This window comes from Delphinapterus leucas, chromosome 3 (assembly GCF_059928025.1).
Source record: "Delphinapterus leucas isolate spDelLeu-1000000601 "Yukka" chromosome 3, BTC_Dleu_Yukka2, whole genome shotgun sequence".
In the NCBI taxonomy this organism is placed as follows: domain Eukaryota; kingdom Metazoa; phylum Chordata; class Mammalia; order Artiodactyla; family Monodontidae; genus Delphinapterus; species Delphinapterus leucas.
Window position 1 is genome coordinate 1,664,018 of NC_143131.1, and position 121,896 is coordinate 1,785,913.

Consider the following 121,896-nt stretch of genomic DNA (forward strand, 5'->3'; position numbering starts at 1 on the left):
ACCCCACCCATTAGCAGAGAGACTGCCTAAAATCATAATAAGTTCACAGACACCCCAAAACACACCACCAGACGTGGACCTGCCCACCAGAAAGAAAAGATCCAGCCTCATCCACCAGAACACAGGCACTAGTCCCCTCCACCAGGAAGCCTACACAACCCACTGAACCAACCTTAGCCACTGGGGACAGACACCAAAAACAACGGGAACTACGAATCTGCAGCCTGCAAAAAGGAGACTCCAAACACAGTAAGATAAGCAAAATGAGAAGACAGAAAAACACACAGCAGATGAAGGAGCAAGATAAAAACCCACCAGACCTAACAAATGAAGAGGAAATAGGCAGTCTACCTGAAAAAGAATTCAGAATAATGATAGTAAAGATGATCCAAAATCTTGGAAATAGAATGGACAAAATGCAAGAAACATTTAACAAGGACCTAGAAGAACTAAAGATGAAACAAACAACGATGAACAACACAATAAATGAAATTAAAAATACTCTAGATGGGATCAATAGCAGAATAACTGAAGCAGAAGAATGGATAACTGACCTGGAAGATAAAATAGTGGAAAAAACTACTGCAGAGCAGAATAAAGAATAAAGAATGAAAAGAACTGAGGACAGTCTGAGACCTCTGAGACAACATTAAACACACCAACATTCGAATTGTAGGGGTTCCAGAAGAAGAAGAGAAAAAGAAAGGGACTGACAAAATATTGGAAGAGATTATAGTTGAAAACTTCCCTAATATGGGAAAGGAAATAGTTAAACAACTCCAGGAAGCACAGAGAGTCCCATACAGGATAAATCAAAGGAGAAATACGCCAAGACACATATTAATCAAACTGTCAAACATTAAATACAAAGAAAACATTAAAAGCAGCAAGGGAGGGCGTCCCTGGTGGTGCAGTGGTTGACAGTCCACCTGCTGATGCAGGGGACACGGGTTCGTGCCCCGGTCCGGGAAGATCCCACATGCCACGGAGTGGCTGGGCCCGTGAGCCATGGCCGCTGAGCCTGTGCGTCCGGAGCCTGTGCTCCAAAACGGGAGATGCCACAACAGTGAGAGGCCCACGTACCACAAAAAAAAAAAAAAAAACAAAAGCAGGAAGGGAAAAACAACAAATAACACACAAGGAAATCCCTATAAAGTTAACAGCTGATCTTTCAGCAGAAACTCTGCAAGCCAGAAGGGACTGGCAGGACATATTTAAAGTGATGAAGGAGAAAAAACTACAACCGAGATTACTCTACCCAGCAAGGATCTCTTTCAGATTTGATGGAGAAATTAAAACCTTTACAGACAAGCAAGAGCTGAGAGAGTTCAGCACCACCAAACCAGCTTTACAACAAATGCTAAAGAATCTTCTCTAGGCAAGAAACACAAGAGAAGGAAAAGACCTATAATAACAAACCCAAAACAATTAAGAAAATGGGGGGCTTCCCTGGTGGCACAGTGGTTGAGGATCTGCCTGCCAATGCAGGGGATACGGGTTCGAGCCCTAGTCTGGGAAGATCCCACATGCCGCAGAGCAACTGGGCCCGTGAGCCACAACTACTGAGCCTGCGCGTCTGGAGCCTGTGCTCTGCAACAAGAGAGGCCAAGACAGTGAGAGGCCCGCGCACCGCGATGAAGAGTGGCCCCCGCTCACCGCAACTAGAGAAAGCCCTCGCACAGAAACGAGGACCCAACACAGCCAAAAATAAATAAAATAAATAAATAAATTTATAAAAAAAAAGAAGAAAATGGGAATAGGAACATACATATCAATAATTACCTTAAATGTAAATGGATTAAATGCTCCCACCAAAAGACACAGACTGCCTGAATGGATACAAAAACAAGACCCATATATATGCTGTCTACAAGACACCCATTTCAGACCTAGAGACACATACAGACCGAAAGTGAGGGGATGGAAAAAGATATTCCATGCAAATGGAAACCAAAAGAAAGCTGGAGTAGCAATTCTCATATCAGACAAAATAGACTTTAAAATAAAGACTATTACTAGAGACAAATAAGGACGCTACATAATGATCAAGGGATCGATCCAAGAAGAAACTATAACAATTGTAAATATTTATGCACCCAACATAGGAGCACCTCAATACATAAGGCAAATACTAACAGCCATAAAAGGGGAAATCAGCAGTAACACACTCATAGTAGGGGACTTTAACACTCCACTTTCACCAATGGACAGATCATCCAAAATGAAAATAAATAAGGAAACACAAGCTTTAAATGATACATTAAACAAGATGGACTTAATTGATATTTATAGGACGTTCCATCCTAAAACAACAGAATACACATTTTTCTCAAGTGCTCATGGAACATTCTCCAGGGTAGATCATATCTTGGGTCACAAATCAAGCCTCAGTAAATTTAAGAAAATTGAAATTGTATCAAGTATCTTTTCTGACCACAACGCTATGAGACTAGATATCAATTACAGGAAAAGATCTGCAAAAAAAATACAAACACATGGAGGCTAAACAATACACTAATTAATAACGAAGTGATCACTGAAGAAATCAAAGAGGAAATCAAAAAATACCTAGAAACAAATGACAATGGAGACACGACGACCCAAAACCTATGGGATGCAGCAAAAGCTGTTCTAAGAGGGAAGTTTATAGCAATACAATCCTACCTTAAGAAACAGGAAACATCTCGAATAAACAACCTAACCTTGCACCTAAAGAAATTAGAGAAAGAAGAACAAAAAACCCACAAAGTTAGCAGAAGGAAAGAAATCATAAAGATCAGATCAGAAATAAATGAAAAAGAAATGAAGGAAACGATAGCAAAGATCAATAAAACTAAAAGCTGGTTCTTTCAGAAGATAAACAAAATTGATAAACCATTAGCCAGACTCATCAAGGAAAAAAGGGAGAAGACTCAAATCAACAGAATTAGAAATGAAAAAGGAGAAGTAACAACTGACACTGCAGAAATACAAAAGATCATGAGAGATTACTACAAACAACTCTATGCCAATAAAATGGACAACCTGGAAGAAATGGACAAATTCTTAGAAATGCACAACCTGCCAAGGCTGAATCAGGAAGAAATAGAAAATATGAACAGACCAATCACAAGCACTGAAATTGAAACTGTGATTAAAAATCTTCCAACAAACAAATGCCCAGGACCAGATGGCTTCACAGGCGAATTTCATCAAACATTTAGAGAAGAGCTAACACCTATCCTTCTCAAACTCTTTCAAAATATAGCAGTGGGACGAACACTTCCAAACTCATTCTACGAGGCCACCATCACCCTGAAACCAAAAACACACAAGGATGTCACAAAGAAAGAAAACTACAGGCCAATATCACTGATGAACATAGATGCAAAAATCCTCAACAAAATACTAGCAAACAGAATCGAACAGCACATTAAAAGGATCATACACCATGATCAAGTGGGGTTTATTCCAGGAATGCAACGATTCCTCAATATACACAAATCAATCATGATACACCATATTAACAAATTGAAGGAGAAAAACCATATGGTCATCTCAATAGATGCAGACAAAGCTTTTGACAAAATTCAACACCCATTTCTGATAAAAACCCTCCAGAAAGTAGCCACAGAGGGAACTTTCCTCAACATAATAAAGGCCATATATGACAAACCCACAGCCAACATCGTCCTCAATGGTGAAAAACTGAAAGCATTTCCACTAAGATCAGGAACAAGACAAGGTTGCCCACTCTCACCACTCCTATTCAACATAGTTTTGGAAGTTTTAGCCACAGCAATCAGAGAAGAAAAGGAATCCAAATCGGAAAAGAAGAAGTAAAGCTGTCACTGTTTGCAGATGACATGATACTATACATAGAGAATCCTAAAGATGCTACCAGAAAACTACAAGAGCTAATCAATGAATTTGGTAAAGTAGCAGGATACAAAATTAATGCACAAAACTCTCTGCCATTCCTATACGCTAATGATGAAAGATCTGAAAGTGAAATCAAGAAAACACTTCCATTTACCATTGCAACAAAAAGAATAAAATACCTAGGAATAAACCTACCTAAGGAGACAAACGACCTGTATGCAGAAAATTATAAGACACTGATGGAAGAAATTAAGGATGATACAAAGAGATGGAGAGGTATACCATGTCCTTGGATTGGAAGAATCAACATTGTGAAAATGATTCTACTTCCCAAATCAAGCTACATATTCAATGCAATCCCTATCAAACTACCACTGGCATTTTTCACAGAACTAGATCCAAAAATTTCACAATTTGTATGGAAACACAAAAGACCCCGAACAGCCAAAGCAATCTTGAGAACGAAAAATGGAGCTGGAGGAATCAGGCTCCCTGACTTCAGACTATACTACAAAGCTACAGTAATCAAGACAGTATGGTACTGGCACAAAAACAGAAATATACATCAATGGAACAGGATAGAAAGCCCAGAGATAAACCCACGCACATATGGTCATGTTATCTTTGATAAAGGAGGCAGGAATGTACAGTGGAGAAAGGACAGCCTCTTCAATAAGTGGTGCTGGGAAAACTGGATGGGTACATGTAAAAGTATGAGATTACATCACTCCCTAACACCATACACAAAAATAAGCTCATAACGGATTAAAGACCTAAATGTAAGGCCAGAAACTATCAAACTCTTAGAGGAAAACATAGGCAGGACACTCTATGACATAAATCACAGCAAGATCCTTTTTGACCCACCTCCTAGAGAAATGGAAATAAAAACAAAAATAAACAAATGGGACCTAATGAAACTTAAAAGCTTTTGCACAGAAAAGGAAACCATAAAAAAGATGAAAAGACAACCCTCGGAATGGGAGAAAATATTTGCAAACAAAGGAACTGACAAAGGATTAATCTCCAAAATATACAAGCAACACATGCAGCTCAATATCAAAAAAACAAACAACCCAATCCAAAAATGGGCAGAAGACCTAAAGAGACATTTCTCCAAAGAAGATATACAGACTGCCAACAAACACATGAAAGAATGCTCAACATCACTGATCATTAGAGAAATGCAAATCAAAACTACAATGAGATATCATCTCACACCAGTCAGAATGGCCATCATCAAAAAATCTAGAAACAATAAAAGCTGGAGAGGGTGTAGAAAAAGGGAACACTCTTGCACTGCTGGTGGGAATGGGAATTGGTACAGCCACTATGGAGAACAGTATGGAGGTTCCTTAAAAAACTACAAATAGAAGTACCATATGACCCAGCAATCCCACTACTGGGCATATACCCTGAGAAAACCATAATTCAAAAAGAGTCATGTACCAAAATGTTCATTGCAGCACTATTTACAATAGCCTGGAGATGGAAACGACCTAAGTGCCCATCATCAGATGAATGGATAAAGAAGATGTGGCACATATATACAATGGAATATTACTCAGCCATAAAAAGAAATGGAATTGAGTGATTTGTAATGAGGTGGATGGACCTAGAGTCTGTAATACAGAGTGAAGTAAGTCAGAAGGAGAAAGACGGATACCGTATGTTGACATATATATTTGAAATTTAAGAAAAAGAAAATGTCATGAAGAACCTAGGGGTAAGAGAGGAATAAAGACACAGACCTACTAGAGAATGGACCTGAGGATATGGGGAGGGGGAAGGGTAAGCTGTGACAAAGTGAGAGAGTGACACGAACATATGTACACTACCAAGCGTAAAACAGAGAGCTAGTGGGAAGCAGCCGCATAGCACAGGGAGATCAGCTCGGTGCTTTGTGACCACCTAGAGGGGTGGGATAGGGAGGGTGGGAGGGAGGGAGACGCAAGAGGGAAGAGATATGGGAACATATGTATATGTATAACTGATTCTCTTTGTTATACAGCAGAAACTAACACACCACTGTAAAGCAATTATACTCCAATAAAGATGTTAAAAGAAAAAAAAGTTTATTCTACCTAAAGCCATCAACAAACAGTCCCAGGAATACTAGACACCAGTCTCCAAAGAACGACACTGGTCACCATCTACACTGCACATAAAACTAACTAAAAGCGCACAGTATTCCACATTAAACCCTTTCTCTCCTGAGTGCCCTGAAGATGCACCCCACCCACCCAGCAGTCAGCTGCACAGGAGTATTCTCCACACTTGCTCAAGTTTTCCTCTTGTGGAATCTCCTCACCAGTGGTGGCTTAGCAAACCCAGCTCCTGTCAGGGTGGACAATGCCTCATGGTCCAGAAACCTAAGCTCTGACAGGAGACAAAGCTCCTATCTGCTTGTCACAGAGCAAAGTCTGTGGGCAGGGTGCACCTGTGCCCCCAGGGTCAGACAGGTGGGTTCGGCGCCCCCTGTGGGTTGTGAGAAAAGTGCCGGGAGTGCCGCACTCACAAACCCAGAGGCCTCATCTGGAAGGCAGTTCTGCTGTATATACTAAGTTTGGAAATCCAAACTGAAATGGAGCCAAGTATCTCACTGTATCTTCTCAAAAGAGGGTTAAGGAGCAATTAATTACAAACCATATGTAATGAAATGAATGTAGACACAAACTTTACAACTTAAACCAAAATTCACTCAAAATGCCCATAGACAAATTTAAATTATCAAACTATAAAAATCCTAGGAAAAAAAAAGATAATCTACATGACTTTGGGTCTGGTGACCTTATTCAGAAAACCAGAAGACACACCACAAACTGCCAGAAACTATTTTCAAAACATATGTCTGATAAAGGATCTGTACTCAAATTATGCCAACAACGCCATTAAAATTTGGTAAAGGTTGAAACACACACCTGGCCCAAGAAGATAAACAGGCAGTAAATAAGCATACAAGAATAAACTCAAGGTGCTGGTGGAATGCATGTACAACCAGCTTTGGAAGACACTTTGGCAGTTTTTTCCAAATCTAAAAAGTCTCACCTTAGGATCCAAGAAGTGTACCTCTTGTATTTAGACAACTGCTTTGAAAAACTGTGTTCAAACCAAAACTAGCATCAAGTAATGCACAGCAGCTCTATTCATAATGGCTAAAAACTTAAAGATATCAGGATGCCCTTCTGTAGATGAATTCATAAGCAAATTAGGGCAGATACATGCCAAGGGGAGCAGAATACACCACCCCAAAATATGCCCATTTGACAGAAGGATTATTTTGGACTGATTAAGAAACAGAAGAACCAGGAGAATCTTTCAACACCAAGTAGAAAATGCGCTTTTAGGAGGTACATTTACATTTATTAAGGATATCTCCATTTGTAAGAGTATGTCCCTCTCTGGAACAGGAATTGAAAGATGACTAAATATCAAGAAAAGCTTGTTGAGACGTCCCTGCTGGTCCAGTGGTTAAGACCCCATGTTCCCAATGCAGGGGACCAGGGTTCAATCCCTGGTCAGGAAACTAGATCCCGCATGCTGCAATTAAGAGCCCGCATGCCACAACTAAAGATTCCACAGGCCGCAACTAAGACCCAGCGCAGCCAAAAAATAAATGTTTAAAAAATTTAAAAAAGCTTTTCAATGAAATAGACCTGGATGTAAATCTGTGTAACAACCATACCCTTGTTTACTGGGCTTTGCCTAATAACATCCCTTAAATGGCCGCCTCCACTTCCTAACATCTTTTTTGTTCTCAGCAGAAGCATTTAAGGTAACGGCTTGGGCCATTTCAGGGAGTGACTCAGTTTTCCTGGGTATCTTTCAAGTATACAGGAGGGATGCATGGTATATATTAAACTTCTAATTTTTCCTCCAGTTTGTCTCTTTTTCATTACAAGGGGGATCTCAATAAAGAACATAGAAGTGTAGAGGGAAAATTATTTTTCCTCTCATATACATGCAGTGCAATAGTATTCAGAGATATAAAGGAATGGACGACCATCAACCCGTGAAAAAAAAAAAATAGATGCATCTAACACTTACATTGCTAAGTGAAAGAATCCAGTCTGAAGTGCTACACACTGTATGACCTCATTTATATGACATTCTAGAAAAGGCAAAACTGACACGGTAAACAGTTTATGGAATATGTGGTTGAAATAGTCCATATGATACTTTAGTGGTGAATACCTGTCACTATGTATTTGGCTACACACACAGATTTTTACAACCCAACAAATAATTTACAATCTATTCAAACTTAGCTACCTAGGATATGGGAGTGTCAAAGACTGGAATACAGAAGGTAACAAAGAATCTAACTCAGAAATGTACGAAAAAACTCACTGTTGGTAGTGGGACAAATGGGCTGACCTAAGTCAACTTTGGAAATGTACAGAATCTGTAGGCCAAAGACAAAATGTGCCATACATACACAGTGGACTCTATGTTCTTTCCCATGAGAGGTAGCAGCTAACAGTACTGAAACTACTATATCAGTCGTCAAATGGAACAAGCACTGAATTTAATAAATGACAAATGGTGGAAGCCAGGTTTCTTACCACTGGAGTTGGATGTTACAGTCAAACAAAGGGAGAAGATTACAATATCCATGTCATAACAGATCCGCTTGGAGATATCAGTATAAACTCTCTTTAGCCTACACATAGTTCCACACGGAAATCTTTATAATTATGTGTATATGCGCAGGCTGGGATACATGCATATATTTCTATGTACTGTCAGCTGAGCATATTTAGCTCCCACATGTAAGTTTTTAATACCATTCTCTAATAAAAGGAACAAGGCCTCTTTGAAGAAAGGGCTGATGCTAGGACTGAGACAGTAAATATATGAAGCAGGATAATCTTAAAATATCAGAAAGTTGGGCTTCCCTGGTGGCGCAGTGGTTGAGAGTCTGCCTGCCGATGCAGGGGACACGGGTTCATTCCCCGGTCCGGGAAAATCCCACATGCCGCGGAACGGCTGGGCCCGTGAGCCATGGCCGCTGAGCCTGCGCATCCGGAGCCTGTGCTCTGCAACGGGAGAGGCCACAATAGTGAGAGGCCCGCATACAGCAAAAAAAAATCAGAAAGTAAAGATGTACCAAAAATTTTTAAAACCCACAAAAGAAAAATTATGTAAAATGAAAACAAGAGCAAATGGAAAAAGCTCTCAACAGCCAAAGCAAGAATTAACTAAGCAGTCTAATAATGTGGTGCTGGATTATAACCAAAACTTTACAATAAATATTCACGTGTCCCAACTGGTAAAAATAAATTACATAGTTTTTGATGAATGGTGTTAAATAGAAATCTCCTATGCAGAAAGCTTCTAAACAATGTATATAGCCACTCAGCTGTCCATCAAGGATGTGTAGCTAACCCCTCTCTCCTCAAGTGTGGCTTCTGCATTATGACTGCCTCCTACATAAGACACACAGGATGGACATGGGAAAAAATTAACATCACTCTGGGAAAACTTGACAAACACTACTTCAGCTAGGTGACCAAATTTAAGAATATAAGTGAGAAGTTCCCTTAAGAGCCCATCCTCTTGATGTATAGTGAAGAGGAAGCACTTCACATCTGTGGTCTGCTTTTTCAAAGCCACATCTAACCACGACAAAACCACCGAGCAAATCCCAGCGCCCGGCAGTCTATACAATACCTGAGCAGCCCTCCTCCACGCTGTCAAGGTCATGGAAACAAGGAGAGTCTGAGCAACTGTCAGAGCCCAGAAGAGACTAAACAGACATGATGACCCCATGTCCTCTGAGACCCTGTAACAAGGAAAGGTATAACAAAGGGAACGTGAATAGGGACTTCAGTTAATAGTAAAGTATCAGTATTTTGTTCATTATTTGTCATGATTCTGTAGAAAATTAGACAGGAAAAATTAAATGTCAAATAAGAGAAACCTACTGTAACAAACTGGAAATCTAGAGGAAAAGGGGGATTTCCTTGTAAAAACACATTACCCAAATGGACCCTAAATGAAGGAAAACACAAAAAGGCCAATTAACCACTGAGGAACCTCTTCCCCTACTGGCTATCCTATCACTGTTCCAGGCTTTCCCTCTCCTGGGACAGGGAAGGAGCAGGGACAGAGCTGTTTGGCAGCTCCCCTAGTATATGACCCCACCCAGTGTCTTCACCTCCCCCAGCCACGCCAACCCAGTGAGGACACCTGAGGAAGGGTCAGGGATTATTGACTCAGATGTATCAACCAGGACTTTTTCTTTTCCCAGCGATTGGACACACTTACGGAAGTAAAATAAATTAGTATTTGTTGTAAGGGTAGAAATACATTAATACTTGCAAGTGGCAAGTTGAAGAATGGGTTTGGACCTGGCAGGTCCAGTGGCTCACACTGTCTCAGTGTGACCTTGCTTCTCTGCAAACTTTTGTCCCGCTCAGTGCCTCTGGGGGACCCCATTCGCAGGCACAGGCTCTCTCACTGCCCTTGGGCCAACAGCAGTTCTAGGCTGACAACCACTCACCATCCATTTTCTGAGAAAGAGTTTCTCCTTTTCTTGGATTCCAAGAAAGTCATGGTTTTAAACGCCTTTGTTCTGGCTTGGGTTGCATTCTCATCCTTGACCCATCACCAGCAGATGGAAAATGGGACTGGCTAGATGTGGGTTGTAAACCCATCTTCGAGCTGGGTGGAACATGGGGTCATCCTTATGCAACTGTTTGGACTGGAAGCAGGTGAGATATAATTCCCAAAGGAAAACTGAGGCCCTTGGGCCTAAGAACAGATGCTGGCTGGGATAAAACAACAGATTCTATGTCAATGACAGCTCACTGCACAGCACAGAATCTGACACAAAAGAAAGAAAGGGGTTCACTTAGGGTCAGGGGCTGCAGCAACTCATCCAGTGCTCTTACTGTCCCTCCCAAGACTGCAAGTTCTTTCACTTGCTGAAAAGTCAGGATCATTGGTGGTGGTAAACTCAAGTCTCTTTCCTTGGGCATCAGGTCCTCACATCTCAGAGGCTGGCCCAGAACAGCCCATGTGCCGTCAGAAGACACACAGACCTCATTCCTGCCCCTGAGAGGTGGGAGTCCTTGAGTTATGCCATCTCCCTGGCCATATTCATTGCCCATCCCTGAAAAACAATACTGCTCCTTTTCCAGTTTCTTCTCTCTCCTTTACTAAGAGGAAGAAACCAAATGCTAGGGTGGTAAGGAAACTCTTGTGCAATGAAGTAACGGGAGGCTCAAGAATTATTCCATGCCATGGAACCCATAATCGGCAGACTTTCCAGAGGCCACATGGATGCATAAGGCTCTCCAAGACAATGGCAGTGGCAGTGTAAACCTCACACTGGGAGGTCCAGTTGCTCTTTGATTCTTAATGAATATGCATGTCCAAAGTTTCTAACGACTGAAAGGACAAAGGATTGCAGGGCCATGGTCTGCTGCATGGGTGTTGTGTCAGGGCCACACTCCAATGTCTAGAGGATTATTATCTCTCTTGGCAGCCTATGAGGCTGTGAGGGGGAGGCCTTTTTCTCAGCCACATGCATGTTGGTAGTTGAAACTTCTCAAAGGAATGTCTACACTGCCCAGGTAGCTCTTGAATTGCCCGGCATCATGGTCAGCTCCGTAACTGTACATGAGGGCCTGACAATGCCCAGGCTGGACTGAGCTAGAGGACCACAGATACCTGCCTGGACAGTCAGAGGTCGAGGGCTGTCCTGCCTGAGACTTGATCTTCTATTCATGCCCACTCAGATGGGACAAAGGATGCCTCCAGTGCCAGGAGGGCCCCACCAGCCCTTAATAAGGCAGCATCTGGGGGCTGGCAGGTCACTGCACCCAGTCCTGTATAAATCCACACATGTCCACTGAGTGCCCTCCTGTCTGGGTTGTGCTGGAACCTGGGGCTGCCCAGGCAGAGTAGGGCCAGCATCACCCTTCCCAGGTAGGAGGGCAGAAGGAAACCATGCGTGACTTCTGACACCCTCCCCAATCCTTGACAGAGGTTGAGGTGGATAAGAAACAGTCCGAGACAAGAAAAGACATTTCATTCTTCTCTCAGAACCCAGGACTGGGGGAAGGGAGGCCAGAAAAACAGCTGTTGACCTCAGCTCCCTGACTCCTGTTTGACCCTGGGCAAGTCCTATCCATTCTGGAGGCTTCACAGAGAAGGAGAGGGGAGGGCAATGAGGGCCAATTGTGCTTAAACCTAACTCTAACCTTTACCCTAAGAACCCTAACCTCTAACCGTAACCCCCTAACAACCCTAGCCCCAGACCCCTAGACCCTCACCACTGACCCCTAAACTCTAATCCCTGACCCTTTAACCACAACCCTCTACCATGACTCTCCAACAATGACCCATAACCCTAAACCGTGACCGCTGAACCCTCACACTGACTCAGCCCCAGGCCTAAAGCCTGGCCTAGTGGATACCAAGAAAGGACCCTATGAACTCTCAAATAAACCAAGGAATTAAATTTTCCCGACCACGAATTTAGCAATGGTTTCTTAGATTTGACAGTAAAGCATAAGAAATGAAAGAAAAAAATAGATACATTGGATTTCCTCAAAATTACAAACCTTTGTGCATCAAAAGAAGCTATCCAGAAAGTAAAACGAGAGCCCACAGAATGGAAGACAATATTGGCACATTATATATCTCATAAGACTCTTTACCTAGAATATACCTGGGACTTTTCCAACTCATCAACAAAACACAAACAATACAATTTTTGAAACAGACAAATAACTTGCATGGACTGCTCTCCAGGCAAGACATACAAATGGTCAACAAGGACATGAAAAGATGTCAAACGTCCGGAGTCATGATGAAAATGCAAATTAAGGCCACAGTGTGATGCCCCTTCACACACACTGAAATAAAAATAAATTTTAAAATAAATTTTAAAATATGTAAATAAAAATAACAAATGTTGGGCTTCCCTGGTGGCGCAGTGGTTGAGAGTCCGCCTGTCGATGCGGGGGACACGGGTTCGTGTCCCGGTCCGGGAGGATCCCGCGTGCCGCGGAGCGGCTGGGCCCGTGAGCCATGGCCGCTGAGCCTGCGTGTCTGGAGCCTGTGCTCCGCAGTGGGGGAGGCCACAACAGTGAGAGGCCCGTATACCGCAAAAAAAAAAAAAAAAAAAAAAAAAATAACAAATGTTGGCAACAATGCAGAGAAATTGGAACCGTTAAAAGTTACTTGTGGATATGTACAACGGTGCAGTCTATGTGTACAAACCTTTAGCATTTACTCAAAAATATAAAATATAATTACCGTGTGGTTCAACAACTCCACTCCTAGATATTTACCAAAAAAATGGAAAACAGGCTTCAAACAAAAACTTGTACACCAGCGATTCATAGCAGCGCTGTTCACAATAGCCCAGGGTAGGAAAGATTTAAATGTCCATCAGCAGGTAAACGGATAAGCAAAGTACGGTAGATCCATAAGCTGCATTATTCTGTCATGTAAAGGAATAAAGTCAAATTATACAGCCGCTGTGGAAAACTGTATGGTGGCTCCTCAGAAACATGGAAAATGTATGATCCCTTGATTCCACTCCAGGGTGTACACCCAGAATAATAGAAAGCAAGGACTGGAACAGATATCTGTACCCCATATTCACAGCAACACTATTCACAATAGCCAAAAGGTGGAAGCAACACAACACATCCTTCAACAGATGAATGGATAAGTACAGTGTAGCAGATACGCAATGGAATATGATTCAACCTTTAAAACTAAGGTAATTCTCACACATGCTACAATGTGGATGAACCTTGAAGTCATTATGCTAAGTGAAACCAGCCAGACACCAAAAGGACAAACATTCTATGATTCCACTAGTATGAGGTATGCAGATAAGTCAAATCCAAAGACAAAGTAGAATAAGGTTGCCAGGGGTTGAGGGGAGTTAGTGTTTAATGCCTACAGTTTCACATGGGGAAAATAAAGTTCTGGAGATGGATGGTGAGGATATTTTTACAACAATGTGAATGTAGTTAATGCCATAGAACTGGATACTTACAAATGGCTTAAATGGGGCTTCCCTCGTGGCCCAGTGGTTAAGAATCTGCCTGCCAATTGCAGGGGACACGGGTTCAAGCACTGGTCCTGGAAGATCCTGCATGCCGCGGAGCAACTAAGCCCGCGAGCCACAGCTACTGAGCCCTCGTGCCACAACTATTGAAACCCGTGCACCTAGAGCCCGTGCTCCGTAACAAGAGAAGCCACCGCAATGAGAAGCCTGCACACGGCAACGAAGAGTAGCCCCCACTCGCCGCAACTAGAGAAAGCCTGCATGCAGCAACTAAGACCCAACACAGCCAAAAAATAGAAAATAAAATAAAATAATTTTTTACAAAGCTTTTAAAAAATGGTTTAAATGGCAAATGTTATGTGTTTTTAATCACAATGGAAAAAATGAATGAAATAATGATCAATGTTACAATGCGGATAAACAGTGAAAACATCCCAAGTGAAAGAAGCCACACAGAAAAACCACCCAGATCATGCTCATCTTGTACACTTTCAATCCAGCAAGGTTTTTAAAGTGAGGAAAAGCCCCAGTGATGGTTCCAAGAAGAGAAAACTGGATTCGAATAGAAAAATACATTTCCACAAAGCTGGGGCAGCTGGTGAAAGTTGAAGCAGGTCTGTGAATAGGATTATAACGTGGAAACCATAATTATTCCTCACTTTGGGGTTATGTGCTGGTTCCCTGGGACACTGGCCCTCCCACTCTCACAGGGTAAAACAAACTGGAGTATTTTGTGAAGATGGAAAACTTTATACTGCTATTTAAAGTCTTTTATACACTTGAAATTTACTAGAAAATAAAGTACTTATCAAAACAACCATGTCATACCATGCCAGAAATACAGACATCAAACTCTGTTATAGAGGCCAAGCGCTACCCAGATCCAGTTCACCCACAGTGGGGATGCTAATCACCCTTGTAGGAGCCCACATACTACAAGAGGCACCATGGGAAGATTATATTGGGAGCCACTATGTCTTGGGTGCTGTGGATGACCTGGATGTAGATGAAACAGTGAGATTTCTGAATTCTAGTTTTCCACATTCAACCACCAAATAACTGTTACATCTAAAAAATGAATTCAGTAAAGCTGCAGGATACAAAAATAAAAAGAAAAATCAATGCACAAAAAGCATTTGTGATTCTATACACTGATAATGAACCATCAGAAAAAGAATTAAAAAAAAAAAAATCCTGGGCTTCCCTGGTGGCGCAGTGGTTGAGAGTCCACCTTCCAATGCAGGGGACACGGGTTCATGTCCTGGTCCGGGAAGATCCCGCATGCCGTGGAGCAGCTGGGCCCGTGAGCCATGGCCACTGAGCCATGGCCACTGAGCCTGTGCATCCGGAGCCTGTGCTCCGCAACGGGAGAGGCCACAAGAGTGAGAGGCCCGCGTACCGCAAAAAAAAAAAAAAAATCCCACTTACAATTGCATCCAAAAAGATAACTAGGAGTAAATTTAACCAAGGACATGAAGGACCTGCACACTGAAAACTGGAAGACACTGATAAAGGAAACTGAACAGACAAAAATAAATGGAAAGATACCCTGTGCTCATGAGTAAAAAGAACACTGAGGGACTTCCCTGGTGGCGCAGTGGTTGAGAGTCCGCCTGCCGATGCAGGAGACACGGGTTCGTGCCCCGGTCCGGGAAGATCCCACATGCCGCGGAGCGGCTGGGCACGTGAGCCATGGCCGCTGAGCCTGCGCATCCGGAGCCTGTGCTCCGCAACGGGAGAGGGCACAACAGTGAGAGGCCTGCGTACCGCAAAAACAAAATAAAATAAAAAAGAAAGAAAGAAAAAAAAAACTACCCCAATATAACATAAATATGAATGTAAAAATCTATCACAAAATAATAGCAACATGAAACCAATAGAACTTTAAATGGATAATGCCATAAGCAAGTATCTCTACACCAGAAGTTTCAGGTTGCTCAACATATTAAAAGTAAGCAATGTATTAAAGCACAATAATGGTGTGAAGTAAAAACACATAATCATATCAATTAATGCAAAAAAACTACAGTGAAAATCCAGTGTTATTTCATGATAAACACTCAAGAAAGCAGGACTAAAAGGAGATTTGTTCAATATGGAAAAGAGTGGTACAAAAAGCCACAGCAAACATCATGCTCAGTGCTGAAGACTGAAAGATTTACTCCTGAAATCAGGAGCAAGGCCAGGAAGCTGGCCTCCATCACCGTTACTCAGTAGTGTACTGGAAGTTCTACCCAGACTCTTGAGGAAAAACTGAAAGGCATCCGTGGGTGAATGGAAAAATTAAAACTGTGTCTCTTCACAGAACATAGGTCACATCATCTTATATATAAAACTACCTATAATCAGCAAAGAACTTATTTAAGCTAATCAACTAATTAAGCAAAGTTATAGAACAAAATATCAATTCATGAAAATCTGTCTTATATGTATACACTAGCAAAAAATAATCTGAAAAAGAATCTATGAAAACAATTCCGTTTTAAATAATGTCAACATCAATATTTAGGAGTATATTTAATCAAGGTACAAGACTTGTTTTATGTATGTAAAGTTGTATGTTTGAAATTACTGGAAAGTAAATTACTTTTCAAAACATCATGTATGTCAATAGCACACCAGAAAAGCAGAGAAAACATCAAACTTCCATATAGAAGCCAAGCTTTACCCAGATCCAGTTCACCCAAAGTCCACATGTCATTTAGAGGCACTGGGGGAAGATTATATTAGGAGCCACTGTCCTCTGTGTTGTGGACGACCTGGATATGGTAGAAACAGTGGGATTTTTGAATTCCAATTTTCCACTTCATTCCACAAAAAAGCTATTAGAACTAATAAATGAATTCAGTAAAGTTGCAAAATCAATACACAGAAATCAGTTGCATTTCTAAACACTAATAAGGAAACATCAGAAAGAGAAAGAAGGCAACCCTATTTACAACTGCATCAAAAAGAACAAAATACCTGGGAATAAAGTTAACCAAGGATGTGAAAGACCTGCACACTGAAAAGTTTAAGACATTGATGGAGAAATTGAAAAACACACCAATAAATGGAAAGACATCCTGCTCTCAGGGGACAGAACAATTAATATTGTTAAAATACCCATTGTACCCAAAGCAATGGGCACAGTGAATGCAATCCCTCCCAAAATTCCATGGTATTTTCCCCCCAAATAGAGCGAATCCTCCTAATATCTGTGTGGAACCACAAAGGACCGCAAATAGCCAAAGCAACCCTGAGAAAGGAGAACGGGCTGGAGGCATCTCCCTCCCTGACTTCACACTACATCACGAAGCTACAGTCACCAAAACAGCGCGGAACTGGCTCAAAACAGGCGCAGGGACCAGAGGAACAGGACGGAGAGCCCAGAATTCAGCCCACACGGGCGGGGTCAGTTAATTCATGACACAGGGACCAAGGACACACCACGGAGCACGACACTCCCCACAATAAATGGTGCTGGGAAAACTGGACACCCCATAACTCATGCTGGCTACCCTGCACACAAACCTGACCAAAAGCCCAGCTTTGCACACTGAGCCCTTCCTCAGTCACATGAAGACGGACCCCCTCAGCCGTCAGTCGCCCCCAGGAAGCTTCTCCCCACTTTTCCTCACTGTCTCCTCACCTTTCCCTCAGGCATCACCTGGGTCCTCAGGAAACCTGTTCCCTAGTCAGCGTGGACGCAGCCCCACTTTGTCCTGAAGCCGAAACTCCAGCGAGTCCTAAGGAGACGGAGACCGAGCTCCTCTCGGCAGAGACGCTGAGCCGGGCGTCCCACCCGAAGCCCCCGCCCCCGCGCCTGAGGAGGCACAACGCCTCTCAGCTGCGCTCAGAATCGAGTTCGCAGGGAACGAGCATGCGCTGTGTGTCAGAGAGGGGAGCTTGGCGCCACCATGTGGTAAGTGCAGGAAGTGCAGGCCGCACCCCCCTCACAGGTCACTGGAGACAGCGCCGCCTACTGACAGAACTGCTGAATCCATTAAACTGGAAATTCAAACTGAAGTGGAGTCTCTATTCCAAAAGCTTTCTAAAATTAGTTGAGGAACAATTAATTGGAAACCATTTGGAATGAAATGAATGTAGATGCAAACTTTACAACTTATACCAAATTCACTCAAAGTTATTCAGAGGCAAATTTTATTTTATTTTATAATTTATTTTTCGCTGCATTGGGTCTGCGTTGCTGCACGTGGGCTTTCTCTAGTTGCATCCAGCGGGGCTACTCTTCGTTGCTGTGCACGGGCTTCTCACTGTGGTGGCTTCTCTTGTTGGGGAGCACAGCTAGGCGTGTGGGCTTCAGTAGTCGTGCCGCGCAGGCTTAGTTGCTCTGCGGCATGCAGGATCTTCCTGGACCAGGGCTCAAGCCCGTGTCCCCTGAATTGGCAGGAGGACTCTTAACAACTGCGCCACCATGGAAGTCCCCACAGACAAATTTTAAATACAAAACTATTCAAATTATAGAAGAAAATTGACATGAGCTTGGGTTTGCCCATGTAAATCATGAGCTTTGGAGTTTTAACACACAACACAAAAAGGCAATCTAAAAATGAAAACAAGCAATAACATGGACTTAATTAAAGATTTGTACTCTGTGAATGACCTTACTCAGAAAATCAGAAGACAAGTCACAAACCAGGAGAAAAATATTTGCAAACACATATCTAATAAAGGTTTTGTCTCAAAACACAAATAACTCTAACACAAACAACCCAATTAAAATAGGGAAAGATCTGAATGGACACCTGGCCAAAGAAGATACACAGACAGTACACAAAACTATGCCCAGGACTAGGGGGCAGAAAAACAATGGTCCAGCTCAACTCCCTGAGCCATTTGTGACTGTGGACTAGTCCTGTCCTTCATGGAGGTGTCAGAGACATGGAGAGAGAGGAAGGGGAAGAGGGCCAGTTATGCTTAAACCTAACTCTAACCCTGACCATTCCAGCCACTTTCATTTGACATGGTCTAAGAAGTCCTAGTCATAGTAATGAGATTTAAAATATAAAAATAAAAGGAATCTCATGGCAGAAGAAAAAGTAAAACTGTCACTGTTTGTAGATGACATGGTACTCTATACAGAAAATCTTGAAGATGACACCCAAAACCAAATAGAACTCATCAGGAAACACAGTTAAGTTGCAGCATACAAAATTAATCTACAGAAATCGGTTGCATTTCTATACACTCACAACAAAATGTCAGAATGAGAAATTAAGAAAACGACCCCATAGACAATGACATTAACAAAGATAAAATACCTAGGAATACATCTAACCGAGGATGTAAAAGACCTATACTCAGAAAACTGGAAGACATTGATGAAAGAAACTGAAGACGACACAAATGGAAAGACATGACCATGCTCATGGATTAGAAGAATTCGTATTGTTAAAATGATTCCACACCCCAAGGCTATCTAGAGATTCAATGCCATTTCTAGAAAAATACCAATGGAATTTTTAGGAGAACTAGAACAAAGACATGAAGCCATAAAACTCCTAGAAGAAAACATAGGCAGTACACTCTTTGACATCAGTCTTAGCAATACTTTTTGGACCTGTCTCCTCAAGCAAGGGAAACAAAGGCAAAATAAAGCAATGGGACTCCATCAAACTGAAAAGTTTTTCAATGGCAAAGGAAACCATCCACAAAACAAAAAAGGCAGCCTACTGAATGTGAGAAATATTTACAAACAATATATCTGGTAAGTGGTTCATACACAAAATAGACCAAGAACTCACTTACACAAGTTAGCCTCCAAGCAAACAAAAACCCAAATAAAAAATTGGCAGCAGACCAAACATGTTTCCAAAGAATATATACAGTTGACCAAAAGACACATGAAAAGATGGTCAGCATCACTCATCATCAGGGAAATGCATATCCAAACTGCAGTGAGATTATCAGCTCACACCTCAAAGAATGGCTACCATCTAAAAGACAACAAATAAAAGTATTGCTCAGGATGTGGAGAAAAGGGAATGCTCATGCACTTTTGTTGGGAATGTTCATTGGTACAACCACTATGGAAAACAGTATGGAGGTTCCTCAAGTAATTAAAAAAAGACCTACCATATGATGCAGGAATTACACTTGGGGGTATCTTTCTGAAGGAAACCAAAACACAAATTCAGAAAGATATATGTACCCTTATGTTCATGGCAGCTTTATTGGCAATAGTCGAGATGTGGAAGCCACCAAAGTGTCCATCGACAGACAATTGGATAAAGAAGTTTTCATATATATGTATGAAAACTGAACACACACACACACACACACACACACACACACACTGGAATATTACTCAGCCATAAAAAAGAATGAAATCATATGACAACATGAATGGACCTAGAGGGCATTATGCTAAGTGAGATGTAGCAGACAGAGAAAGACAATTACCTTACGATATCACTTATATGTAGAATCTACAAAACAAAACAAATGAACAAACACCACAAAACAGAAATGGACTCATAGATGTCAAGAACACACTGGTGGTTGCCAGATGGGAGGGAGTGGAGGGATGAGTGCAATAGTTGAGAAAGATTGAGAAGTTCCAAATTCCAGTTATAAAACAAATGTCCTGGGGTGTGATTTACAGCATAGGGAATAGCATCCATAATACTGTAATAACATTGTATGGTGACAAATTGTAACTAGACTTATCTTGGTGATCATTTTGTAGAGTATAAAAATATCAAGTCACTATGTTGTGTTCCAGAAAACTAATATATAATATTGCCTGTCAAGTATACCCCAATTTTAAAAAAGAAGAAAAAATACTATCTTAAAAAGAGGAGGGGGGGCTTCCCTGGTGGCACAGTGGATAAGACTCTGTGCTCCCAATGCAGGGGGCCGGGGTTTGATCCCTGGTCAGGGAACTAGAACCCACATGCATGCCACAACTAAGAGTTTGCATGCCACAACTAAGAAGCCCACATGCTGCAACTAAGTAGCCCACATGCTACAACTAAGGAGCCCACGTGCTGCAACTAAGGAGCCCACCTGCTGCAACTAAAACCCGATGCAACCAAATATATAAGTAAATTTTTTTTTAAAAAAAGAGGGACTTCCCTGGTGGTCCAGTGGTTAAGACTCTGTGCTCCCAATGCAGGGGGCCTGGGTTCGATCCCTGGTCAGGGAACTAGAGCCCACATGCAGTAACTAAAATATCCCGCGTGCTGCAACAAACACCTGGTGCAGCCAAATAAATAAATAAATATATATATATTTTTTAAAGTGTTGGGGAATTCCCTGGTGGTCCAGTGGTTAGGACTCTGTGCTTTCACTGCTGAGGGCGCAGGTTCAATCCCTGGTCAGGGAACTAAGATCTGGCAAGCTGCACGCTGCAGCCAAAAAAAATTTTTTTAATTAAAAATGTGTAAAAAGAGTGTAGTGAGATAAAGAGCGGGCATCAGATGAAACTTTGAAAGGATGCTGATTGAAAGGCCAAGTGCCTCCTGAAGTTTGGCTCCCAAGTGGTCCAGACAAACTGAGGACTTGAAGAGGAGGAGTCATGTGATGCTACTGGAATGTTCATTTGTTTCTTTGTTTAAATGGGGTTTATTATTTTTTTAAAGAAGTTTTGAGTTCACAAAATTGGGCAGAGTACAGAGAGGTGCCACATGCCCCTGCTCTGCTGTTACTGCTCTCTCCATCCACCCCCTCCCCGCCACCCACACAGGTGCTCAGAGTTTCCCTCTCCCCAGCTATCCTATCAACATTCTGTGTGTTGGTCACTATCTCTGAATCTACATGGACACATCATGGTCGTCAGAGTCCAGAGTTTACACTAGGGTTCACTCCTGGTGTTGTACATTCTATGGGTTTTGACAAATGTATCTCGCCATGAATGTATCACAATGAATAGTTTCACTGCCTTAAAAGTCCTCTGTACTTGACCTGTTTATCATACCCCACCCCTTAACCCCGCCACAAACCCCTAGCAACCCACCCTTTCTGTGGTTTGCCTTTTCCCAAATGTCATAGGTAGTTGGTACCCTAAGATATGGCACCTTTCCAGATTGGCTTCTTTCAGTGAGTGACATGCAGTTAAGGTGCCCCACCTGTCACCCCGTGGCTCCCTCTCTCTCTCATTTTTCTTTTCAGTGCGAAGAACATTCTGCTGCGTGGATGGAGCCCCATCTATCTGTCCATTCACCTCCCGAAGGACATCTTGGTTGCTTCCAAGTTCTGGCAGTTATGAATAAAGCTGCCATAAACGTCCAGAAGCAAGTTTCTGTGTAGATGGAAGCATTCGACTCGTTTAGGTCCATCAGTACCAAGGAGTTTGAGGGCTGGATCGTGGAGGAAGAATGCGTTTCATTTTGTAAGACACAGCCCACGTTCACAGAGCTTCTGAAGATGGTCGCTGAGAGCATGTCGGCATGCTGAGGAGTCAAGCCAAGGAAGGAGGTAGAATTCAAAGATGCCGGCAGGGAAGATGTGGCCGAGACAGAACCTGACCTCCACCCTCTTAGAGCTGACGGCTGGTCCTGAGAATTAAATGGGCATGAAACAGACTCACAGGACGGAACCATACACATTTATTTCCCACAAGTTTTACCTGACCCAGGGCGCCCTCCTAAGGAAATGAAGAAAGACCCAGAGAAGTGGCAAAACCTAAATGCTTTTCTGTTGGGTTGAACGCAGAGAGGCGATTGTGGAAAAGGAACTGCACTATGTGGGGAGGCTAAGGAGGTTGAGAATTAGGTTGAACAAGGTCTGTTTGTACAGAATTCTCTCACTCTCCACACTCTGCCCTTGACGATCGCAATGTCACTCTCCTTCCAGCAGAGGGAAGGCGTCTTCCTGGGGGTGGGGCCGGGGGACATTTTATCTGCTGCTTCCAGGAAGAAAGAGGAGAAGGCTCAGAACGCCCTTCTGCACCTGCTGTATTGTGGAGGGAGGGGGAGTTGTTTTTGCTTTGTTTTTTGAAGTGTCCGCAGCTCAAGACAATATTCTGGTTTCCTTTACATCTAAGTCCTTTTACCTGGGGTTAGGCTTCTGACAAGAGGAGGGACACATGTTTCTGACATGACGGGCTGGGCAGGCAAGGAGGGGTAAGATGGGTGCGGGCCTGTGCCTGTTCTCTTCTCATGTGTTGGGAAGATGATTCTGCTCTTGCCAAATGGGATCTAACTTCTCCATGAACGATCTAGCAAGATATCAGCTGAAAAGAGGAAGAGTAAAGGTCAGTAAAATGTGGAGAAGATTGCTGATAGATGCTGGGGTCTCCTGAGCAATGATTTTATCAGAGGCACATGCACATCTCTGGTCTCTGAACCACCATGCTTAAGGCCGATTTGGTGTGTAGGTCATTTTCAATGTACGGTGGTACCATCAGGCCACTTCGGGGTACTGTCTCTGGCTCACCTGAGTGGTGCCATCGTGCCCACATAAGACGGGGCTCACCCGGGGTTGGCATGGTGCCAGAGAAAGGGAGACAACGGTATGTCATTGAGCTTAAGGTATTTCTAACAGAGTGGCTCTCTGGAGAGGCTGAGGTAGAAGGAAGCCAGCTGGATGTCTGTCAGCTTGTTTGTTGGGTATTGGGGGGGAGGGGCATGTGCTGTTTATTTTCTGGATGAGGCGAAAGAACTCTTCAAATGGAGGTGTTTGTACAAGGGGTCTGGCAGAATGGGAGGGTGGGGCTCGGTCCATGTGCCAAGATATCTAGAGAATCTAGAGCGGCTCAGACTCAGGCCTTTTCTCATAAACAGGCAGGGAGAAGAGTTGGCTTTGTCATCACAAAGCTAACTGGCACCACAGTAGTCACAACAGAAGGTTCCCAGAATGAACTGATTTGCAGGAGCCAACACACACAAACTGGAAAAGCATTCCTCATAACCAAGGCCGGAGAATACCTCTTGAAAATCAATGTTCTAAAAAGAGAGCAAACACACGCAATTCCACTGAGAGGCTGTGCATATGGCCAGTGTATGTGAGAGATGCTCAGCCTCTCAGATGAGGACACATGCAAGCATAAACACTGTGGAGACAGCTTTGGTCACCATCACACTGGCAGGTTTCTAGTCTGGTGACCGTCAGCCCAGGGGACAAAGTGAGGAAGAAGAGGCCCCAGCAGATCCCCTAGAGGGACGAGTGACCAGACACTCCTCTCTGGGGGAACAGTGTGCAAGACCCATCAAAGTCCCACAGGTGCGACCCTTTACTAGCAGCGCTGATTCTTAGAGTCGATCCCACTACAATCCCTGCACCATTTTTCAAAGATGTCATTTCAAGGATACTCATCACAGCCCTGGCTGAAACAGAAGGTGATCGGAAACAACAGTAATGTTCATGGAGAGGGGGTGGGATCCGTCAGTCCTGGTCCACACGGATGAATGGATGCTGTGCAGCTGGGAAAGTGGTTGCAGGGTCTCTACCTGATGACAGGGGAGACTTCAGGGTTTATATGTGGGATGCATGTAAACCAACCATCTGCACCCAGGATCCCATCTGTAAGACTGCATATATGTGAAATCAACATAGATGTAAATGAATCTGCTTGTGTGTGAGAGAGAGAGAGAGACAGAGATAGAGACAGAAGGAGAGACAGAGCCTGAGAGAGAGGCACCAAGCCATTCATGACAATCATCTCCAGGGGTGGGATTTGCAAAGCTCTTCACTTCTCCCTTAGGTGATATTTCAATTTTTATAATGTGTGCATTACTTTAATAATTTTACAAAGACTAAAATCATATGTCGTGTGATCCATTTGCATTCATCTATGGAGTAACTAAAGTACATTATTTCTTTTTTATTTTTAAAAGATTTATTACAAGGACAATAAATACTTATGACAATAATGAATTCTAAAGGAATTAAGAATTAAGTAAATAACAAAGGCTTTTAGTGACTCAGTTCCAGGCCAGCCAAGTGGCAGTACACGGCAAGGTTGGGACAAGTTTCTCCAGGAGGTTGTGTATGTACTGAATCAGCATTCAGTAGAAGTGAGGGAAAAGGTGGATAAGACTTGTACAGTGATATGATGACATTGAGAAAATGCAAAAAGACTTGTACACTGAAAACAACAATAGCTTGTTAAAGAAATTAAGAAAAAATTCTAAATTTCTGGAAAATAACCCCATAGTCATGGGTCAGAAGGCTTAATTCTGTTAAGGTGGAAGTACTCCATGAATAGATCTAAAGAGTCAAAAAACTGCTACCAAAATCCCAGGTTGTGTTTTGCAGAAATTGACAACCAATCTAAAATTCACATGAAAAATGCAAGGGGCTCAAAATAGATCAAGGAATCTTGAAACAGAAGAAAAAGTTGGAGGTATGGAGAGTCAGGCGGAACCCCACGATTGGTATAAAGACAATTGACCCTGAATACACTTGAGTTTCAACAGATACAGAAAAAAAGCCTTCTGGGAGTTCCCCTTATCTGAATAAAAGCAGAAACTTTTGAGAAATGACCACGGCCATAAATTCCTTCTTCAGGGTGGCTTCTATTCCCAGGAGAGAGACCAAAATAACCTACCACACATCCCTTCTGTGAGGTGCTTTATGACCCTGAAGAGGTGCAGAGAACGCTCACGCACAGACAGACAAACATGATCACAAACTTTCTTATAACCCGTTGTTTTCCAAAGAACTCGTTAGTCTCTCCTGAAGAAACCTATCTGTTCTTCCCACAGAAGCCAATTCTCCCCTCTCCCTTTCTGCTCTTAAGTTAGGTTTATAAGCTTTTAACTTTCACCATTTACCATGTCAGTTACTTTTTTGGTTGGCTCTTGGCTGTAGAAATAGCCCTTTCCTCTTGTTCATCTACTCTTTATTTCTTTGGGCTGTCTTTGGGAGTGACTCTGGATCATGGGAGCTGCTCTTTTTTCACCCTCTTTAGTGATATCTTGTCCACGGCTGAGCTATGAAAAGGCTTATTGGGGACTTCCCTGGTGGTCCAGTGGGTAAGGCTCTGTGCTCCCAATACAGGGGGCCTGGGTTTGATCCCTGGTTGGGGAACTAGATCCTGCGTGCCGCAACTAAGAGTCCGTGTGCCGAAACTAAGACCTGGAGCAGCCAAAATTAATTAATTAATTAATTTTTTAAAAGGCTTATTGCGGCTTCCCTGGTGGCGCAGTGGTTGAGAGTCCGCCTGCCGATGCAGGGGACACGGGTTCGTGCCCTGGTCCGGGAAGATCCCACATGCCGCGGAGCGGCTGGGCCCGTGAGCCATGGCCGCTGAGCCTGCGCGTCCAGAGCCTGTGCTCCGCAACGGGAGAGACCACAACAGTGAGAGGCCTGCGTACCACAAAAAAACAAAAACAAACAAACAAAACACCAAGATGCACACATGGTATTTCCAAAAATTCCTCTGTCCAGAGTTTAGTCCACAGCCTCCATAAGGTTACATATCAGGGCAAATCTGAATCTTAAAAATCTTCTTCACAAATATTAGTGAAAACCTTTAGCTCTCACTAAGCAAGTAATCTTTCTTGTTCCACCTGCCAGAAACACAATTCAGAGCCTACTATTTTATATAAACAGATAATATTTTATTACTCAGTTTTACTGACTCATGGCTAAATTTTTGTAAAGACAGATATGTCTATTTGCATTTGTCTGTATGATTATGTATGTCTTTTTTTTTACAGGAGTGGGGATCCTCAATCAAGAACCTAGGAGGGTAGAGGGAAAGTTGTTTTTTCTCCCATACGCATACAGTAAAATACTATTCAGAAATAGAAAGGAAGAAACAAAAAACAAGGATGAATCTTACATGTGTACTGCTAAATGAATGGATTCAGTCTGAGGAGGCCACACACTGTGTGACTCCATTTCCGTGACATTCTGGAACAGGTAAATCAGAGACGGCAAACAGGTTATGGGGTGGGGGGTTGAAATATTCCCTGTGATACTTGAGTGATGGACACCTGCCACTATTCATTAGTCTAAACTCATGGATTTTTACAACGCAACAAGTAAATCAAATATTCAAATTTAGTTATTCAGGGTATGGGAGTGTCATAGGGTGGAAGAGAGAATGTGCCAAAGAATCTGATTTAGAAATGTACGAAAGAAAACCCACTGTTGGTGGTGGAACAAAAGGTACTTGAGCTAGTTAGCTTTGGGAGAGAACGGAATCTGCAGTACAAAAGCAAATTGTGCCATGCGTAAATACTGGACTCTGTAAGTTCTTTCCCAAGGTGGTAGAGGCTAATAATACTGAAACCACTACATCTGTAATCCCAAGTGGAGCAAGCAATGGATTCAATGAAGGATAAATGGCGGAAGCCAGGTTTCTTACGCTCGGAGTGGGATGTTACAGATAAGCAAAGGCCAATGGTTACAATACCCATGTGACAATGGATAGTTTACATTTCCTCAATTTTAAAAACTTTTGTGCATCAAAAGGTGCTATCCAGAAAGTGAAAACACAGCCCACAGAACGGAAAAAAGTATTTGCACAGGATATAGCTAACAAGAGACTTTTCTTCAGAATACATCAAGAACTTATACAAATCATCAACAAAAAGACAACCCAAATTTTAAAATGGAAAAGGACTTCAACAAGGACCAGATAAAAAATGCAAATGGTGAACAAGCACATAAAAAGATGTGTACCAAGAAAGAAAGAAACCCCCAAGACGGAATTATGTCAGAGGAAAGCAGGAGCCAATAGAAAGAGCTCTGACTCGCCAGAGCAGGAATGAACTGAGCAGGCATATACTGTACTGCTGGCTTCTAACCAAAAGCTTAAAATAACTATCCGAGTGGGCATCCACACCGGTTAAAATAAATAATTACACAGCGGAGGTTTCTTTTCCTCAGGAGCGCTGAATAGAAATCTCCTACGTGGAAGGGTTCCAAAGAGTTGATGTAGATACTCAGCCATTCATTAAGGAGGCGGGGCTGACTCCCCTCTCCTGGAGTGTGCGGGCCGCATAGTAACTTCATCCCAAGGAAGACACACAGTACAGACTTGGGGAAAATCTGACAAACACTACCTGAGCCAGGAAGGCAAAGTTAACATGAACAGTGGTAAGTTGCCTTGATGTATGTTCCCGTGGTACAAAGTAATGAGATAGCACTTTACCCCTGTGATCTGCTTCCTCAAAACCCACAACCCCATTCTAATCACAAGAAAAACACCAGGTAAATCCCCACTCGGGACAGTCTGCACGGAGCCCGGCTAGTCAGCCTAGGCCACTGAGAGAAGGGCAGTGTGAGAAAAGGTCAGAGCCATGAACATACGAAAGTGACACTATGACGAAATACCATGTGATACCCTGGGTGGGATCCTAGGACAGAAAAAGGGAGAATGAAGGGAACCTGAATAAAATACGGATTTTAGTTCATAATAAGGTATCCATATTTGTTCATTAACTGTGACAAGTCCGTAGAAAACTAGAATGAGAGGTGAAATTAAAAGTCAAATACGAACAAGCTATTGCATCACCCTGTAAATCTAGAATAAAAGGGTGATTTCCTAATAACACACAAATAAAATGAACCCTAAAAGAACCCAATTAACCATGCTATGACCCTTTTTCCCAGCGAGCTCTCCTCTCATTGTTCTGGTGTTTCCCTCTCCTGGGACACAGAAGAAACAGACACAGAGTGGATTGGCAGCTCCCTTTAGATCTGACCCCACCCAGTATCTTCATCTCCCCCCGACACGCCCACCCAGTGAGGACACGGTACCAGAAGGTGTCTCAGGAACCATTCGTCCTGACATCTCAGGACTTTTTTAATTACAAGGGTTTAGACACGCTTACTCAAGTAAAATAAATTAATATTATTTTTAAATGACAGAAATAAATTATTGCTTCCAAGAGACAAGTTGAGAGTGGGGTTGGAGGTATCAGGTCCAGGGGCTCACATTCTCATAGTGTGGCCTTGTCCCTCTCCAACCATCAGTCCTGCTGAGGGCCTTGGGGGCCCCGTTCACAGGCACAGTCTCCCTCACTGCATCTGCAGGATGACACCCACTCGACGTGCCTTCTACTGGGAAGGGTTTCTCCCTCCCTAAGGCTCCATGCAAACACATTACTTTGAATGCCTTTGGCCTGGCTTGGGTCACATTCTCATCCTTGAACCAAACACAGCAGGCAGAGGACTGAAACTGGGATTGTCTTGATGAGGATCATACATTCATCTTCCAGGTGGGTGGAACGTGGGTCAGCCCTCTGAAAGTGTTTGGACTGGAAGCAGGTGAGATGTAGTTCCCAAAGGAAAGCTAGGTGCTGCACGTGAACATGAGGACAGATGCTGGCTCGGTGAAAGCATGAGATTCCACGTCACTGACAGCCTGCTGCACAGCACAGAATCTGAAGCCCAAGGTCAGAGAGGATTCACGTAAGGTCAGGGCTGCGGCCACCCACCCGATGCTCTTGCTGTCCTCCCGCGACAGCAAGAAGTTCTTCCATTTGCTGAAAAACATGGCTGATGATGGTGATAAACGAAAGGATCCTGTCTTGGGCACCAGGTACTTGTATTCTCTTCTATCCCATTCAGAAAATAGAAACAGTTCACATTCACATGGAATGGACAATATACATTTACTCTCTCACCTCTGTCAGAATATGGTCCAAAGAGGTCTGACCATCCTGGCCTCCTGCAGAGCACAACGCTGGTCCATTTCATCGATGAGATTATGTTGATCAGATTAGATGGGTGAGGAGTGGATAGCTTGCTGGAGGTTTTGGTGGACACGTGACTAGAGCAACCTCATTCTTGGGTATTTATCCTAGAGAAATTAGAAACTTAGGTTCACTCAAAACCCTGTACACAAGTGTTCACGGCAGATTTGCTTATAATAGCCAAAAACAGGAAACTCAAATATCCTTCAATGGGTGAATAGATAAACTGTGGTATATCCATACAATAGAACACTGCCTAACAGTAAAAAGAAATAAATTATTGATACACGCAGCTACTTGGGTGGATCTCAGGACATTATGAGTGGTTACATGCTGTACAATCCATTAATATTCTCAAAGTGATAAAATTATGGTATTAGAGAACAGATCAGTAGTGGCCAGGGGTTAGGGCTGGGGGAAGGGTGTGACTATTAAGGAATAACATGGGATAGTTTCTTTGTGAAGGGGGAACATTTCTGTATCCTGATTGTGGTGATGTTTATTCAAATGCCCCTGATAGGGGCTTCCCTGGTTGCACAGTGGTTAAGAATCCACCTGCCAATGCAAGGGACACGGGTTCGAGCCCTGGTCCAGGAAGATCCCACGTGCCACGGAGCAACTAATCCCATGCACCACAACTGCTGAGCCTGCACCCTAGAGCCCACGAGCCACACTACTGAAGCCCACGAGCCACAACTACTGAAGCCCGCGTGCCTAGAGCCCGTGCTCCGCAACAAGACAAGCCACTGCAATGAGAAGCCCACGCACCGCAACGAAGAGCAGCCCCCACTAGCCACAACTAGAGAAAGCCCGCGTGCAGCAACGAAGACCCAGTGCAGCTAAAAATAATAAATAAATAATAAATTTATTTTTTAAAAAAACCTGATAGAACTATACAACAAAGAGTGCATGTAAAAGCTGGCAAAGTCCAAATAAGTTCTGTAACTAAGTTAATAAAATCGTACAAAAATCAGTTTCCTTGATTTACCAGTATGCTATGACTATGTAAGATATTATCATTGGGTAAAGCTGAGTAGAGTACACAGGAAATTTCTGTGCTATTTTTGCAAGGTCTTTTGAGTGCAAACTTTTCAAAGTCAAAAGTTATAATGAAAATTGAAGCTCACTAGATCCACCTCACAGTCATGGATCGGGGATTTCACAGGGCACGAACACCAGGAGGCAAGGGTTACTGGAGGCCATCTAGGGCTACCACACTCCCTAACAAGCATCTTGCACGTTTAATGCCATCTCAGCATCCGCTTCCAGGTAACTCGTCCTGTGATGACCATGGTAGATCTAGGGGTGGCTTTCTTTGTATTTATCATGCTTGGGGTTCCTCAGCTTCTTGGACTTGTGTATCGACATCTTTCATCAATTTTGGAAAGTATTTCTTTCCCTGTTTCCTCTCCTCTCCTTTCAGGACTCTAATTATACCTCAGTTAGACTTTTCGATAATATCCAACAGGTCTTGGATGCCTGGTTAGTTTTATCCATTCCTTTCACTCTTTGTGCTTCAGTTTGGAGCTTCAGTTTGGATAATTTCTATTGACCTGTCTTCAAATTCATGGCTCCTTTTACCACTCTGCCCAGACAGACTGAATTAATTCTTCAATTTCAATACTGTATTTTTCAGATCTCAATTTTCCAGTTGGTTCTTTTTAGTTCCCATTTATTTGCTGAACTACACTATCTTTTCACCCACTTTTATCCATCATTTCCTCTAAGTCCTTTAGCACATTTATGATTCATTATTTTTAAGTCCTTCTCTGCTGATTTCAACACATGGGTCATCTGTGGGTCTCATTCTTGATTATGGGTCACCTTCTCCTGCTGCTTCATGTCTCAAAATTGATTTTGTATCCCAGACACTCTACACTAGAGACAGAAAATGTTTCTCCCAGACTATTTCCTCTGTCAGGCAACAGGGGTGAAGGGTGATCTCTTCCAATTAAACAGCATTAGGTTTGTGTTGATTCTTTACTTTCACTTCACCTCTGGTTCAAAGGTGTTGATGGTGGGGTCAGGCCTCTGCATCCCACGGGAATTTGAGACACTGCAATGCTCAGAATGCCCAGCGCTGCTGTATACTTAACAAGAGCACCATGTGGGAAACTGGTGGGCCGGGAAGATGCACTCTACCCTTCAGGGCTCCTCCAGATTCCCTTTTACCATGCCAGCCCACACAAACACATCAAAAATTTGCCTAGTTTGTCCTCATACCAGCAAAGTTTCCTTGCCTGTGACATACTGGCTCCTATGTCCCCAGACCCCAGAATTATTCCCAGGATAAAAGCAGCAGCCCAGCCTGCTTGCACTATAGTTTGTGGAAGAGAACTTACTTAAGAAAATTAACGTAAAGGGCTTAGCACACAGCCTGGCACACAGTGAGCAATTATTCATTTTCACTACTATTGATGCTGTCCCCATGTGAAATTATGAGTTCCTGGAAGAAAGATGTAGTTATTTATTTCTCTTGAACATTCTGTGGGCCCAACGCATTTCTGACAGTGGGTGAGAAGATGTGAACTGACCGTGTGTGTAAATGTTACGTGGGGAAGAGACAAGGAACACTATGATCCTTGTGAGAACATGCTGATGCCCAGGCCTCAGGATTTCACAGAGAGGAAATTTCTCCACCTGCCACACTGGGCCTTCTGGTGCCCATTGTATAGGAAAGAAGAACTGAGGTTCCACAGGTGGGTTTTAGAAGAGCAGTGAAGCACCAGGCCAAGGAAGATAATATGCTTACCTATAGCAAAGACAAATGACTTTTAGGAAAGGGGAGGAAAGCCTCAGCTTACCTGGGACAAGGATGCCAGGAGCACAGCAGCATCCCTTCTGTGTTCCCTTCCTGGGTCCCGAGGAGGCCACAGGACAGAAGAGTGAGGTGTATCAATACTACCCCAAACTCTCACATATTAACCTAGAAATCCTCACACATCAGTTTGTGCATCCCTGACATTCTCTAAAAAATGATAAATCAAAAATGTACCTAATAAATGTGGAATCTAGAAAAGTGGTACAGATGAACCCATTTGCAGGGCAGGAACAGAGACGCAGACGTAGAGAAGGAACATGTGGACGCAGAGGGGGAAGGGGAGGGTGGGAAGAAGTGGGAGATTAGGATTGACATATATACGCTGCCATGTGTAAAATAGATAGCTAGTGGGAACCTGCTGTATGGCACAGGGAGCTCAGCTTGGTGCTCTGTGATGACCTAGATGGATGGGATTGGGGGGGAGGGAGGGAGGCACAAGAGGGAGGGTGTATATGTATACATACAGCTGATTCACTTCGCTGTACGGCAGAAACTAACACAACATTATAGAGCAATTATATTCCAATTTTTAAAAATGTATCTAAGACAATGAAGTAATAAATACACTTTTGTCTACTGGCTGGTCTCTCTATCAGGAAGCACCCATGTTAAAAGTCACAACATTAAGGTTGAAGCATGATTTTTCAATATTGTAAATTTAAGTTAATCCTAGTAGCAACCAAGAGCGACTGAAAGTTTTTGGAGCTCTTGGTGCAACATGCAAGTGTTCGCTCAACGTGGGAATGGTGGAAAGTCAGGTATAAAGCAGTATATGCTAACAGCTGGGAATATGAAATGAACGGTTTCATCAACCATTACCAAAGAAAGTGATAAAATAACAGATTTTTTATTAAGAGAGATTTAGAAGAAGATAAAATAATCATAGCAGAACTTAAAATAGCCTTCCACGCTGTATTTCTTCATTGGTCTTTCTACTCAAACAGCTGTTTGAATATCTTTTCTGATTCCAAAATTGCAAGCAAAGTTTCAAATGCCAGGATGAAATTTACTGCCATCAGAGAGCTGTAACAGCTCCATTTTCTATCACATAAGTTATGAAAGGTCTAAAAGTCTCACCTTTTCACAGGATAGTCATGGATGCAAGTATTCAGCGCAGAAGAAATTTCCCTTTGCTTGTGTAACATTTTTCTCATGAAAAGTTTTGTTTATAAGGCTATTTTGAGTACTGTTCAAACGGAGTGAATTAAAACAAAAATCACATGTCACTTTACCCCTGTGCATGTACAAAGGTTGTACAAAGGTTGGCAAGGCAAGGGTGGGGCACGTGGAGGCCAGAGGAGTGTAAACTGGTGAAGCATTTTCTGGAGTGCAATCTGTCAGCACTTGGTACTGTTGAACACACGTGTCCCATGACACAGCACTGCAGCTCCAGGCCATTCCTGAAGAGACAAGGGTGCCCGTCACAGCTTTACCTGGGAGCTGGAGGCTCCTTCCGGCCCATCACGGGGGCAGGCGAGCTGGGCGGGGCAGGCGCCTACACAGGACAGCTGCACTGTGCACATGTAACGTCGCACTGAGATTGCACTGAGCGAGAGGTGCAAGGTCTGCAGCCCAGTAACACGCACAGAGACCAAAAGCACACGCACACAAGCAGGGCATGAAGGATATGCACATAACCTAAGACATGTTCTCAATGCTTTCGCTCAGGGGTCTAAGACGCTGCGGAGACATTAGGGTAGGGAATGGAGAAGAAAATAAAATAAAAACCAGGGAGGAGGCTGTCACGCCCAGATGATTGCCAAAGAAAGGGCAGAAAAGGAGATTTCAGTTTTCAAATCCAGAGTCCTAGCTTCTGAAAAACATCAGAAGATTTAGCGGCACTGGGCCCGTCGCCACACGGCAACAGTGCAAGGGTGCTGCATAGCACGTCTGCTCTGCCATCCACTCTGTGCACCCAGGCCACCTCCCTCACTCCACACCACGAGTCCAGCCCTGCAGGCCCCTGCGGCCGCTGATGCTTGAGGACATGAGTTTTGATGCCACAAAGAACAAAAGTGGTCCTATACAGGGTGGGACTGGGAACCAGACAGGTGTGAGGACTGAGAGAAAGGGAGAAATTGTAGATAAGATCTGGATTTCTGCCTTAATCAAGTGGGCGGGTGAGCTGCTGCTGAGACAGTGGCTACTGACACAGGGCAAGTTTCAGATGAAGAGCTAAAGTGCCATTTTGGTTACATTAAGTTTTAGGTGCCCGTTAAGGATCCTCACAGCACTGAGAATTCTTCTCTAAAGAGAGTCAATTAGACAGGGTTTTTTTCTGGGGCCAAGAGAGGAGTTTAACTCTCCTCATGCTGAGGAAACCCCATTGTGCACTGATGCAACCTCTGTCCAGCTACGCCCAGGCTGGGCACATCTATACTTGGGTGAAAAACTCACTGCCCAAGTGTCCCATAGGGTTCTGGATTTCCAGTATCAGAGCCTCCTGGGGGCACACAGTACTCCAGGTGCAGAAGGGGCCTGGAGGTTGAAGTGCACGGTGAGGAGTGTGGCATAGGTGCTGAGGAAAAATGCCCAGGAGGAAGCTCCTACTTATGTGAGCCATGATGGCCCTTCCCAGGGCGCAGAAGCATGACATTTAGTCGAGGGCACTGGATCCCAAGCAAGTCAAAGGAAGCAGATGCCACCAAGCCTCTGAGGTGGGGTCGTCCTGCCCAATGGGATCCTCAACCCCCATTCAAGATCTCCCTGGACCAGGATATCGAGAACTTCTCAGAGCACCACAAAGTTTGTACAAAGAGAAGACATTGCCCCACCCAGAATCCGAGCAGGAACCCGTAGGTGTGATGTAGGGAAGCTCAGAGAACTGGGACCACAAGATCTCTGCCTAAGAGAGGGGTGCCGCCTCCAGGAGCGCGGTCACAGGGAAAGTGTGTGTCTGACTCCAGTCTGGGACCCACACAGCCTGAATGCTTGGCAGACGTATGAGTAGACGGTCTAGTGACGATGGGGCAGACGGGCAGAGAGTCCAAGCTAGTGGTGCGGATTCGGAGATGTGCACAGAGGTTCTCACTGAGGCTGGGTTCCGAGCCAGACCATCCAGAGAGGGTGCCGGGAGAGAAGAGGGTAGAGCACAGGACACAGACATTGGCGGGAAGAGAGAGAAGGGCCTCAGAGGAGCGGCAGCCAGGCAGCCACAGGGAGACAGAGGCCAAGGGCAGAGGACATTTCAGGAAGGAATTGGTGGTCCCGTGAGCAAAGACAAATCCAAATGACTGGTAGAAAACCACACAACTTATCTCATTAAAAAAATAGGGGGCTAGGGCTTCCCTGGTGGCACAGTGGTTAAGAATCCACCTGCCAACTCAGGAAACAAGGGTTCAAGCCCTGGTCCGGGAAGATCCCACATGCCCTGGAGCAACTAAGCCCGTGAGCCACAACTACTGAGCCTGCGCTCTAGAGCCCGCAAACCACAACTACTGAAGCCCGAGCACCTAGAGCCCGTGCTCCGCAATGAAAAGTAGCCCCAGCTCGCGGCAACTAGAGAAGGCCCACGCACAGCAACGAAGACCGAAAAATACAATAAATAAATTCAAAAACAAATTTGCAAGTATTACATCATTTTTTTAAAGGGGCGGCTAATACTCCTAATATATAAAGAACTTTTAAAAATCGAAAAGAAAAAAACTTAAAGCCCTTTAAAAAGAAATAGGCAAAATACACAGTCTGTTCCCAGAAAAGACAAACAGCCCTTGAGCATAGAAAAAGATGCTCGATTCCACTAATAATAGAGAAATGCCCTTGAACATAGAGAAAGACGCTCGATTCCACTAATAATAGAGAAATGCCCGTGAACATAGAGAAAGACGCTCGATTCCACTAATAATAGAGAAATGCCCGTGAACATAGAGAAAGACGCTCGATTCCACTAATAATAGAGAAATGCCCGTGAACATAGAGAAAGACGCTCGATTCCACTAATAATAGAGAAATGCCCGTGAACATAGAGAAAGACGCTCGATTCCACTAATAATAGAGAAATGCCCTTGAACATAGAGAAAGACGCTCGATTTCACTAATAATAGAGAGATGCCCTTGAACATAGAGAAAGACGCTCGATTCCACTAATAATAGAGAGATGCCCGTGAACATAGGAAAAGATGCTCGATTCCACTAATAATAGAGAAATGCAAATCACATTACACTGACTTATCATGAATTATTTCTCGTCTATCGAGGCGACAAAAATCCGGAATTCTGACGAAATGCTCCGCTGGAGAAGCTGTGGAAGAATATGGGCAAAGAGCGTGTTACCAGCTTCAGCGGCAGGGTCTAGGGAACGGGCGGCAGGTGTCACGTCCGGTGGCAAAGCTGAAAGAAGCAGTCCCTGGAGCAGCCCAGGAAGCCGGCCAAGGGGGTGGTGAGGCATTCCTGCAGAAACAGGAGGACGGGCAGAAGGAACGCCAGGGGCTAAAAGGGAAGCCGCGGGGAAGGGCCCCTGCCATGGGGGGAATTCAGAAATCTGGCCAAAAAAATAAGCTGTTCCTTCTGCCCGAGGCAATGATGATCCTTAGCCCCACTCTTGTGTAAACGTCTGGATTCCCTGCCATAACATCTGTTGCCACCTACAGCTAGAATGAAGTGTTGTCTCAAAACCTATTGTACATTTAAGAAACATACAGTGGCTCATCTTTTCTTTAGTTCTTCTCAGCCATTTCTACCTCATCTGTGAGATCAGAGTAAACCCAGCCCAGAATGTGTGTTCTTCGGGTTCTGTTCTATCCTGAATTCTGTTCCACCTGGAATTAAACCAACTCATTTCAAATGGCAAAAATAAAAAAGAGAGTATGTTATCAATGAGAAGAATTTGATTCCATCTAACAAAGTTATGGGTACATTGCCCTTTGACCTGGCAATCCCACTTCTAGGAATCTATCCTGAAGATACACCTCCACAAGTCAAAATGTTATATGCCTGAGGTCTTCACTTAAAGCAATATTTGTAAAAGCAAAATATTAGAAACAACCCAAATGTCGCTCAGCAGGGAACTGGCTGACTAAACTGCAGTGCATCCGCATATGCAGAACTATGCACATAAAGAGCAGGAGGAGGGACTTCCCCGGTGGCGCAGTGGGTAACACTCCGCAGCCCCAATGCAGGGGGCCCAGGTTTGATCCCTGAAGAGGGAACTAGATCCCACATGCATGCCGCAACTAAGAGTTTGCATGCCACAATTAAGGAACCCACGTGCCACAACTAAGGAGCCCTGGAGCCACAACTAAAGAGCCCATGTGCTGCAACTAAGACCCAGCACAACCAAATAAATAAATAAATAATGGGTTTTTTTGTTGTTGTTAAAAAGGCAAGAGGGGGCTTCCCTGGTGGTGCAGTGGTTGAGAGTCCGCCTGCCGATGCAGGGGACACGGGTTCGTGCCTCGGTCCGGGAAGATCCCACGTGCCCCGGAGCGGCTGGGCCCGTGAGCCATGGCCGCTAAGCCTGCACGTCTGGAGCCCGTGCTCCGCAACGGGAGAGGCCACAACAGTGAGAGGCCCGCGTACTGCAAAAAAAAAAAAAAAAAAAAAAAAAGGCAAGAGGAGGGTCCCCATGTGGAAGAGTGGAGGGCTCCCCAAGACACAAGCAGGGTGCTGGACATCCCACACAGTGTCTATCGTCTGTGAAAAAAGAAAGTGAATGAGAAGGTCCATGTGGGCATTTGCATAGTTTGCTTCCAAAATAAGGGTTCACCAGAAACTCACAAAACGTGTTGTGTTTGGGGAGGAGGTAGGTAGGGAACAAAGATTTCCAGGTCTTGCTGTTGGTCTGAGTTGTGAACTATGTAAGCAACCAGAAAACTGAACAAGACAGCAGTAGCTGCTTAGAGACTTTGGAAAATGGGCAAGGCAGGGCTGTAATCCCCGAGAGGAGGGAAATAAAACTGTGAGCCCTAAAGCCACCGCAGCTCCCTTCCTGGCCCGTATCTCTGCTTGGGCCTCCCTTGCCCTGACCACCCAGACCTGCGGGGCATAAACAGGGCTCGTAGAAATAAGACTTTTCTACGTCAGAAAAGAGAAAATAGCCAAGATAATTCAACCTTTTCCTGACGACAGTCATATATAATTATGAGATTCCCTCTGATGAATAGAAGAGTCAACATAACCCTGCCAAGTGCAGCCACCGAGCAATAATCCCTCCTGAGAGGTCTGACAGCTTAAGGGGCGAGGACATTCCCTGCATCTTTACCAAGAAATCTGAGTGTCTAGCAAATTTAACTTAAAAAAAAAAAAAAAAAAGGTGTCTCTCAAATTTAATTGAGAGGCCAGGATACAATACATCAAATCAAGATAACCAGAAATACACACATGCCAAAGCAAAGCCAGTTTAAAGAGCCTAGCAATTTAATCAAAACTATAGAAATCTGTCTGCCTGGGAAAATAATATGTAAGCAAAAGGGAAAAAAACCAAGTTTTATCTAAGAGAAACCTCACAGCAGGCCCTGGACAACGAACCTCTTGTGGAAAGTGTGGCCCTGGGGGGGGTCACTCACAGGTCAGATCTCTGAACTTAGCTCCCACCATAGAACACTTCGGTCCTGTTTTTCTAGTCAGGAGGCACTATGATCTTAAAGTGCCTTATCTTAACAAGGAGATACTAGATCAAAGAGGCTGAGCCCAGAGGCTCCATCCTGCAGCCCCGCCTTCAGGGCACCCCAGGGATTTCACTGTCGTCAGGAATCCATGGGAAAGGTCTCTTTGGAACCAAGGTTCCCAGAGTAGAAACAATCAAGACGTTCAAGAGGGGCCGTTTGGAAAAGAATCAATGAGAGTTATCTCCAGAGCACTGCTTGCAGTTACTGAACAGCGTGGTTTTAATGGAATTCATTAACTCATCTTCCATGAATAAAATGGTCAGATTGCAGGAAATCTCAAAACGTTACGCTTAGTTGGCTTTTACACTGTATTTTAGTTCAAAGCAGCAGACTGACTTGTCAAGGTAGGTTTCATAAATAACTTCATGGAAATTCTTTCCTTTCTGACACGTTGACAAAGCCAGGGGTCAGTACGTTCGTGGGGGATCCTGGAGGCTGGCAGCGGGAGGGACCTGGCGGAGGGCAAGGCCAGGCTAGGAAGGCAGGGCAGGCGGTCCACACGGCCTCAGTGCCCAGCTGGGCATCAGGATCCCAGGTGGGACACCTGGCCCTCAATGCAGCAAGAGGTAAGAACAGATCAGGTTGATGTGGCCTAGGGGCCCCTCTGTGGCTGCAGGCTGATGGTCACGGGCAACCTGAAAGCCCGCAGTGCCCAGGGCAGGAGGCACGGCCACACGTGGCGGTCGAGCACTTGAACTGTGGCTCCTTCAAAGTGAGAGCCTGTGAATGTATAATAGGGAAGAACAAATCTGACTCCATATTGGATCTGTTTCTTTTACTTTAACCTTTGTATTTCTATTGCTTTTGCTGCAAGTTAATCACTAAAGGCATGTTGCCTATAACCTTAAAGCACACATAATGGCCCCTTTCGGGAAACCCTGCTTACCATGCCCGAGCATTAAGCTAAAATACCTTCATTTAGCTCACAGGAATATCTTGACCAGGCCCACATGTGAATGGCTGCAAGAACAAAGAATTTAACACACCCCCTCCGGGGTCTGGCCGGCACCAAGACATGTGCAAGGACCATACCTCCTCCCACCCCTCCCCTCTGCGTAGCATAAAAGAAACTAACATCCAACTCTAGGCAAGGCATTTCTTTAGGATGTCACTCTCTTCTCGGTCTGCTTGCTTTCCAAATAAAGTCGCTGTTCTTTGTGCCAACACCTGTCTCTCGATTGGTTGGCCTGCCGTGTGGTGAGCGGTACGAGCTTGGACTCGGAGGAACTGAGGAGGACATGGATTTATAAGCCCAGTGCAGAAAAAAACACAAAATATCTCAGTAATTTCAACCCTGATCAGTAAGGAGTTATAGTACAATATTTTATCCATGTTGAGTTACATGAAAATATATTATTAAAATATATTTCATCTGTTTATGTTTACCTCTGTTTACCTTTTTATATGCAGCTAGCAGAAGCTTTCAGATGCCAGCCTGCTTCCTATTCCCTTTCTAGACCCTCGCCCAGGGATGGGGGCCTGGCTCCCCTCGCAGGAGTTCAGCACAGTTGCTGGCTTGGAGCTGGGCTGGGATCTTGCGCACCAAAGGCAGTGTATGGACCAGTATCGATCATTCTGGTGGACGAGAGAAATGGTCTACGGGCACCGGCCAGAAACTGCTGGACGCAACAGGAGTGAGGCCCTAACAGCTTGCTTCCCATCACACCCTGCAGTGAGGAAGCCAGGGGGACGTAGGGCACCCCACCCGGTCCTGCAGTGGGGACACTGGGAGGACACAGGACACCCCCCAGCATCCTGTAGTGAGGACAGTCGGGGGGTGCCTCTTGGGCTTCTCAGCCCCGTGGGCCTAGAGTGTCTCTCTGGCCGCTTTTTCCATTCCCGTGGCCATGTTCCTGGAGCACCCGCTTTGCTCGATAAGGAGCCCACAATGCTATTTTCGTGCTAGAGGAACTGCACCGCGCGTTGCCCTAGGTTTAATGCCAGGTGCCCGTGGATGCCAGCATCGAGCTCGGGCCCCTCTGCAGCCCTGCAGGCAGAGTGTGCTGAGCACGCCGCTGGCAGGTCTTCTCCAGTGCGTTCCTGACGTCACTCTGCAGCCAGCCCTGCCTCTCGCCTGCGCCGACTGCCCTTGCTGTAGTCCCTCACTCAGAAGACAGTGCCAGCTGCCTTCCCTGAGCTCAGCCGAGTTACTGGAGGTGCTGCTTGAAGGCCCTCTTTCCACCGTACCTCCCTCCTCTGTAGGCTCTTGGGATACGGGGACGGGGAGGGGGACAGGTGCTGCCCTGCCGGAGCGAAGCCCTAGCGGGGAAGGCGGACAACTGAGGAATAACGTGCGAAGTTACACTGCGAACAGCAGCAGCTGCAGAGAGAGGCTTCCGGAGGGACCCAGCGATTCGCAAAAGGAGGGCTGAAGCTGATACCTGCGGATAAGCAGGACTTGGGTGGGGCATGGTGGGGAGAGAGCCGTCCCGATGGTGGGAACAGCATGGGGAACAGCATGTGCGGAGTCCCTATGGGCACAGCTGGCCTGCCGGCCATTGCTGTCCTCATTGCAGGACAGGGTGGGGTGTCCTGCCGGCTCTGTGAGCCCCTCCCCCTCACTCTCCACCCAAGGCAGCTCAGACCGAGCTCCGTGGCAGTCAGCAAGCTTCTGTAGCAGCAAGAGGCAGGCTGCGACGCCTCCCGCAGCACCTCAGAGCCCTGCCATGTCCTTGAAGCCCAGAGCTGGTTGGCGCTCAGTGGCTGGGCCTGCAGCTTCTGAGCCCACGCCATGCTTTGCGCACACGTGGGTCCTCCTGTCCTCCCGTGTGGCCCTGCTCTGAACAAACTCCCACTCCAGGGAGCGGGGAACATGTCCATTTGTGCTCTGGTGTATCAGCGGGGCTGGTGTGAGCACACCGCTCCCTGAGTCTCCCACTGAGTGCCCTGGAGACGGGTGTGCAGGTTTACAGCAGGTGGATTTCATACTATTTGGTTTTGACTCTTTCTGAAATGAAAATAATTTTAATTTATATGCTCCAAGATGCACTGCTAGTGACCGAGGCGGGTAGCTACTATTTTTTTCTTGGAAGAATCAGCAAATGAATGTGTTAGAAACTTTTAACATGTTAAAAATGCTTTATCTCAGTGGTCTTAGAATTCTAATCGTTATTGAAATTTCAAATGCCAATAGTTTGAGGAAAAAACATGTAAACACGGCAGCAAAACTTTTAAACAAATGCAGCTCTTTTCTTGTTGTACTTTAGTAAAACTTTCAGCTGCTTCACACAGGCACTTGTTGATCATCCTTGCTTTCCTACTTTGTCCACAGCGAGCAACTGTTTAAGTGTTTCTGGAAAAGAAGAATCAGGTACTCAGGACATGGGGATTTCCCCTCAGGGCTGTGTGGACAGGGCTGCCGGGGAGACAAACGCTCTCCCCTCACAGCCAGCGGCCAGCATGCTTGGTGACCCGTGAACAGGGTCGGCAGCCGGCCCCTTGTCGAGGGCACATGGGCTCAAAAGGAAAGTCCTGTTCTGGGTCCAAGAAGAGTTCATCTTTGTGCCGCTGTGTCCCTGAGTGGCCGTCACATCCGTTTGGCAGAGCTGCTCTGTGATGTTTGGTGACTGCGGACATATTTCCCGTTATCATACTCTTTGCTATAATCTATTGGAACAACAAGGGATTGAAACAAAACGAAATGAATTTTCCACTTTTTAAATGTAAGTGAGGTCTGTAAAACAAAAACTATGAAAAGTTTAAATGTTCTACAAACAAGCTATTGAAGAGTTCACAACAAATCTGGGTCACTGAACATGTTCAAAATGTCTCTCTACCTAAGACTTCTAAATGAACAAACAACAGAACCTAAAAGCTCAAACACTAAAAGCTAACACTAAAAGCCACAGCCTGCCAGGGCCGGAGTCCTGTCACCCATCCCACACCCGGACACTTCCTATTTCCTGCTGTGGACAGCCAGCAGATAGCCACGGGCCTCCCCCCAGGGCCGCCCAAGGCCACACTGGCCGGGTCCCCAGCCCCTCTCCGACTCTCTTCTGAGTCACACTGGCTCTTGGCAGGCTCGGAACGCACTGCGCTCATCCTGCCTTGGGGATGCCCTGCCGGCTGCTCTCTCTGCGAGGTGGGCCTGGCCTCTGACCTCTGGGCAGTGAGCCGCTCTCTCCCTTCAGCCTGACGTGGATCCCAGCCCCACTCCCTCCTGTCTCCTCCTGGCGCTCTCACAACTTGTTTAGTCTTTTCTTTGGTTGGGGTCTCTCTCCCACTGGGACTGGAGGCCTCTGAGGGCAGGGCTTGCATCTGCCTGTGACCAGCTCAGAACCCAAAGAACAGCAAGTGCACAGGAGAGGTGACTGGGTCCACAAGTGCCTCCCTCATCTCCTTGCTGCTTCCCTGGAAGGCAGACCTCATGGCCACCCTGGGGGGGGGGCGGTTAACAAGCAAGCAGCACCCACACCCACTCCCCAAGCACACTTCCCCTCTGTTTACCGCTCTCTGTATTTCCTTTATCTTGGGAAATAAGGGGTGAAAAATTCACAGCACAGATGGGGCAAGCCGGTCCGACGCAGAGGAGCCCTGGGGTCAGGAAGGAAGGGAGGCTGGGAAGAAGCCAGGGGGGTGTGAGGGAGCCTGCAGGGGGCGGGAGGTCAATGTGGGAAGGCACAAAGAACTGAACCAGGATGGCGCTGGCATCACCATGGTTTGCTGAGGTCTGCGTTGCCCTGGCCAGTGCACACAGCTGCTCCAAGGAGTGCACCCAAGCTGGCCGCACAGGGTTTCCTCTGGCCTGAGAGTGGAGCTGTCATTGCAGGGAACTTCCACCACACGCCATACGTGTGCAGCCTCCCTCAAGGGGCTCCCTGGGCAGGAGCCCCGCCCCGATGAGGGTGGCACGGGCTGCTCCTTTATGGAGGTCTCATTTGATACACTCTCCACCCATCCTCTGCCTTCCCAAGACACACACTTGTTTCACATAAAATTGGTGTCTGTGGCCAGTATATTTCCCAAGATAATTTCTGATTACAGCTTAAAATGAAAGCCATAGCAAATGCAGACTAGAATAGAATTTTAAAGTTGAAAAGCAATTTGATCCATAGCCCAGCCCTTGGCAACTCCCATAGCAGAAACCCCAGACAGTGCAGCTCTCAACGAGGCTGGGGGTTCCTCATGCAACATCCCACACAGAGGAAAAGCAGATCTGGGCAGACGCTAGCACAGGGTGCTCCTGGAACAAAACCTTGGTGTGTCACTCCACACACAATTTTATGCTTTTAACCGCATGGGCGTGTGTTGGTAGCAGCCCCAGAGCATTGCGGGTATTTCTAGGGTTACCTAAATGACACCATACCGTTCTGACCTTTTTGTAATTTGGTGTCTGTTTTACTCAACATTGCTTTTGAGGCTTCTCTGTGTTCATTCACTGTATGTTCCGCTGCACGCAGGTCACAATTCGCTTTTCCATTCTCACGTTGATGCACTTAGGATGCCTCTGACCCTGAGCCCTTGTGGTGCTGGGTGAGGACTTGTGACTCCACTGCCCTCGCAGGCGTGAGCCTTGAGGCGATTTGCTGACGTGAATTCGCTGCCACATCCGCCAACACTGAGCGAACAAAACACCTGGGGTTTTTAAATCTCAGTATTAAAAAATGTTAAATATTTTAGCTTTATATTACATTTTAGAAAAAATATTTTTAACTTTAAATATTTTTAGCCCTTCAATATTTTGCCAAATGACAGGTATGAAATGAAAGCTTGTTTACACTTGCATTTTCCTAATTACTAGAAAGAGTGAACATTTTTTGTTTATTGAGCATTAGGGTTTAATGCCAATTTCAAGACTGACATTTTGAAATGCCAATTCATAATTTGCCGATTTCCCCATTATAAGTTTTCAGGAGCCCTTTATATATTCTGGACTCTGATCACTAGTTGGCTACGACAGTTTCAAACACCTCCCATTTTATGGCTCAGCTTTTAAATTTATCACCCAGCAGTATGAAATTTTAATGTAGTCAAATATATCAATCATTTTATTCATTGTCTGAGCTTTGTGCCTCATCATTTATTAAATACTTCCCTATCCCAACTTTATAATGTTCTTCTTTTCTTTTTTAAGCTTTTGCTTCTCATATTTAGTTCTTCAATTTATTTGCAATTTATTTTTACTGAGGTAAAATGCACATAACATAAAATTCACCATTTTAACCATTTTTAAGTGTACAATTCAGTGGCATTTAGTACATTCAGAATGTCACGCAACCATCACCACTCTCTAGCTTCAGAATATTTTCATCTCCCAAAAAGGAAAGCCCATAACCATTTAGCAATCGCTCCCCATTAGGCCCTCTCACCAGCCCCTGGCAAACAATCATTTGCTTTGGATTTATCCACTCTACATATTTCACATAAATAGAATCATACAATGTATGGCCTTTTGTGCCTGCTTCTTTGAGTCAGCAAAATGTTTTTAAGGCTCATCCATGTTGTAGGGTGCATTAGAACTTCATTCCTTTCTACAGCTGAATAATAGTCCATTGTATGAATGGACCACATTTTGTTTACCATTCATCTGTGAACGGACTTTGGATTTTTTCCACCTTCTGGCTATCGTGAACAGGGCTGCTATGAACATTTGCGTACAAATTTTTGTGTGACCTTATATTTCCATTTCTCTTGGGCATATACTTAGGAATGGAATTGCTGTGTTACATAGTGACTCTGTGTTTAACTTTTTGAGGAAATACCAGACTGTTTTCCATGCAGGCTGAACCACTTCACATTTCAAGGGCCGTGTATACTGATTCGAATTTCTCCACATCCTCAGCTACACTTATTATCCCCCCTTTTTTATAGTCACCCTAGTGTGCAGTGCTATCTCATTGTGGTTTTGATCTACATTTCCCTAATCAATGATGAGGCTGAACACCTTGCCATGTACTTGTTGACCATCTGTATACCTTCTTTGGAGAAATGTCTATTTAAGTCCTTTGCACATTGTAAATGGGTCATTTGTCGCTGTTGTTTTTAGGAGCTCCTTATATATTCTGGATATTAATAATTTATAGAATACATAATTCACAAATATTTTCTCCCATTCTGTGAGTTGTCTTTTCACTTTCTTGACAATGTCCTTTGATGGACAAAAGTTCTTAATTTTGATGAAGTCCAATTTATATATTTTTTTCTTCTGTTGCTTGTGCTTTTGATGTCAATTTAAGAAACCACCACCAAATCCAAGGCCATTCAGATTTATCCCTGTTTTTTTCTAAGTATTATATATGTATAACTGATTCACTTTGTTATAAAGCAGAAACTAACACACCATTGTAAAGCAATTATACTCCAATAAAGATGTAAAAAGAAAAGAATTTTATACCTTTAGTTCTTACATTTAGGTTTTTTGACCCATTTTTTTTCTTTCTTTTTTTTTTTTTTGGCCTCTTGGCTTATAGGATCTTAGTTCCCCGACCAGGGGTCGAATCTGGGCCCCGGCAGTAAATGTGCCAACTCCTAACCACTGGACCGCCAGGGGATTCCCCCTTGACCCATTTTTAGTTAATTTTTGTATATGGTACAAGATAAGGGCCCAAATTTGTTATTTGGCATGTGTATATCCAATCTTCCCAGCATCACTTGTTGAAAAGACTGTCCTTACCACACTTAATGTTCTTGGCACACTTGTTGAAAATTATTAGACCATATATGTAAGAGTTTATTTCTAGGCTCTCTGCTCTGTTCCATTGGTCTATATGTCTGTCCTTATGCCAGACATAGTAGTAAGTTTCAATAGTAAGTTTGTAGCAAGTTTCAAATTCAGGTTCTGTGAGTCTTCCAACTTTTTCTGTTTTTCAAGATTGTTTTTGCTATTAGTAGCCACTTGCATTTCCGTGTGGATTTGAGGATCAGAGTTTACATTTCTGTGAAAAAGCCTGCTGGAATTTTGATAGGAATTGTCTTGAATCTGTAGATCATTTTTGGGTAGTATTGACGTCTTGACGATGTTAACTCTTCCTATTGACGAACAGCTGATGTCTTTCCATTTATTTAGGTCATCAATAATTTCTTTCAGCAATGTTTTGTAGTTTTCAGCATACAAGTCTTTCATCTCCTTGATTAGATATATTCCTAAGTATTTAATTCTTTTAGATGCTATATTAGTGGAATTATTTTTTAAATTTCTCTTTTGGATTTTTCATTGATGGTGTACAGAAACACAACTGATTTGTGTGTATTGATTTTGTACCCTGCAACTTCGCTGAATTATCTATTAGTTGTGGATTCTTTAGCCTTTTCTATATATATAGGATCATGTCACTGTGAATACAGACAATTTACCTCTTCCTTTCCAGTCTGAATGCCTTTTATTTCTTTTTGCTCTCTGTAACAGCTCTTTTTGTTCTCTGTACTGGCTAGAAGTTCCAGTACAATGTTGAATAGAAGTACTAAAAGCATGCATCCTTGTCTGAGTCCTGATCTTATTAAGGAGAGAGTTTTCAGCCTTTCACCATTGTGTGTGATGTTAACTGTGGGTTTTCCATAAATACTGCTTAATCTGTTGAAGAATTTTCTCTCTAATCCTAGTTTTCTGAGAGCTTTTATCGTGAAAAGGTGTTAGAATTTTTAAAATGCCTTTTCTGCATCAATCGAAATGATCATTTTTTTCCCTTTGTTCTGTGAATGTGATGCGTTTCATTGATTGATTTTCTTATGTTGAACCACCCTTGTATTCCTGGGATAAATTTCATTTGTTCATGGTGAATAATCTTTCTAATATACTATTGGATTCTATTTGCTACAATTTTATTGATCTTTTTGCATTTTTATTCATCATAGATATTGGCCTGCAGGTTTCTTTTCTTGTTATGCTTTGGCTGCAGAGAATGAGATGGGAAATATCCCCTCCTCTTCGGTTTTTTGGAAGAGTTTCAGAAGGAGGACCATCTGCTCTTGTGACGTCATGTTGCTCAGCTCAGCCCTGGTCCCTCTGCCCTTCTGTCTGCACATTTAGTTCCCTCATCTCTAAACATGCCTATGTGTGGATACAACTTCCACCTGCTGATCAGGCCCCAAATCCCTGAATTGCTGTCTTGGTGCTGATTCTTAACTGCAGACAGCAGAATCCACTGTAGCTAATTTAAGCAGTACGGAAGATATCAGGTGGGATAAACAAAGTCCTACTGTACAGCACAGGGAACGTTCAATATCCTCTGATAAACCATCATGGAAAAGCATATGAAAAAGAATCACTTTGCTGTACAGCAGAAATTAACACAACATTGTAAATTAACGATACTTCAATTAAAAAAAAGAACATATCAGGTGGACTATACCATCTCTGAGAGGGTCAGGGAACCAGGAATAGCCAGAAACGTCAGCAACCTGGAGGAACTACGGATAATGCTATAGGATTGTGTTAGGAAAATCCCCACTGCCCTGTTCCCTTCTGCTCGACAACAGTGCTGCCAGGGACAAGACGTGAACTGCCCCAGAGGAACCAATCACCTCCACGGCCAATCTGCTGAGACAGCCACTACTCCTGTGGCTCCTCCCACGTCTTATGTGGTGCACGGAAAAGCAAAAACAGGCACATCTGTAATGTCTGGGGCATGTAGTTTGGCGGTCTCCAGGGGAGCATGTGAAGCGTTTCGCAGAGGCCACGATCAGCTAATTCACTGCCTGCCACCTTCCTCCTCAGCTTCTTTCTCCCTCACTCCCCAGAGCCAGAGATGGGTCACTCCTCTCGGCTCTCTCTGCCTTTACATAGATCCTGCTTTGACCATTTTTCACAACCTCTGGCATTCCTACCTTAAGCCAGCTCCCATCGCTCTCACCAGGATCCTGGCAGTGGCTTCCTGACTGTTCTTCCTGCCTCAGGCAGCTGTGGTGTCCACACTGCAGCCAGGTGAGATGTTTGGAATGTATCCGATAATGTTGCTTCCTCTCCAAACTCTCTCCACGGTGGTTTCCCACAACACTCAGAATAAAGCAAAACTCATCACTAGGACTTACTTATCCCTTCAGCCTTTCCAGCCTTGTCTCCTCCGCACGTGCGTGCCCTCATTCACCGTGCTCCTGGGTACACCGGCCTTCCTGCTGTCCCTCAAGCACACCAGATCTATTCTGGTCTCAGGGCCTTTACACAGGTGGCTCCTTCTGCCTGGAAATCACAAGCAGCTCCCTCCCTCCCTTTCTTCTGGTCCCTGAACAGTCTTCTCTGGCTTGACCATCTGCCTTATTCAGAGGTATTTCTCTGTTCATTGGTTTATTGTCTCTCTCCATTGGAATGTCAGATCCCCAAGGGGCCTGACAGGTGCCATGCAGTGACTGGCCAAAAGTAGGTGACCAATAAATACCTTCTGAATAAACTAAGCCATTTCAATAGTCCAAGTTTTGGGGAAAACTTCTTAGAAGACATCCCTGACTCTATGGATACACAGCAAAGAAAGAATCCGATCCTTAGAAATTGCGGCTGGAGACAGCACATGAGGACTCCTGGGCTTTCCCAGTGCAGGCCCAGCTTTGCCTAGATGCAACAGAGGCACAACCCCTATGGGCCCCAAAATCTCCGGTAAGAGTGAGATTCCAGAGCTGCACCCTAACCAGGCATCCAGGCCACTGCTGTCCTCCCCTGACGTCAGCTCCCGGATCCTGGAGGCGCTGAACAGGGACAATGTCCCCTGTTCTGGAAGCACGCCAACACAGCCCAGTTCTGGCCTGGCAGGTGCTTTGGGACCACAGAGATTTATGCAGCGCCTGTTTATGTGGCTTCTGTTTCTGGAGTGTCATGGGCAGGTAAGGGGTGAGAAGAGGATGGGGCAGGGGGCCTCAGGGAGGTGCAGACAATGAGTAACACCCCAGCACTGAGACGGGGCTGGGTCTGCTTGGGCCCAGTGGGAAGGGCTGGAGGTTCTAGGAAGCAGAACAGAGGAGCCACAGAGGAATTCAAAGAACCGGTACTGGGTGAAGGGGCAGAACTCATCCCGCCGCCCTCAGCTTCTTTCAGTCTGTACCTGAAGCCATGCAGCTCCAGCACAACTGAACTTTATCTCTAAATGAGGGCGTTTGTCCGCAGTGGGGGGACTGAGTCAGTGTCCCTGTTTCTAGTCGGGACACAGTACAGGACAAGGGTGGGGAGACACGCCCCCCCCCGCCCCCGCCGAGGGGACGGGTTCCTCTGAGAACCTGGCTGCATCCCCAGCACACAGCAATTGCTCCTCAAGCCAGAGCCCTACGGTCGCCTAGCTACAGGGAAGGCGTCTGTCTCCCCGGGCTGGGGCTGGAGGTGGGGGTACTTTGTTTCTGTAGGTTCTCCAGAAACCCAGGCATTCCAGTTTCAAAGCCAGTGAGAGCCTGTTCAACTGTCCGCGCGCCCGACTCCCCAAGGCGGGGAAGGTGGCCTCTCGCTGAGGCCCAGAGGCTCACGAATTCTGTTTACCGGGCATAGAGCGTCCCATAAGCCAGGGAGCTCGCTTGGCGGGAAGAGAAGGCCGGTCCTTCCACACCGGCGGAAATCGGTCCGCTCCACCTACACCAGTGGAAATCAGGGTCCAGTTATCTTCACTAGTCTGTCTACACCGTTGCATGTCAGGTGTGAATCTATCTACACTGGGGGAAATCAAAATCCGATAGCGTTCACCAGCAGAAATCAGAGTCCAGTCTGTCTACACCCACGGAAATCGGGTGCAGCGCCACTGCCACTGGTCTGCGAACAAAATGGTAGGTCCCCAGGCTCTGCGAGAATAAAAGTCACAAAGAATTCCGCCCCCGCCCCTGCTCGGAGAGGGAGGAGCTCGCCCCCGGCCTTCCGCCCCTGCGGGGTCTTCTCCCAGGTGAGGGTGCGGCCCGAGGCACCTACAAGGCCGCCCGCACCCCGGGGCTGAGACGCCCCCAACCTGCCTCGCCCAGCAGCCTCCGGGGATGAGACCCCCTCCAACACCCAGTCCCGGAGCCCCCGGGAGTGAGACCACCCCCCTCCAACCTTCTCCCCGGAGTCCCCAGGGGAGAGAAGACCCCTCCTACCTCGAGTCCCCGGGGATGAAACCCGCTCCAGCCTTCGCCCCGGAGCCCCTGGGGGTGAAAGGTCCCTTCCCCCCGCCCCTGCCGCGGTCCCTGGCCCCGCCCCTCCGCCCAACCTGTGAGGCGGGCTGGGGGCGCGACCCGGGAGGGTCCGCCTGTTCCCGCCCCGGAGCCCCCGGGGTGAGACCCCCTCCAACCTTTGCCCCGGAAGTCCCAGTGGTGGGACCCCCCCTCCCACTTTCGCCCCGGAGCCCCCGGGGGAGAGGCGGCCCTCCCCGTCCCCACGCGGTCCCGGGCCCCGCCCCTCCGCCTCACGGGTGAGGCGGGCAGGGGGCGCGGCCGGGAGGGTCCGCCTCCTCCCGCCCCGTAGCCCCCGGGGTGGGACCCCCTCGCACTTTCGCGCCGGAGCCCCTGGGGGAGAGGCGCCCCTCCCCGTCCCCCGAGGCCCCAGGCCCCGCCCCCGCCCCACCTGTGAGGCGGGCAGGGGGCGCGGCCGGGAGGGTCCGCCCCTAGCCCGCCGCCCTTCCCACGCCCCGTGGGCGGGCCTTCCGAGCGCTGTCCTCCCCGCGGACGGGACAAAGGCGGCGCCACCATGGCTCTCAGCAAGGCGCTCGGCCGGGGCGACCGGGGCTCGGGCAACGAGGTAGGGGACGGCCGGCGGCTGTGGGGAGGGTCCTGAGGCCGCGGCTGCGGCAGCGGGAGGGAGCTTTCACTTTTTCCGGTCACTTAAACGAAGGGTTAGCAAACTTTTCCCTTAACCTCATGAATATTTATGAGAGAAGTATGCTTTTCAAGACAGATTTGCATTCCTGGGGTGTGAAGGGAGTGCAGGGGAGGGGGCTAGGACAAAAAGACGCTTGTGAAGTTGTCGCCAACAATGAGAATGTTCCTGAGTTATTCGTTACCTCAAAACTGGTAGGACAAACCAATGAACTTTGTGCACGAAGACAAAGAACTTTTACTTAAAAAATACCAGGATAGACTTATATTGGAAAGGCAGTCGATTTAAATAATGAACATTGCCTAGTAAACAAGACAGTGATTTCAGGTCTAGAATAGTGTGGTGGAAGCTGTCTTGTATTTCTTCCTGTGAACTGCAAAAAGTGCGTCGGGTCTGTCTTTCCCTTTTTCCTGTGAACTAGATTACAGAGTGTTTTGGTACAGTAATTACACTCTACTCCTGTTACCCAACAGCATTTTCACTTTAAAAGTTTAGCTGGTACTTTCAGGTGTCTAATTAAGACTTAAAACACATAATTTAAAAAATAAGTTGAAGGTAGCTGAAACTGTGCATAATTAGCAACTGAGCATCAAGTCGGCTTCAGCGTCCTGAAAAGAGATTTCAAAGTGGACAGAAGTGAGGTTTGGCTTCCTGACCCTAACCCTCCAACTCCCAGGCTCTCTGCATCAGGAGGAACTTCAGAGGCCACCGTTTGCTCTCAGTGGACACCTTCAAACTCTAAGATGTTTGCATTCCTGGTGGAGCCACATCCCTGTACTGGAGGGCTGGGCATACCCCACAGAGATGATGCACCCACTTCTGCTTCTGAGGAGATGCCCTGTTTTGATCTCATAGTTTGGCATCCAGTCTGCAAACAGGAACAGTGGTCTGGGTTGGGATCACAAGTGGACTTGCCCAGGTGGGCCACAGAGAACAGAGCCCTAACCTTTCCAGTGGACTGGGGGCTTGGGTGCAGGTGACCTGTGGTTTTATCCCATTAGAGGGGCCGCTGTGTAGGTCTAGTCTGAAATCGCCTTTGTGAAATGCGGACCTTAGTGTCTGTAGTTCATGAGCTTCGTGGTGGCCTCACCTGAATACTCTATTACTTGTAAAGCATCCCAAAGATGCTGGTCTAAGGGAAGAAAGTCGGCCTGAATTCGCCCCGAGACTCTCTGAGATGTGTGTTCACAGGTTGTATCATCCAGGCAAACACAGGAGACCCCAGACTCCCAGATCACAGCATTTTTTTAATGAGAATCATTCAAGCCCAGTTCCCATGCCTCCCTCCTTCCAAACAGAACTAATGTGTCCTCTCTTTGTGCTTGAACAAAAATCAAGTCACTTAGAGCCATCCAGCCCTAACAGCCATCCTCCAGGACAGGGTACCCATTCTACAAATGGTGGAAAGCCAGGCTTCCGCACTTGACCTGTGGCTCCCAGCCAGGAAGCAGCCTGGAAGCGGTGGCTTTCCTCTCCACACGGCTGTGCCCTGTATTTATCCTCCTGCCCTGTCAGAACAGGGCTTCTGTGCCCTGCTCGCCATGGGAGGTTCCCTCGGGATTGCAGCTTCTTTACCTGCATCCCTCTGCCCCTTACAGGGCCTGGCACTCAAGCAGGTGTGCACAGGCCAGTGCTCACTGGTCCAGCCAAGAAAAATGATCCCAGAGAGACAGTTGGTCTGACCTAAGAGCCCAGCACACTTCCGAAGGGGTCAGGAGGGTGGTGGGACAGAGGGGTGGGCTGCAAGGTGGCAAGTCCTGCCCTGAACCTGTTGGTCCTGAGAAGCCTTGGGAATCTGGGATCCTGTGAGCAGAAGGCATCCCACAATTGCCATTTACCCTACAAGGGGGTCAAGGAGGGCAGGTGCCCTGGGAGTGGAGAAGAGGCTCTGGACCTCCACCGGGTGCCCAGAGAACAGGCCTGGGGTCTTGGATTGGATGTGCACCCACATCCACCCCCTGTTATCTGTCAGCCTTTGGGCCGGTGGTTCAGGCTCTTGGAGTTTCAGTCTGTTCACTTACAGGATAACCTGTGGCCACCCACCTCTCAGAGCACCATAGTGTCTAATTTTAAAGTGGATGAGTTGATGCTTCTTGAAAGAAAACCCAGGCCATCACCGAACTGAATGTTCCTGAGTTGAAGGCTGTCTCTGTCCTGATATCTGGGACAACTTTCCAGGTGTCTCAGTTCACACCTGGGCCCAAATTCTCAAAGACGGAGCTTTCAGATACTTTTAGACAAGTGTCCAACCTTACAGAACTTTCCCCAAAAGTGAGAAAATCAGGTTGTGCAAAACTCACTTTGTGGTGAGTTTATTTTATATGACTTTAAAACTACTTATGTTTCTGAGACCTAGGATAGGGATTAAACCTAATGCCAACAACAGTTTGGGACAGGAATTAATTTGAAGTTCTGCACTAAAACTGTGCAAGTCTGCCACGTAATGAGTATGTGCACCTCCCCTGGCGAAGTCTCACCTGCCTGCAGCCCCCCAACGTGGGACCCCCAACCCTGGTACGCGTTAGCCTCAGAAAGCTCCCCTGGGTCATGCTGCCGCAGCCCCCTCCACAGCCCCCGGCCCCACAATGATTTGAACTGACATCACCTTATTCTGACTACGCTCAGTAGCCTGCTTCCCCAGGCAGCACCGGCTTTATTTCATTCCCCGTATTTCCCTGGTGCCTGGAGTAGTACATGGCACACAGTAGGTGCTCAACAAGTATTTGTCACAAGGTGGCAACTGTATCCCCTCCTCTGAAGCTCACTGTCACTCCCCTGCCCAGTCGCAACCTCACGGGGCTACACAGATGCAGGGCTTGCCCCATGACCTGAGCTAACACGATTCCTGAGATTTTTAAGAATAAACTAATGGCCTCAGAGGGAGCAGCCAGGTTACAGCTGATTCTGGGAAACTCTACTTGCCTAAGTGCAATATAGTAAAGCAGGTTCAAGGCAGTTATAGAGAACAGCTTGGCAATACCTGGTGTGACATAATGAATGAACTTTGCATGTAGTTTTTGAGGTGGAGATGATAGTGCACGGTGCAGAAGAGAAGAAATGCCTGAATGAATTTTCAGTGAATGGAAAAGGCCGACCCTTCCCTTCATTGTCAAGTGGTTTGGAATTAGCTGTGGGCCATCAGGTGGCCTCGCCCGGAGAGTGAAGAGGTTGGAATGAGTTTCTGAGAGCTCTTGGGCTCTGTCTCTGGCTAGAATGAGACACAGGGCAGTGTGGATGGAAGCAGTGGGCTTGGTGGTTAGGGATGCAGGCTATGTGGCCATAGTGGCTTGGGTTCAGTTCTGGTTTCCCCACTGAGTGGGTGGGCAGGTAAGCCCCTCAACCTCACCGTCTTCAGAATGGGGAAGATAATAGTATTACGATGTTTTTAGAATAGTGTCTGGCATACAGTAAGTGCTCAGTAAATGTTGGCTATTCTGTGACTGTGGTAGAGAGGAAGAGAGATTTTCATACAAATAAGAGGGAAAAACGATTGAGTTATAATTTTTCCTTGAATCGCTTAAGGAAAAATATTCATTGAAGTTATCTTCAAGGTATGTTGATGCTCAAAGATATCACCAGGGAAGAGGAGTTACAACTACAATTATGTGCTATTTTAACAATGTATTCGTGAATTTTTTAAAGAAATGCTTTGTGAAAGTGCCCAAATCAATAGGTCATGAGCTCCACTTGAGTTCAAGGGTCCCTGAGCTTTCCCTATGGATTATTCAAGAAGACTAAAGAAAAGGTAACTGGAAGAAGCATTTAGTCAGCCCAGAGTACCACGCTGGGTAAGGAGTGAGCGTTTGGTTCTCAAACTGATTCTTGCCCGTCCAGAGACGGCAACCCAGAGAATCACGGTGATGTGAACCGAGCAGACGAGCCTCAAAGCCCAGTATAAGCTCCCCCGAAAGCACATGTTTAAATAGGAGGAGCATGTGGAAGGGTTGTTGGGGGGACAGAGCAACAAAAGCCACATATGAGAAGGAAACTACCATCACAATTTCTGGAAGGTACCGGAACTAATTCCTTAAAAAACAGCTGAGGTGAAATTCACATGACACAAATTTAGCCATTTTAAATCAAACAATCTGGTGGCATTTAGTAAATTCACAATGGTGTGCAACCACCACCTCTGTCTAGTTCCAGAACATTCCTACAGCCCAAAGCAAAACCCCACACCCCTTAGGCAGCTTCTCCCATTCCACCCTCTGCTCAGCCCCTGGAACCACTAATGTGCTCTCTGTCTCTATGGATTTGTCTACTCTGAATACTCCATATAAGTGGAATCCTAAAATATGTGACTTTTTTGTGTGTTAAAATACATATAGCATGAAATTTACCATTTTAACCATTTTTTAGGTCAGTGGTATTACATACATTCACTTTGTTGTGCGCCATCACCGCCATCCATTCCCACGACTCTCTGGTCTTGTAAATCTGAAACTCTACACCTGTTGAACAGTAACTCCTGACTCCGCCCTGCCCCCAGAGCCTGGCAACCACCATTCTACCTTCTGTCCTTACGATTACGGCTACACTAAGTACCACTGAGTGTAAGTGCAATCATACAGTATCTGTCTTTTTATGATTGGTTTACTGCACTGACCATAATGTCCTCAAGTTTCAGCCATGTTGTAGCATTATCAGAACTTCATTCCTTTCATGGCTGAATAATATTCCATTGTAGGGGACTTCCCTGGTGGCACAGTGGGTAAGACTCCACACTCCCAATGCAGGGGGCCCAGATTTGATCCCTGGTCGGGGAACCAGATCCCACATGGACGCGGCAACTAAGAGTTCACATGCCGCAATTAAGACCTGGCGCGGCCAAAATAAATAAATATTTTTTTAAAAGTTAAAAAAAATTAATATTCCATTGTATGGATGGACCATAAATTTGGTTTATCCATTTATCTGTTGATGGACATTGGACTGTTTCCATCTTTTAGGTTTTGTGAATAATGCTGCTATGATTATGTCTTTACAAGTTTTTGTGTGTACATATATTTTCATTTATTTCATTTATTGGGTATATACCTTCAGGGTCATATGGTAATTCTGTGTTTAACTTTTTTTTTTGGCCTTGCCGCGTGGCATGTGGGACCTTAGTTCCCCGACCACGATCAAACCCATGCCCCCTGCAGTGGAAGCTCAGAGTCCTAACCACTGGACCACCAGGGAAGTCCCCAACTATGTTTAACTTTTTGATGAACCACCAGATTTTTTTTTCACAGCAGCCTAATCATTTTACATTTTCCCAGCAATGTATGAGGGTTCCAGTTTCTCCACCGCTTCACCAAGACTTTTTATTTTCCAGTTTTATAGTCACCCTTGTGGGTATGAAGTGATATTGTAGTTCTGGTTTGCATTTCCCTAATGACTACTGATGTTAAACTTATTTTCATGTGCTTGTTGACCATCTGCATATCTTCTTTGGAGAAATGTCTATTCAAGTTCTTTGCCCATTTTAAATTGAGTTGTTTGTCTTTTTATTGTTGAGTTCTAAGAGTTCTTTATATACTCTGGACACTAGACTCTTAACAGATATATGATTTGCAAATATTTTCTCCCATCTGTTGGCTATCCTTTTACTTTCTTGATAGTATCTTTTGATGCACAAAAGTTGTAAATTTGGATAAAATTTAATTTATATATTTTTTCTTTCATTGTTCATGCTTGTGGTGTCGTATCTAAGAAAACATACAAGGTCATGCCCCATACAAGGTCATGAAGATTTATCCCTATGTTTTCTTCTAAGAATTTTGTAGCTTCAGTGTTTACATTTAGGTCGTTGACTCATTTTTAGTTGATTTTTGTGTGTGGTGTGAGATAGGGGTCCAATTTAATTATTTTGTATATGGATATCCACTTTTCCCATCACCATTTTATTTTTTTTTTCTGGTACGCGGGCCTCTCACTGTTGTGGCCTCTCCCGTTGCGGAGCACAGGCTCCGGATGCGCAGGCTCAGCGGCCATGGCTCACAGGCCCAGCTGCTCCATGGCATGTGGGATTTTCCCGGACCGGGGAATGAACCCGTGTCCCCTGCATCGGCAGGCGGACTCTCAACCATCTGTGCCACCAGGGAAGCCCCATCACCATTTTTTGAAGAACTTATTTTTTCCCAATTGAACAGTCTTGGAACCCTGGTTGAAAGTCAGTTGGCCGTAGTTTGGGGGGTTTATTTCTGAACCCTCAGTTCTATTCCACTGGTCTATGTGTCTGTCTTTATGCCAAAACCACACTATTTTGATTACTGTAGCTTCGTAGCAGGTTTTGAAAGCGGGAAGTGTGAGTCCTCCAAATTTGTCCTTCTTTTTCAAGATTCCTTTAGCTACTCAGGACCCCTTGAAATTCCATATTAATTTGAGGTTTTTTTTCCCATTTCTAGAAAAAAAGCAATTGAAAGTTTGATAGAAATGGCATTGAATTTGTAGATCACTTTGAATGGTATTGACATCTTAACAGTGTTAAGCCTTCCAATCCACGAACCAGGAATGTTTTTCCATTTAATTAGGTTTCTTTAATTTCTCCCAGTAATGTTTTGGAGTTTTCAGTGTACAAGTCTTTCATCTCTTGGGTTAAATGTATTCTTCAGTATTTTATTCTGCTATTATAGAATGGAATTGTTTTCTTAATTTCCTTTTTGGATTCTTCATTGCTGGTGTAGAGAAGCACAACTGATTTTTGCATGTTGATTTTGTATCTCATACCCTGCAACTTTGCTGAACCTACTTATTAGCTCTAGTAGCTTTATTTGTAGATTCTTTGTGATGTTCTATATATAAGATGATGTCATCTGCAAATAGAGATAGTTTTACTTCTTCATTTCTAAATTAATTTGCCATTAATTTTTTTCTTGCCTAATTGCTCTGGCTAGAACTTCCAGGGCAGTGGTGCCTCTGTGACCAGTGTATCATGAGAAAGACCACAGGTAAGGAGTGAGGAAAGAGCAGAAACACAGGGTTGGCCCAACGGGACCGGGCCTGAGCGGAAGTGTCCCCTGACGCTGTGCTTCCTGTGGGATTTCTGCTCAAACCACAAGGGGAGAGGAAGCAGAGCACCTGGTCCAGGCTGGACCGACAGTTGGAGAGAGGCACCTGGACCCTGCAGTGGGTTTCAGCAGCCCCTTCAATGGTGCTTAGGCAAACGAGGGCCCACCTCTCAAATCCTGAAATGCCAACACTCATAGATGCTTTCATTAGCCAATTTCACGCTGCCAAAAAGTACAGATTTTATTTCAATATTCCCGTAAGCTCTGTCTTCCGTGTTTTCACATCAGTTAATATTTTGTCCCTCCTGTCGCCCCATCTAGATCCATCACACTCTTCCCAGCTAGAGGAAACAGACGCCTTCCAACCACACTCCAAATGGTTCACAACCACCATGAGTTTGGGGGTCTCGGGCAGGCTGCATGGGGCGCTGGCAGTGGCCAACCCCTCCCCTGGTCTCCTGCCCCTCGCCTTACAGGGGCGGCGCTCTTAGTCCTCCCCTGGGCCCTAGATCCTCAGGATGCCTGATCTCTGTGCAGCCTGTGCACCCACTGGCCTCTGGCCCACTTACCTCTGTGCACAGGAATTATACTAGGACAGCTGCCTCTTCACTGCTGGCTTAGATCTCCTAGGTGCTCACAGCCTTCGAGCGCTGCCCAGATGGTGTTGTTGCATGTGGCTTTTCCCTTTGCAGTCCTGGAGGGGTGGTTGTTAGGAACAAATCTGGTAAAGGCCTCCTGAGTCTTGCACCTCCCATTCCGAGTGGCGGCACGACTTCCTCTCTGGACCCTGCTCCGGCTGGTCTAGGACAGACCTGGGTGTCACCGCTCTGTGACGGCATCAGGGGTCTTCTGTTAACCCCCAACCTCATACACTTACAGCAAGCTGCTGGGTGGAGACTGACACCTCTCACTCTTCCTGCCAAAGTGCATCGTCCCTGCCAGGCCCAGCACTGCATGAGTAGGGTTCCATTGACCTCCATTCTCCCTTTTCCTTCCCCCTCTTAGTTCACAGAGTGACATATTTCAGGGCCCATTTGTTTTGCCTCTTGAATTCAAACACGGTCAGTAAAATGTAGCAAGTGAGGGGGGAGAACAGCGGTCCCGCTCTGGGAGGAGAGGGGCTTCTGCTCAGCACTGATCAGAGACCCGGGTGCGGGTCCCAACATCACACACTGTTTCTCCGGTTTCCTTGCACGCAGGGGTGTTATTTTCACACCCCTGCGACTTGCTCGAGTACACACACCCCTGCGCTACGTTCCCACCTCACTCTGGATTTACTGCCATTATTTGCAGAATTGCCGCCAGTCCTTGTGAGGATTCAGTAACCCGGGTCAGGCCTTCTGCTGCTGAAACGCTGTCCTCTGAGGGCACAGAGGTCAAGTATTTACTAGTGTCTCATCAAATTCCTGAGCCATTGAATACATGGGCGGACCCAGCACAGAGTCTTCATAAAGTGAGGTTCAACCTATCCTGAATTGGTTTAAAACAGAATTATAACTGGAAACTAAAACAAAAAAAACCACTCCTCACTTATCTCCACCCTCACTCACCTCCACCCCCACCTCCACCCTCCCTCACCTCCACCCTCACCACCACGCTCACCTCCACACTCACCTCCACCCTCACCTCCACGCTCCCTCCACGCTCCCTCCACCCCCCTCACCTCCACCCTCCCTCACCTCCACCCTCCCTCACCTCCACCCTCCCTCACCTCCACACTCACCTCCACACTCACCGCCACCCTCACCTCCACCCTCCCTCACCTCCACGCTCACCTCCACGCTCACCTCCACCCTCCCTCACCTCCACCCTCCCTCACCTCCACCCTCCCCCACCTCCACCCTCACCACCACCCTCACCTCCACGCTCACCTCCACGCTCACCTCCACCCTCCCTCACCTCCACCCTCCCTCACCTCCACCCTCCCCCACCTCCACCCTCACCACCACCCTCACCTCCACGCTCACCTCCACGCTCACCTCCACCCTCCCTCACCTCCACCCTCCCTCACCTCCACCCTCCCTCACCTCCACCCTCCCTCACCTCCACACTCACCTCCACGCTCACCGCCACCCTCACCTCCACCCTCCCTCACCTCCACGCTCACCTCCTCCCTCACCTCCACGCTCACCTCCACACTCACTCCATCCTTTTGTTCAGTGTGGTATACCCATTTATAGTACCAATCAAACTGAAAATTCAGGGTTAAACTTTGGTACTTGAGCTGAGAGCTATCCCCTTATGGACTCAAGGAAACCCACATGTTATAAGCAGACTAGCCATATCGTTTATTGTCCAAATTCGAACACTTTGAGGAGAAAGAGAGAGCTATTGCCTTGACCACAGGTGGAAACCCAAACTGTGTGGGAAACCCTGCCCTGGTTGCCGGTCTGTGGCTTGGGGTATCTCCACCTCCTGGGGTCGTTCTTCTCCGTGGGTGAGGAACGCTCATGCACAGGTGTTTGCCCACCTCCCTCCTGGACCAGGTGTGTGACTCCCAGTGAGCGCCCGAGAGCCAGGCTGTGCAGACATGCTGCCTACACGGCCCCCAGCAGAGCCCCCAGCCGGCACTTGTCCGGCTCTGCCCGTCAGGCTGCTTGCACTCTGCGCCCGGCCGCCACTGGGAGCTTCTTGTTTGCACCAGCACCACCCCCTCTCTACTGTGTTTGCCCCCAGGGCTCCCCCTGTTGTGTAATTCCAGGAGTTGTAAGCGCCTGCTAGGCCCTTTCAGAGCATGGTTTGGGGCTCCAGGGTTAGCTTCATCTTCAGAGTCGACATCCCTCCCAGTTTTGTGTGACAAGTCCTTCTCTGTCCCTCTCAGGTCCCTTTCTCAGGAAACCCAGGGCCCATTCACATGGCAGGAGCCACACATGCCCTGCCTGTCTGTGCCTGGGACCATTATGCTTTGTGGTCACTTTCTTGGGGCAGTTCGGTGGCAGTGAGGGTGCATGAAAAGCACCGTTTAGCATTGCAAGTACACACAGTACAGGTTTCTTATTAGAATATCTGTTTTGATTCTTCTAATCATGCATATAGAGTTTGCATTTCCCTTAAAATACCTTAAATTTTGCTTAAACATGCTGCCACTTACCTCTACGTTCCTGCACTCCAATATGGCCTCGTGAGGTTTCCCTGTAGCGCTTTCCGTGCTAGAATGTCTGCAGACTTGAAGCTTTCACCCCACCTTCTTTCTGGAAAAAACAAATGTGCTCCAGCGCAGGCCCAGGCCCAGCTCCAATTCCCAAACAACCTCAGCCCAGTGTCAGCAGTCTTCATCTGTCCCACCAAAACTAAAGATTAAGGCTATATCATGAGGTCCTTTAAGAAAGCACAGGAGCCATGTGTAAAAGCCCAGATGTTGTGGGCTTCTTACCTCAGTGGTTAATATCAAGTTAGGATCTGGTAGCAGCTACCTTCAGGGCGCCATCAGGCAAGGAGCAGTGCCAGCCTGAGGGGCACTCTTCCAGGGTTTCTGGAAGGGTTCCCAGTCAGACTAGTTCCCAACTTTCCTCGCAGCTGTTGTGTCACAGCTGTGGTCGGGGGTCCCCACTCAGAGGATGCTTTGGAAAGATGTTAGGTAACATTTTAAACCTAGTAGTGCAAACATACAATATCACACTCCCACTTACCGTCTCTGTACCTGCTGCTTCTTTATTTATGTAGGAATGTAATCCAAAAGTGTAAAAAGAAAAGGAAGCAAAGAAAAAAAAACCATGTAATTGGTGATTTAGGTGAAATCGGCTGTCAGATCTACAATTTAGAAAAATTAATTTCAGTCGTCCATTGAGTGTCGTCTAGAATTAGTTTTTTCTCTGTTGGAAACATGCAAAAGGCGTAGCAAGGCCAGGTGTGCTGGCTGAAGACAGGATGCCAGGCAGACAGACGCCCGCAAAGCAGCTGGACTCAGGCAAAAGGGAACTTGCTTTTGAAGGTGCTTTGTTTTGGCTCAGTTTAACAGTGACGTGAACAAAAAAGGACAACAAAACCTTGGAGGGATGAAAATGAGTTTTTATCTTTATACGTGAGGAGCCACACGTCTGATTGAGCTGACGAATTTCAAGAGCACTTTTCTTTCCTGACAAAGGGTTTTCCAGATAAATTAAGCAGGAAAGAATGGCTCCTATCAATTTTTCTCCGAAAGAACCGTAAATATGGCTGCAGAGGCAAACGGTGTCCATTGGCCGAGCAGCCCAAACTTGTCTGCAGGCCCCGAAGCTCACGCACACTCTGCTGGGACTGGGTCTCCACGGAGGACCCGGGGCAGAAAAGTTCGGTTTGCTGTAATGAAGACTACGGGAGATTTTTCTAAGTTGACGTGACCTTTTCTGGTTTAGAATGAACAAAACTCTTACTTCCAGCTGAACTCATATTTCATCACGAGGACACCAATCTGGACTGATGGTGGTTAATGGCAGTTCTGCACACTTTTTATCGAACACCTTCAAAGAACTAAATGAACTAAGAGCTAAATTCAGCCAAAATGCCTTAAAAGCCAACATTTCATTGTCAGTTTGCATTTTGTACTAAAAAATGAAAAGCTCTGAAGTCCTTTCAAGATGAAATACGTTGTTACCTTGTGGAATAATCGGTGGAGTAGATTCATAGTAACCTTTCCATTTTACCAATGGAGAAACCAGAAGTGCAGAAATCTCGGGGACTTTGTGCTGTGCCACAGCTGATATAGACCAGGGTTGACATTTACACGCCCTCGCCCAGCCAGGGGATGCCCTCCACCACCTGGCCAGACCCCTCTTCCTTGGCCCCTCCACACCAGCCCCCTCTGGCCCTTCCTTCCTTTGCTTGCCTGGTAGGTCTGTTTCCCCTCTGTGCTGAGGGCAGGACCATGTCTGTTGGACTGCCCACCGTGGGATCAACAGGTGAACAGCAAGCAGGGGGTCACTCCCTGGTCACTGCTGGTGCGGTGGGTTCCTGAGCCCAGGGCAGGCTTTGGTCTGGGACTTTGTGTTCACGCTGCTTCTGTCCTGGGTAAAGACCAAGTGAACATGTGATCGAGCTTCCCATGTGCATCCATCATTGTCTAACAGACGCTGTGTGAAAGACCCCTCCCAAGACTTTCACAGCTCCTGAGTTTGGGAGCTTCTCGATGCCTTATGAGGCTCTGCTCCTGGCCCCGCCTCTCGGGGCTCGGTCACCCAGGAAGCTCCAGCTCAGGACTGTGGAGACAGCTCTGTCCCTGCAGGTGCACTGCAGAACACCTGTCCAGGGGGCCCCTCGGTGGAGATGTGTGCCCTACCCGCCCTCGTGGGAGGTGTCCCCCGGACGCTGTGGTCACCAGTGACCCTGAGTCCCAGGAATCATCACATCAACTCTATCTGTGATCAGGTAAATCATGGAATGGCCCCCCTCTGGTGCTGCGCGGCTCGTGGAAGGTTCAAGGTGGAGCACGAGCCTGCTTGCAAAGCTTCTGCCAGAACTGGCATCCACGCAGCCACACCTGATGTGGGTGGGCAGGGCGCACCGTCCTCCCTGGGGAAGCAGGGGTCCCTGAACGACAGCCCTGCAGAGGGTTTGCCCTGTTTTCTGCCAGCTCAGCACCTTAGTGGAACGCATTTGCTCTGTCCAGCATCCTGGAGACTGACTGCCCCCCAGAGGGATCTTTCCATGTAAGTTAAGCTCTTTTAGAGTCTAAGCTTCTTTGTCATAAACGTTTGGTGCCAACACTTCCTCTGCCTTTCTCTTCTAAAGATGCTGTGGCTGTAACTCCGCCCCATCAACAGGCAGGGTGGGCCACACGGTGCACTGGCTGGAAGCAGACCCTGGTTTTGGAGACACGGGACGGGAAGACAGTTAAGTGCTAAGTGAGCAATCTGAGCTCGCTGGATTAGGGAGACCGAGATGCATTTGTGGAGGGTGTGAGGTGAGCTACAATGGCCCAAGGGTCAGGGCCCAAAGAGCACTGGCCGGGAAAGGAGCTTCACCCCACAGGTGGCAGGTGCTGCCGCCGCGGCCCAGGAAAGGCCCAAAGGTGGTGGCTGGATGGAGCGGTCCAGCTCCTGCTTCCCCAGCCAAGGACAGGCAGGTCACACCAATGTTGATCTTGTAAACCTCCCTTCCCTCAGGCCCTCCGCTTAGAGGCAGCTGCAGCAAGGCCGTCCTAAACCTCCAGTCCCCCATGGATGGACGCCTCGCCCCCCCACCTCGGGATCGTCACATGAAGGGCCTCACTAGAGCTGGTTCCCATGTGCATCTCTGACTCTGGGACCCATCGGCACCTGAGAGTTGACCAGGTGGCAGGAGCTGCCGAGGCTGCTTCCCGCGGGCCCAGCAGTATTCCTGCTCCTTGTTATGAAACCCTTGCTCTGGCTTCATAGTTCATTGAACCCTTAGAACCCAACTCCTGGACACCTGCTCAGAGGAGCCAGAATTTCGCTGGAAACAACCGCCTTTTGCATCTGTCGTGACACCTGCAAGGGGTTTAACTAGAGACCCCCATCTCTGTTAGGCTCGCTGCTTCCTCTGCAGCCGGTAACCTTAGCAGCGTTGGGGCGCTCACTAACAGATAGCTGTGGAAGGTCCAGTTCAGGAAGGAAATCGCAGGTGTAGGAACCCTGGTTTACGCTCACTCAAGACCCTAAACCGGCAAGTCATTAATATCAGAAAAGACAGGGAGGGCTGGAGAGCCAACCGCAGCTCAGAGAACAGGCTCTCTTAGAGGCTCTGCTGACTGCCATGAAATTTAAGGACCCTTGTTTGAATATGAAAGAGCTAGGAATAGCATAGGGTGGTTCCTTCCTTAATTATTTTCAGTGACCTGAGGAAACACAGGCTGCTCCGTGGAGACACTGGGGCAGGTCCACGTCCAGCCCCCTCATTGCTTCAGGTGAAGGTCCTGGTCCTTAGACTGAAATTTTCCTTTTGGGATTTTAAAAACACTTTAGGCCGAAATACAAAGAGTTGTTTTTTTTTTAATACTAGCATATTTATTTATTTTAATACCTTTGTTGTTAGTTCGATAGAAAAATCTGTAAGCAGTATTTAATGTTTAATGTAATGAATATTTAGCACTGCATTTTTAAAAGCTTCAAATTAGAGAGTGTTTTCTCATGCCTCTTCTCTGCCAGCTACACGCGCTGCTGGAATCCACGCTAATGGTTCCTCCAGCAGGGCGGCCAGAGCAGATCTTGATGGAAAACAAGGCTGCAGAAGTGAGACACAGAGTCCAGGGAGGTGCATGGCAGGAGCGGGGCGAGGGTGGGTGTGCATGTGTGTGCACTGTGCGTGAGAAGGAGATGAAGGTGCAGGGCACAGTTCTCATGGGTGCATGCATGTGTGTGTGTATGCATGTGTGCACGTGGGAGTGTATGCGTGTGTATGCATGTGTATGTGTGTGCATGTGTGTGCATTGTGCGTGAGGAGGAGATGAAGGTGCAGGGCACAGTTCTCATGGGTGCATGCATGTGTGCATGTGTGTGTGTGTACGTGGGAGTGTGTGCGTGTATGCATGTGTGCACGTGGGAGTGTGTGCATGTGGGCGTGTATGCATGTGGGAGTGTATGCATGTGTGCGTGTGTGTGCATGTGTGTGTGTGCATGTGGGAAGACCGAGGTACGGGGCGCAGTCCTGTCCGCTTGGCTTGCTCTGAGATTTGCTCAGTGCGGATTGTAGGCAGCAGGCTGGAATATGCGGCTTTCTGGGGCCTGCCCACTGGGACGTGCTGACGCAGACCTGCCTCTCTCAGGCTGTAGGAATTAAACACAACGGGCTCATTATCAATCTCGGCAGCTGTAAAGTCAGCTCCAGCCTCGGCCTCTCTCACTGCTGGAGGAGGGCGTGTGCCCACGAGGACAGCCCCTGGCGTCCACGGGACACTTCCTCCTGGGAACCTAGCCCACGCAGACACCCTCCTTGGCCCACTGGACGCTGCTGAACCCCCCCTCTCAGCTGCCCATCTCCCGTCCCAGGCACTCGGGCCCTGGCCCCTCTCAGCTGCCCATCTCCCGTCCCAGGCACTTGGGCCCTGGCCGCATCCTGTCCTCCTGTTGTGGGTCCCTGGATAGCACCTGGCTATCGCAGGAAGAGAGAAGGAATCCCTGGAATACTCCTTGCCCACAGCTGCCCCCTGCTTCCGTGGCAAGGCCAGCCTGGACCCCGGGCTTGCCAGTCTGCTTGCCCTGTGCTCCTGCCTGCATGTCCTACCCCCGGATCTGGCCTCGTTCCCTGGGGTCAGGTTTTGGGGATCCCCTCCCCTGCAGACTGTGAGTTAGTGAAGGGCAGAGTTGCCCTGGGCAGGGGCTTGCTGGCTGTGTTGGTGTGGACAGAGGGAAGGAGCTGGGCCAGCCGTGGGCATCATGAGGACATAGCCTGGTATGGGAAGGGGGCCTCTGGCCAGATCACAGTGGTGTCCGTCACCAGCATGAGACGTCACCACGAGGCCCAATGCTCAGCCACGCCACCCCCAGGTCCTGAGAATTCCGGGTGGGACTGTAGCATCAGACCTGGGTCCCAGGTGGGCCAGTGTCCCTGGGCTTCAGGGAGGACAGGCACTGCAGTGAGAGGAGTGAAGCCGTGCCCCTCCTGCACAGTCGCCACTCTGGGCTCAGTTATAACCAGGGTTTAAGAGGTGGCTGTTGGATGGGCTGTGGAATTTGGAGAGAAATGGTGTCAGCAGTCCAGGGCTCCCTGGAGCCCCCCCCCCCAGCTGCCGGCATCCACAGTCTCCCGGAGGCTTCCTGTGCCAACTTCGTTAGAGCGCGGGTCAGGAGAGCTCGACGTGTGCCGGAGGCGGCTCCTCACCAAGGCCCAGGGTCTCTAAAGCTAGGCCAGCGGGATTTGGGGCACACGATGCTTTCGGTGACCTCCGAACTCTTCCAGGAGCCTAGCGCGCGGACCTCAAGAGGCCCAGGCACTTTCCCTTCCCAACGCTTCCCTCCCTGTACAGGTTTGGGCGTAGAAGCATCTTCAGCCTCCAGAGCCGGGAGGCCCAGGAAGCCCTAACACGCAGCAGCTGCCAGTGGAGAGTAGGGCCGGGTGTGGACAGGCTGGATGCAGCCAGATCTGGCATAGACAGGCTAGCACACCGGCCCAGCCAAGGGGACCAGGCTTCCTAGACAGGTTTCCTTTGACTCAAAGGTGGTTTCTGGGTCTCTGCACACAGGAAATCAGAGATGGCCATCGGGGCCCTGGACAGGACACCGGGGGCCATCACTGGGCCCTTGCAGGAAGGAGGCCTCTGTTAAGAGTAGCTGAGTGGCTGTAACCAGGTCGGCTGCCCAGAGCAGCCCTCCGGGGGAGTGTGGGTTGCATGCCAGCCTCCTCATTCATGCCGATGGGGCTGAGAAAGTGGCCATTGATGGAAAGTGGGCCACAGGGAGGCCCACTGTGGGCACCCCTCCCATCCCCAGGGCCCCTGCTCGGACGGACTGCCGGAAGGGTTCCAGTGTCCCATGATGGGTACCTGCTGCTGCCCTTACAGCCTGAGTTTTATTTATAAAATCTGGCCAAGGCAAAGGCCACAGTGGTGAATTTCTGGGGTGGAAGTGCCTGGCTGACAGGCACCCCAGCTCCGATGGTCCCATCCTAGGCTGTGCGCCATCTGGGGTATGGCTGGGGGCTGGTCATGGGGATGCAGGAGGGGCCGACTCCCAGACGAGAAGGGGGCCCTTTGTGACCACTGCCCTCCCCCCCACCCAGCCACCCAGGGATGGTGCCTCTGGGACGGTGCCCCAGGCCACTTTCTGTTTGCTCTCTGCACCCTGACATCAGCACACTGTGGATTTTCAGAGCGAGGTGACATGACTGTGTCCTGGAGAAGCCCCCCAGCCTGGCTGAGGGGGGTGGACAGGACTGGCTGCCCGGTCTTCCCCTTACCCCATCTAAGACCGCGTCCTGTGTCCTAGACGCGCCCTACTGTCCCTGGGCGTGATGACCCAGACGTCAAGGGGTCACCCACAAGATTGGGCATCTGGGCTCCTTGGTCGTCAGTGTGGCCGCAGGGCAGGCGTCCCCAAGGTGGCTGTGCCGATGCCTCTGACTTCCTTGCACTCTCTGTCCCCATGGCGATGTGAGGGGCTGCACTGGGTCAGAGGCCAGCGCATGTCTGTTCAGGATAGTGGGGGAGGGTCTCGGAACCTGGTCTGTGCGCCACCTGCTGGGGACCCTCTCTATCCAGCACTCTGTCGTCTTGGGTGCCTTCCCTGGGGTGGCCCCTGCAGACCCTCTCCTGACGTGTGCACTGCCTTGCCACGGCTGCAGACGGCCTGCGGCTCCATCCTGGGCTCACACCCTTACTCATCCTCAGGGATGCTGCACTTGAATTAAAACGTGAGCACCGCACAGCGGGCCAGCCTCGGCTGCATCTCTGCAGCCAGCCGGCCCCTGGACGGGCACCCTGCTGGTCCCTCGCCCGTGCAGCTGGCATCCTTCAGTCAGCACAAGCCTCCAACTGAGAAGAAACTCTGTTTGCTGTGACATTTGCCTGTTTCTTGCCCCCGGGAGGGAGAAGCAGGTTGTTTCCAGCGGGCATCTTTCCTCAGTCCCTGCGACCGGCCGCCACTAGGCCCCAGCCTCTGTCTCCTCTCCTGCAGCACACGCGAGCTTAGAGGGTCACGGGGTGGGCCTGTGCACCGAGACTGCGTCCTCTCCTGCAGGCGCAGGGCAGGAGGAGCTTACTGCCATGAAGTCACTCTCATGTCACCCGATTTTACTAAACTTAGCGGGGGAAACAAATCCTTCGTCAAGAGTGAAGCTTTACAATGTTTCTCCAGATGTAAATTTTCTGTTGTTAAAAGGCAAAAGCAGTTCTGCTGTCGGCCAGATAACACAGGATTCTCAGTGCAGCAGAATGGTAATCAAATGTCTTCACACCAGTGCTGTCTCAGCCATCGCACTAATGTGTGTTCACACTTGTCACAGTCTAAGCCACAGTTAGACTTATGATCAAGTAAACAGGCACAGTCCTACGTTCTGAAGCCAGCCATGTCCGTATGTGCATTTGCTTCAGACGGGAATCCTGAGTTGTTTCAGAAGTCAGCCCTTTCCTGTCTACTTGGGATGTTTTGCTGGTTTGCCAGGTTTTGGTGAATGGGTGAGTTGTACCATATGGAGAGCGGGGCCAGGTGGAAACAGTTAGAAATTCTCAACGGACATCCTCCCTCCCTGTGTCCACTCTCCCTCCTCTGCCTCTGCACCCAGAGGCCTGGGGACTATTTTAAGGATTTGCCCACTTGGCTCCCTACTTATCTAGGTGTACACACACACAGAGACACCCCACAAAGGCACACACATAGATGCCCACATGCACAGACACACACACAGACACCCCACACGCTCACACACAGACACACACCCACACACACAGCCCAGCGAACATCAGGGAAGACGTTGCTAAACAGACAAATGTACCAGATGATGGAACTTCACCCTTTACGATACTAAAACAATGTTCTCTTTGTAAGAATTTCTTATGGAAATCTTTCTGAAACATACTGTATACTTGGCTGTTTTCTTAAGCAGAATTGAATGTATTCAAGGTAATGTGGTTTTGCTATAATGTAATAGCTCTTGCCTCTCTGCTCTCAGGCTCCTGTATGTCTGCTGCCGCCTGCTATAATTTGTGTGCAAGTAGGAACATTTGCCTATACCAAGCACGCCAGCCTGGGGCACCCTTCAGGCTGCAGGGTGGTTCGTGTCTGTTCTGGGGTGCAGGCCCTGGATGTCCACCTCCGGTCAGGTAACCTGGCTGGTGCATCACAACTCTCTTCCCCAGGACAGGAGTGAGCCCCGTCACCAGGGTGGCAGGGGGCTCCCACGGCAGTTCCCAGAGAGCGGCGACAGTTGGACAGGGCTGCGCAGGCAGCGCCCTTGGGCACGCGAGCGCAGGAGAGTCTGGAGGAGCCGCTCCCTTGGCTTTCCCGAGGCTTCCTCGACTGACCTAACCTGGGAAGTGGCCTCTCGGACGGCAGGCAGCTCCCCTTGGGCAGCTCTTGCCAGGACCAGGCTCCGAGTGGAGGGACCGCACAGGGCATGGGGGCTGGTGGAGGGGCATCCCCCAGGCTGAGTGCAGGGCCAGACCCCGTCACCACGGGAACCGAAGGGCAGGGAAGCGGCCGGGGAGGCCGTTGCTGCCCCGTGGGTGACCAGGGCTGTGGCATCTCAAGGAGCGTTCCCTTCCCCCCGACACTGGTCAGTTTGCAGAAGGTGAGCTGCTGAGGTGGGGGCCGATATCCTGCTGACCACAGGTGACCGAGGAGTCGGGACCTGCCCCGCGGGTCGGGGGGGAGGAATGGGCCTGGGTTTGGGCATCTGAGCGGCGTCTCTCCCAGGGAGGGCCTGAAGTTTGCATTTCAGTTCAAAGTAGGTCCTTAGAGACTGTGCTCCGGGCCGCACCCCACCTCCTTCCAGCCGGTTTGTATCTCTAGTAACTTCCGGGGAGGCTGAGGCCTGCCCCCACTCCAGACCAGCTCTGTTCAGTCCCTGGACTGAAGTTTGTTTGTGGCTCAGGGTGATTTGAGTTCTTGGAAGCCAGAGCACGTGGCACTTTGGGGAAGAATCAGTATTTAGAGAATTCCTACTGACAAGGGAGTGGCCCTGTCTGGCGGGGGACAGGACGTGGCAGGAAGGCCTGTGCGGGCCTGGGGGCCTCACCAGGCTGACGGGGAGGTGGAGGGCTTCCAGCCTCTGAACCGACCCTGCAGCACACGGCTCCCGCCTCCCAGCTCCCGGCTCCTGCCTCCCGGCTCTCGGCTCCCGGCTCCCGGCTGCCGGCTGCCGGCTCCCAGCTCTTGGCTCTTGGGCAGCACAGATGGTTTCTCTTCGAGTCCTCATTTACTGCAGACTTAGAGGATGCACTGCTTTATTTTCAGTTTCCTTGGGAAAGTATCTATGATTAGCCATTCAGAGGAGTCTCAGACAGTAATCATTGTTCCTTTAAAAATCAATTATGCAATTTTAACCTCTTTGGCTTTTAACTGTTATTTGTGGCCTTGCATTTCCTCTCCAAACAAATAAACCTTATGGCATTCCTCAGGAAATGTTACATCTAAAAATAGAATTAAGTATTTTTTAAACTAAAAGCTCTCTGTCTTTATATAAAAGCATGTTGCACCAAAAGTTAAAGGGGAAATCAGATACCAATGATAGCTGTTTTTGGAATGACTGAATGAGCACAATTCTGGGATTATGTTGCAGGATGCCCTAATGGTTTCTATTTAAATTTAAAAAAATCATCAGTACAAGTGAAATGTATTTCCTAGGATGAACTTCTTTTCTGAGTATAAAATGGCATATGGACCAGCTCTGTCCTCCCCACAAGGGCCCCCCATTCCCTATGCAGAGCCAGGAGTGCTGGGGAAGGGGGAAGCCCCTGAGAAATTCCCCACGCTCCACGGAAGATCCTAAAAAGCATCATTTAAGGTGCATGTTTCAGAATTTGATGGGATGGAACTTATGTCAGACCAAACTTGGTGGTGCCTCCTGTGATAACAGTGACAGCCGTCACTCACAGGCATTAGATTGGGTTCCCCTCGTGGGCACAGGTGTCAGGTGTACCTGTTACAGACATGGGCACTTCCTCAGATGCTTCTGCTCTGTGACAACGTGAGGACCAACCAATCCTCCCCGACAGGAACTCTTCTCTGTGCTGGGGATTCGCCCATACCTCCTGTGTTTCACAAAGATAACTCACATCCCCGGACATACAACAGGTGCCTTCACAGTGGACACCTCAGTGCTAGCCTGTGAAGGTGTCCAGTGCACCTGTCTTATTAGATGTATTAAATTTCGCAAACCTCTCTTCCAACTCAGGATCTGGAATCCCTCGACACCTACATACAGAACACACTCTCTGCCCTCTACCCACCTTTTGAGGCCACGGCAGCCACGGTGCTCTGGCAGCTGTTCAGCGTGGCCGAGAAGCTCTACGGTGGGGACGGGCTGCGCTGCCTCCTGGACTTCCTCATCCCAGCCAAGAGGGCCCTGCAGCACCTGCAGCGGGAGGCCCGTGTGAGTACCTCCTCGGGGATGGAGCCCGTGTGAGGCCCGCCCGCTCACTTTTGACTAGGGAGGAGAGACAGGCAGGGTTTTAATCTGGTAGCTGGAAAATACCTAATCTGAGCCATAGGGATTTTAGATCCAGGGGAATATACTGGTGAAGGAAGCAAAGAAGGAGGATATGCTTCTGTGCATTTCAGACTAATCCAGGGGTTAAGCGGACATCCTTCAAGTGAGCATTTGTTGTTTTCTTTCTGAAAGAAAGCAGGGTATTATTAAAAAATAAAAATAAATTGTAGTCTCAGCCATTTTTTTGGGAGCATTTAAACACATGACTGGGGAAACCGTCCCATTTTCCTCTGTTCCATTGGTCCTTTGGGCACTGGCTCAGCTTACTCCCTTTGGCTTCTGGCTCCACCTTTTCCTGGTTCCAAATAATTGGTGAAATAAGGCATATGTCCCAGAAACAGGGCTTCTCAACCTGCCAGTGAGCATGGAGCCCACTGTCCGCAGGCTTCTCTCTGGTGTCCCAGGGGACTCTCGCTGCAGTCTATGTACGAAGGGACTGAATCCCCCTCCTGAGTAGTCATCTCAGGACGTACGGGAGCAGTTCCAGTAACACAGACAGACCCTGCTGAGTGAATCTCTTATGTGTTTGTTATTTGGAGGATATTTTTATTGTAGGTTGTTTCTGAGGCAGTGTTAAAACTAATGACAGCCACGTTGCAGGTATGTTGCAGTGAACTGCTGCAGAGATTCATGGCTAGATCTTAAAAAGTAAGACCTTTATTAATCATCACCTTTTACTGCTCCATTCATATTGAATTAGGGCTTTTTGAAAAACTACCACTGGGCTACTTTGATTTATTAAACTCTTTGAATGTCTTTTAACTGAGTGTGGTAGAGAAATGACCATGGATATCCTCGATTTAATTCTTGGTTCGCAGTAGTCTGCCTAGAGGGTATTTCCTTCATGATTATGTACCTTTTGCACATGTAAAGGGTGTTTATTGATAGGGAGGAAGCAGAGAAATTTGCCTGTCAGGAGATAAAATCAGCACACACAACCAAGCTGCTTTAAGTTGGATCTGAAAACACTTGCTCCCTTTCAAAGGCGTGTCTTGAAAAGCTTTTCTGAGCTAATGTTTTGTCTTCTTTCTTCTAATATTCTTTTTCCTTCCATTTTAACAAGTCATCACCCTTCCCACTTCCAAACCGCTTATCTTCTGAAAAAGCCATATGAATAATGTTACTCTTTAATATGATGCATATTTATAAGTATTTAAAAAGCATAAAATGAAATTTAGGGACAGCCTTACTATTTTCATATTTATATTGCTTTTTACTTTTTAATTAAGAAATTAAAATTTGATCATCTGTATGACATCGGAGAAAACGAACTTATCTTGACAACTGTGAGTATAAAAATACTTTAGTTAATGTAAATTCAATGCACTTTTTATTCATTTACCAAGTGTCATCGAAGCATGTGGCTTGGAGATCATTATTTATCATATTAATTTTAAGATAAGTTTCTATGTTAACCTGAGAGTTCGATGACCACTATTTTCCCATCCCTCTGTAGAAACCAGACAGGCTTAAAATCGCTGGCTGACTTATTTGTAACTTTGTTTCATCACGGTTTGTGTCAAAAAAATGCTTGGAGAAGTTTAAAGAAAAGTAATCAGAAAGATATAAAACAGAATGTTTCTGCAAGGGGTTTCGGAAAGCAGGGGCAAGGGATTAGAACTTAAAAAATGAAATCAAATGGAAATCAGAAAAGGAGAAGGGAATAAACAAGATAAAAACATGGAAATAAAAGTACAACATATATAATAACAGGTTGAAAATGGTAGGCCAGCAGAATTCTAACCAAGGATAATGGATGTAGCAATGTTCATAACAAACTAAATATAGTAAAAGGCAAATGGATTGATAGGGCTAAAGAGGACCATTCAATAATAATACTGCTAACACCAGGAGGGTGTAACAATCCGTAAACTCCTAACAACATAGCCTGAAAATGCTTGAAGCGTAAATTGAGGGAATTACAAGTGGGAGATTTCGCCTCCCTCCAAAGCAAAGAGGAAAAGCAGGCCACATGTTACTTAAGACAAACATCTGAACACGATATCGCTCTCTGCTAACGGGCATGCGCGGAGTGCTGACCCCAGCAATTTTAGAATACATATAGTTCCCAAGCACAGATGGAGCCTTCTCCAAACTTAGCCAGATTTGATAAAATTCTAGCCAAGTTTTACCATTAGAAGATATACATTATCTCAAGGATGTATACAATTAGAGAATATTAAAGAACATACATTCTTAAGCGTTCATATACATTTACCAAATTTGACCAGAATTGACCATTAGCAATAACATGTTAAATACCAAAGAACTGATTTCTTAAGACCACAAAGCAATAAAGCTAGAAATCAAGTTTTTAAAAGACACCCTTCTATTGGGAAATTTGTAAAGGTACTCCTAACAGAGAACCACAAAAAAACTGGCAAAACAGAGCTGATGAACGGGTGAGTCCTATTTCCATCTAGGATGTAGAAGTGTATGAAAGACCTTTACTCTTGCCAAAACAACAAGAAATTCTGATATGAACCAAACAATTACACCTTCCTTTAAAGCCGTCCAAGACCTGTGGATACGCAAAGAGCTAAAAGAACTTAATGGTGGAGTGACAGTGCCTTCCTAAGTGAGCAAAGAGCAGAAGACGCGTTCATCCCTGGGGCGAGTCACTGAGGCTTCAGGGAGGACGGGTGACGAGCTGCCAGAGTAGGACCGTCTCTGCTCAGACCAGGAGGAACCGGGCTTCAGAGACCTCAGGGCTGGAACACCAGGTTGAAATCTGGAGGAGCCTCGAATGTAACGATAATCCTCTCTACTAACCCTAGAAATTCTCTGACAGAATAAGTGGAGACTGAGGGGTGGGACCAGAAAGCAAAATATATCAAAATCTTAAAATCACACAGTTTCAAAGTGTCATGATTTCCAACTCTCATGGTCTCATGGTCTCATGGTCTCACGGTCTTAAAATTTTCGTCTCATAGTTTTAACATGTCCCAGTTCAGAAGTCCAGCAGCAGTTGGTACCAGGCCTCCCTGGATGGAGAGTTGTGAACCCAACCACTGGAGCACTTGAAACAGTTGGTAAACCGAAATTTATGAAAGTTGAACCAAGCCTCAAGCAATGTAAATTTTATAAGCTATTCTTGGTGGCCAAGAGAGTCGGGGGCTGAGCCGAAAAGTGAAGAGATACCTCACTGGACTCCTGGAGAGTTTAAAGCCACAACCCACCCCCAACTTGCTCTGTTTCTAAGTGCTTTAAACTGATAAACCCTTCATCCTAGCTGTCTAACAGAGTAAAGCTTTCCTCTTTTTAAAAATTATCAGCTTTAGGCAAAAGCTCAGGCATAAAATTTAAAAATTACAAAATGTGTAAAGGCACCAGATTATCAACCCATAAAAAGGAGAAAAAATTGTCAATAGAAAGAGACTCACAGACTACCCAGGTTTGGAATTATACGGCCGACTTTTTAAAAACTATGATAAACATATTAAATAATCTACAAGTAAATATGGATGAAGTGGATGAAGAATTTCAGGAACGATTTGGAAACTGTAAAATGAGAACAAAATGGAAATCTTAGAACTAAAAATACTCTATCTGCAATTAAAAAAAAAAAAACTTACTGGATGGGACTAATGCAGACTGGATGCAGCAAAAGATAGGATACATGATTTGAAGACATGCCTGAAGAAACGAAGCAGATGGAAGCACAGAGAGGAGAGAGAGGAGGGGAAAAGGTGAGCAAGCGTCAGTAACTTACGGGAGTATCAGGTCAGACACATGGGCAAGCGGATTCCCAGACGGGGAGGAGTGAGAAAATAGGGCCGAAAAAATATTTAAAGAAATATTGTTGGATAATTTAACAATTTGTTAAAAAACACAGATCTAACACATATATCCAGGAAGCTCATCAGACCCGGAGCAGGATAAATACCAACAGAACAACACTTAGACACATTGTAATTAAATGCTGAAAACCCATCATCAAGGGGAAATCTTAACATACAGGGGCAGCAATAAGAATGATGGTGGCTTTTTATCAGAAGCATTGGACTTCAGAAGACAATGGAAAAATATCTTTAAAAAGTTAAAGGAAGAAAAGTCAACCTAAAATTCTATATACAGCAAAAAATATCTTTCAACAGGAAGATAAAATAATGACATTTCCAGATAAATAAAAGAGTAGACTAGCACAGACGCTATGCTTGTCTGAAGGTCTATGGTACCAGGCAGAAGCTTAGATCTACAGAAAAATGAAGAGCACAAAGAAAGGCTAAATTTGTAAGTGTGGATTTCTTTTAAAAATTAGTGACCACACACACACACACAAAATTACTGACCACTTAAAGCAATGTATTGTGGGATTTATAACAAATGTAGCGATAAGACATATGACAACAAAAGCACAAACTGCGGAAGGGAGTAAATCGAATTATAGCATTTAGCATTATAGCTTTATAATGCTAAAATTATAGCTTTAGCATTTCTTGCATAGCATCTGTGCTAGTCTAATCTTTTATTTAGCTGGAAATGTCATTACTTTACCTTACTGCTGTAAGGTTCTTACATTGTTTTAAAATAATAAACTATTGCTTTAAGATAGACTGTGATAAGTTAAAGATGCATATCGTAATATTGAGAGCAACCACTAAAAATAACACAGATAGGTATAACTAAAAATTCAATAGAGGAAATAAATGGAATCTAAAAAATAGAAGAGAAGATAAAAGGAAGAACAAAGGTACAAAGATAGGGCAAATAGAAATTTTATGCCAAGATGATAGATTTAATCCAGCCATGTCAATAATTATATTAAATGTCATTAAGTGAATTTAACATTCCAAGTAAAATACAGAGATTGTCAGACTGGAAAAAAGGCAAGACCAACTAAATGCTGGTTATAAGAGTTGCCCTTTAAATGCAAAGACAGTCCAAAGACTGAAAGTAAAAGAATCAAAACAGATATACCATGTGGTCTGAGAAAGGCAAAGCAAATGACAAGACACAAATTTTTGCTTACTAATGAGCAGAAAAATAGACAGGTTAGTATTCAGAGCAGAGAGAGTTCAGTACGATAGACAAGGTGATGCTCTTCTCATTGTGGTGAAAATTGGGATGACCTCTCTGGAAAGCAGTTGTTTTAATGTATGCAGAATCTTTAAATTGTCATGCACAGTTTGACTCAGAAAGTTTAGCCACAGCAAGTGATCTAAAATGCAGGTCCAGGGCTTCCCTGGTGGCGCAGTGGTTGAGGGTCCGCCTGCCGATGCAGGGGACACGGTCCGGGTGTCCCGGGACACCCGGTCCGGGAAGATCCCACATGCCATGGAGCGGCTGGGCCCGTGAGCCATGGCCGCTGAGCCTGCGCGTCCGGAGCCTGTGCTCCGCAACGGGAGAGGCCACAGCAGTGAGAGGCCCGTGTACCGCAAAAAAAAAAAAAGAATGCAGGTCCAGATTCATTCCCAATAATATGTGTTGCAATGTTACTTATAACAGTAAAAAACAGGTATACATATTAGGAGAAAGGTTAAATCAATAATGTATAAATATGATGGATTAGTATACACAGATTGTGATATAATATTAAGCCAAAAAAAGGTTGTAAGTTTCTTTTATATCTGTGTTTTTTAACGTACATTTTAAAAACAAGCACAAGGGACTTCCCTGGTGGTGCAGTGGTTAAGAATCCAACTGCCAATGCAGGGGACACGGGTTCGAGCCCTGGTCTGGGAAGATCCCACATGCCGCGGAGCGACTAAGCCTGGGCGCCGCAACTACTGAGCCTGCGCTCTAGAGCCTGTGAGCCACAACTACTGAGCCCACGTGCCACAACTACTGAAGCCCACGTGCCTAGAGCCCGTGCTCCGCAACAAGAGAAGCCACGGCAACGAGGAGTCTGCTCGCCGCAACTAGAGAAAGCCCACACGCAGCAAGGAAGACCCGACGCAGCCAAGAATAAATAAATAAATAAAACAAGCACAAGAGGACATGCAGTGACCTCAGCTTGTTGTGCTGTTGAAGGCCCGTGAGTGTGGATACAGGGCAGTTCTGCTTGTTCGACTTTCTTCACTTTGGAAACATCCCCTACTTAGCAAGATAGAAAGGAAACCTTAAAAGGTTGGAGATAAAAGGTGATGTTGTAGCCTATGGCAGCTTTACCTGACTGCTCCGGACCTGGGTGTGTAATTCTCAGCCCTGGCTGAAACGTACAGACACTGACGAGGCAGCAAGCTGCGTGTGGCAGCCAGACTCCATGCACAGAGCTCAGGCCAAGGGCACGTTGAAGAACACCTGGTCACCATCTGGGAGGCTGGTCAGTCTTCCTGAGATATGAACAAATATGTTCAGGTGCTTCTGGAGCCTGGGAGCGCGTTGTTGAGCGGGCCACCTGGGCACCAGCCTCTGCCGCAGCGCCAGGGAGCCAGGACCCCCGCAGCCAGATAGTTGGGGCAGTGTTCCATGGGCGTGCGCAGAGGGGGGCTTGTCCCTCTGCGTCCAGCCAGGCCCAGGAAGGTCGCCTGCCCCCTCGCCCAGGACAGCCTGGACAGTGGATGGTCTGCACAGAGCAGCAGTATGTGAAGTTGTCAAGGACCCAGGGAAGCTCAGCAGCAGTTTTCACATTTAATCCACAGCCAAGTCCCCGTTCTGGCTGTGGAAAAAGGGACCAGAAAAGTTTTGTTTTGTTTTGTTTTTAGTCACCCAAGCGGGAAAGGAATGCTGAGATTTTTGGAATATTGTAATAACTGATGTGATGCGTCTATGATGATTGAAAACCTGCTATGATCTTGTGACATGCAGGTTCCTGAACCGCTTTGTGAAAGCTCCTTATAAAGACTCTGCACTTGTTTTTAGCAGCTGAACTGTAGCTCTTAAACAGTGAAGCCCACCCACCTCCTTTTGAATAAAAAAGCTTTGGTTCTAACACCTCTTCCTTGAAGCACCTCAAACAACCTTTTTTTGATTTGTTTTGGGTTGTTTTTTTTTTTTTGGCTGCACCGCCCGGCTTGTGGGATCTTAGTTCCCCGATCAGGGACTGAACCCGGGCCCTCAGCAGTGAGAGCATGGAGCCCTAACCACTGGACCGCCAGGGAATTCTCAAACAACCATTTAGAGAAGGTGTTGAAATGAGAGAAAGAAAGCTCCTTTTCAACCTGGAGTTTTCTCAGAACTGGAACTATTCAGAACATGACTATATTTATAGCATCTGTTGAATTTGGATTCCAGAGGAGTAGAAAGATTTACAATCAAAACTGTAGAGAGTTTGCCTTTCAGAACTGTGGTGGATACGTGTCCGCTAACGATGAGGGCAAAAAAATTACTGTCTGTTAAATGTTTTTTTAAAGTCTCGCAGTAACTAAGGCAAAAATAGGACCACAATTCATAGAAAGAGCAAAAGTACATGAGAATTCACAGAAAACAAGCATCAGGAAACCGTTGGCTTCACAATCACGTGATGCGAATTAAAACAACAGTATTCCGCAGCATACGTGTTAATTCAGGAAACAGTTTCTTGCTGTAAAGCCTTACGCTGCTGATCAGTGGGCACGCTGATACCTTACTGTGATACCCCACTGCTGACAGTGTGTCTCTTGATGACAAATTGGTCATACTGTCAAGAATCATAAAAGACATTCATAGCCTTTGATCCTGTAATCCTAATCCCAGAAAATGATAATTTAAAAGAATATCATGAAAATGATATCATGAACATGTTCCTTGCATTTTTAATTTACAATAGAAATCCATAGAAGCACTGTTGATTCTGACAATAGAGGATCGTTAAGTAGCCATCAGGATGGTAACTGAGTAACAGAAGTGCTCGCTTAGGGTGACTGCTGACAAGAATACCAAATTCTGTCTACATTACTATTGCAGTTTAAATAACTAATAATAATAAACAGTGGATAAGGGCACAGAAAAGTTAAAAGTCTCTAGAGGTATATTAGGATGAGATTTTTTTTTTTTTTTTTTTTGCGGTATGCGGGCCTCTCACTGTCTGTTGTGGCCTCTCCCGTTGCGGAGCACAGGCTCCGGACATGCAGGCCCAGCGGACATGGCTCACGGGCGCAGCCGCTCCACGGCATGTGGGATCTTCCCGGACCGGGGCACGAACCCGCGTCCCCTGCATCGGCAGGCGGACTCTCAACCACTGTGCCACCAGGGAAGCCCTCTCTTCTTTTTCATTTTCTGTATTATTTAATTAGGGTTTGTGCAGTAAGTCAGCGCTGGAGTAAGGAAAGCTGCAAAAAAAAATGCTGGAACTAAACCCAAACAGGAGAATGTGATCCCGTTTCAGAACCTGCGTCTGCAGCTCTGGCAGGTGGGCGTCCCACCGCTGTTCCCTAACAGCCTGACACCCTCCTGCCCCACGGAGACACTGGCTCATCCATCTTGAAGTCGAAACCTTTTTTCTAGAGCAAGTTCTTCTCAAAGAGGTGGTTAAGGACTCACCCCATCATCGACAGCTTGGTTGCAAACTCCAGTGACCCCTTCAAATAAGCAGAAAGGACGGCTGCTGTGGGTGGGAGCTGGCATGACGTGGGGGCCCTAGATCCGTGCCCTCTCACCGTGGTCCCCTCCAGCAGTTCCAGAGGCTGGAGGCTGCCCTTGGGTGCCGCGAGCTTAGACCAAGGGCTGCAGGGGCGAGAGGGTGAAAGCCCAGCCCCTGCCCAGGTGGGGCCGGCCCTGGAAGCAGCTCGCCCCACAGCCCCTGGGGTTGAGACTGTGCCTGCGGTGTCTCCCCGTCCCCAGCTGCCCACCTCCCCCAGCCACCCAGGAAGAGCGGCACAAATGCGTTTCTAACCGCCCTGTCTTCAGTCCTGATCCCTTTGTTGTTCTGGGGTGCTGGGGGGCCCAGTCGCCCACCCTCCTGCTGGACAGAGACCAGGGGCTCTGACAGGTTCCATGTCAGCCGCTAATCTCCCTGCATCCCTCTCTTGTCCCAGGCCAGGTACACAGGCTTCCTCTTCCTGCACGAAGGGTGGCCGCTGTGCATCCACGAGAAGGTGGTGGTGCAGCTGGCGCCCCTGCGCGGAGTCAGGCTCAGGCCTGGGGACTTCTACCTGCAGATCACTGTGGCAGCGGGGAAGCAGCCTGCCAGACTGGTCTTGAAACGCCTCTCCCGGCTTGGACAAGGCTCGGAGGAAGTCACTGTCCCTGAGACCATGTACGGCTGTGTCTTCACGGGAGAGTTCCTGGAACTGGTGAATGGGGAACAGAACAGTGTCCCCTTGCAAAACTGCTTGCTGACCTCAGGCTCAGCGGTCTACCGCACCCCCTGGAACAACGTCACAGACCCTGTCTTTGTCCCCACCACTGGAACCAACCTGCCCAGCTGCCCCAGCGGTCCTGGGCCTCAGCAGCCGCCACCCAACAGCGCCTCGGAGGCTCCAGCCCCGGCACCAACCGTGGCCAGTCCCGCTCCCCAGGGCAGCACGCCTTCCAAGCACACCCCAACCCTGCCCCACTGCGGTGGGCATCCCAGCAGTGACCAGCCCCGCCGTCTTCCTTCCCCAAGAAGGGCTGAGTGTGAAAGCCCCGGGACCCTGTCCGGGAGTCCCAGTGGAGGCCTCACTGGGGTTGGCCCCTCAGAGCAGGACCCCTGGGAGTGTCCTGAGAGCCCTGAAGGACCAGGAGGGAGGCTGGACCCCATGGTCAAGAAGGACGGCTCCAAGGCCCTCTCCTTCCACGCAGAGGTGGGCAGCCCGAGCTCCAGGAGGCGGCCGCCCAGGGCCCCAGCCAGTGTGGAGGCCAGACGCTGGTTCAGGAAGTCCTACATGGAGGCCCTGCAGAACCCTATGCCCCTGGGCTCCAGCTCTGAGGAATCCATCGGGGACGAGGCCTGTGGCTCCCAGACCCACGGCCACAAGGCCAGGGGGCCCAGGGCAGCAGCCAGTCTCACCCCGAAAGAGATCCCTGGCCCTGCGGGAGACCCCCAGGAGATCCCGAGACAGGAGAGGGGTCCAGGAGCTGCAGGGAGGACCCTTCCCAGGAGGTCTCGATCCTGGGATAGGTCCCTCAGAAGCTCCCGAGGTGACACCTGGCGGGCCTCCCAGCACTTAGCCAGCACCAGCCCAGGGGCTCTCCTGGGAGGACAAGCTGTGGGGACCAGAACCACAGGCTCCAGCTGTCCAGGCACAGGGGAGAGTCCCAGCTGCACAGGAGAGGAAGGTAAATGTCCACCCCCACTCCCCCCACACTCCCCTCCCCCCACTCTCCCCTCCCCCCACTCTCCCCTCCCCCAACTCTCCTCCCCCCCACACTCCCCTCCTCCTCCTCCCCTCTCCCACCTGTGACAATTGGTCTGGTCACTTGATTCAGTAGAAGCCTGTCTCCATGTCCGTATCAACTGTTGAAAATGTTTACATGTATTCATTTCTGGGGCTGCCACAGCAAGGTACCACAGACTTCATGGCTCTGAACAACAGAAAATTATCCTCACGGCTCTGGTCCTAAAGTCCAATATCAAGGTGTCCCAGGGTCCCACTCCCTCCAGAGGCTTCAGGGGAGGGTCCTTCCTGCCTCTTCTGGCTACTGGAGCCCCAGGCATCCCTTGGCCAAATTCATTGCCCTTCACCCTGTGTCTCACCGTGCCTCCAACCTCCCTCTCCTTTCTCTTGTAAAGACACCTATCATTCAATTTAAGGCCCACCCTAAACTTCACTAGTTCACTTCTGCAAAGAGCCTTTTCCAAATAAGGTCACATTTGTGAGAGAGTGAAGCCCCTCTCCCTGAGGAGATGCATGAGAGCGAGGACCCATCTCTGAGGAGATGTGTGAGGCTGAGGCCCCACTTTCTCTGAGGTGATGCTCAGAAAGGAGGCCCCCCTCTCTGAGGTGACGTGTGAGGGTGAGGCCCCCCTCTCTGAGGTGATTCTCAAGGAGGGGACCCCCCTCTCTGAGGTGATGTGTGAGGGTGAGGCCCCCCTCTCTGAGGTGACGTGTGAGGGCCAGGAACCCACTCTCTGAGTGATGCTGGTGGACGTGGCCCCTTCTCCCTGAGGTGATGCTCAAAAAGGAGTCGAGATGATGCATGAGGACAAGGCCCCCCTCTCTGAGATGACAAGTGACAACAAGGACCCTGTGTCTTAGCAGATGTGTGAGGTGAGAACTCCTTGTCTGAGGAGATTTGTGAGGGTGAAACACCCTCTCTGAGATCATTCTTAAGGATGAGGAACCCCTCTGAGGTGTTGTGTGAGGGTGCAACCCCCCCTCTCTGAGGTGATTCTTGAGGTCCAGGCACACCTCTATGAGGTGACACTGGAGGGCAAGGCCCCATTCTCTTTTGTGACAAGTGACTCGAGGACCCACTCTCTGAGGAGATGTGTGAGGGCGGAAAGAAACCTTTCTCATTGAAGTGGTGTGTTTGGAGGATGAGGCCCCCCTCTCAGAGGTGATACGTGCGTGAAGATCCCCTTTCTCAAGAGGTGTGTGAGGCGAGGAAGCTCTCTCTGAGGCATGTATATGGCCAGACCCCCACACTGAGGAGATGCATGAGGGTGGTGCCACCCTCTGTGGAGAGGTGTGTGAGGCAGCGACCACCTGTCTGAGGTGATTCTTGAGGTCGAGGCTCCTCTCACTGAGCGGATGCGTGAGGGTGAAGCCTCCTCTCTGAGTTGATGTATGAAGCAAGGACCCTTTCTTTGAGGGGACGAGTGAAAGCGAGGCCTCCTTCTGACATGATGGCCGAGGGAGAATCCCTTCTTTTACGCAGCGTGGAGGGTGAGGACGCCCCCTCTGAGGTTATGTGTGAACTCGAGGCCTCAATCTCTGGGGTGATGCAGGAGGTTGCGGTCACGATCCGTGACATCATTCGGTATAAAATGTTTCTCCCTTGGGTGTTTTCTGGTTGTCAGGATCTGAGAACCCGTTTATTTATGTGATTTATTCATTACTCCTCAGGAAAAGCCTGACCTGCAGATGTGCTCACTGACCTTTCCCACCAGAAATGGGACAAGTTCACAGGTCTCCTGTTTTCTCCTTGCATTTGTAGCTGCCTTCAGACCAGAGAAGTGCGTTTTCGTTGACCAGGTCTCTTTGCTTTGTGCAGCTGAAGTCTATGCAGAGGGCAGCAGCTTCCGAGGAAGCAGCCCCATCCGGTGTTCGGACCTGCTTGCTGAGCCGCTGTGCCCCGAGGGTGAAGGGTGGGCACCTGGCACAGGAGACCTGCCCAGCCGGGCGCCCAGGCAGGAGCTGGAACTCAACCAGGAGCTACTGCAGTCCGGGGCGGTCACCCTCCCAGGTGAGCATGGCTGTCTTGCCAACAACACACCACAGGCCAGCGGCTTCTTAACAACACAACTTCACTTACCACGGCCCTAGAGGCTGGATGTCCACGATCAAGGTGCAGCATGGTGGGTGCCGGTGAGGGCCCCTTCCTGGTTCACAGTCAGCACCTTTTCACCGTGTCCTCACGTGGCAGGTGGGCAAGGGGTCTCTCTTTTATAAGGGCATTAATCCCATTCATGTGGGCTCCACCCTCAGGACCAAAGCCCCTCCCACAGGTCTCACTTCCAAATTCCATCAAGTCAGGCATTAAGATTTCAACATGAATCTGGGCGGTTACAAACAGTCAGAGCATGGCAGTGGCCCTCACCCTCCCAGGTGAGCTTGGCTGTCATCTGCCCAGGTGAACGCCAGGCTCTACCCTCCCAGCAGATCTCACATCTAAGCCGATAACTCAAATAGTGTTTGCAGATCCTGGCTCCATGCTCCTCGAGCTTGAAGCCGCGGGTGTCCCTATGGGGGCTACCCCCTTTCACGATGGCCCCTTGTTAGTTCACAGCCTCCTGGGACCTTCCCGGGTGGAATCTGAAATTACCCACATACTCACAGAGGGCAGAGAGAGACCGAAGAAAGAGGCCACGCTCCACATTGGCAGGTGGCAGGTAACTTATATACTAGGCTTGTATTGGGCGGCCTCAAGATTTCCACCCCACCCGCCAGAGTCTTAAAGTTTACCTGGAGGGAGACCTTAACTGGGCTCAGTCATGTTACTCTCCAGTCGGTCTCGATGCCACACCATTATCTCCAAGGTGCGTCTTGAGGCAGGTTCTGGGAACGAGGAGGGCGGAGGAGCATGGGGCCTGGGTCCAGCTCGGGGGTCAGCTAGCGGTCGCATCCTTTCAGTGACCTCCTCCAACACCTCTGTTTCTGCAGGAACCCGAGACCGTCAGGGAAGAGCGGTGGTGCAGGTCTGTACAAGGGGCCCACTCTGGTCCAGCGAACACATGTCCAGTGCCGAGCTAACCCGTCTGCTGAAGTACCTCCACAGCATCCCCAGGTGGGACTGAGCCAGCCTCCAGTTTTCAGACCCTTTGAGGATAAACCCAGCTGAGGTGTAATCTCGGGTGGCTCCTGGGCTCTGCCGTCTGGCGCGTCACTGCGGCAGGTCCCATCTCCCACCTCCCCCTCCTTCCGGGCCCTCGTGCGGGGCTGTCACGTGCCGTCCCCCACACACCCCGTCCCTCCCGTGCACCTGGACCCCTCTCCCCCAAGTGCAGGCCTGGATTCTGCGTTGCTCTTCCTTGTGCAGTACTGGCTTTAAGCATTATTTGTCTACATGTTTTATGCTCCACCTCTTTCTAAAAAAGATTTGAAGTGACCTTGATTAAAGACATGAGCTGATACAAACAGAATATTTAGTATAACCAGGTGAAGAAATTGTACAAATAGGAGGTACCTGGTGCCAGAAAGCAGGAAAGACTGACCGCGAACTAGGCCTTGTGGCATCGCTGGGCCTCCGGGCAGCCAGCAGCATACGTGCCAGGAAGAAAGTGCACCAGCCCCTCCAGAGCTGCACCTTCCTGGTGTGGAATTCCAGGGGACCTTGCCTCCTGCGCCCTACACAAGGAAGCAGACATGCTTGGGTGACCCTCCCCAGGGCTCTCCACGGACCAAGGACAGAGATGGGGGCGGATGGAGAACCGGAGTCACGCGCATTGTTTGGGGCCCCTCACCCCCATCAGGTGCAGACGGGCTTCGGGCTCCCTCACGGCCATCAGACCAAGAGCCTCCACGGTGCCGGGTGGACGTAGCCCCAGGGCTCAGTCCTAAGGTCAACGGCCCAGGTTTGAATCCCAGCCCCGAATCCCAGCCCTGCCCTTGGCTGGAGTCGGTAGTGTGCCGTGATGGAGGGATGTCTCATGGGTGTGCTAGAGGGGCTAGAAATAATCTCTGTGCAGTCCCTAGAGTGAAGTCACATGACCTCACATGAGAGCGTGCCGGGTGACTCATGGCCACGTGTGCGTGCGTGTGGGAACACGCTACCTGGTGTGCCCTCGCGTGACGTGGGAGCGTTCCTGGTGTAGGACCACCCGTGACCTCATGCTTGTTTGTGGAGTATTGACTTTCTGTTGAAATTTTTTCTGAAGTAGCACGGGTACAGTCAGCGTGGGAACACATAGGCAGGAAAGGACTTAAAATACTGCATTCCCCCAGGCTCCTTCGCAGAGCGAGGCTCCCAGTTATTTGCAGGGCCTACTTTTACTGCACTGAGCCTAGGATTTCAAACTTATCTTTCAGCAGAGATTTCAAAATATAAGGAAACGACTCTGAAAAAAATTAGTTTCATCCTTGCACTAGTTCGTACTCTATAAGCCTCAGGTAAACACCTTCAAAGTCCTAGAATAATGACATTTTCTGTTTACCAGAAGCTTTCCTTTGACCACTGCAGGGAGGTCCTGATTGACCAGGGCCCCCCGAGAGAAAGGAGTGAGACTGCTGTGGAGTCTGGGACCGGGGCTGAGCTGGACGTCCAGACCCCTGCTTTTTCCACTTTGCCACAGCCGGTGCAGACAGCATGCCACTGCTCACCTGCTCATGAAGACCTGGGAGAAGAATGTTTCTGAAGACTTAGGGGAGCTTGTTCTGGAGTCCGAAGGTTTGGCTGGTTATTCCCCAACAAGGGCTGTAACCGTGAACGTCCTGATAGAGAGCGGCACCGGGAGAAGGCACATGCCCTCAGCTCTTGGGAAGAGGCACCTGAGATGCCGCATCTTTGGGAGGAGCGCCCGGGAGAGTCTCATCACCGGTTCCTGCAGGTGTGTTACAAGGAGCCCCGCATTCCTGAGCTGGCCTCGTGAAAGGACTGCCATCAGACTCTTAGATACACAGAACCTTAAACTCGGAAGGGGTCTTGGCTATTATCCATGCACCCCCCTGCGCTATGCAGGAGTCCACGCATCCATCCTGCCATCCACACTTACCTGGGAATACAAAAGGCAACAGCAGAAGTTCCTGCCCTGATGGAGACTCACACGTGAACCCGAATTGTCGCAGCTCCCAGGGAGAGACAAGCCCACAGTGCCGAGAGGGACTTCCCAGACATACTGTGTCCTGGAGGAGGGAGAGGGTTTGCAGACAAGAGGGGAAGCAAGAGCACACACAAGGCCTGGAGCAGTCGGGCACTTTCTGAGGACGGAAGACGCTGTGAAGACAGCAGGCCCCCCTGGGCCGAAGACCATGGCGTGTGGCAGGCCGAGCGGCCTGCAGCTTCAGGAAGACAGTTCGGAGGCTTCCGCAGAAATGCAGACCCAGACATCCAGGCAGGTCTGCACAGCGGCCTGGGGTGAACCAGGGACCCCAAGGGGCCAGACTGGGGGCCTGGAGGCTGCCTGCCGCTGGGAGTGAGGGCGAAGCAGAGGCGTCAGGGGATCCAGAGCAGGGGCAGGCAGAAGGGGAGGGGATCTGCTCTGGGGTTCCAGTTGGCACCAATGTGGATGCAGGAATGAGCAAAGGGATCCGTCTCAGCCACTCAGGACCAGGGTCCAGCAGCTGTCTGACCCCGGGAGCAGCCCCCAGGAAGGGCGGGGCTGTCCTGCCAGCTGCCAAGTGGGTGACGTCATAGAGGAGAGCCTGTGAGTCACTGAGCACGACCGCCCCTGTGGCCCTGGTGAGGCCACCTGCTGGGCTCTGGGGCCGCTATTGACTTGGCAGATGACGGGAAACCCCAGGGCCGGGGGCACCAGGGAAGGGAGGCCCACGACGACAGAGCAAGATCCAGCCGTCCCTGCTGGAGGCCTCCGGTCTGACCGGCAGGGTGGACACGAGACCCTCCGAAGAAATGGAGCATCTCGCCTAGCTCCTGACAGCACTGACCAGGACCCGTGTGGCCAAGCAGGCGGGCACCGAGAAGTCCCTGGGCAGAGACATAGCGTCCACCTGGCTGCTCCCACCTGGGCCTCGAGGAGCCGCCAACACCAGACGCATCATCTTGGGCTCCGCAGCCCCACTTATGTCCTCGTACCTGGCCTCCCCAAGAAACACCCTTCAAATGTTCTTTAGCAGTTTTACCCCAAATGGAACACACCTGACTGGGGGGCGAACAGGAACATGGCACTAAAGCTGTGCAGCTCTGCAGCCTTGTGTAGGCAGGCATCGGGTCCCGGGCTCAGTTAGAACACTCGCGGACACTGGAAGCTACAGTGGAAGGCAGTTCCCAGGGACACTGCAAGTTCTGAAGAATGAATATACCAACTTGTCCCGGCCTGTTATTCTTTCCTATTGAATCTGGAACTGAAGCTTCTGATCACACAATACAGACAACGGGGTTTTCAAAAGCACGTGGCGAGATTTTTAGTTTCAGGGGATGCTCTGCAGTCCTGCATCAACCCAAACACACAAATGAGTACAAAGGCTCCCAGGAGCCTCTGGCTCCTGGATGAAGGCCCTGCTTCACTCACCCGGAGCTGCACCTGCGTGGATGTCGGTGGGCAGGAGAGAGAAAGCAGACCTCCCCACCGCTGGTCCACCACAGTGAGTCCCGCTTGCCCTACCTCCAACTGAGAAGCAGCTGATTCCTCAGGAAGCGGAAGGTGGATGTGTATCAAGCCAAGAGTCCCGAACTCGTAGAGCCAAGAGCATCTGGGTGGGGACGCGTCTCGTGGAGAGACAGGGAAACTCGCTCTGGACGAGATTTAACATGTCCTGTCTTTCTTTCTCCAGGAAGGAGGTGCGGGAGCTGGGGCTGGTCATCCTGGTGGACGCACGCAAGAGCCTGGCCGCCCCCGCCCTCTCCCAGGCCCTGGCAGCCCTGCAGGTGAGCAGGTGGGTCCCGTCCTGGGGCGCTGAGCTTCTCCAGGCACAGGGGGTCAGCAGCCGCCACCTCCCTCCTGTGAATCTGGAGACGTGGGGAGGGGCCTGTGCTTAGAGGTGGAAGGAGCAAAGCAGGTTTCTGCTTCTGCCCCCTCCTGGTCTCGCTGCAGACCTTCAAGTCCAGCTGGCCATGGTCAGCCGTGCAGACGTTCTGGTTTGTACTCTGACTCAGCAGGAACAGTGATGACGTCCCTTCACACCGTCTCCGTGTCTACTCTCCGACTAAATCCGGGTGCAGGGTAGTTAGTCACCCTCCCAGACAGGAATGGAGGCCTGCAGGGGCGGCCGCCACTCACTGTGGGGTGTGGGCCGTGGTCATTGGGCGGCCAGGAGTCCCGGAGCCCTCTGGGACGGGGTCAAGGCCGGTGGTCTAGCGGTGGCCTCAGGAAGCCCCAAGCCTGGATTCCAGGTCATGAGTAGAATCCAGGGAGTCCCTGGAACAGGGAGAGAGGCACCACTGGATGTTTCAGGGACCCAGGGCCAGATGGGAGCCTGAGAACATTCAGTCTCCCTCAGATGTGTGCACACAGGGCTCCTGTGTGCCAAGCGCTGTGCTGGGGTCCGGGCTCTCAGAGGCACCTGGAGCTGCAGCTGCTCCAGTGGCTCCTGAGCTAACACCGTTTCCTCTGTTCCATCTCTAATGGTACAGCACTGGTCACTATTCTCACCCAGGCGCCTACATTTTAGGGACGCCAAACAGAAGTTCTTTCAAGGAAAGATTTAGTGACTGAGGTTGGAGCAAGTCTGATCAGCTGGAGAGCAGAGTCTGGGGAAAGCAAAGAGGGGCCCGGCAGACAGGCTCTGCGTGGGGCGGGGCTCGGGGGAGGCCAGGCCGGAGCGGCTTGGGGAGAGGATCCGAACTTCCAGGCGAGGGGAGAGGCGGGCACAGCGTGCTGTATGGCATGCCGCGTGCTGTACCGCGTGTGTGTTGTGTGCGGGACGGAGCAGAGCAGGGCCAGACAGCCAGGAAGACGCAGATGCACGTCTGCACACTCCGTGGGCCTTTCCTAAAGCGGGAGGACTGGCAGCTCTGCCCCTTTGGCATCCGATGGGAACGTGAATATCATCAACCATGAAGAGCCCGTGGAAATCGGGGCTCCAGCCTCAGGCGGAGACGAGCGAGCCCTTCGCAGAAAGTCTGCCGCGCTTCCCCACCCTAGCTGTTGACCTGAGATCTAGGCAGATCGGACCTGGCCACTTACCGGTTTCCCCAGCATTTCTTTTTGTCCAGACTTCCCTTAAATCTTGGGCCACTCGGGTCCCATGGGGGAGTCAGGCCTGAGAGAGGTGGTCCCTGACCACCCATGCAACTCCCAGAGCAGAAGCTGGGAGCTGGGGAAACGTCAGCTACGTCTGGGACATTTTATCACACACGAATAGCCTAAGGAGCTTCATGATGGGGTTACGAGAGGAGATCCAATTCTTTTCCATGTCGGACATAACTGTTCCACAAAGCTGGCTTTCAGACAGCCCTGAGGGCCTTGCAGAGAAAGCTGGCCTGCAGACCTCTGCCCTGTTTTTGGCTCAGCTGACAGCAAGATTTCCGATGCAAATGAGAGGAATGGAAATGAGCTGGAATTTAAGGATCATGTGTCCATTTTCAATTTAAGTTTTGAGGGATGTATAAAAGTACTTAAATATTTTTACAAAGGGCAAAAAATTTCAGCTGTTCTTCATATCTACCTCAAGTAAGTATACTTCAAATTTGTTAAATTATTGAAGTTCAGATACCATAAAAATCTTTCCATTTTGAAAAGGGAATAGTGATTCTTTTTCCCTTGGTGGAAGAAACTCCTGAGACTTTGCACATCCCTTACCCCACTCACAGCAGGTAACTATTACCTTATTAACATGGTAATTGTCATAAATCATTAACTGTTCTCTCTTATCTGAGAATTAACATTAATTCTCTTTGAAATAGTAACAAATCCTAATAGTAAAAAATCACTCAAATAGGAATATATAAGAAATATAAAACACTTCTCCAAACTGTTTGTAGTTTTAATGCATGATAACTCAAAATTTTAGCTAAACTGAGTAAGAGAAATAGAATATGGCTCTAAAATAGGAAAACAAGATTGTTCTTTTCTATGGCTTTTCTATGGATTATTCATTCAACAAATATTTACAAAGTGTCATCCACAAGAAGCCACTTAACAATAATATAAGTACATAGTATGAACTTAAAATAGATATCAGTTAGTCCTGAGGCCCATCCAGTAAATTCATTTCAAAATAGGGGATTACAAAAAAGCCTAAAATTTGTTTATAAGAAAGTATTAAAAAGTAAAGCCTTAGGAAATATGAATGAAGAAACACTGGGTAAATAAAAGCATCTTATTGCGGAATGATCTGGCCTCAGTATAATCTAGCAGACAGAAACAGGAGTTTGATTAAAGTCATAAACACTTTTTAAAAATAAGATTTTTTTCAACCAATAGAGTTGGAACAATTGGACATCTGTATGCAAAAGAAAAGAAAAAAAAGAAATCTTCAACACATACTTCATATGATATATAAAAATTAACTGAAAATGGATCTTAGACCTACATGTAAAATCTAAAACTGCAAAACCACCAGAAGAAAACATAGAAAATCTTCATGACCTTGGTTTAGTCAACTATTTCTTAGCTCTGACCCCAACAGCATAATCCATAAAAGAAAAAAATGATAAATTGAACTTCATCCAAATTTAAAACTTCTCCTCAGAAGGCATTGTTACTAAAATGAAAATACAAAGCCAAGACTGTGATAAAATGTTTGCAAAACACATATCTGTTAAAAGACTTGTATCCAGAATATATAAAGTTGCAGAACTCAATAGTAAGAAAAAAAAAGTCCAGTAAAATATGGGCAAAATATTTGAACAGACTTTACCAAAAACAATTGATGAACGGGAAATAGGCACATAAAAATATGTTCAGGGCTTCCCTGGTGGCGCAGTGGTTGAGAGTCCGCCTGCCGATGCGGGGGACACGGGTTCATGCCCCGGTCCGGGAGGATCCCACATGCCGCGGAGCGGCTGGGCCCGTGAGCCACGGCCACTGGGCCTGCGCGTCCAGAGCCTGTGCTGCGCAACGGGAGAGGCCACAGCAGTGAGAGGCCCACGTACCACTAAAGAAAAAAAAAAAATATGTTCAGCGTCTTTAGTCACTGGAGAAATGCAACTTAAAACCAAAATGAGATCACACATACAACTACAACCACAAACTTGACAAGAACAAGACCGTGGTGTTGCTGGTGGGATGCAGGACAGTGTAGCCACTCGGGAAGACTATTTGGCTGTTAGTCACAAGCTAAACATACACTTAACCCGGCAAACCAATGGCTGGATATTTACACAAAAGAAATGAAAACACAGTGTTTACAGGCTTTGTTTATGATCGCCAGAAACTGGAAACAACACACATGTCCTTCATCTGCTGAGTGAACGACAAGACTGTGGTGCCTGCAGTCGAGGTAACATGATGAGCAGTGAGAGGCGTGAGCTACTGACCTCCCAGCAATGGGGATGCGTCTCAGGGCAGTGTGCTAAGTGAGAGAAGCCGATACTGCACTGCATGAGTCCGCTCATACGATATATGGAAAGGCAGTTTACGGAGACAGAAAACAGATGGGTGATTGCCAGGGACTGTGGAGCTGGACTACAAGGCACATGAAGAAATGTGCGGGATGCTAAACTGTCTTATATCTTCATTGTGGTGGTGGTTACATGACTATAAGTTATGTTAAAACTTAGAGAACTGTACACGAAAAAGGGTGAATTTATCCTATGTTAATTATAATCAATAAACCTGATTACCTTAAAATTCATAAGGGCAAATAATTTATATTCACAGCAAAGGCAACTACATTTTATGCATTTTAGGAACTTTTGGAACATATCAAAGTAGAACCAATAAAAATTGGACAATTTTATTAACTCAATGAAGTTAAAAATTAGAAAGCTAATCAGTATTTCTTATTTCAGAACACATCTCCTCCCTTAATTCATAGTATTTTGCTGCTGGTGGATAAAGAATCAGCATTTAGGCCTGACAAGGATGCAACAATTCAGGTAATGGTTTTAGACCGTAAGCACCAGACTGACTGATGACTCTGACAGATAGACCCTGAGTGATGCATAAAATTAAATATTAGGGCACCTAGATGAGATAACGCATGAAAGAATTTCTGTAAGATCTAGTTGCTTCCATACAGGAGGCTGGAAACCTGTCTCCGATGCCTTGAATTCTTGCAGGACCCCTGCAGAACATAACATTAGAAAACTTTTAAAAATCTGGTTTTTCTTCTCCACCTCATTTGTTTTCTTTCCTTCTCTTCTTGCTTCTTTCTCTCTTATCTGAAAATATCTTTACTTTGCCTTCATTCATTTTTTAAAAATGTTCTCTCTTCCCCTCAGATTTCTTTTCTGTTTTTCTTTATTTATTTTTATTTACTTATTTTTGGCCATGCCACGTGGCTTGCGGGATCTTAGTTCCTGACCAGGAATTGAACCTGTGCCCCCTGCAGTGGAAGCACAGAGTCCTAACCACTGGACCGCCAGGGAATTCCCAGCCTTCATTCTTGAAGGATATTTTCGCTAGATATAGAATTCTGGCTTGACAGTAGTTTGTTTGTTTGTTTTTTCCGCACTTTAAAGATGTTGTTCTGGTGTCTTCTGGCCTTCCTAGTTTCTGATGAAAAGTTCATAGTAAAAAAGTTCATCTATAGGAAATGTGTCATTTTTCTCTGGCCACTTCTAAGATTTTCTCCTTCTTCTTTAGCAAATTGACTATAACGTGACTCGGCATGGTTTTCTCCTTATTTATCCTGTTAAGTTTGGCTGAACTTCTTGAACGTTTACGTTTATGTTTATCGCCAAATTTAGGAAGTTTTCAATCATTATTTCTTAAGAGTCTTTTCTGCTCATTCTCTCCTCTCTTTCTTGATTTCAATTACACATACAGTAGTGATATTGTCCCATAAGTCTTTGAGAATCTGGGAGGTTTTTTCACTTTTTTTCTTCTCTTTTCTTCAGATCAGATTGTTTCTATTGACCTATCTTCAAGGTCACTGACTCCATTCAGCTATTAAGCCCATCCAGTGAGTTTTTTAGTTCAGATATTGTGTTTTTCGGCTATAAAATTTTCAGTGGGTTTTAAAATAGATTTTCTATGTTTCTGCTGAGATTTCCTATTCTCTCATTAATTGCAAGCATCTTTTCCTTTACATCATTGACATAGTTATAATAGCTGTTTTATTTAAAGTCCTGTCATAATTAATTACAACATCTGTGGTCTTTTCTGGGTTGATCTCTGTTGATTGTCTTTTCCTGAAGCTTCAGAATGAGTCACATTTTCCTGATTCTTTGTGTGTCAAGTAATTTTGGATTATCTTTTGAACATTGTGAATATTCTGTTGTAGAGACCCTGGATTCTATTATAAACCTTCACAGAATCCTGTTTTAGCATGCATTTAACTTGATTAGACTGAGTAGGTCCAATTACACACAACTGGAGCTCCCTTTCCCCAGCTTTCTCCGTGGGGTGGATATTGACCTTCACGTTCTGCCCCAGCTCTATCCTCTGGCTGTTTAGGCCAGAAAGATGCCCATTTTCTATCAGAGCTTCAGCCACTCCAGCCTCACCATATTGGCAGCCTGCCTTCAGGCCAAAGCCACAAAAACAGGGAGCCACCCCATGCCAGTCCTTTTACCCAGTTTCAGTTGCCTCCATGGTGGCTTTGTTCACCCTCCAGAGCTTTCGGATGGCTGTCGTTATACTTTATCCAGAGTCTGGTTTTGTCTGGGGAGGTTCAACTCTGCCAAACCAGAAGTAGCTCATCCTTGATTCATCCTCTCACTTTTCGCTTCCTCCTCCTGCCCTTTCCCTTTTCCTGTTAACATCTTGCCGTCTCTTCTTCCCCAACTTTTCCATTCTTTTGGTCTTTCCTCTATTTCTCTTTGCTGTCTCTCCTTTCACGTCTCAGTTAGATTCCTGTGTCCAGCCACATATACTCCAGTAATGCCACCAGCAGACAGGATAGCTGAACCCTAAAGTTGCTTCTCAATCCTCTCAACCGAGTAACCCAGCAGTTTTCCCAGGAGTGAGCCATTCTAGTGGTTTTTCCTGAGAGCTGCGTCCATGGCCATGACCAGTGAATGCCTTCCTTGGCAGTGTGAGCTGGTGGGTTCCCTGAAGGCCCTGCACAAATTTGTCGACAGCTCCCAGCTGACTGCAGACCTCGAGGGCTCCTTTCCCTACAGCCACAGTGCCTGGATCTGCTTCCGTCGGGTAAGGCGCAACTCACAGCTGCTGCACATGCCAGTCTCCTGGGCTTCTCCTTAGATGGACTTTTTACTCAAATCAGAAAAGGGCATCCCCCCACCAAGTGTCACACCTGTCATAGTTGCCATCAACAGTCTGTTTCTGGACAGCCACACCATGGCACACTTGAGAATGCCACTGAAACCCCACCCTGGGCAGGGGAGGAACTTCTGTAGATGTGCAGAGGTCACCGGGCGGCCGCACGGCAGGCTTTGCAACCTGAGATGGGTTCAAATGTGGGAAGTCACAGCTGCTTGTTTCAGCATCTAACAGAAGCTGTCTTTATGTCTCCTGGCTCTCAAACCTCAATAGAAGCTGGAGCCCTTCACCTCAAACTGCGAGGAAGCCATTGTTTTCCTACAAAATTCAGTCCGCTCCCTGAACACCCACAGGACCCCACGCACAGCACAGGTAGGTTCTCGTGTATTTTATGTTATTTGACAGATAGGTGGGAACACAACAGTTTGGTCAAAGCCATCACCCTCAGCAAAAGTTTTCAAGCCCTTTTTCATTCATAGATTCCTTTCAATTCGCAAAAAACTTCCCTTGTGACCAAAAAAATCCCACTCTGCCCAGAAAAGAAACATCACCGCTACATTCGCTGACATGCCACCGAGGCACAAGTGATTTGCTGTCAGGAGTGAGTCATTCAGAGGAGACACAGAGGTGGACTGGCTGGAGGGACCTCAACAGCCTAGGAACCAGGGCCCTGGAGATGCCTCCCGCTGCCCAGGCTGCGCGGTGAAATCCACGGCCTCGTCTAAATGCCAGGATCTCCTCCTGCTGCCGCCTTTAAGCTTCCCTCTTTCTTTCTGCCCTCAGATCTCCCTTCCCTTGGGCAAGGGCATCTGGAGCTGTGCTACGTTCCCATGGGGACTGGGCGGCATGTGGGGTGCGCCAAGCCCACCCACTTTTAGCTCGGTTGACAGAGCAAGGACATGGGTCACACTGACGTGTCCATTAGCGCTAGGCTTGGGAGGACTGGAGGAGGGCTTCCAAGCGCGTTTCTCCCACCCCGGGCAGGAGGTCGCAGAGTTGATCGGCAAGCACAGGGCGATGATGAAGCATGTCCTGGAAGACGCGCGGCTGGTGGCCCTCCGGCTGGAAGGCGGCACCGTGCTGGCACGGCTGAGGAGGGAGGAGCACGGCGCCGGCCAAGACTACCAGTGAGTGTCCCGCTGGGGCAGCGCTGGACCGCAGCCCAGCCGGGGCGATTCCCAGTGCTCTGCCCGGTCACGGGAAGCCCGTCTTCATCACCTGCAGTGTCTCCAAGGAGTTCAAACCTCCATTCCTCTGATGGACACACTGTGACTGACCAGAGATTAATTCCCTTTGTAACTAAAGGAAGCCTAGCAGATTCCTTGGAAGGCTCAAGTGGAGAAAGGTCACTTCCCGGGGTTCAGCATCCGTCCTAACCAAATGCTTCCTTGCCTGTTGCCTCCCAGGCACCGGGTCCACCCACCCACATTTCCCTGCCGCCTCCGGGGTGCCCGCATCTGTGGCTGGCAGGGTGTTGCAGCTCACAGGCGTGTTTATGCTCTGCTCAGGCTGTGGGCCTCCTCGGGGGCTTCCGTTTTTGTCAGATGTACAGAGTGCAGCTGGTGTTTGTAACCAGGTGTCACCGACTCGGGGCTTGCTGTGAACAAACACTCCGACAGCTGCCTTCTCTTTCCAGGGACACCATCGAGGCTGCCTGCAGGCTGTACGACCAAGTAGACGAAGAGGTCCACAGGCTGGTCCTCGCCTCCAACAGGTGTCTGCAGGCACTGGAGGAGCTCCAGGAGCGAGGACACCAGTCAGGGCTCCAGGGGGGAGGCGACCAGGTCAGTGTCCGGGAGAGGTGACCAGTCAGGGCTCCAGGGGGAGGTGACCATTCGGGGCTCCAGGGGGAGGTGACCAGTCAGGGCTCCAGGGGGAGGTGACCAGTCAGGGCTCCAGGGGGAGGTGACCAGTCAGGGCTCCAGGGGGAGGTGACAGGGCTCCAGGGGGATGGCGACCAGGTCAGTGTCCGGGAGAGGTGACCAGTCAGGTCTCCAGGGGTAGGTGACCATTCAGGGCTCCAGGGGGAAGTGACAGTCAGGGCTCCAGGGCGAGGTGAGCAGTCAGGGAGCCAGGCGGAGGTGACAGTCAGGGCTCCAGGGGGAAGTGACAGTCGGCTCCAGTGGGAGGTGACCATTCAGGGCTCCAGGGGGAGGTGACAGTCAGGGCTTCATGGGGAGGTGACAGGGCTCCAGTGGGAGGAGACCAGTCAGGGCTCCAGGGGGAGGCGACAGCCAGGGCTCCAGGGGGAGGTGACAGTCAGGGCTCCAGGAGGAGGAGACCATGCAGGGCTCCAGGGGGAGGCGACAGCCAGGGCTCCAGGCGGTGCGGCACCGGGCTACCTGACATAACCAGTGTAACACTGACTATCTGAATCCAGATCTTCTTTATATTCATTTGCATATAACGATTTCCAAAAGCTTATGTTTTTCAAGTAAAATCCTTATTATTTTATCAGCCATTGTTTCCTGGTTAGTGAATGTGAAGCCAGGGTCCCCCGCCCAGCCAGCAGCATAGGGGCAGTGAAGAGTGGCTGGAGACTCTCTGGACCCTCAGCTGGCCCTGCGTCCTCCAGTGTCTGGTCACCGTGGGGCAGTCAGGGTGGGAGGGGCGCCACCCCCAGGGCACCCCAGGCTGGTCCCCAGGACAGCCAGCAGTCACAGTGGGGTTGCACACTGTGTATTTTCCCTCCCTGATCTCCCCACAAACAGCCCTAGCGCCCAGCCATAGGCTGGCCAGTGGGGGTCCTGGGTGGTGGGAGATGGTGACCCAGCTGATCCAGGCTGCAGGGAAGCACAGACAAGGGGCTGACCAGCTCACCTGGTCCCGGTGGTGGCAGCCAGGAGCATGGCTGACTCGGGACACCCCAACCTGGGGGTGGGCCCTGCCTGGGGCTCCTCCAACCTGCTCCTCAATCCTGTGGGGTCCCCCGTCTACCCGTAGGGTCGATTCCCTGGCCTCTGGGGCCTCCTCCATCCTATGGGGTCTACTGTTTCTTATATATTATGTATTTTATTATAAAATGTCCTCCAGGACTTCCCAGAGGAAGGATGGAAACTCTAAGACCTGCACATCCGATGCTGTCTCTTCTCCTTCACAGTTCTCAGTAGTTTATTTTCCCGCCGGAACAGAGGCACCGTACCGGTCATTTAGCCTCACGGGTTGCAGTGGAGAGTCTGCTCTGCTGCGCTCTCGGCCTTGGGCTGGGCCCTGCTTTCTCCCGGGAATCTCGTCCACCTCTGGTCCTCAGGCCGCCTCCGCCCGGTGAGCAGAGGCTCCTCCTTTGCCTCCCTAGGCTCTGGGGATTCTGGGGTTCCTTGATGCGCACCCCCGTTTCCCAAATTCCACGCTTCCTGCTGGTCCGCTCGTTTTCTTCCTTTTCCATTTTCCATGTCGCTGGCCTTTTCCCTACTTTCAGAGTAGATTTTATCGACTTTATCTTCTAACCCCACTTGTGTGTTTTTTTTTTCTTTTGCTCTAACGTTGTTAACTTCCCATGGGGGTTTTGTTTGCTTATTCCTCTCAATGGCCCTTCTTTACAGCACCTGACTTACTCTTGGCTGAAATACTGGTCGTGGTGTCTGCCCAGCCTCTCTCCCCTCCGAGGGGGCTTCTGCAGGCCTGTTCTGGCTTCTCTTTTTCATGCTGGAGGCTCTTCTGGTGATCCTAGGTTGCCTGCCCAGCTGCTGAGTGGGGCGGGGCCACTGGAGGCCCCTGCTGGGCCCACCTCCTGGGCTCGTGGGCTCCTCCAGAGACAAAGCCTCCGATCCCCGAGGGGAGGGCCTGGCTGCACGTCAGGGAGGAGGTGAGACTCCGTGTTCCCGTGGCCCCTGCCTGCCTCCCCCTGTGCAGAGAGCACCCGGGCGCTGTGGGGTGGACGGCGCGTGCACTGGGGCCCCCGCCTCTCGCAGCTCCCGGTCTTCCTCACCTCCTCGTCAGCTTCGCCACCTGCGCAGGACGCCCGGGGCCCCCAGTGTCCCTCCTTCCCATCCTGTCTGTTGTCCCCATCCTTTATACCTTGAAAGAGGTTACTGAAGCTTTAGCAGTGTTCCAGGAGGGATCAAAGTTAGATATGTTTTAGTCTGCCATCTTCACCCAAAACTAAGTACAATTTAACCTAAAAATGGGATCATCCTATATAGTGTGTTAAGTTGCCTTTTTTTCCTAAGCAATTGCATGCACACTGTGGAAGGACTAGAGAGGACCTAGGTTTTAACCACAGTGAGATCCTGCCTCACGCGCTCCTCTGGCGGGCCCTGAGGTGGGGCCGCGTGGGCACACGCCGGTGGGAGTCTCCGGGGCTCTGCCCTGCTGTTCGCTATTACAGACGTCACCACCTGCGCATCCTTCGCACTTGGTGATTGTTTGCAAATTCCTAGGCTGGATTGGAGGGTCAGGGCGCACACCTTCTGAGGTTTTCAGACACCTTCCAGCAGCCTTCCAGACAGCTGGCCCAGCCTGGGCTCTCGGCGGCCTTCGGAGGCCAGCTTTCTCGTTTGCCAATCTGACAGGTGACGATAAAGTGTCTCATCGTTGTCTGCATTCGGATCTTTTATGGTGCAGTTGAACCTTTTCTTCCTACATTTATTGGTTATTTTTACTTCCCTAATAAATTGCTTTTTCATGTGCTTGGCCAATTTCCCTACAGTTTGTAATAGTTTCATTATGTCGCTTCTAATCCTTCGATTGTGTTGCAGATATCTGTAATTTGTCCTTTAAATTTGCTTATGATTTATGTGGCCTTTCCTATTTTCGGTTACAGAACGACTAATGTATTCCATTATAAGACTTTCATGGTTTGAATTTCTCCATTTAATTTTTCAAACCGACTGGAATTTATTTTTTCTCAAGGTCGGAAGTGGGACTCCACCTCTGAGACGCCTCAGCCCTGCTGAGCATTTCCTCTTCTCTACCTGGCAGTTCTAGGACTGCAGGTGCTTCCTTGCAAAAATCTAGGTTTGATGGTTTTTTCCATGACTCTGTCCACAAAGAGCATGTACTCTGGTCTCTCTCCTCTGCTCATACATCTGAGTTCGTTAAATACAATTATTGTCCTGATAGATCCAGCCCAATTGCTCCATTTTTTAATAGCAAACCTCTTCCTGGGTGTCTAACGAGCGGATGCCCCTGCATTGCCCTGTGAGGGTTTGCCTCTGACGTGCCCGCGGTGAGCGTAGTGCTGTTGCCGTGGGAACTGCGTCTCTAAAGTGATGACCCTGACCTCATCGGACTGCGTAGGTGCAGGCAGGCCTGCCATCGCCCCTCCCTCCCTCCCAGGTGCCAACAGCCTGAGGACCGTTTCTGGAGTTTGTGTAGCATAGTAACAAGTTTTGAAACTGAAACTTCTGGATGCATTTTTCAGTGATCTTAATTTCCACTTCCAAACAATTAAAAGTATAAGCTTGAGCCGTGGAGGTCTGTGGTCACCCCAATCCCTCTCCAGCCCAAGCTCGCTCACTCCCACTCACAGCCTGAAAAGTCACGAGTGAGGACCGTGGTTCAAACTGAGGCCGAGCAGCCTTCGGATGCGCTCAGGAGGCGCCGTTTGGACGAGGCGTGTGGCTGTAGGAGCCAGATGCACTGGCCCCGAGGCGGCATCTGACACCTCTTTTGTCCTCCGAAGTCTTAGGGCCGGACTCCTCAGCACATTTAAAAGTAAAACCTTCTTTTCCTACGTAGATCACATCGTGGTTTGAAAAAGAAAGAGAGAAATTCCTCGGGCCTTTGGAGCTGCTGTCTCTGGGGAACTCAAAGCAGTGGCAGGCGTCCCAGGCTCTCCCGGACAGGCTGACGGTGGGTGCCCACCAGGACACATGCAGGGACACCCAGGGCACTGCTGGGGCTTGTTCTGATTCTTTGCTCCTTGGGCCGCAGCAATATCGTCCGAAAGGGCTGCGGCTGATGGAAGAGGACTTGCAAGGTGCAGAGGAAGGGACCCAGGACTTCAGGAGTCTGAGCGCCAAGGCCGGCCTGGCTGAGCAGAGGGAGGGCGAGCTGGCCAGGCAGGCCCTCGGGTCCGAGTTCTGCGAGACGGTAAGAGCCCCGGCCCAGTCCCTCCCAGGGTGTGCACGCGTTGCCCAGTCCTTGCTGCGGACATTCGCTGCGAGGTGGGCGCCCCCCCGCCAGGCTCTCCGTAGACCTGTGAGGGGTTTATTTATTGTACCGGACAGACAGGCCACGAGGACACGCGAACTGTCCTTTCTGTTTACCGGCTCAGTTATAAAAGTCCACTTACTGTCAAAGATCCCAGAACGATTGCCGCACAGCCGCACCCGCACTCTCGCTAGCGCCCTAGAATTCCTGCCGTTAGGGCGCCAGGGCCAGACTCCTCAGGAGCACAGAACCCAAGAGGCCAGGGCAGGCCTGGAACTCTCGGCCCGAGGTCCCTGGCCCATGGGTCGCACACCAGGCGGACCGTCTCCCGGCCTCTCCAGCCCTGATGCCCACGATCGAGTCCGGTCGGCAGTTGGCACCGCGAGCACAGGGCCTTCCTCTCGCTCTGGCCCCTGGCTCACCCTGGTCCTCGCTTTGGGTGACCTGGTCAGCAGGCAGAGCGTGACCTGAGTTTACTCAGGGTGCTGGCTCCAGCCGCCCAGGCCGCCTTGGCCGTGACCGTCCTTCACTGCACTGACCGGTGCCCTCCTGTGCCGGGCAGGTGAGCGGGCGGACGCTGCGGTGCAGTCAGTGCCTAGAGCACCCGGACCCAGAGCTGGTCACCGAGGATCTGAAGCGCTGTCGCCGGCAGGCCGTGCAGAGCTTCCCCAGGGCGAGTGCGGTGGTGGTGGGCCCCGGCGGCCAGTGGGCGCTGCCACGGGGCCAAACCTTGTGGCTGCAGAGCCGGCAGACCCGACGCCACTGGCAAGAGGCCCTTGGAGAGGCGGCCCCGGGCCCCGGCACCCTGCCTCTGGGCTGGAGCCCCCTGAAGCACGAGCTTGCCCAGGGACCCGAGGGGCAGCCCCTTGAGCCTTCCTGGACCCCTCCCGCTGACCCCGAGGGCCGAGCTGAGGAGTGGGCCTGACTGCTACCCGGCCTCGCCGGACAAGCTGCTGTGTGTGGGCAGGGTGAGCACCTGAGCCCAGGTGTGCACGCACAGGACAGCAGCGGCACCTGCTCCCCGCCCACCCCAGGAAGCACCGCCTGAAGAAAATTAGGAAGCAAGCACAAAGCTTCGCGACTCCTCAGCTTGACAGTGGCCCCAGCGACTCCCTCCGGCTGGGCCACACTGGGGTCTTCATCAAAGGCCTGGAGGTGACCGGCACCGCCGTGGCCTCAGAGAAGCGGCCCCCGCTGAGGCCACGTGCCGAGAGCCCTCGGCTCCCTCGGAACCGGAGTCTGTCCTCTCCCTCCAGGACCCACCCCTCCGAGGAGGATGGGAAGGGCAAGCTGGAAGGTGAGGCACATGCCCTCAACCTGTGGGCCTAGTGATCAGTGGGGTCTAGAGACCCAGAGCCGTGAAGTGCCCTTCCCCAGCGTGGGAAACCCACGGACGCCCCTCGGGCCTTCCCCGTCAGGTCCAGGCTGAAGCACTCACGTCTGATTTTAAACAAGACATTAGTGATCTCCCTGTGCTCAGAACAGAATCTCTGAAAGCCGCCTCCTTTTTCGGGGAGTGTAGTGACCTAGCACACCCGCTCTGAAGGTTAAACAACCAACTCTAGTTGTTTAGAGCCCATTTCTAGAAAATTACAATAAGCAAACCAAGCCCACAACGTGAAGAAATTACTTTAAAAACTGCTTTTAAAAAAAGCCTCTAAGTATTGAGGTGAGAGGTGTGTGCCCGTTTATCTGTTGCCCAAATGAAGATGTCCATTTAGTTTGTTAAATCTTTAGGAAGATGTTTGCAAAAAGATACTTCTTGTTAACTGTCTGGATAAAAAGTGGTCAAGGACCCCGCCCACCCCAGTGACAGTCGGTGACGCCAGCCTGGCCTCCCAGCCTCTGGGTTGTTTGTCCCTGTTTGCAGTCAGCCCTGGCTCGAGGGGGTGTCCCCTGGTTTCCTTTGCTCATTCGATGGGTCCACGTGTGTTTCCTCCAGAGAGCAGCTGGAATCTGAACTGAGACGGTTACAAAATGCTCTTCTGAAACAACCTTCAACCACCTTGTTAAAGGTGGACCTTGTGAGGTGTGGGCAGGCCGCAGGGAGAGCTGCGGGTCTGTGGACGGCCTTCCAGCTCATTTTGAAGGTGTCGGGGTAGCAGAAGGCAGGGGTGGGCGTGGTCCACTCACCGGGAGCCGCCTGGCCAGCCAGAGTGCATGTCCTGGGTCTGGGAGGGAGCAGGTTGGCGAAGCTGTCCTGCCTTTGCCGCTGGGGATGGGTCCCCCTCCCGCCATTCACGGGCCACAGACCCACCAAGCCCAGGCCTGGCGGTGGGGACCTCGCACACAACGTTCAAGGGAGCGAGTCCTCCCACATGCCGGGGCCAGGGCGGGAGCTTTGCGTGGACCGCCCCGTCTTCCAGGAAACCCAGCCGTCTGGAGGGAGCTCCTGCCGCTTGGCCAGCAGTCATTTCCCCAGAACTTTCCAGCCTTTGTGAGTCAATTTCCATTTACTTGGTCCAGATGCCCAGACCATGCTAGTGTGTATTTTTTTTCTGGATATTGAGGAAGAACACTTGTTTTCGGCGAGTGTCTACAGGAGGTGACTCAGTGGCCGTGCGTGGGTGTGACAAGGGCACCTCGCGTGGCAGCAGCTGTGTTTGTCGGCACTGCTGCCGCCAAGGGCTCCAGGCCCCCGACCAGCAGAAGGCGCCGTCTTCCCAGAAACGAGAAGCACCTGTAAAACCCGTGCCGCAGGCGCGAGAGGGGCCGTCCAGGGTCTGCTGCAAACAGGATGAACTCACAGCATTCTGACCACGGTGTATTTCCTATCGTTAGCTGCTTTTCTTCCAATTAAAAAAAAAAAGTAAAGACACATAATGGCAGGAAAAACTCTACCAACCCCCACTGGTGTCGTTAGGATGGAGTAGTTTCAGAAGGTGGCTGGTGGGATGCTCTCAAATAGGGAAGAAACACGTAGTGTGCGTGGGGACCTCCAGCCCAGACAGGGCCCTCCGCCTACTGTCCATCTCCGCAGCACACTGGCCCCCAGGCCTACTCTCCGTCTTCTGCTGCAGCGGCTTCTCTGCATCTGGGCCAGAGGTCACTGAGTAAAGCTGACTTTTCAGGAACACCTTGTGGTAGGTTAGCAGCGGGTGTGCGCCAGAAACCGGTTTCCCCGCAAATCCCCAGCACAGCCTTCCTGGCAGAGGGCTCCCTGCTGCGGGCCTGCGAATCTTCTTCCTGCCAGAGCTGCCCCCTAAAGACGGTGCTAGAATCAAACCGTCTGGATTCAGGGTTGGAGTTAGGGAGCCTGCGAATCTCCCCTTTTCAGTTTCCAAAGGGATCTCTCTTCTGAAAAGGCCGTGATCGGCAGCGTGGAAACGTCGATGCCACAGCTTTCCTTCTGCTGTAACCTCCCTGCGCTCCTCTATATCAGAGGAGCGACTCCAGTACCGGTGAGAGGACAGCTCAGGTGGGAAGCGTCTCCAAATTACTCGTCCCCAAAGACGGGAAACCACGGGAGACAGTGCTTTTGTGCACCTCCCGTCTGTGTATACCGTGTTCATCACTCTGGAGTTTCAGTCTCTGGTTTCCTCCGAGGCAGGAATAACGCTGATGACGTGCCTCTTGAGGCCGGCGGCCGCGAGGCCTGAGCGTCCCCTCGGCTCTCTGTCTTTCAGCAGCCGACGCAGCACGTGATGGCCGAGATGATCTCCACGGAGAGGCAGTATGTTAGGTCCTTAGGATATGTCATCGACAACTATTTTCCAGAAATGGAAAGGACGGACCTGCCCCAGGGCCTCCGAGGGAAGCGCAGCGTCATTTTCGGGAACTGGGAGACTCTACGCCTTCCACCGCGGGCACTTCCTCCCGGGGCTGGAGCGCTGCCGGCACCGCCCCTGGGCTGTGGGCCACGCGTTCCTGAGATATGTGAGTCCCCAGCCCACTGTGTGAACAGGGTGAGGCCAGCCCCACTCGTGCTGGGAGCGGCCCATGTTTCAGGCGAGTGGGTCCCTTGTGTCCGGGTCAGGAGATACGTCCCTGCCAGTTATGACCTGGCTCTGGACACTTGGGCCTCAGGGTCAGCAGACGGCACCCTGGTCGAGAGCCCCTCAGCACTGGGGTTGCACCTGTGTCATCACACCTAATCTGTCCACAACCCACCCCTCACAGCTAGCTGGCCGAAAGCAGCTTCCAAAATCGGTTTGCTCCCTGCACGTAGGAAGCCCACCTGGTCCCCGTCACGGTCTTCCTGCGAGCCTGCCCAGCTCCCCTTCCAGAGGAGCGCCAGACCCTCCTGACCAGCTCTGAGAGCCGCATGGATGTATAGATCATTCCGAGGAGACCTGAGGTTTTGATAAGTCTCTTCTCAACTATGAATATTGAGTCTTTATAAAATTCTTAATTTACTCTGAAAAGAAACTTCTTTCAACAAGTAGTTAGTTACCAAACACAGTTTGGGGCACTGGGGCAGCGTCTGTGCTGGGGGCAGGTGACACTCCTGGTTCAGCGTTGTTAAATATGAATTACCGTGACAAAAACACCGGTGCTGAAGTGCATCCCACATGTTGTGTCTTTTCAGCTATTTCTTAAAAAATGCTTTTAGCCATCATGTACAACTTCCATGTTGTTTTATGCGGACAGTGATCTTGAGAATTTTAAATGTTCAGACAAGCTTGGTTCTTGACTGTTAATGAATATTTCAAACCCTCCCTCGGGCCCACCCTCTGAGCACCCCCTCTTGCCTCTTCCCTGAAAACTGGTATTTTGAGACTGAGTCTAGGGCTCCCACCACGTCTGGGGAGCCGAGTGCCCGCTCCCGACTGCAGCGAGACCCTGCAGAGCTGGGCGGCTTCTGACCCCAGCCCTCCCTTCGCAGGAGGAGCAGCTTGGCAGGAACGCGCTGTACAGCAAGAACAAGCCCGGGCAGACACCCTGCTCTGCAGCCACGGCAACGCCTTCTTCAAGGTCGTCCCCCCCCCGCCCGCGAGCCTTGCTGCCTGGCCTGGCCCGGGCTGACCCTCTCGCCCGGCCTTGCAGGACAAGCAGCAGGAGCTGGGTGACAAGATGGACCTGGCCTCCTACTTGCTGAAGCCCGTGCAGCGCGTGGGCAAGTACGCACTGCTGCTCTGGGCCCTGGTCCAGGAGGCTGGCGGCTGCCCCGCCCGTGAGCAGGCGCTGGGTGAGCTGAGGGCCATAGGACAGGCCTGCGGGGAGGCGCCCACGCTTGAGACCCCCCAGACCCCCGCCCAGAGGGAAGAGAACGCCCGGGAGAGGCTGCTGGGGCGGGAGCCACGGGAGGAGAGGCAGGCGGGCTCTCAGTGTTAAACGTCGGTGTTTGGGGCTACTCTGAAATAACTGGATATGGGAAAAACTGAGCTTGGCCTTGGGCTGTGGGCCTGAGCCTACTGATTCGTCCCCGCTGGCGGCCATGGTGGGGCCAGCGCCCAGGGCCAGGAGGAAGAGCGGACCTCCCGGTCAGGCAGGACCGCCCCGAATTCCCCGTCCCAAGTGAAGACGCGGTCGCCTTGTTAGAGCAGCGTTAGTAAGAGTTCTAAGACGACAGATCGGCCCCAGGCGGCCACCGCAGACCCGAAGGCCCCCGAGCCCTCTGTCCAGTGAGCTCAGCCCAGCGATTTGGGACAGCCCAGGCGTCACCCAGGACAGGGCCGTCCACAGGAGGGAGGGGGGCACCTCCCATGAAGGGGCGGCCTGGCTGGGCGCAGTTGACCCTCACGCAGCCGTCGCCTTGTGGAGGCTTCGTTACAGGGGCGTGAGGTCAGGGGGGTCAGGTCATGCCCCGTCCCCCTGAGAGAGGCCAGCCTGCCTGCAGGTGGATCTGAAGGAACAGGGGCGGCTGATATGCCAGGATGAGTTCCTCGTTTGCTGCAGAGGGAAGAAACACCTGAGGCGCGTGTTCCTGTTTGAAGACCTCATTCTGTTCAGCAAGACCCAGAAGGTGGACGGAGGCCACGATGTGCACGCGTACAAGCAGTCCTTCAAGGTACCGCGTCAGACAGGGCGCTGGGGGCTGGAGGGAACGCCAGGTTATTTGTTATTGTGGCTCTTCGGCTGAATTTTGGAGCCTGGGGCCTCCAGAAGCCGCAAGGAGCCATTTGTCCTTCGCGTTCCATGTGCCAGTCCAGGGGCTAGAAAACAAATGTCTCCTCGTCGGTGACTCCATTTCAGGTTTGGGTGAAGGTGGGCAGAGCACAGAGGTGGCCTTCCCCTGGGCGGTCTCAGGGCCTCACCCCTCCCCCGAGACAGGCCCTGGGGGCGAAGTCTCCCGGGAGAGGCCCCACCACAACCCCTTCCCTGCCAGCAAGCTCATCGGAGGGGTCCTGTGATGACGCGCCAGGGAGCCCTTCTGAGGGGGCGCACTGAGCCCTCACAAGGAAGCCAGTGTGGATGGCGGGGGTGGGGGCGAGGGGGAACGGGGGTGGGCAGGGGCGATGGGCCCCCGGCCCAGCCTCATCCACACCACTCGGTGTCTGGGTGAGGGGACCTCCGGCACGGAGGCGCTGGGGTCAAGCGTCAGCCAGAGAGCAGTCAGTTGTCCAAAGGGCAGGATCTGAGGTCCCTCGCGGTGCTTGTGGCTGCAGATGGCACAGATCGGGATGACGGAGAACGTCGGGGACAGTGGCTTGAGGTTTGAGATCTGGTTCCGCAGGCGGCGGAAATCCCAGGACACCTACATTCGCCAGGCGAGCTCCGCGGAGGTCAAGACCTCCTGGACGGACGTGATAGGGAAGATCCTGTGGCGGCAGGCTCTGTGGAGCCGAGGTGGGCAGAGCGGCTGGAGGGCGCTCGGCGTGCAGGGCCAGCTCGGGCTGGGCTCGGGCTGGGCTCAGGGCTTGTGGTCGGTCCGAGGGGCTCCTTAGCACCACCCATCAGCACCGAACACTTACTTCTCCTTAAAACAACAAGCCAGACCCCGGCCCCCACGCTCCGAGAGAGGTCTCAGCCCCAGCTCCCAGATGCCCTCAGACCCATGGCGTCAGCGTTCTGCCCTGCCCTGTGGTCAAGGCTCCTGGCCTCCTGGATGCTGCACCGATGGCCAGCCTGTGGTCTCCCCACAGGTAAGACCCCCCCCACCTCGTTCCCTCCTCCTTCATGTCTGCCCCGAGTCCCTCCTCTCCCCTGAGTTCATCACTGGGACACCTGTGTCTACTTCAGGGTGGTAGTTCATCCAGGCTGGCTGCCACACATGTCATCTTCATCACAACCCCTCCAAGCTGGCCCTCCTGGCGGCTCTGACCACCCTGCTGGGCCTGAGAAACCCTAACATGCTAACACCCTGACATCCAAACACGACCACTTGGCACTCGGAGGCTACCACCCTGGCCGGGGCCCTGACCTGTCACCAGAGATGCCCCACGCCTCGTCATTGCCACGTCCTTCTAAGTGTGGACCCCCCCATGCACACAGACACGCACACAGACATGCACAGACACACAGACACACATGTTCACAGAGACACATGCAGACACTCAGAGACACATGTACACACGTGTGCACACACGCACGCAGCAGCCTTGCTCGGGGCACCCGGTAGGAGCAGCACGTCCCCAAGGCCTGGTGTCCCCTCCCTCTGGGCCCCCCCCGCTGTAATCGCCATCCTCTCTGTTTGCTTGGTTTACCGAGCATTCATTCGTGCTCAGGCCCTCACCCTGTGCTTGGATCCCCTCTCAGTTTCAAGCGTGGCGGATACCTGTCAGTTTGTCTTTCCTGGAGCCATGCCCTGCCTAGAGGCCTCTGTCCCACTCCAAGGTGGATGTCCCTTCATCCGCAGACGGAGACCTGCCCCTCCCGGTTGGACACCCAGTTTCTATGGTCCCACGTCTTCCTTTTTCCTGGTTTACCCCCTTGGGCTCCCTGAGAGAGGCCAGAACGGGCACCTCAGCATGTCCAGTCCCCCAGAGACACTCAGGGTGGAATTAAACCCAGGGAGCTGCTTAGAAAACTCCCCCCTACACTCCTATCTTAGAACTCAGGACACAGGAGATGGTGTCCACAGGGATAGGCAGCAAGCCATCCATGGACGTCGAGCCCAGCAACGCGGCCATAAGCGACCGGGCCGTCAGTTACACCAGGAATGGAACAGGTTAGCGGCCACAGCCCCAGCTCCCGCTCGGCCCAACCAACTCAGACGCAGGCGCCGCAGTGCGCTGGGCCCCACGGGCCAACACGTTGGGCTGGACGGGTGGCGGCCCCATGAGGCCCGATGTGACCGCAGGGGAAGGAACCTAGTAGTTTTCTGGCTGGCCATCTTGTTCTTGAATCTAGGCTGCACCTCTACAGCAGAGGCCAAAAGCCTCGTTTTCTGTCCCCGTCCAGAGGCACGGACCCGAGCGTCCAGAGCTGTGCCCTCCTGTGACCACACCGCCCCCCTCAAGAGACCGCACTCCACCCTCTCAGACAGCAGCACGTCCTCCTCCAGCAGCTGGTCCTCCTCCGCCCGGGGGCCGCTGCCCCCCACCCGCGCCCACAAGTCCCGCCCGCTACCCCTGTCCGTGCAGCGTGCACACCTGCACGGAGCAGGGTGAGCTGAAGCAGGAGGCGGGGCCGACCTTCCCTGCGTGAGTGAGTGCGTGAGTGCGTGAGTGCGAGAGTGCGTGAATGTGTGCGTGAGAGTGCGTGAGTGCCTGGGGCCGGCGTATGTGCTCATCGTTTCCCCGATTTCGTGCGCTGCCAAAGGTTTCCAGATTAGAAATTTTCATTTACTTAAAAAAAAAAAAATTCCGCTTCCACTCAAGACAAGGAAACAGGGAACAAGTTTAAAACTAGCAAAAAGAGAAACCAGACAAACCGAGTGCCCTCCGAAGCCCAAAATGCGCCACTGCCACCATGAAGTCACCCCTGAGGGCACCCCACCCACCGCAGAGGTGCCTCTGCGTGAAGCGCTGGGCGGGAGCTGCCCAGAACAGGCAGCGGCCACGGGGAGCACGCACCGTCGCCCGCCCAGAGCGGCCGCGCTCTCCTGGACACGTCCCTCAGGCTCCAGGACCGCGGGTGGCCCCCATCTGGGCTGCGGCAGCCTCTGGTCAGCCCCGGATCTGGAGGTGGGACTTCTCCCGGCAGGACGACCAGGCGGAAGGGTGTCGGAGGGCTCAGGTCTGCCATCCCCAGCACGGCCCGCAGAAGCCACCCGCCAGCCACACTCGAGGTTGTGGCTGCACCCTGGCAGGGGCCCCACCCTGGGGAGTGACCCCACGGGCCTGGGCTCTGCAGCCGCGACTCTGTCTGGGGTGGCACAGGACAGGCCCCTGGGAGCGCGCCTCCCGTCCCATCCTGTCCCGCTTTCTGTCAAAGCCGCGCGGCCCTTCTTGCCACGTTTTGTGTTGTCCCCCACTTGGGCTCACTCTTACCGCCCAGGGTGAGGCTTCCTGCTGGGGGAGGGGTCAACCTCCCTCCCGACCTTCCCCTTCCGGCTGAACTGGGCCTCCTGATTTCAGAAAAGCAAAGTCACAGACCTCTTGTTCATGAGCATAAGTGGTGTCTGACCTCCGGCAGTGCCATCCTCCTGCCTTAGCCCGGCATCGCGGGTCATCTGGTTATAAATCTGTACCTTGTAGATCATTCTCGTTGTGCAAGCCTCAGGGCCAGAGTGCTGGGCACAGTAGGCCTGAGGGGCAGCCGGCCAGGCCGGAGCACAGTCCTCACTGGGCTTCTCTCCGCAGAGACCGGGAATTCCGAGTCTTCCCACCACCCATCAGGGGACAGCGGCCCCGGCCTCGCGGGCCGTCCCTGCCGCTCGCGGAGCTGTCCTCTGACGAGGACTGTCAGGGTGTCTCGGGAGGGCTCACGGCAGCAGCCTGACGGGGACCAGTTCATCACGACCGTGAGTACCCCTCCTCTACGCCCCCACGAGAGAGGCCCAGGTGCTGGGTGGGGGGGTCAGTACCTGCCCGAGAGATGCTGGGCCGCCGGTGACCACACAGAGCCCCCTTGTGGGCCATCCTGTGTGTGAATCAACCCCACACGCACACCCCGGCACCCAGCGGGCTGCCTGTGAAACCAGAGGCCTGGCTCCGTCTCCAGCGATTCTGAGTCACTTAGAGAGATTTGCAGGCCTCCTGAAGCATCACCTGGACTCTGCCTGCCGTGCGGAGGCTGCACCTGTGCCATCCAGCATGTGCTGGTTCCAGGCTCGTCAGAGCCCCGACTCCAGGCGGGCCTTGTTAGAGCCCCTGCAGTCCTGGGTGAAGGAGGGCTACTGGTTGGCCAAGGACGTTTCTGAACCCAGCCCCAGATGGACCAGGCTCAGGGGCTCTGCCCTCCCTGGGACGCTTGCTCGGCCCCCAGTCCCACCTTCTGACGGGATCGCGTCCCGGGCAAGACGCAGTATTTCCCTGCATTGATGCAGACGTGTGTTTCTACCTTCAGGGGTGTCAGGAGAGCCATGACACCTAACCCCGCAAGTAGGGAGCACAGGAGACCCCAGAAACCCTGGACGCACACACAGAGACATCATCCCCTGAAAAGGAGAGACTGAGGGAAGCTAGCCGGGCCTGCCGGTTCAGTGCCTTCACCCACACGGGGTCGTAAAGCTCTCCTCTCTGCAGGCACGTCCCAGGTTCTGGGGCGATGCCTCCGGCCCCCTCCTGGGCAGCTCCAGAAGGGGAGGTCCGATTTTAAGTGTGTGCTGAGCCAGAGTCCAGGGACCAGTCCTTGGTGCTCACGCCCTGGGTCACTCACAGTGACCTGATCCCTTTTCCAGGACAAAACCCCTCACGTCTCGGGCGTCTGGACGGTGGTTTGACTGGAAGGCCACACGCTCCACCGTGATCCCTGAGGTGCTGGGCACGCTGCCACCACCCAGGCTGCCCGACTGTGTCTCTACCTTGTCCCAATGCTTCCAGAGCGCAGATGCACCGCGGATGTTAACGGCACGCCGGGAGGGGGCGGCGGGCCAGGCCTGGCTGCTCCCCCATCCCCCAACTCCCCCCGAGAGGAGGCTCCCGCCCTGCTCACCAGACGGTGCAGCTGGCACTGTCACTCCTCCCCATGCCCGACTCAGCGGGGGAGTCCCCTGCGTGCACCACAGCCCGCACGCGCCCCACACACCCCGCGCGCCGTGCGCGGCACCGCCCTGGGTGGGAGCCGCGGGACACACGCCGTCTCTAGGAAGAGGCCCTGCAGGGTCCTCATCTGTGAGGCCACTTCCTCCACTGAGGTCTCAGAGCCTGGGCGTCTTGGGGGTCTGTGAAGGGCGCCAGGAGACCGTCCCAGGCAGGGGCCCGCCTGTCCCACAGCCCCTCCCTCCGCTCCCGCGCTGGGCTGCACTGAGGGCCTGCAGCTGCGAACGTGCGCCCAGATCTGATTAAAGGTCTGCCGGTAAAGGCGGATTCCTTGTGCCTGTCAAGTAGACTGTTTCCCACAAACCACATGCGAAGTTGTCCAAGTGCTCCCATTCACACCGTCGCTGCTTGCGGGACACGTGGGCAGACACGCACACTCACACTCACGTGCTGGGTCAGAACGGCGAACACTGAACTGACACGTTGCAGGGCCCGGACCTTTTTACCCTGGGACTCGGACGCCCAGGGATGCCGGCTGAGGCTGCAGCCGCCACACTGCTCACTCACTCGCCCAGACCTGTGGGTGTCAGCCTTAGAGGACGCACTCGTTTCTGGGGCCCTATCCCTGGCCTTGCTGGGCCCCAATTGCTTCTTCAGAAGATGCACGTCCCGAGTCCGAGAGCACCTTGGGGGAGGAGGGGACCTGAGTAAGAGAGGTCCTTCTTTTGGCAGCTGTGATGCATCTGGATGAGATGTGGCCCCTCAGGGAGAACCCCCCTCAGAGCAGAGGAACCTCGACCCTGACGTGTGCACAGCAGGTCACGAGGTCTGGGAAGGAGACACTCAAGCCAAGGCTCCTGACCACGTCCTCCGCCAGGCACAGGGCCACCAGTCAGCACACCCCTCGGGGCCTGGGCATCACGTCATGGGCCCCCCGCTGTCCTGCCTACAAAGACGCCCCGTGATGCCCTGGACGCTCCCACACTCCTAGGCTGCAAGAGGCCCGGGTAGGAGCACGTGGACCCCCGAGCAGAGTCCCACGATGGACGTGGGGTGTCTCAGAGCAGGGGGCCCTCTGGGAGCGTGTTCCCCCGCCTTCCAGGCGATGCAGGCCATGGACGGCAGTCCCCAGGTGCAGCCCCCACGGGGTGCGTCCCGGACGCAGGGGGAGCTTTCCTGAGTTTAGCTGGAATCTCGGTTTCGTTTTCTTTTCAACAAGCTGTGTGTGGCCAGCGGCACTCGAGTTGGGCTCCACCTGTGAGTCTGGGACAAGGGTCCCTGCGTCCCAGGTGGACCCCAGGTGGAGTTGGGGGCACAGCAGCTGGGCCGGAAGCTCTGATCCAGCCTGTGCTGGGAGGTCCTGTCGTGTGGATGGGGCCCTGAGAGGGCCCCCCTCACCCAAGGGTGGAGAGCCTGGGTAGATGCAGAACTCAGCGCACTTCCTGCCACAGGTGCTCCCCCCAGACCCCGTCCTGGGGCAGCGGCGACATCAGCTGCCATCCACCCAGAACAGGAGCAGGTGGCTGGGGCACGGCCCTCGCCTTTGTGATCTGCCAGCTGCTGTAAACTCTCTTCCTTGTTACCCTGTTTCAGGGCTGACTGTTCCAAACTTCAGGAACATAAATAAATGGGACATGTTTTTCTACCACATGGTCGTGCTTCTTCTACGGGGTTCTGTTGTGTCAGGGACGTCACCAACAAGCCTCCCCTAGGGAGCGCAGCCCCTGCGACTTTGAGGGGGCAGGGCGTGGGCAGCAGAGCGCCCTCTGGGGTCTGCCTGGTGCACGTCCTTGCCTCCCATCGGGGGTGAGGGCAGGGGGAGGTCCCCGCCGTCTCCGCTCACACCTGGCCTGCCTGGCAACGCTGGGGCCCCCGGAGCACGATGCCGCCCCCTCCCTAGGGGAGGCACTGCTGAGGCTCTGAGGGAACAGCAAGCAGGACTGTGTATGACAGAGGGTCCCACCTGAGTGTAGGGTTGGGGGGTCTGGGGGGTCCGGCCCGTGTGGGACCCCATGAGCGGCACCTGCACCCCCTGCACCCACGTCCATATCCACAGCCCTACATACAACCCAGCATGTCCCCTGGCCCCTGACTCTTCTCCCTCCTAGTGCCTCTGTCTGCCTCTCCCCTCCTCCCTCTCTTGATCTCTGTCTTTGTGGGTCTCTGTCTCTCTGTCTTTCCCTATCATACTGTCTCGGTCTCTCTCTCTGTCCCACTGAGGTCCCTCCCAGACCAGCGCTTGTCCGGGTAGCCTGTCAGGCTAAGTGCTCCAGCCCTGCACCCAGTGATGGTGATATGGGGGTGGGGGGGAGGTCAAGTCATTCAGAGATGATCAAACACCCGTCAGAGCTGGAGCTGGAGGGAGGAAGAATTTTTCTCTGTCCATCTTGGGTTCTCTTCTGGGGCTCTGTAACAAAGAACAGACTCATGAGAGAAAAGCACGCAGATTTACTGAATATAAGTTTTTGATGACATGGGAGCCGTCATAAGGAAACGAAGACCCCGGTGGCCTAAGTGTTTCTGGACTAAGTTGAGCGAGGAGGTGATTGATTGTGGAAAAGTAACTACAACACACAGGACAGTAACTTTGACAGTGAACTATCCTGACGCCCTCTCCGGTGATGAGAATGTCTCCCCTCCCGTTCAGGGAGGGTGGCTTGCCCGGAATTCCATCTCCGTTCAGGAAGAAAGGTGGCGGGGGGTGGGGGCGGGGGGGTTCCAACCGCCCTTAGCTCAAAATACTCCTTCAGCCAAAGCGGCGTGGTCTGGGGCACATGCTCTGCCACCCTCCAGAGCGAGGAACCAGACACCAGGCTCTGCGAGCGAGCTTCCCGCTCCTGTGCCCCCCCCCCCCGCACGTCACCTGCAGCCCCGCCCACTGCGTGGATCCTGGGGCTCAGCCCAGGGAGGCCTGCAGCTGGAGGGCGCCAAGCTCCCTCCCATGGACGGTGGGGAAGCCTCGGCCGCGGTCCTCAGTGACGATAAAGGAAGGGGGTTGCCAAGCAGTGTGCCGGCGCCTCATGGGGCCTTTATTTATCTTCTCTTAAAGTCAGGAAACAGTTATCAGAGGTGCCACCCCATGCCCACTGCCGCGTCCCTAACTCTGGACGTGGGGCAAAGGGAGGGACTCGGCTCCCAGGGGTCCAAGAAAAGGTTTGTTAGTTCCCCGGACTGTGGGGTGGCCCAGGGTTGGGGCAGACCCACGCCATGGAGGGGATGAGGTACCCCCAGGACAGGCCACCCCTGCAGTGGACACGGCGGTAATTCCAGGGGCCCAGCCCCCTCCCCCTAGCCAAGCACTCAGGCAGCTCTGCTTTCCTCAGCTGAGCGCCAGCAGGACAAGCCGGCCACCACCAGACGCCTCCACAGCCAAAGCCAAACAGGCACCCAGGACGAAAATAGCCGTCAGATGACCAGAGGGCTGGCTCACCACAGTCCAAGGCAAGCTGCTCACAGCAGCTGCAACTAAAAACAGGCGAGAAGGGGACGCGTCTTTGGGAGAAGCACAGGGGAGAGCGCTGTCCCGGCTCCAGCCGCTGCAGGTGGGCATGATGCAGTCACTACGCTTCATTTCTGCTGAGGCCTTGGCGTCCCACCCCCAGGTGGCCCGGCAGAGCCTGGACGGCGTGGCCCACAACCTCTACCCGCTGCTCTTCAAAGCCAGCTACTTGCTGGAGCAGGCGGAGGTGATCCGCGTTCTGCTGGAGCGCTGGCCGCTGGAGGAGTTCCGGCTGGGTGCTCTGCTGGGCCCCAGCGCAGACCACCCCGGGGACCTGCGGGACCGGGCCTGCAGGGCCTGCCTGGAGGCCTGCGTGCGCGGCCTCGCGGACCACACGCTCTGGGGCGGGGGCCGGCGGCGTCTGCGGGTGGCCGACCTCACGGGCATCCGAGACGTGCAGGTGCAGGGCTGTCCCTGTGGGAGGGCGCTGGGCAGGTGGGGCCGCACCAAGCTGCTGGCCAGGACCTGCTGCGAGCTGCAGGCGGAGCCCCGTGCGGCCCGGCGCCCCGTAGAGGTCCTCGCCGATATCTTCGTCACCGGGGGTAACTTCGACTTGGTGGTGCAGGCCCTGGGGCCAGAGGGTCCCGCCCCACTGCGCGTGCGCTGCCTCTCCTTCCGGGCCGACAGCCTGGGCCCCGGGCAGCTGCTGCACGTGCTGCGTCTGGCGGGGCCGGGCGAGCTGCGCCGGCTGGAGGTGGTGCACAACGTGCGTCTGCACGCCGGCCACGTGCAGCAGCTGCTGGCCCAGCTGGGCTTCCCCCGGCTGGTGTCGCTCACCCTGCCCGCCAAGGCCTTCGACGCGCCCCCTACCAGCACCCCCGCCCCTGACGGCGAGGACACCCTGCTCACCTCCATCGCCCGGGAGCTCAGCCGGATGACGCAGCTCACCGAGTTGAGCGTGGCCTTCTCCACGCTGACCGGGAAGCTCCAGAAACTGCTCGGGTGAGTCTAGGGTGAGCAGAAGGAGGGCGGCGGGGGGAGGGCATCTGCTCACAGCCCCTCAGCCCAGGTCAGGGCGACTCGGGGCCCGGGCTGAGGACGCACTAGGGGACCGTAAAACAGACCTGGTTACTTACAAGGCCACGAGCCCCCGTCCCCTCGGTTTTTGCCCAGCCCAGAGCAGCCGGAGGGGACAGATGGAGGGGGAGGTGGCCCAGCTGGGGCTGGTGTCGGGTGCAACCTGGGAGCACCAGAACCCAAAGGAGACCGCCTCCAGTTCGTAAGAAAAAGAGAAGAGTCTTCATTAGCAAGCAAACAACATAGAAGTAACTCCATTACATTGTATTAATTACCTGTCATTGTAACAAATTACCCCAGTGCTGGGGCTTACGAGGGCAAGACAGGAGCCGGGTGGGGGCAGCTGTGGTCTCCCCTGAAGGCTTGTCGGGGCGGGAAAGCAGAGTCACCCACTTGCACGCTCATTCTCATGGCTGTCGGCAGGCGGCCTCAGCTGCTCGGCCCGTGGGCCCCCCAACAGGCTGCGGATCAGAGGGCCAGAGGCCCTCCGGAGGGAGGCCTGCCTCCCGTGACCTTCCCTGGAGAGCACTGTGCGGATGCTTCGGCACACTGCATGGTGAGGGCCCGTCACTGGGCCACGGGAGGCACCACCGAGGGTCCCAATACCCAAGGGCCGTTGGGCCACCTTGGCGGCCACCAGCTGTGAATATACTCATAAAAATTTATGGAAAATCAAACTTCTCATTTCTTGAGAAGAGAAATTTGATGAGAATCAAATTTCTCATTTCTTCTCATTTCTCATTGAGTGGGTGTAAGGATGTCTCTTCTGGCTTAGGGAGTCCGTGGCTTACAGGAATTTCTCTTCTATACAAAGGAAACCCAGAAGTAGCTGGCCGCAGCTGGCCAGGGCCCACACTGCCTCTCATCCCCTGGGGTGCACATGGGATCCCGTCGCCGTCCCCCATCCCTGCTCCTCCCCCGCTGGAACCCAGTCGCCCAATTCGGGAAGGGGTGTTCCTCGAGCCCACACACAAATACGACTCTGCCATGTGGCGGCTCCCTGGGACCCTCAGGACAGTGCTGCGTTTGGCTGGCCTGGGCCCTCAGCCAGAGGTGCCTGTGCTCTGGGGAAACGTGTTCCACAAGCCAGAAGACACGTCACAAGCCTGCAGGGCTATCTTGTTAGCTCGGCCCTGACATCGCCTGTCACACTCTGACCTGTTCTACACGCTCGGTCTTCAGTCAGCTGGTTGCTGAGAGCCTGTCCAAGGCCCCAGGAGGTCCAGGCGTGGAGTGTGTCAGGGCTAAGTGGGAGGGAGATGGGTGAGTGGTCAGGGAAGGCTAGGTCCCAAGGTGACCTTTGAGCGGAGACCAGGCACAGTGAGCCAGCGGAGGGCCCAGAGAGCGTGTGCTAGGCAGGAACCCCGCAGGTGAAGGGCAGGAGCTGGGGGTGTGGCAGGGCCGTAGGCAGGGGTGGGGCGGGGCGGGGCTGCCCGGAGCTGGGGGTGTGGCAGGGCCGTAGGCAGGGATGGGGTGGGGCGGGGCTGGGGCAGCGGGGACGGGGGCTGTGGTCCTGGGCAGGTGAAGAAGGGAGCAGGGAGAGGAGGAGAAGGACGGAAGAGCCAGGCCTCTGAGCAGGGCAGTGGGTGATCAGCTTCATATTACAGGGCTCACTCTGGCTTCCCTGGCCCACACAGCAGACCCAGATGGAGGGGCAGGGAGAGTGGCAGACAGAACAGACACGCCGAGACCACCCAGGTTTGCTGACTCCCTGGGAGGACTCACTGCTAAGATTTATTACAGCAGACGGACGGGGCAGAATCTGCCAAGGGAAAGGGCTTGTGGGGAGGGGTTCGGGGAGACGGGGCACGAGTCCAGGGTCCTGTCGCAGTGGAGCCAGCACAGACTGTGATGGCACGTGGGAGGTGCCGTCCACTGGGGAGTGCATGAGAGACCCAGGCCAGGGGTTTTCCTGGGGGCTGGTTGGGTGGGCGCCTCAGCCTGGCATGTGCCGAGATTCCAGACCCCAGAGGAGGCAGGTGTCAGCAGGGACCACGTTGCTTGTGCAGAGAGCTCAGGCCAGGGACCCCTTATCAGCTGAGTGAGGGACCCTCCCCAAATCCAAGCTCCCAGACGCGGTTCGCAGTCAGGCCTGTCCTCTGACCCTTGTCCACACAGGAGGCCCCCCGAGGGGTTGCGAGCAGTGCAGATGGGGAGAGGGTCCCTCATGGATGGATGTGGGTGTGAGAGATGGAGGTGGAAACACGCCCCACAGCCCAGGGCCCGAGCCACAGCCTCCTCAGAGCCGGGCAAGGAGGCACAGAGCCCGCTGCGGGGTGGACTGTGCAGGCGGCAGGTGCACCCGCGACACTCAGCGGCCAGAGTACAGGCGCAGGAGGTGGTGGGAGCGGCAGCCTCAGCAGGCGAATAGAGAGCGGACCCCACCGCCCCCGGCCCCGGCACTCAGTGCGCAGCCAGGTGACCCCAGACCCAGGCCCAGGATCCCGGAGGGCCACTATGGGTCTGTTCCCGACTCTGAGAACTTCTGGGCAGGGAGCCACCGACTGTGCGTTTCCGCATGGCCACCGCCTACACACCTACAGGAGAGCACGGAGGGTCTCTGAGGTCCCAGGCAGTGCTGAGGGTGGACTGGATGCTCCAAGGGCCCTCCCAGCCCTGATCCTGTGGGCTCAGGCTCTTCTTGCAGAGCCAAGCCAGTGTTTCACTTCCTGCCAATCCACAGGCAACTCACTGCCCCCTCAGCAAGCTTGTGAACACACAACGCCTTGTGGACAAAACAGATTGATCACTTTAATTGCTGAGGACAAAGGCCAGGCCTGTCTTTGGGTGAAGTTAAGTCTTCACGGGGCCTTGGCTACGCATGGTCTCACACTGACCCAGCTCTGCCGTTGCCCCGGGGCAGCCACAAACGGGAAGTAAATGAAGGTCGCAGCTGTTCTGATTACGCTTTACTTACCCGCACTGAAACCTGAATTTCATATAATTCTCACGTGTCACAAAATATTCTTCTTCTTTTGACTTGTTTGACTACTTAAAAAGGTAAAACCCATTTCAGCTCTCAGGCTGAATGCAATCAAGGGAGGGTGTGTGTGGCCCCCAGAGCACCTGCCGGGCCTGCTCTCACCGCGCTGTTTCCTGCCCTGCCCGCAGCCCCCTCCGGACTCCGCTGAGAGTGCTGGACCTGGGCAACTGCGCCCTGAACCATGCGGACATGGCCTTCTTGGCGAACTGCACCCACGCCGCCCACCTGGAGGTGCTGGACCTCAGCGGGCACTGCCTGGTGGACCTGTTCCCCTCGACCTTCTTCCGGCTGCTGGGCCAGGCCGCCCCGACGCTGAGGGCCCTGACCCTGGAGGAGTGCGGCCTCGCGGACCGGCACGTGGGCGCGCTGAGCCTGGCCCTGGGCCCCTGCCGCCGGCTGCAGGAGCTCCGCTTCCTGGGGAACCCAATGTCGGCCCGCGCGCTCCGGCGCCTCTTCGTGGCGCTCTGTGGGCTCCCCCGGTTGCAGAGCGTGGAGTTCCCGGTGCCCAGGGACTGCTACCCCGAGGGCAGCGCCTACCCACAGGACGAGCTGGCCATGTCCAAATTCGACCAGCAGAAATACAGCGCGATCGCAGAGGACCTGCGCGCGCTGCTGCTGCGGGCCGGCCGCGACGACATTCGGCTCTCCACGCCCCTCTTCGGAAGCTTCGACCCGGACATTCAAGAAACGAGCAATGAACTCGGAACGCTCTTGCTGCAAGCCTTCAAAACTGCCCTGGAAAACTTCTCCAGAGCGCTGAAGCAAATGGAGTAGGCCCTGGACTGTACGAGGCGGGTCCCGGCGGCGGCGCTGGGGCGGAGCCTCCGCCCCCGCCACCACCGACGCATCTCCTAGTGGCAGCTGCACGCGCATCCCTCAGGCGCTCCGGGAGCGACGGCCCTGCCTCCCAGGAGCTGTGACGGCGCCCAGCGCCCAGCAGGCGGTGGCGCCAGAGAAGCAGCCCGCGGCGGGCTGCCGTCCTGATCACGGCGCCTCGGCAGCCGCGTGAAGTGCGGGCCGCAGGGGGCGGGGCGGGGGCGGGGCGGCTGGACGACCGGCCGGCGTGAGCGGGGGAGGAAGTGAGAGGACACCTCCCGGGGCACAGCGATGAAAGCGAGCAGCTGAGGAGAGAGTAAAACCGAGGGCAAGCCGCATCCCTTGCCGCAGGGGCTGGGTCCAGGGGTGCAGGGAGCCGGCCCGGCGCCCTCCCGTCACGGGTGTGCGGCGCTGCCCTGTCTGGATGTTTACAAACTCCCGTCCAGCG

The 121,896-nt window shown here is 50.3% G+C and overlaps 2 protein-coding genes across 2 annotated transcripts; both read left to right on the forward strand.

Annotated features, from left to right (window-relative positions):
• The first annotated feature begins 51,410 nt into the window (after positions 1 to 51,410).
• PLEKHG4B (pleckstrin homology and RhoGEF domain containing G4B) lies at positions 51,411 to 114,781 on the forward strand. Its single transcript, XM_089908354.1, is given in 28 exon segments — positions 51,411 to 51,535; positions 72,367 to 72,564; positions 81,579 to 82,803; positions 84,682 to 84,873; positions 85,791 to 85,914; positions 89,577 to 89,670; positions 93,697 to 93,783; positions 95,885 to 96,001; positions 96,347 to 96,445; positions 97,058 to 97,200; positions 97,710 to 97,857; positions 99,174 to 99,337; positions 99,926 to 100,100; positions 101,753 to 101,866; positions 101,948 to 102,106; positions 102,729 to 103,185; positions 103,188 to 103,468; positions 105,796 to 105,950; positions 105,952 to 106,042; positions 106,992 to 107,034; positions 107,037 to 107,080; positions 107,153 to 107,422; positions 107,928 to 108,116; positions 108,715 to 108,895; positions 110,100 to 110,216; positions 110,450 to 110,654; positions 111,793 to 111,953; positions 112,833 to 114,781. Coding segments are annotated over 27 exon segments (5,262 nt in total). The 5' UTR covers positions 51,411 to 51,484; the 3' UTR covers positions 111,932 to 111,953; positions 112,833 to 114,781.
• Positions 114,782 to 115,095: 314 nt separating this feature from the next.
• On the forward strand, positions 115,096 to 121,570 carry LRRC14B (leucine rich repeat containing 14B). Its single transcript, XM_022581259.2, has 2 exons — positions 115,096 to 117,574; positions 120,761 to 121,570. The coding sequence occupies exons 1-2, from the start codon at positions 116,682 to 116,684 to the stop codon at positions 121,404 to 121,406; spliced, it is 1,539 nt and encodes a 512-aa protein (XP_022436967.2). The 5' UTR covers positions 115,096 to 116,681; the 3' UTR covers positions 121,407 to 121,570.
• Positions 121,571 to 121,896: the final 326 nt, after the last annotated feature.

Excerpts from the sequence above, each read along its gene's own strand:
- LRRC14B (XM_022581259.2), top strand. The coding sequence starts at position 116,682 with ATGATGCAGTCACTACGCTTCATTTCTGCTGAGGCCTTGGCGTCCCAC. Across the intron at positions 117,575-120,760 it reads AAGCTCCAGAAACTGCTCGG|CCCCCTCCGGACTCCGCTGA; the intron begins GTGAGTCTAGGG and ends CCCTGCCCGCAG.